This window comes from Microchirus variegatus (genome assembly GCF_963457635.1).
Source record: "Microchirus variegatus genome assembly, chromosome: 9".
Lineage (NCBI taxonomy): Eukaryota > Metazoa > Chordata > Actinopteri > Pleuronectiformes > Soleidae > Microchirus > Microchirus variegatus.
Window position 1 is genome coordinate 21592240 of NC_139810.1, and position 110043 is coordinate 21702282.

The 110043-nt window shown below is 42.2% G+C and overlaps 5 protein-coding genes across 7 annotated transcripts; 2 read left to right on the forward strand and 3 right to left on the reverse strand.

Moving 5' to 3' along the window:
* Positions 1-1805: 1805 nt before the first annotated feature.
* znf385a (zinc finger protein 385A) lies at positions 1806-48409 on the reverse strand (the record flags this gene model as incomplete). The annotated part of the gene is made up of 8 exons (XM_083895492.1): positions 1806-2060; positions 2680-2772; positions 2882-3066; positions 6159-6509; positions 14224-14395; positions 19163-19273; positions 25290-25444; positions 48193-48409. 8 exons carry the CDS (start codon positions 48407-48409, stop codon positions 1806-1808), a joined length of 1539 nt encoding a protein of 512 aa, XP_083751618.1.
* Positions 48410-63826: 15417 nt separating this feature from the next.
* On the forward strand, positions 63827-66103 carry birc5b (baculoviral IAP repeat containing 5b; the record flags this gene model as incomplete). The annotated part of the gene is made up of 4 exons (XM_083894532.1): positions 63827-63952; positions 64552-64661; positions 65294-65411; positions 65987-66103. The coding sequence occupies 4 exons, from the start codon at positions 63827-63829 to the stop codon at positions 66074-66076; spliced, it is 444 nt and encodes a 147-aa protein (XP_083750658.1). The 3' UTR covers positions 66077-66103.
* Positions 66104-72911: 6808 nt separating this feature from the next.
* On the reverse strand, positions 72912-78415 carry neurod4 (neuronal differentiation 4; the record flags this gene model as incomplete). Its single annotated transcript, XM_083895054.1, is given in 4 exon segments — positions 72912-74003; positions 78301-78339; positions 78341-78349; positions 78351-78415. Coding segments are annotated over 4 exon segments (1158 nt in total). The 5' UTR covers positions 78369-78415.
* Positions 78416-84743: 6328 nt separating this feature from the next.
* LOC310931503 (myosin light polypeptide 6) lies at positions 84744-94227 on the forward strand (the record flags this gene model as incomplete). Of its 3 annotated transcripts, XM_083894677.1 has the most annotated exons (7): positions 87528-87639; positions 88016-88043; positions 90484-90627; positions 90760-90933; positions 91179-91256; positions 92900-92947; positions 93988-94227. In XM_083894677.1, 6 exons carry the CDS (start codon positions 87637-87639, stop codon positions 92926-92928), a joined length of 456 nt encoding a protein of 151 aa, XP_083750803.1. In that variant the 3' UTR covers positions 92929-92947; positions 93988-94227. The 3 variants fall into 3 exon arrangements, with proteins under 3 accessions (XP_083750801.1, XP_083750802.1, XP_083750803.1); XM_083894675.1 differs by lacking the exons at positions 87528-87639; positions 92900-92947 and adding an exon at positions 84744-84920; XM_083894676.1 differs by lacking the exons at positions 87528-87639; positions 88016-88043; positions 92900-92947 and adding exons at positions 84744-84920; positions 88266-88293.
* A 2680-nt stretch (positions 94228-96907) lies between these two features.
* On the reverse strand, positions 96908-105134 carry c1ql4a (complement component 1, q subcomponent-like 4; the record flags this gene model as incomplete). Its single annotated transcript, XM_083895699.1, has 2 exons — positions 104586-105134; positions 96908-97087 (listed from the first exon to the last, which is right to left on the reverse strand). Exons 1-2 carry the CDS (start codon positions 105129-105131, stop codon positions 96908-96910), a joined length of 726 nt encoding a protein of 241 aa, XP_083751825.1. The 5' UTR covers positions 105132-105134.
* Between the last annotated feature and the right edge of the window lie 4909 nt (positions 105135-110043).

The window sequence follows — 110043 nt, forward strand, 5'->3', positions numbered from 1 at the left end:
GCTTCTGTGGCTCCCTGCTGAGTCGGTGGCTTTGCCTGTATGTCGACATACAGGCAACGTCCACTGACCAATAATAATCCCAACCCATTTTTGCTTTTACCTTCATTGATGCAGTTATTAACATTTCCTACCTACAAAAATATTTTTATTATTATTATTTTTTTTATTATTATTATGTTTATTATTATTTCCCCCTATTTTATGTGTTACATACAAAAAAACAAAACAAAACAAAAACAAATCATGATGCATTTCATGGCTTTTCAGTTGTAAGACAGGAAGTATTGATAGATGCCTTGGTTCTCTGCTGCGAGTGGCCTCGCTGGACGTACGACTCGGTTGTCACTCCGGCTCGAGATCATTTCTCCAAGATTATATTTGGCCTGGCTTTCATCGCACCGCTCTTTAATTTGTTCGACTTTCAGCATAATTGTCGCCAGTGCCGATGATGTGCCCTCTACCATAGATTCATATGAACCTATGGGAATGGGGGAGGCGAGGAGAATAGAGCAGGGACGGACGGAGGAGGTCAACGCTATGATGAGGGCGATGATGCAGAACCCTGACCCTGCAGGACCTTATTTTGAAGCTGCATGCAGAAACACAATAAACACAGGGTCACACACAGGGTCACCTCTCCACCTACGTAGTGAATCAATCTTTGGATGACGACCAGGGAGATGATAAGTATGTCAATAAATTATTTTTGATAAATTCATGGAAGTTGTCATCAAATAACCTACCTAGATTTTGCAGTATGTTATTTCTCATTACAGTGAAATCACATTATCTCGGTAATCGTCGACCTAAGCTACAGACAGTGATCGTGTTTCAAAATATAACAGTAGAGTCTACCGATGTGTGAGTGCTGCCGTTTGCTCCCATCATCTCATCAGGTTTCTTCTCTGAGTGTGATGAAGGTTGGCAGATGTGCCCTGGAGCGTTGTTGTTGATGTTTGTTGCTACAGTCTATTTTAAAACACAGATTCATTAGTTCCTGTGTGTCTGCATGCTGCCTGGGGTCAATTCATCCCCAGACCTGTGTCAGCCCCTCCGCTCACCTCGCCCTCTCAGGAAATGACAGTGAGTGCAATCCCACGGTCACTTTCCCTTGCCCTCTAAACCCTCCCAAGCGTCAGACACGATCATAACGGCTACCGCCTGCCCGTCAGCCCCAAGTCATGCTGAATCTCGCGAGGACCTACAGTGTCACAAACTGAAAAAGGGACACACAGTACACTACTGTGGATGTGACACATACAGCGAGAAGACACATGGAAGCAGCTATACCCTACTGACATGAACATCATTGTCTTGGTTTTTTTTTCGAGGTGCATAGGATGAGAAGAACAAACAGAGCCACCATGACGGAAGGAAGCCAACCTGGCCCAGAATAATTATGTAACACTACATATGGTTTAATGTTTTATAGAAAGGTCTGCGTGTGTTTCTTCTGTCACTATCAAGGTGGCCATGACAAGGGCAAGGGAGGGGGAGCGCGAGAGGTGAAAGATGTACAAGGGAGTTCAATGCATAATCAATATCTTTCCTCTGCTCATTTCCAGCTGCATATCACCCAGGAGTTGTTGAAATGTAAGGACGAGTTCCAGGTAAAGGGAAAAACAAAGAGAGGCAAAAACTTCTACTCCTTTCTGCTGCGTCTTCCCCTTTGCTTTTCTTTCAGTTTGACTTTGAAATGATTGGATTTATTTCCCTCTATCCATTGCTTGTTGATCATGTTTGTATCTTCACAGTGTGCTTTTGGAGTGGCTGCTCTTGACTGGCCCAAGTCAGTAGGTGATGTGTCAGTAAGGGGAGAAGAGGATTGGCCCATGCGTGGTGCGGATGGGTCCTGGGGCGGGTCTTAGGATGGCGTGGCTGAGAGGAGGGCCTTGCAATAGGTGATGGTGATGGTGGGGGTGATGCCCGGCAGCAGCTGCACGGAGCGCCAAGGGGTTTGAGGAAGCTGCGGCAGCCATCGCTGCAGCGACAACCAAGGGGCTGGGCAATAGTCCTGCCCCCAAAGCTTTGGTGAGATCCTTGGAGAAGGTCAAGGAAGACTAAAAAGAGAAGAGGGCAAAGCAAGAAGCACAAGACAAGAGAGGGAAGAGAAAGAGAGGGAGTGAGAGAGAGAATGGGGATAAAATGATTAGATCCTGAAGGTCAATACAAAGTAGCACAGATATAGAGCTTCATTTTTAGACTCGTTTGATCTGTCATAATGCAGAGGTCCAGGACACGGCTTTCAAAGGGTTTGGATCAACATGCTCCAAGTACACCACTTGTTCTCACTCTACATTTGCTCTATGGCAGGGGTTCTCACAGTTTTGATACCTGAGGGCCAATTTAGGAACCCAACATTGGACTGAGGGCCGCCAAAGGAAAAAAAAGCAGAAAGAAATCCCATTTGTAATAATTTCAAAGACCAGATTACAGTTCTACAGTTTACACGTATTGGTCTGTGTCCAGTAATGTCCAATAAACATTTAACAAGCTTAGTAGCTCCTGGATTAAAACTATCAACTATTCATTGCAGGCCGCGAGAAATGTTTCTTCGGGCCGCCATTGGCCCGCGGGCCGCACTTTGAGAACCAAATGCTCTATGGATCTCAGGTTTGTTCACCATGTCACACAGGAAATGTTAGATTTACACTGAAACAGTGAAATATGAGAGGTTACCGTCAAATCAACTCCTCTGTGCTTCTTGTGCCGACTGAGGAGGGGGTTAGGCTTGCCTGCCATGCCATCCCGGTGCCTTCGACTTGATATGTGCTGAGCGGTGAGAACACAGGGGTACAGATCAGTCTGATTTTCCATTTCAATGACATAAACATAAACAAAACAGAAAGATGCTACTCGTTGAGCGTCTTCCTCCTCTTACCTGTTTGAGTTGCAGTTCAGAGTTGACCCGCACGTTGCAGATCTCACAGTGGAAGGTTCGTTCCTGAGTGTTGGGGTCCACCGGCCCCCCTCCCTGCTCTCCACTGGGTTTGGGGCCCAAGCGAGGATACGCTTTGATGGGGCCCAGCCCGCTCCGTGCCTCCAGAATAGTTTTATGTTTGGTACCTGGCAGACAGAGACACAACAATGACCTATTTAGAAGCTTACGGAATACAATGAAGGAATCAGTGGTGATTTATTGCAACTTAAAACAAATGAGTAAAGTAACAGCAACAGTTTCAGAGGTGTGAAAGCAGAGCATTATGTCTTCATTCTCTCGTAAAATGACCACATCTGTATGACACGTTTCAGAACTGTCAAATGAAGTTGTAGTGCCACTGTTTTACCACTAGAGGGCAGCAGTAGTACAGCTGTGCATCTGGTGATCTGGTCGATGAACTTAAATCCATGCTCTGCTGTTAAATATAGTGATAATGAGGGATTGATTATGCTATGATTCAGTAGAAGGGGTTGCAGGAGGGTCATACAGTACGCACTGTCGTAAAATTCATCATCCACATCCCGCTGCAGTGTCCATAAACGCTCGCAAAACCGGCGAATCTTCATCTTCAGAATAAATAATTTTGACCGTAAATGTCAAAGATTGGAAAGTTCAGGGCAGGTTATTATGAGAAACAGATTTTCCTCGTCATACGTCTTGCAGTCTAACCGACTGCTGTGCTGTGAGATCATGACACCTGTGCTTTATATCCTGCTGTTTCACTAAAAAAGACTCTAACGCACTGTGAATGAAGACATATCTGAAATCCATGCTGTACAACATACTGTCACGCTTCTTGTTGAACTCCATGTCAACCATGCATCTCTACACGTCATTACATTAATGACCGATTGATTGATTTTAATTTATTAGATAAATTAAAACACAATCCACAATTTTTTTTTTTTAAAACATCACATGCCTTATTTTCATTGCAGTCCTGCAGGGCAAGAACATGATGTAATGTGTTGTTAAGGTGTGTAACCCTGTGTTTCTGTCTCAGTCCTCTTTTTTAAAAGAAAAAATCCATTTATAATTCAGGAAAGAAGAAAACTCATGTGTTTTCAACTCTGTGGATGCAAGTTTTATACATTTATTTGTCGTAGATTTACTTGTAAAACATTTTATATGTCCTTAATTTGAACAAATCATAATATAAACCGGGCTAAATTTACAAAGAAGAAGATGGCCAAAGTAGATAAGTGCTGTTGCACATTACTTTCTCCTTTAAGTGGTCTGCAGAGCAGCTCACCACACAGTGTGCCAGAATAGTTCCTCATTAAATAATCACACATTTTCATTCCTGGCGACTCTCAAAGTAAAGCATCTCCCTGTCAGTGGCACTAACTTTGAATTGGAGTGACTCTCTAAAGACCCTTTGAACAGAGTTAAGGTTACAGACGAGGGAAAAAGTGCTGGCGTCGGGTGACTGCTGAGGACCATGGAGGCTCTGCCGGGAAGGAAGAGGCTGAAATGACAGAGCTCGTTTGAGACCAAAAATACACTCTTACAGTTTTTGCCTCTGTTATTGTTATTTGGACCTGACAAAGGGGGGGGGGGGGGGGCAGTGCTCACTCTCTGTCAGGTCAACTCATAGTGTAAAACAAGACATTAGGAGATCAGGCACACTTGCAGACAGAGAACAACATGCCAGTGGTTTCACAGGACACTTGCAGAACAAAAATACGAATACATCACTGTCTTTTTTCTATCTTTTCTGCTGTTCGTTCTCTTGCACGACACACATGTGCTTTCAGTTTTCAACCCTGCTAACATACGTACATCGTATTGATTTTACTTTTTTTTTTATTACTTCCAGATCATTTCACTCATAGAATTTCAATTCTTACTAATCCAGGGGGTGACGTTTGGAGCCAATTAGGCAACACGAGGCTATGATTATGTTATGACGCCGCGACATGTACTGTCTGTGATCTCTTACTGTACACAGTTAATGAGCGGATGGGGCAGATGTAGAGCAAAATGTTGTGTACATTTTGTTTGAGAATTAGTCGGCGCTTTAAAAAGACTGAAATTTAAAAAGCCTCCACGGTTTAGTCTGACCATAATAGTGACGTTTATCGATTAATACTTTATCCAACATCAACAGGCAACTGTTGGCTGCCTTTTTACATTCCTCAGAGCAAGCAGGGTAGAGTTACACTGATGTGGACCCTGCTCTTTATTGTGTGCTCTGTCTTTGTACTTTTTTCCCCTTTATTTACAGTGGATGCGTGCATTTTGTAAAGAGAGCATAACTCCGAAGGAAACAATGGAGATCCAGCAAAAAGGGGCGACAAAAAGGTCACATGCGACATGGGATATTTGAGGCACTGAGAAAAATGGCATCATGTGTGAGCGCTTCAGTCTGACTGAATGTTGAATCCTGTGCTGTGAGCTCACCCACATAACAGCCTATTTTCATTTAATTTTCCCAGAAAATCCCCATACAGTGATTTTCCCGCCTTTACCCTCCTTCTTTGCAACTTTGTCAAGAGAAAGGCTTCAGGGTGTGTGGAATAGTTTTTGTGCTGTGTGCTGCAAAAGATGAATCGTGACTGTTTAAGTTGGGACGAATAAAATAATGATATATTTTGCGTGTGAAGAGATTGCGGTCGTGTGGTTGCGTGGGTGTGCGCTTCACAGGTGAGGCACCTTGACAAAAAGCTGCTGAAGCCAGGAGAGGAGGGCTCTGTTACATGGGTGTTGCCCGTCAATGTCAAACAGATCAGCTATCTGCTGATCAGTGTTGTTCTCTGCACCATCTGCTGGGTTGCACTAAACCTGAAACACTGACTGAGGACGTATCTTTAATCAAATTCAAGAAGCCAGACAAATGCACTTATGGTCACTGTTCTGTGTGTGTGTGTGTGTGTGTGTGTGTGTGTTAAATGTATAAAATGAATGTCTTAACCTGCAATGAATGCAACACGTGATTCGTCAAAGTTGTGACTGAAGAGAGATTTTTTCCGTTCTTGGTTGTCTCTAGGTTCACTAAACTCAATTTTTTTTTTTAAATTTCATTTTAGTCATGACATCATTTTCAGACAACACGTGGGACAGTTTCCTGGCAAAAAAAATCCCCTCACACACACAAGTTGGACTACGCTTCAATCAATAACAGCAGTATTTCAAGTCGAAGTGCAGCAACTCAACACAAGTGCCGAACAGAGTCACACCGCTGTTTGATTGGCAGCTAATATAGACTTTCACCCACCTTTGTTGTGGGCCTCCAGCTGTGACAAGGAATTGACTGCCACCTTGCACAGTGCGCAGTACAACAGCTTCTTGGCCTTGTCCTCCTCTGTCTCTGGGATGGACGGACTGCTGGAGACTGATGCGCCCGTGGCTGGTCCTGGTCCGGATCCAGTCGGCTCTGTGTTGGCGCTGCCGCCGCCGCAGCCTGGGGAGGTGGAGGACGGGGGGATCAAGGGCGAAGTTTGAGTAGACAGGAGGGGACACGCCGATGCCACAGGGGAGTCCATGGGTGGGGTTGGTGGGGTGGTAAGCGGTGGAGGGGCCCCCGGGGCCAGCTGGGGACCATTTAACTGTGAAGGCCATGTTTCATCTAAAAAAAAAAAAACACATTGAGGGAAAACAAAGAAAATGTCAAAGCCAAAGCCATTGTAAAAGTCATTTACTGAAACAACAGAACATTTTATAAGTGACTTCATTGTCTTTAAATTGGGTGGTGAATCACAGTTCCCTCGAAACACAAAGACTACATCAAAAGACACTGCAAACACTCCCATTTGAATGAGGAAGCCGTGGTCTCCTCCACAGATCAGACATAAAAGCATAAAGTGCTTGCAATGAATTGCTTTCTGCTTCCTACTGTACAGGAACTGGTCAAAAAGAGCTGATTTTAATTGAAGTAATACATAAAGTACTAAACCACAGGAGGGAAATGTATGTCCTAAGTATTTAAAGTCATATGTTTGACGTGTTCCTACTTGCTAGGCTTTTTGAAGTTTTCAGGCAAGTCTTTCACTGATGTGGTCTCTTTTTCTTTTCTTTTTTTATCTTCCGAAGCAAGAAATCGGAAACAGAAACCTCAGCCTGTGCACGAGTCCACGCTTTCCTACACACCTGTTGTTTTTGGCTGGGGTTAAAGCAGTATGACCCGTGTGTTGTCGCAGGTCAATGCATGAAGTCCAAAGAAAACATCATTAGGTGAGCTCTCTTCTCCTCTCCATATGTTTTATTCCCTCTGCTCTCTTCTCCTTCTCTCTGTGCAGTTTTACTCTCTTATTGTTGCATGTTTCAGCATGGTTGCTTCTTTTTTTTTTCATCACTGTACATGTTTATACATACATTATGGTCAGCCACTCCCATATGTAATGCTCTTGGTATTTACAAAGCGATGGGTGTGGGCTGTAAAAAGACCCCTACATTTGGGTGGGGTATTCAGAACTCCCCCATTAACCAGGACCAGCAGGCCCCCTTTTTTTCCAGACTCACCAGGAGTTAGCGCCAAATACAGACAATGTAAAATCCCCACTGGATTATGGTGTTAAAGGGATAACACAAAGTATTTCTGGTAAGAAAGAAATATTGACTTAAGCTGCCCAGTTTCCTTTTAAGGACCACACACTTTGTCATTTTGTCACATGACACATCCCATAGGGGCCGCCGTATTTTTCTTTTGGCTTCACCCTTTAGCTTCTTGTGTGACTGGGGGCTCTCACCATTCTATGATGTCATCTCTGTGGAAAATGCCACTTTTGCGCGTGCTTTCCATTCCACAGCTTTCCAAGATCAAAATTCCCTCTCTTTCCACACTGCAAGATTCCAGCTGCTGGACGCATGCAGGGTTTGTCCAACAGATGTTTGATTAAAAAAGTTAAGAGGAAAAAAAAAAGGAATAATTCTCACTCTGATTCTACATGACATTCAGGGGTCTATAAAGTGTTGTGTGTGAAGTTTGTGACTCATAATGTGCCTCCTCTGCCACAATGCACCTGAGCTAAGTTAAGTGAAATTGGTGAGCTTGTACCTGCATGTGCAGGAAAATGGTTGTTGTTTGGGTAGTTATTTGCAGAGTTGTTGGAGTTCGCCCACACACACACACACACACACACACACACACACACACGCACACACACGCACACACACACACACACACTATTCCGTTGAAATGCAGAAAAACAAATGCAAAAATCCACAGCGACCATAACATGTGGTTTGAGTTAAAAATCAAGTGAAAAGCAACAGCGGTCGTTAAGCCAGATAGGAGTGAGGGATTTGCTGGAGCTCTGCCACACCGAGCCATCACATCCAGTCACCATTACACCTCATACCAGACTGATGCAAACCCCTGGAGGCGACATAACCATAGCCACAATCTAATGTGCTTGCTCGTCTCAGCCCAAAAAATCACTGCTGTCACTAAGCAACGGTGTTCTTTTTGTCACATTAACTGAAACAAATGAAAAGCATAAAGAAATTTCTTCCAGAGTAGACAAATTGCTAAAGAGTCCCACTGTCAAAGTTGCTCGATTCACCAGGAACTTGGGTTGTACAGTAATTTAACATGGATGAGGCACTCCACTGACCTTTGCCTCTGTTCGCTGACCTCACAGCCGAACAGAAGAAGGCATTATTTACAGGGAGAGGTCAGCAAAGGGAGATAATACAGTCCAGATGCTTTACACTTCAGCCTGGTGTGTCTGTCTTGGCTTAATCCACTTCAGGAAATTAAAGCTATGTATAGAATGCGGTCCGTCCATGGGGAGAGGGTTTTGTTGATAAAGCCATGGGATTGAATACAGACCAATTCAAATTCAGAGCAGCAGCACTGCTATTGTTTGCTGTGACGGTCCATGTTCCAGGCCTATTGCTTTGGGATGATTGGTTTTCTATTCTGCAATAGCTTTTTTTTTGGAAATAAAAAGCAAATGGTCATTATTGTGCAGAATCTCAGTATTAAGCAAGACTGCAAGCCAACCAGGAAGAGACAAGGGGTCACGAGGAAGTGGAGTGGATGGAGTGTAAATGGTCCCATGGGGTTAGACACAAATGGGCTATTTGTTGTAAAAAATGTACAGTTGAAAGTAGAAGAACAGAGTAATAGTTTGTTGATATTAGTCTGAAGTGTGGGTGCAGCACTATGCAGTGATCCATATGCTTTGTTTAATTCAAATTAAATTAAAACCAAGGTAAACAGTTAGTAGCAACAGCTTAAGCAAAAACTACATAGTGGTTTACCACAAAACTGCGGTACTGACAAACGTTGGTATGGCAATTTGTAAGACAGGACTTTTTGTGTGTGTTTGCGCGCGCGTGTGTGTGTGTGTGTGTGTGTGTGTGTGTGTGTGAGATCAGCGGTAAGAGTTACTTAGGCAGGATAACTCCATCTGTCACCAGTGCCCTCCCGATGCCCATTTTTAATGATTAACGAGCTACGAAATGCAACGCAAAACCTGACCGTCATTCATAATGCAGGCGTGTGCCTTCTCCCAGTCTGGCCTACATCTGAACTCTGAGTATCACACACTCACACACACAGACGCACACACACACACACACAAATTCTGTACATTAGATTCTCGTGTTTTTGTGGGTACATTTCATCCAATATATAAAAAAGAAAAATCAGTGGATTCCCTAATAACGAGTTTTAAAGTCCAAAAACAAACAACGTATCAGCTCCATGTAACTCAATACTACAGTCACCTCGAAACTATGCAACTCTAGCCCTCACATGAAAGTCATCTGTTTAATTGACCTTGGGTGGGCGTGTGCGCACCAGTGCATGTTTGCGTGGACTAAAGAGCGCTGTATTATCATGGTGGTTTTAACAGGGCCCTTCATTAGTGTGGGCGTGTCAGACAACAGAAGGATCAAGAGAATGGGGACGGAAGAGAGAGAGAGAGAGAGAGAGAGAGAGAGAGAGAGAGAGAGAGAGAGAGAGAGAGAGCAGAGTTTCTCTCCAACTCAACAGCTGCCTCTCCTTTGCCCTCAGTCACAGCCAAACCAACAGTTCTTTGGGCCAAATACTCCAAAAGCCGCGAGACGTCTCTTTGGGGACAAAACTGACCACAAACTATTTAAGGGCAATAAAACATAAAACATATGACCTGACCAAAATGAAAAAAAAAACAACAACAACTAGCATCCCACTCTTTCAGCCTTCAGCAAGGTCATCATGTGTCCTGTTTATGGCCATTATTACTTTGTGTCTATGTTTAGAATAAAATGTTCATGAGAAACTATGCAGCGTGAAAGAGAAGGTCACCTCTACTGACCAGCAGGACTGTAATATTGCTGTAATACTGTTAATTTAAAAAAAAAAAAACAATCCTACATCCTCATTTACAGCTCTGTGTTTTAGAGATTCACACAGTCATCCTCTCCTCTTCCTTCAGACGTGAACTTACGCAGACGATTTCCAACCTTGTAGTCAAGATTAGCGCGTATATGTTTCAATAAGATGACGTTATAATTCATTCACTATATATTGACTGAAGTATGTTTACCAAAACAAAATTAGGTGTTCCAGATTAGTCGCGACATTATATGCACACATTTGCTCTTATTTATATCGTGATTTGGCTCACTGCATCTTTAAAAAGTGGGTCCACATTTCCGATAATACTGATATCAGTTCATCTCTGTTCCTCTTTTTGGGGGTCCCTGCTTGAAAATGACATGCCCAAACTAAATAGAGTATATCCCTGCAATTACAATCTGATGTGAATTGTCTTGGTATCAAAATAAAGATAACACGAGAGTCCATCAGAAGTGTATACGCTTCATTGCAGATGCCACTGTGTCAGAGTGAGTGCAGATGGAACCCAACACAAAGGATTTAAAGTTAATTAATAACATTTAAAAATATGCAGTTGGAGTTAAAAACATATATATATTTTTTTTTTATTAAAAAAAAATAAATTAAAAAAGTAAGTTTTAGTCAAGATCTGTATTTGGCCCTATTCTAAACCATCTGTGCCATTTGAGATTTCTTGGGGACCAAATTATTAAACCCATCTAATTTTATTTACATGTCGCATTATCACGCTTCTCCAATCATAACGATCAAATGTCTCTGTAATGACCAATCAGGCCGAATATAGCCCCCAACGCATGCTGGGAGGTGTAGTTTTCCATTCCAGGCGGATCTATTCCGGAGTTTTTCCAGGGATACGGGGCTTTTTTATATGACATAAGGTAGGATAGAAATGTGTATTGTGTGCGCGCGAATGTATGTTCACACTCCAGAACAGAAGGGGGCGGTAATGCGCCGGGGCTCCGTAGGATGGAAACCGCCGTAAAACAAAATGAAGAAGAAGAAGAAGGAAACTCCGGTGGGAACAAGTTGTTTGGATAAACAGCAAAGGTAAGACAACGTTTTTGGTTGTATTTCTGGAAAGAGAGTTGTTGTTTTGCTCTTATGTTGCGGTTGAATTTGTGAATCTTCGTTGTAAAGTGATAAAAACGTTTTTTCCTCGTTGTTTACATAAACACGCCGAGTCTCAGGTGCTGCTTTTCAATGTTTACACTGGTAACACCTGCTGGTTTGGTCGATTGGTGCTTAAACTGTGCTTGGTTGTCATGAGAATGGAGGGTTTGTTTTAGCTTTTAGGCGAGTTTCTGTGGTTATTAAAGTTAAACATGGCTTTATGAAGTGTTCTGTTGATGCTTAGAGGCATCTTTCTTAGCTGTCTGTTTGTTTGTTTATTAAGACCAGCATTAGCTTCTGTCTTACAGTTGCTATAATTCCTGGGGTCTCTACAATTTCATAACAGTCTTACATTAGCTGGTTTACAAACATACCTAATATTTATAATTACAACCAGAAAACATTCATACAACAAGAAAAAAGCAAAACAAAAACAGTCAACATATACTCAAAACATCTGTAACGCATACATCGCTCTTAATTATCTTAAAATGGAAATTGGTTTATAGCTCAGTCACTTTTTCAGGATCTTTAAGGCAGAAATGTTCTACAGTTCTCTAAAAACAATTTATTGTGTAACTAAGTACAATCTTAACTTTTTGTTAAACCGTTTTTAAATCACTTTAAAGCACTGTGCTCTGTACCATACAATATTTTTGTGACTTTGGTTCTAACCATATTTCTAATAAAACTAAGTAAAGAATAGTGTAACCTACTTTTCACACTTAGCCAGTCTGAACTATACTATACTGCTGTTAATAACACATTCACTGTTGTGCTGATTGATTTACCACCTCTGTCACCTCTTTACAACATCCTGCCTGATTTAAGTGATGCATTTATGGCATATTTAAAGTTCACGGATTGTACCATATTTTATTTCTTGCGTTTTCAAATCACTGACCCAGCGATTTCATGGACAGTATCATGATATCAGTTCATTCCTGTTGTGTATGAGTGCATAAATGTCTATAAGTGACCTCTTTTAGACTCTGTGTCAGCCCCACAGATGCTGCATTCCCAGTTAAGGTCATACATAGTTGTTTGCTCCCAGAGTTCTGTCCCCCAGCCATGGAGCAGAGGGACAGGATCACACAGAGGACATACAGTAGACACACACACACACACACACGCACACGCACACGCACACGCACACGTACACACAGAAGTATGCAGGCAGGCAGGAAGACCGGCAAGAGAAAGGGTTCCAGGCTCACAAGAATGAGCCTGGGATGGAAAAAGGAATTCTTTCACATGTTGCTACTTTCAGATCTCAATCATCGTAGGGTTGTTTTGGCTTCTCTTGTTCTTGGATTTTACCCCTGGAAGTCTCACTCATGGCAACGGGCCTGCAGCTGATCTCACATCACCTATGAGGGAGGCTTAGTGAAAAAAGGACTTGCTTAGTTGCTACTCTGGGATCAGCTGGAATAAAAGTTGAAGTGTTATTTGTATGGATGATTTAAAAAGTCAAACACAGTGGTTCAACTGTTGCTTTAATTCAGGCCTTCCCTGGGCCTGAGAGTTTCCTTTTAATGTGTCATGTTTGCTCTGTGTCCTCATGGCAATAAGGTGTAAACAGTCAGCGACAGACACCTTTGTAAATGTCACCAAAACATGACTGGTCTATTCATTGCCTTGTGTTTGATCCAAGGACAGAATTGTGACACTGAGGGAATGGAAAGTTGTGGATGGAGAAAGGAGAAGGGCAGAGACAAAGTGTATCCACTCTTGGAATTGCAGCTTGAAATAGGATGATGAGCAAGACAGAAGGAGATTAAATAAGACTGGGACAACGGGGACAGAGCTGCAGACAAATGACTGACTGAATGAAAGAAAGAGCTTCATCATGTCCTGTATTCTAATTCTGCCATCAGGGAATTATTGCTAATCAAAGTCAGATCAGCTGCTGTCTCTGTTCTTTCTGGCTTATATCCTGGTCTATTACAATTTTTCCACAATGGGGCCATATTTGATTTTCTCTCATTACTCACACCTTGGACTCAAGCACACGGTCTGTTTTGATGTTGTGGTGTCGTAATTCACAATAACTTGTCGAGGACTGTGCAAACACAGAAAGACAGACAACACATGCCAAGAAACTGCCATGTTACAACGTTCTACGCCAGCTCACCTGCTCACAGTCTTAACAGATTAAAGCAGTTTTGCACCGACCAGCTGAACAAAGCATTGTGGCGATTAGAGCGGACTTTCAGTAACTGCGCTTCTACTTTCATCTACCTGTCACTCAGAGAACAAGACACCTGAAGTTTCATTGACCAGACAAGATCAGTAGCAGGTGACATCGGCATATCTATCTATAAATGTAAGGAACATCCGTCCAACGGTTCCCTCGGCAGTGCCGACTTTGTTTGGATAAGAAATGCAAAAGATATTGAACTGCTTACTACGATCGTCCTTTAGTCAAGTGGTCTCTGACTGACCCACATTTATTATGTTGGTGCCTGAAGACTGATTTGAACACACCGCTTAAAAGTTAATGCTCAAATTCTAATCTTAATGACATGTAATGTGTCAACAATCATAGATGGGCACTTTTCTGTCCCACCTTTTGAAGGGTCTTCCCCCAGTAGGTTTTGACTATGATATTCTGTAATATATTCAGTGTCATAAACACTTTCTACTGGAGCCAAATCAGACCATAAACACACTGCACACAGATATGCTCACAAGAAGTGCTACACACTGCAAAGCGGCATCAATTTGATTCGTTTGGTATTTTCTTTTGCAAATTTACATTTCATTTTCATAACAACGTGATAAGCTCCTGCACATAATGCATGGATTGAAACGATTGCTTCTACAATCAAAGTCACACAAGTTATTCATTTTTCTGTGCAGTATTTTCCCGCTCTCTCACCTGCTTTGCTGGGTTCGCTGTCTGAGACCGAGCTCGGGGCTCCAGGCGGAGATGGGGAGGTAGGGGGCACAGTATGAGGCTTCTCCCCCTCTTGAGGACGACTCTTGGAGGTTTCGATGCCTTTGACTCTCCTGGCATGGCGATTTCCTTTGTAATGTGCTTCTGCCTGGCTCTAGAAAAACAAAAACATATGAGAAAAAAAAACATTTCAATTTGGATTATACACCCCCACACAAGTTTGTCATTATGATAGCGTGTTATTGGATATATTCTACGAGCAGGAGCCAGACAGTAGGCAGGTTTACCGTGCATAAACAGATAGATTACAACATTGGAACGGATAAGCGATGCAAGTGAAGGAGACACCTGAGACCCGCACTGTCTGCCCTTCTTGTACCAAAGCCATCTTGTTGTCTGGTTTCAATCATGTACCAGTACATGATTATATGTATCCATAGTTGGTTCATCTGTTTGTCTACATTAGACATAACTGTTGAGACCAATATGACATCATCTGTAGTATAAACCTCTACATTCACCCTGACGGCATGGGGCTTTGATTACTGCAGTTATGCTAACAGAAATGCCAAATGGAGACTGAGTTTGGGCTGAGTTGGATGCCATGCTATCTGCCGATTACAGAACATATCATATACCTGGGTTCTGAAGCGCCGTGACTGCCTTAGGCTGCACAGACTCAGACTCTTACATCGGCCCAGACTTAATTTCTTGCCTCAGAAGTGGTCGAAATATAAATATGAATGCTGCCAGGCAGGAAAGACCTAGTCTCTAATATCTCATGTAAGAAAGATAAAGTGCTGCTTCTCAGTCTGGAGGCTTTTAGATGCCGAAGATCATCCTGCTGCATTCCAGCAAAGTAAAACATAAATAATGCAGTGATTTCTCACAGGAGTTGTAGCCACTATTACAAAAGGCTTACTACACGAGGCTACTAGCTAATGTGTTTGTTCAGAATGTAAACAAAAGAGATGAGTCGTCTAACGGGAGGGAATCTGCCTGTAGTCTGTGTATGTCCGTGTGTCTGCACAGAGGTATGTGAGCTGGGGACGACGTGGTGGACGAGCTGCTTGGTTGCTAGGCGGAGCAACCATACACTTATAGACACACGTATGCACAACTATGTGGGCAGGTTGTGTTCATGAAACCCCCATTTGCTGTTGATCTATACTTCTGTTCCCCTCCAGGGTGTTCGCGGGGTCTTAAAAAGTATTGAAAAGTACAAAGTAAAATTAAATTTTGTCCATAGAGTTTGACTGAAACAAGTATGCATAAATGAATTTATTTTCCTCCCGGCGTTAAAACAACGATGCACAGCCATACTCTCCCTGCATGATGGACTTGGGGCCCCACGCGCACATGTGACGTACGTTACGCAGCTTGCGTCAGCGAACGCGATCCTCCTGGCGCGAAATAATATCAGAAATTGCACGAAATAGACTCCAAAGTCGTGAATGCTTGAGTCAAAGTGTTACTTGTTGTTTATTTGTATAAACCTTGTCTTTGGTTTAATTTATTCTTTCCAGCTTATGAGTTCCTTTTGTATGGCTGTCCTCTGTTTTGTGAGTTAAATATGTATTAAATAAGTGGTGATAAGATCTTCAAGTATTTTGAGAAGGTATTGATATTAGCTTCAGGATATCTGCATATACTCTGCCCTCCTTTAGTCAGATACCCCCCCCCCCCCCCCCTTGCTGTGTCCACATGTACACTGTGACCTGTTGTGTGGAATACTTTTTGTATCAAGGGTCCAATGAAAACATGATTATCCAGTAGCTGGGTTACAGTGAGTCGAGACAGAGACAGTGACAGTCTTGATCTTGAAGAGTGGCTGACAGCTGCCATACGTGCTGAAAGGCCAGTAGGATTTCACTGACATTTGGGACGTCACATTGACCACACGTCAAGCCTAAGGGGAAAAACCAGCTTGGTAGGGGAGGCAGGCAGTGTTTTGAGTTATGTATGCGAGTCCAGCATTGTATATTTGTTTTATGTGTGTTCCTGATGGCATCTAGAATATAAGCTTGTCTAATATACCACATGATTCTTGGGTGTGACTATAACCCGTCAGAAGGATCTTAAATAGCTGCTTTGGCAAAGCCTGCAGATCAAGGCGTAGAGAAAGAGCTGTGGGCACAAAGAGGGTTGAAGGGGGAGGACAGCAAAAATAAAAATGGTCTCTCAGATCAGGAAGTGACTGCAAAGAGATATGGAGCTGTATGGCAAAGCATATGCAGAGGGGTTTCTTATCCTCTCCAGTGGAGATCAGCTGCCAAGTTGCTGAAAGTCAGTTCGAGCTTTTGGAAGGAGAGAGGCAAAAGGATGAAGGGAAGACGAATGATGTGTGGTTCCTAGCCAAGGAACTACAAGACAAGGAAGGTGATATAAACTGTTGGACCGAGAACAGAAATGAGATAAAAGAAAGCTGCACCACTAAAGGTCCAAGCTAAAGAAATGCTTTCCAGCTTGACTATCATTTTTAGGTGAAGGTTGCAATGTTACGGCAAAGCTACATCTGTAGCTCCAGATGCGACAGAAGAGGGAGAAAAGCGAAGAGGAAGTTAATAGTGAGAGATAATAATAGAAATAGACTGCGCGGGCCAATAGAATGAGCAAGAAACAGAATGAGGGTGAGCGAAAATGGGGGAGAAAGCAGTCAAGGATAGAGGAAGAGGAAGAAAATATGTGGGGGGCGGGATGCGTATCAGCCAAATCGTCCTGCAGCACCTGTGACGCTGGTCGATGCAGCGCCAACGGAGCCTGTGATGTCATTAATGCAGCAACGCCTCCAAGGTTACTCTGCATACAACCACCATCCAGCGCCATCACACCGCCAAGCAACGCAGGGACAGTTGGGCACAAATCCTCCTTATCCTCTCCTATCCTTCCCCTTCACGCTTCCATCCTCCCACTTTCCCAAGATGCACTGGGGCAGTCAGAGCCAGACACTAATCCATGCCCTTGACAAATGCATCTTATAATAAGTAGTGGCAGGCAATTTTGGGCATTTCCACAGTGTAAATAATGCAGCATGAGAGGGGGAGAGGGGCAGATAGAGAGAGAGAGAGAGAGAGAGAGAGGCAGGCACGGAAGAGAAAGATCAACTGTGATGAATGAGCGACGGCAAAATTATGCGTGAAATGAAGGGAGCACAGGGCGGGAACAAGAAGGCAGAGCTAAATCGTTTGAAGACAAATACATTGATAATGACATTTTCACGGTAGCCCACGTCAGTGTGTTTGACCTAAGCAACCACATTGACTTACAGATGGCAGATAAAGACAGAGAAATGTCACGATCAAGGGCAAAGCATAAACTGGCGAAATGAGCTTTGAAATGCAGCATGGGATTCTTCCAAGCGTTTGAGAATTAAGGTTTAATATCATGTTAAAGGTTCAGTGCGAGTGGGAAGTAAATCTATGGCAATGTGGAGTTTTTCTCCTGCCGTGCTTTGTAGGACATCTCAAAGGACACACAGCCGGCTGCAAATGACATTGCTCATACGTTGCATTATTTTTCTGAGCATACAGCCGTGATTGTTGGGGGTATGATGTTCTGCAGCCACAATCCTGAGCATGCTTTCCAGTCAGAAATGCTCCACTTGCATGAGTATTGTGATTATTGTTTTCTTTTTGTATAGGTATAAGGCAAAATATAATAAGAAAAACAATAGATCAGATCATCTCTCCAGTGTTCTAATGGTACATTGTGTGTTCTAATTGCGTTAGAAGGCTATTGGATGATTAGGAAACCCTTGAAAACCCTTGTGCAATGATGCAAAACAGTTTTGCAAATCATTATTTCTAATCTTGTCAATATCTTGACTTTATTTTCTATTCATTTTGCAACTCTTTTGATTAATAAAAGTGCGACTTTTAATGGAAAACTTGGAAAAATTGTATAGGTGACCCCAAACTTTTGAACGGTAGTGTACATTCAATAATTGTTTCGCTTTTTTATTATGAAAAATCTATTTGGATTTTCTGCATATCCAACAGAACCGGCATAACCATAATCTATCTAACTGAAGAGACACGGCAGAGAAACTGTGCAAAGAGCAAACTCAAGATCACAGCCCTGCAGCTGCCTGACCACATGGAAACCATGATTGTAGACCTGAGGAGTATTTATAGCACCGGTCCACTCCTTAATGTTGTGTATTGTGCATGGACGCATGCCCTAGACCTGGAGTCTTCACCACTGCCATCATCGGCCAAATTATACACCACATGCATGACATTTAGCACTGACATTGTCATGTGTCTATCATGTATAAACAGGAGAAAAACAACTCCGAATGAGTTAGCATTCCTACACATTTCATTAATTTGTCATCAGTCATGAATGTGAGTTGCCCGGGGGCAAAGCTATTAAACTCCCTTCATGAGTTCTAATAAAGTGCACCATATGGACACACTGCTAGTATTAATTGAATTATGCTAAAGCTTTACAAAAACAGTCAATACTTTGGATATTGTTACTTCATGATACGCTTATATGATCCATATTCTCCAGATCTTATTAATCTGGCTTTGGCCGTGTATATGAGCAAGAGAAAATCTCCTTCAAAATGCTAGGAAATAAAAATGCAATCGCTCTCTCTTTGCCTCTGCAGCGCGTCTTGAAGCTTTGTGCCCCAGAGATTATTGCTTCCACTCCACGCTGTCGCAATACAAATAAATTCCAGTCAGGTCACAACTGCCGAAGCACATTGTCTGTGTCAGCGCCCGCTAGCAGGAGAGCAAATGGCAACACATTTAGAGGAAAAATGTGCATGATTGTGGTGTGTGTGTGTGTGTGTTTGTGAGAGGAGCAAATTGCATCATATTTTAATGCTGCAACAGAAAGTGAGACATCATGAGACATAAAGGGGCGGGGGGGGGAATGCTGTGTACACAGCGAGCGCGTGTTGTTCCTCTACCTCTGAGTTGAAGCGGATTTGGCAGACGTTACAGGAGATGACTGGCCGCTTGGTTTTGACCAGAGGAACTCCAAAGGTGTGGTTGATGACAGCCTTCTGCACCGGGTCCATCTGACAGAAAACATGACAGGGGGGCAGAGAATGAACCTGTGAGCTATTATTCATACTTTACAGTTCTGAGTGTATCGTAACAATATCAACATGCAGTATTTGCCCAAACAATACACTTACACTACCGTTCAAAGGTTTGTGGTCACTTAGACATGTCCTTATTTTTGAAGGAAAAGCACGCGTTAGAAGGCTATTGGATGATTAGAAAACCCTTGTGCAATGATGTTAGTACAGCTGAAAACAGTTTTGGGTTGGGTTAGGGTTAGTTTTCTTTTGACCAAAGGGCAAAATTATTATTTTGAATAACAATCATTATTTCTAATCTTCTCAATGTCTTGACTATATTTTCTATTCATTTTGCAACTCTTTTAAAGAATAAAAGTGTGATTTTTAATGGAAAAAAATTGTATAGGTGACCCCAATCTTCTGAACGGTAGTGTATATTGGTAAAACTAAAAGTGCTGAACTGAAAGTTTTAAAGGACTCATATTATACCCTATTTCTCCAAGTTAACCTAGTTCCCTGGTGTCCTAATGAACATCTCTGTGACATGCTTTGGTCAAAATACCATAAGAATGAAGCACCACAGCAGTTCAATCACCCTGCCAAAACAGCCCTGTTCAGAATGCACGGTTTAGTAGTATCTCTTTAAAAAAATAAATCATTTGCAGGCTCTAGCAGGCACATTGCCGTCATATATAACATGTATCCACTGGACAGATAAATCCTCTGAGGCTGGAAGTTTGTGTAGAACTCTGTGCTGCACTGTGGAGCCAAGAATAGAACTTTTGTGCGAAAGTTTTATCTCCTGTACTTAGACCACAAAAACATGAGTGAGTCGTCTTTTTTCACACTTTGCCGACTGATAGGACCTCCAGAGTCCCAAATATAAGGATTTAAATTATTAAAAAGTTGATTTTGCATAATATGGGACCTTTAAAGTCTCCATCCAGAGTTTACTGAATGTTTATGGTCAGCAAATAATCAACAGTGTTGACAGTATGTTGCTATGACTGAAACACCTGTTCCAGCTCACCGAGGCTCAGACTGATGATCCTGCTTCATACTGTTCCTGCGCTAATTGTTTCAGCTCGGTCGTCCATAATGTGTGGTATTAGACACCTCGTGTAATGTGTAAATTTAACCGACTTTCTTTAGCACGAGTCAGCGGGCTAAGCCTCTGACTTAAGGCCTTGCCTGAACTAATCTAAAAGGGCTTCATTGCAGTTATTTATCTGTGTTTGAAGCTGACTTCGACCAGCTAACATTGTTAAAACACCTTAGCATTAATTGTGGAGTCATTTGCTGTTTTGGATTTCCACCACAGACAACTGTCTGGCACTGTGTCTGTAGATAGTGCAAGGATAGTTTAGAAGATGTTGGTGTATGGTATGGGTGTGCAAAAGGAATGTAAATAAACAAAATTCCACTTCTTAAAAAAACAATCTGGATATGAGTGAGTGAGTGTTGTTGTTTTTTTTTTTAATCCATAAGGCAATTCCAGGGAGTTCCCCAAGTCTGTGTCTCAGTTTGGCTCATCATTGTGTTTAATTTGGCTGATTATCAAGCTATGATATATCACACCCAGAGTATATCTTCTCCTGTATTAGTCAATACTCAGTCTGAGCAGTGACGCAGAGTAGAGAAAAAAACCCCTAAAACGTTGTTCTTAACCTCAACAACATGACTTTCTGCACCGCGCTTGTTACTCGGCAACTCTTAAGAAACAGTGTAAACAGTAAAAGAGGGAAATGGGGAGGAGGCCCTAGATATTTAGCCGGGTGACAGGACCGTACAGAAACACACACCATCTGGAGGAGCACATGAGTGGGAGAGGAAGGTGAACTGGGACATAAAGAAAGAAAGAAAAATGAGGCATGGGGTTGCGAAAGAGCGAGAGGCCCATACTGGACATCCTCACATCACGCATTCTTATCTCATTTGGCTCTGTTTACTACACTCCTCATTCCATGTGTCCATCTTCTTCTCTCCTCAGGAACAGTCTAAAGTAAGTGCTCTGTTGGCTGTTCATTCAGATGGATGGAGGAGTGGAGGAGTGGATACAGGGGCAGCTCAATTGTACATGTAAAGAACAAAGAACACGACGCCAGACTATAATTTAAAACAAATATCAACAATCAACCTCGGCAACTTCTCTTAACCTATGCCAAATGTCACTTCAGCCCCTGTGACCCATCGTCACATTGCACGGGGGGGAAATTCTCCAGAAAGGCTGGGGTGGAGTTACTGAACATGTGATTCATGGGCTTCTCCCCAGTCGGTCAGTCCTACGCTCAGGGTGGGGTGCGGGTCAGCGCGGAACCATCCAGTCGTTTCAGCTGTTAAAGCCTCTCTGCAGCTGCCAGCAAGTCTTTTTTGCATGGCTGCTCGCACGGCTCTCTGACTTGAGGGCTCTCCAAAACATGTCCTCATGAAACAGCAGTGGAGCTCTATGATGTAATTGAACAGGAAGTTTCCAAAACGTACTCATTTGCTTTTAGTGTTTTCGAGAAAAAGCAGCATTTTCGTATTTTAAATTGACCTATATTTCCCCCCCTGTGTTAATCCGTTCAGTGCATTATATAAATGTTTATTTATCTTGATTGACTCAAACTCAGCTTAGTCGTAAGTCTTAATGTCAGTTAGAGCACGGGGCTGTTCGATTTTTGGTGAGAGCAAAAGCAGATGTAAATAAATTACTTTTAGCATCACGTCGTATAAACAACAGTAAAGTTTTTTTCTTTTTGCGGAGAAAGAGCTAGAATAGAAACCAGGCATCTGCTGGTACGACACATTGATTTGCATCTAAACTTACCAGCGTCCTCTTTTGTGGTCTTTCTATTTCTTTATCACTCAGATTGTCTGAGTTCTCTCTCATTTCCATAATTGTTTTTTTTCCCCCCACTTCTCCTATAGTGTGTTTGACAGAAACACTATTACAAACAGAGTGAAATTCCATCACACTACTATGTAACACTTGGTGGGGGGGGGGGGGGGGTGGGGTGCAGTGGTGGGGGCGCTCTCTCTGGCTGCCACAGTGAAGTCTGCCAGATAAAAAAAACACCCTTGCAGTTCCACACCATGTCTTGATAAAAAAACACAACAAACCGGCAAAAGGCGCCACATAGTTCCTGTACTCACCCTCTTCTCCTCTGTGTCTGTGGAGGCTTGGAGCTGCATTGGTCCAGTGTTTGAGTTACTGGCCAGAGTGATTTCGTTGGTCTCTGCATGTGCGAGACAGGGAGCATGTGCTGCACCGTCCTCACTCATTCAGACTCCTAGTTAGATGTCAGCAACTTGTTGACTCAAAATTCCAAAAAATAGGACTTTCGCTCTTTCTCTTTTTGTTTGAGATTCTAAAATAAGGTCTCTATAAGGAGGATCCTCTGAAACCCTGTCTCTCACCCTTTCAGTGAAATTATATCTAACAAGTGTCCTTTTTGTTCAGGGCCGTCTTCCTCTCATCTCAGCTGCTTTCTCTGTGTCTCATGCTTCCCTGTATAGTGCAGTTCCCCTCTCTGTGTTTTCCACTTTTCTCCTCCCCTTCTCTCTCTCCCCCTCTCTCTCTCTCTCTCCCTCCTTCATGCATGCTCACTCTGCCCAGATGCAGCCAGGATTGTATGTCCAACTCAACTTTTCCCCCTCTTTCCCCAAGTTCACATCAATTAGCAAATGTCAACATTAACCAGGAGCGTTTGTCTCTGCCCATCACGACTCCAACCTCACATAACCTACATAATACTCACCGGTTTCTACAGTGGTTTTAAGACATCCATTGTAGGCGTCATTACACACGAGCCCCAGAAGAACTGAGCAAAACTTACTCTAAGTCTTACTGTGTTTGATAGAATCGGAAACAAAGTGTGATGACACATCTGACAATGTAGTGCTGAAACCAGTGTGTTATATAAGAGGAGCAGCGCTGCTGGAGAGCCAGATGTTTAGGAGAATATAACAGAGGAGGAACCAACAGCAGGTCTGATTCAACAAGTCTTCCACATGGCTTTGCACGAACAGACACCTTCGTCAGAAATTCCTGCCTATGTAGTCGGTAAAGGTCCACGCATCAGGGCCGAGCATGTTCAGCTATGAGCTGCGTTCGTGTGCGTCTACATCAGGACGAGCTTCTGCAGATAAATAATTCAGCCTCGTCACTATCTGGAGGCATATTGAGAGAGACATGCAGGTGGAGGACAAATCACATTAGAGGGCCATTAAAGCTGTATATGATTTAGGGAGAGGACATTCCTCTGCTGCGAGTCTCATTAAGGCTGTACAAACTCAGCACAGATCACTTATTTACAAAGATAAAATAACTAGCTGCCAGCTTAGTGCAGGGACATTTCTCATTGTTATTGCTGCTATTATACTGGGCCTTCGATGCAGTATTGTGAATATCCATATTTATTACATTGCGTTGGTGCAGGCAGACACAGCGGACGTACGTCTTTAATGTGAAATAGTTCGCCCTCCATTCACACAGCTGTGTGAAAGGCAGAAATCGGATTGTTTAAACATTCTTTTTAGCCTTAAAGCCCAGCAAGCCATAACGTACAGTCAGTGATGTAAACACAGGGAGCAAACACTGGCTCTTTTAGTCTCTGTCTTCCGGTATGAATCTACTTAACTAAACAAGACTAAATTAAACAGAAGAAGAATCTGGGGAAGCTGAGGGCCGTGGCTGCTTCTCTATAGAGACATCAAGACGGGGGCTTCATGAGTTCTTTCTCCTGTTTTTGCATGTTGCAGCTCAGAACTATGTATTGTACAAGCCACAGCTTCAGTCCAAGTCAAATACCAGCCGATAACGGTGTGTATCAGTCGGTCTCTCCACCATTGTTTTATTAAATGCAATGCAGTAAAAGCACTTGAGCTCTGTCCATTTAGATGTCAGTATGCAGTGGAGCTCTAAGGTCATAATGTCCTCCTAGCCTCTCCTATGGCCCCATCTCCTGGTCACAGGGCTGCAAAACAGCTAAGAACATTAACTGTTTATTAACTGCAGTTAATGTTTGGAGGATGAAGATTGAGAACACAGGGATCTCACAGCAGGAGGACTCAGTGGGAACAAAATGAAGCAATCGCAAGCGAGAGTGAGTGAGTGAGTGCAGGGTGACGCTGAAAGATGCAAGAGTGGAAACTGAGTGCCTGCATAATTTTAGCATCTCTATTAATCTGTGTCTGCTGGGTGCACTGCAGTTTTAACATCACTGCTTCCACTTACGTCATAGCCCGCGGAGGGCAATTAAAGTAACTGTATCGTTAAAACGTGTTAAACAGTGGATTCCCGTCACTATCCCTGTAGTAACACACATGGTCAAAGTGCATGCCAGATATTTCCAATTAGTGCCAGGAGATTGCATGCGCGCCGTGTCGTGCCTCCGCACACCGCAGCCAAATATACCAGGCTGACGCCGACACTGAGAATGTGGTGCAACTGTGATGCAGCAGACATGCTCTGCCCGCACTTCGCCGCATGCACATGCTAGGTTCCCTCGTCTTTTAACATATTTGCTGACAAGAAATGTGTTGACATCCCCTAATGGAGTCTGGTGGAGCAGGGAGCACATTATGCTGCGCTGGTAAAATGCCAAATGTCTGCGATCTAATTTCAATTATAAAATGTTAGTCGCAGCCTGGGAAGCAGGAAGATTCCGCTCCATTAAAATAAACACCACATCAAACAAAGCTGCGGTATTTGAAGTAAACATAGCTATAAGGGCGGCCGTGGAACTTCTCTTTAATTATTAGGTCTTTGATTTAAGGAATGGGAAAGGGTGCACACAAGAAATAATGTACTTGTAGCAACATCCTGTGTTTTAGAATGAATTTTGAAACAATTACAAGGCTTACTAAAGCATTAGCATGTACATGTTACACATTCACAGACTCTACTGTGACAACATGTAAAAGTGCCAGAGTATATATATATATATATATATATATATATATATATATATATATATAAAAAGACTGCAGTGTGCGTGGGCTTGTTTGTGTCTGCATCAACTCTCACCGTGCTGAAGTTGTGGAAGAGGCTCATGCTGTGTGGAGGAGGAGGTTGGGTCTCCATGGGGAACTGCAGGAAGGGCTTCATATCTAGATGGGGCTGGATCATTGTGGGCGTCCGCAGGAACGTCGGCACCGCTCCCCCGACCCGGTTTATGCCCCCTGGACACACACACACACACAAGAAGACACACCGATAGATATATAATTACATGTTTTACACAGAGAAAGCAATCATTTCTGTGTGGACAAAGCAAAGTTATGTGACGCCACAGTGGAGCGCGGACAACACGCGGTGATGGAAAAAAGCAGGATTTGGGACGTTAAGTTTGCTCCAGTGGTTTCCTGTGTGTGTGGACACAGAGCCTCCGGTTTTTTGGTGACAAGTCGAAGACCGCAGCTCCAAAGTGTGGTGGCAAAACGCTCTCACGTGGTCTTTGTGAAGTTTTCATCACCAAAGCAGCCTTTCATTATACTCAATCATTCACATCAAATGAAGCGGGAATGCCACGGAGAAGAAAAGAACGCCACAGAGACGGCAGGGGATTCCTCCACCAGTCTCCTGCCCTGAGAGACATCTGCACCTCCATGATAATGAGTTTCCTCTCAGCATGCGTTGCTTTATGTCACCCGGATCCGTAAACCACAGTTGGATTACTTAGTTGCATCTAATTATAAAATGAGTGGCTCACAGACTCCTGACACAAACTCCCTGGCTTTGACTGCATTTGACGGGATAGAAGAACAAAGTCGTTCATGAACTGCAGTGCAAGCAAATACGCTCTATACAGTATATCCATACACACACACACACACACACATATACTGTACACAAACACCTCTGCGCTATGTCAGTGTTTAACTCTCCTACAAAAGCATGCAAAGCTGTCATCATGATTCACAGGTCACTCTGCTCTTCATTGCTCTCGTCTCTTCCTCTCCTCCTCATCCCTCCTCGTCTCCTCTTTAACCTCTGTCAGGGATGATAGTGATGGGACCCACACAGCAAAAGCCAGTCTCAGCAAGGTCTAAGATTAAGCCTCTTAATATCCACAACTGGATTTCCGCTGCTTTCAAATCCCCCCGAGACTTAAGGCTCTGCCGCTCTTCCTTTTTTTTGGGGACTGCTGTGAGCCACTTTCTCGCTCCGTTTCTTCTGACTGTCCCTCGCTCTCTGTTCCCACCCACATCCACACTTTTCATTCGGTCATTATTTTTCGACGCGTCTGCATTCCTCCGGGCTTTATGCTGACGGAATGTGATCTGTAAAATAATACGGGTGCAGTGTGGAGAAATGTAGTGGAAGTATCATGCAAGTCTGTACGTGAGAGGAAGAGATACTGACTCTGTGAGACTGAGTGAAAAACGCTGCCTCAGCTGAGGCCCAGCTGACTTCTGCTGCACATCTGCAGAGAAGTACGCATCATTACCTCACATGGACGTTTCTGAACATCCATCCATTGTCTAACACTTTATCCAGCACACATGTGGGCAGTGGGTCACTGGAGCCAATCCCAGGCAAACTAACGAAATAAAGAAATCTGTTATGGAAAAAAACATTTCCGTTCACTGAAATCAAAATAAAAACTAGAGTTGGAAAAAAAAATGGTGTGTTTATAAAACTAACAAAAATTAGTTGGAATTGTAAATTAGTGTCATACATAATCCTTTTAGGTTCATAGGAAGTTTATTTTTTCTCTGCCGGTAATTTTGAATTCATACATTCATCATAAATTGTTTACATTTGTTTTTGTTTACAATGTGGGACATAAGACTATGCAAGTTAAACATAAAATGTGTTATGTCGTTAATTGGGTTGAGTTGGTTCATCTAAGTGAACCAAACCTTTAGTCTTATTGGGTTTATTGTTTTGATTTTTATTTAATTTTGCTTATGTTTTTCCTCAGATTAAGCTCCTGAGACCCCTGGCTCACTGTTTCATGAGGGTTCTTTATTATTTTAATGATTTATGTTATTTTGTTCATATGTGTCTTTAGTCTTTTGGCTATACATTAAGTTTTTTACTTAATTTCACACAAACTATATCCAACCTCAGTAGGTAGACTGTTCTATTTGTTTCAGGGATGGCTGTTCATCATCTGTCCTCATTCCACATTCCAAAAAACTAAAATTAACACACATTTTTTTTTTTTTTTTAAATAAAAACTAATCTAAAACTAAGCATTTACAAAAAAACAACAACAACCAGCTAACCCACTCTGCACCGCTAACAACATGACTAATACGCTGCCACCTGAGTGCATTTTTCATGACTCTGCTACACCGCATGTTCATACATTGTCGTGTGTGTGTGTGTGTGTGTGTGTGTGTGTGTGTGTGTGTGTGTGTGTGTGTGTGTGTGTGTGTGTGTGTGTGTGTGTGGCTCTTGTCTAAGCTTGTGTGTGCGTGGGTTTGATTTTAAGCAGTATGTGACGGCGTACCTGCTGAGGTTAACTGGAGTTATAACATAGAAGACTCTTAAACTTAGTCTCTACTGCAGCGGCAACTGAAGCGAACAGAGCTGAGGATCAGACAAGAGAGAGAGGAGCAGTCGTCCTTGAAAAGACTGTGTTTCTGTGTGTGTGTGTGTGTGTGTGTGCCTAACTCACTGTGTGGCTGCTTTCTTCTCCCAGTGCATAATTACCCCATTAATTCAAACCTCTCTTTTGGGACCTCCTCACAGTGTAAATCAAACAAATTGCTGTGTGTATGGTGTAGCAGTGCGCCTGTGTGCGACCTGCACACTGCTTCCACATATGTGTGTATTTGTGCTTGTGTGTGCGTGTGTGTGTGTAAGTACATATTTGTATGTGGTCCCGCCAGACTCTGACACCGTCTTACATTAGAAGCCAGAGCTAATAAAAATAAAGCTTTGACACAATAAAACCACATTAAACACACACTACTGCGCTACTGTGCGTACAACTCGGCACACAGCTGTAACACCGGTGTTATAATAGCTGCTTCTTTGTTGACTGAAATAAACAGGCACTTAAGATTTGGATTCAGGAAATTACCGTAAGGCATTTTGTATTGTTTTATGAACTCCCTGATTAACTGCTAAAACAATTATGGCCATAATGGCAATCGGTAATGAGTGAGGACAGAGTGAGAACAAAACAGTGTCATTATTAGCTGTAAAATATGCTGCTTTTCCTCCATCTGTCCTCCTTGCTGGCTTTTGGATCCTGATCTGCCAAACAGAGTGACAGACAGTCCAGTCTGGAAGAGCTGAGGACTAAGGACAGGGATTTGGATGCTGTACAGCTGTCTGTCATGCCAAGAATCCTTACTCGGCTCGCGCAACCCATAATCAGAGCTTTGAAACAGCCTAAAGACTTGCCGTTGCAGCCCATGTTTAAATACGCGTGCAAAAAGCTCTCGCGCTCGTCACGCGTGTCGTCGTTTTGCGTTGCAAGTTTGCAGAAAGACGGGTAACGGTCTCAACAGAGAGGGAAACAGGAAAACTGCAGTCGGAGGCAGAGAGAGAGAGAGGGAAGAGAAAATGAAAACTGCTGCAGTATGGAGAGAATGTAAAGAGGTAAGAAAGAGGGTTAAAATTAGAGCGCAGGCAGCAGAGAGATCAAAGGAGGGAGTGACTGATTCTTCTATTTAGAATAATTTGCCAGCCTGCGTGGCCCTGATAAACCCGCTACTGGCCACGTCACCGCCTCCACTTCAGATTTACATATACTCTAAAAGTGTGTGTGTGTGCAAATAAAGTTTTTGTTTTATGTTTTGTTTTAGGTGTAATAGGCCTGCTTCATGATACATCTGTCCAATAATTACATGAGGCAATGTTTTTATGATAGAAAAAAAATTTGATTCCCAATTCAATAGCTGATTTAGGATAATTTTGATGTGCTGAATCCAAAAATCACAACTTTCTGAACAAAGCTACATATTTGTTTTTTTAACATTTTTGTTTACATGTACAGGTATTTTAGCGTCATATGATGTAACTTTCTTTTCTATTTCTTGCAATAAACAAATTCTGAAGTTTTTGCATGTGCCAACTTATGACAATTTTTTTATTTTTTTTTTTATTATTACAAGCGAATGAAATGGCTTCAACTAGAAGATCTTGCAAAAATAAGCCTGACGTATTCTGCTACATCTGCGGTGAATACACCATTGTTCCTAACAGGAATCTATTCACAAATTTCATTAAGTGTGCTAACCATGCATATTTTGGTATTAAACTTGGTGACCAGGATAAAACTTGGGCTAAATGTAATCAATTTAGTCAGACGATTGGATTTTTCTAAATCAAATTAGCATGAAAACCTGACCTGATTGAGAAAAATTGATGTCATTTTTGGATTCAGCGGTGCAAAATGGTCCTAATTCAGTTGAAAAGACAACTGACAATCTTTTTTTTGTAACCCAGTGCAATCAATCCACATTTTGTAGCTAAAAATAGGATGTTTAAAAATCATCCATGAGATTATTTTCACATTACATACAGGATTGTATTGAACGGGAGCTCAGTGGTAGAGCCGAGTCGTCGCTCGTGCTAATTTGTGTCCTTGGCCAAGACACTTAACCCTATTTTACTCCTGTTGTGTCGGCACTGTATGAATGAGTATGAAAGGTGTCTCATAGTAGATGTGCTGTATGAACGTGTGAGTAAATTGCTGTCAATGGCAAAACTCTATCATGAAGCAGCTTTGAGTGGTCATCAAGACCAGAAATGCTATAATACTGAAAATAAGTATCCATTTAACGTTTACCATATTCACTGCAGTAAATCTCGAACTCAGCAAAAGGAGCTGACAGAGGGAAGAAGCTTATGATTTCCCCGTCGGCATCGCCTATGCTGCAAAACAAAAGGCTGTTTTCGTAAAAAAATCTGGGCTGAGAGAATCTTTTCATGTCTTGAGATTATCTAACGGGGCTGCGTAGGTAGTTGACACTCTGTGTTCAGCCTCCTTTCCCATGGGCGTTGGGTGCATTCAGGAGAGAACAATGACAGCAGGGGTGTTTGGCACAGAGAACGCTGGACAGACACAGATGTGCCAGCGTTGTTGGCAGCAGAGGAAGGTAGAGGGGAGGTGGTTAGTGTCAGACTGCCAACTCGCCCTTTTTGCAGAGCCGTGAAGCCGACACCTGTCCCCCCGCACGGCTCACAGAGGCAGGGGTGACTTTAGAAACACATGCACAGTTTAGTCATCGCTGTCAAAAGTTGAACTTGATGGTGGAATCTTACCAACAGACACGCTGGTTCAAAACGGTTGTAAATACAGCGCCAGGACTGGGATTCATCGATAAAACGACAAGTTCAGAGGATGATGATGATGACTCTGTGCCCACTGAGAAAGCCATTGTAGACATAAAATCTGTTTTTCCCCAGACTATATAATAACCACTGAAGCTGGCTTATTTTTATTAGTCCAATATTTGTGGTGAGGAAAAGCCGTCGAGATTTCGGTGACACATTTCTGCATGGTTACAGTTTCATATGTGTGTAGATCCGTCTGTCTGTCCCTCTCCATTTCTCTTGCCATCTCTCTCCCTCGTTCTAGATGTGTTTTTTTGCCTCCCCCGTGATCAGCCCAGATTGTGTTCTGCGCTGTTTACAGCTGTGCCTGCGACTACAGGAATAGCCAATTCATTTTCAGAGGTGGAAGGCGGCGTGATGGAGAGCGGACACAGTGTACAAGAGCAGGAGAGAGAGAGAGAGAATGAAAATTTGGTCCTGTTCCATTCAGTGTTCCTGTCCAGAGTGCGGCTCAGCATGACATTGTGCCTCCCTTTTACCTGACTACCAGTGCAATCAACAGGATAACAGGCCTGGACAAAAGCCTAGGCTGCACCATGCAAAGAAACACAGACACATGCCCAAGGCTCCATGTCGGTTTTGAAACTGGTCACACTGATGTCCACTCATACGTGCCATGCTTTATCATCTGTTTTTACTCTGAATAGGAACGCGATTCACAAAATCATGTTCAATTGAAAAAGCACTGAAACAAGCAAAAAAAAAAATATATATATATACCAATATATTTTATAAATGAAGTGAGGATTGGGCTAATTTTCCAAAAGACTTTAAAATGGAATTCTTTATGCACTCAGCACAGTCTTCCCCCCTGATGGCTAAGCCCTACTTCATTTTTCAAACCCAAAGACCACAACCTTTTTATATGCTGTCTATATTAATACAAGAAAAGGTCCCAAAGAGGAGAGAAAAAGATCCAAGATACTGAATTCACCGCAATTCAGGCCACACTGTGCAAAATACAGGGGGGTCTGGGGGGGCTCGACTGTTAATCAGGGGGTCCAGCCCCCCCTGTTTTTCGCACACTGGGCCTGAATGAAAGTAAAAATTTGAGAGGGGTTGTTATAGTGTTATAGTGCAATTGGAAAACACGTTTTTTTTCTCCTAAAGATTTTTGTAATTTCAGTTTTAGGTATATATATATGATCTACATGCATAACACACTTTGCATGCTTTCTTATTCTTTATAACCAGACAAAATGTAAATAATTTTATTTGAAATTTTGCATTTCAATGTTTTAATTGATAGCTTGATAGCCCAAACGATTATTAATAGTAATAATAATATTTTGCACACTGGTCAGGCCCATTACAGGCAACATTCGTCTGACTCACTTTATACCTGTGCCCATCATATGTCTATTTTTTTATTTTTTTTAACATTGATTTGCCCTACCTGTGACCTCAGGATCAGTAAGTGTTTTCTTGTGTAGCTGCATCCTGAGCTGCTTTTCAGCCTGCATGTTCCCCCCACAGACAGCTGTGGCAGCAGCTGTAGCATCATCATCATCAACATCATCATCATCATTCCTCCATAGAGATGCCTCACACCATCTGACTCACAGGTAGCCATGCACTTCATAAGATAAATCCACATGGCTCACATAAAGCTGCGAAGCACTACCTAACCAAAAAATGGCCCCAAACCCACTAACATCGAGCAGACTTGATGATATCAGACCACTAGGGTGCGCTGCTGAGCCCTGCTGTAAATATCAAAGCAGTAACTTCAAGGACTACATGGAATTAAATCTAACTGTTTCGTTCCTATCAAAGTTTATCTACTGGATCTAGTCTAATCATAGTATGCTAATTTCTCGTTTCCTGCGAAGGTTAATATATGCACACAAACAAGATGGATGGCGATAAAGATTTGTTTGGTTTGCTTCCTGCGAACCGCTGCTGTTACGCTTCGCCCTCTAATGAGAAGATTATGCAGGTGAAGCTGAAACTTTTGAGCTTGGCTTCACTGTGTGCGTTCGTACTGCACGTACGGTATGTGCGCGCAGGGCGGGGGTGATGTTGAGCGGAGTAGACGTAGACTTAATGGAGTGAGGACATTTTTTTTTGCCTTTTGATGGTTGAGACTTGTTTTTGAGGTCATACCGTAATTTGGGTCAGGCTGGGGTGGAGTTAAGGGTTGGGCACGAGTATTTAATCGCATTTAATCACATGTAGTAATAACAGGAGGGCAGGAATGCGCTATTATGTCAGTATGTGTGTCTTCCTGCCATTGTGTGCACTGTAAAAACAAACTTTAATACCACAATGTTGTATTATTAGTACAATATGATTCAGCTGTGACTGCTCAAGACTCCAGCACAGGGCTAAGAATTAGTCAGAACATGTCTCAGACCTTAATCCTAATATAAGCACTGCTGTGAGACTGATGTACACACACACACACACGCGCACACACAAACACAGAGCAGTTCCAGCAAAGAAGTGCGATGTGCTCTAGAATTCTACCTTTTTTCTTGAATAGAAATTTGTCAGCATCTGTGAGCAACGTGTTTGTGCCAGTGAACGTTACACTGCGTCACTGGGAGGGTGTTAAGCCGTCCCCTCTAATTGTAGGGTTTTTTCGATTTTTACCCAACCTAGCAATTTTAAGAACTGCAATTTTACTAATTTTATTGTACTGTAAAGTGTGGTATCTCACGATCCATGGCAACAACTGGGAAAAGAAACACCGGCAGCATGATGAAGGTCAAACAAAGTTAAAACAGCTTCAAAGTCTCTCACACATAGTTCACATTTTTAGGTCCCCTCCCTAACACACATGCACACACCACAGAGTCGAGCTCAAGAGCAGGTTTTATTCCAAAATATCATCACATATCACACAAAACATGGAGACATACTGGCTATTAAAACACACAGACGCTCATATCCACAGATATACTTTAAATAGGGCAGGGTAAACCTCCAATTTATTCCAAAGGGGAGCATTGTGCTTAATGACAGAGTGGAAGGGGGTGGTAATGACACCCTAGTGAGATAATATGATATGGGCAGGCCCCAAAAAGCCCCCCCCCAAAAATCCTACCTTGCTCTCTCATAAGTAGCTGAACCCAAGACGAGGAGGATTTAATTGCCACTCTGTCTTATTGGTATAGACACAGAGGAGCTACTCACTGCTGGGGATTCCAAGAAAGTCAGAGTGAGGAAAGATGGCAGCGAGGGAGAAGTCATGATGTGAATATAATGCAATGGAATGAGGGCGAAGACAGTCTGTTACTGATACCCCCGCCTCTGTCTTGCCTGTCAACCATCAGCTCCGCGCTCACATGGAACACACGCTAGTTCCATTGCACCATGTGCACCATCTGCAACTAGTTACATGTCCGGCAACTGCCGAACCTTTTCACACTGTTGTCTTTTGTTTGTTTGTTTGCTTTGTTTTGAGTGAGGGGTCATGTGTTGGTGCGACAAACAAATACGCACTCTGGCAGGGGCCGATCTACTGGGCCAAGCTGTACAATGACCTTTCCAATTCAAACTGTACAAATCCTGTAGCACAATAATCAGCTCTGCAAAGGCAAATCCTTTTACCCTGTATTATCTATTCATCCAAGGGCAGTAAAGGTGGACTCGTGAAATGATACAGCTCTTTTTTTTTTTTTTTTAGCCCTCATGACTGATATCCTATGTGGTTCTACCTTAAATTGATAATGGCACTGATAACGACGATACTTTGGGAGAGTAGGCACATACGTTTGGTTTCACGTTGCAACTTGCACGAGCTTATTCAAGACATGTTTAATGGAGTCAATGAAAATAATCTGAATTGGCTCCAGTCTCATTACATTCCACTGTGATATATTGCTCTTAAACACTTTTTGGAATAAAAGCATACTATGTAATTAAGTTTAAACTATAGTGCAGTCACATAATCATTTTTGCAGTGCAAGGCATGCTATGTGTGCAGCCTGCGAGTCGAGTGTGTGTGTGTGTGTGTGGTGACGAAGAGTGTTTATGCTGTTTTGAGGTCAGTAATGACAGACAAATAGCTGTCAGGACTAATGGAAGAAGACAGCCAGGAATGATGGGTACACAGAGAGAACAAAGCAGCACAGCTCGATGCAGGTTGACTGAGACGAGGCATGCAGCTCGGCACACAGCGATGGAGGTCCCAGTAACGTCATAAAACAAACGCACAAATATGAGCAAACCCGTGTGGTCCTCCATGTCAGGGCAAGGGCTTTGGTTCATAGCCTTATTTTGACCTCCAACACTAATCCTAATCCACATGGTTGCATAGATTACCCTATTCTTGTGTAACCGTGTTCCCAATATAGACCTGGACCTGTGTGTTTTGAAAAGCATACACTAACTGCCTTGCTGAGTCAAAACTAACTATATAAAGTTACAGCTTAATTGTTCACTGATGATGAAAATAAAACTGGTATGAGCAGTTTCTAAAAGTTTCTAAAATAACATTTATAATGGTTTACTTTAAAATGTAATACACTGTTTTCAAAGGTATATCATTACTTTAAAATAGAAATTATCTGGATTTTAGAGCTTTCAAATCTGCCTTTTTTTTAATGTATTTTCGGCAAGTGCCTGGCTTTACAGAGGCTGCCAGCTTGCAGTGCCATGTTTGGACAACAGCCCAGACAGATGAACCAGCCAGCTTACTCCTCTAACATAGACGAACAATATCCTTTTTGATATGCACAAGCCACAATTGGTTCCCTGACAAGCTTTGGAGAAAAGGGTCTTCTGTTTGTTACAATCTGAAGTCTCACCGTTAGTTGTCACAAATTCCTACACACTGGACCTTAAAGAATGGGGTACAAACACACAAACAAACAGGGAAAAGGACAATACATTTAAATTGTTACACATAGATACATTCATTGTCAATCACTTTACCCTCCACATGAGGAGCGCAGGGAGCTGGAGTCAATCCCAGCTGACATAGGGTGAATGGCGGGGTCACAGATGGACAATCTATCACAGGGCAGAAAATTCACTCTGACACTCTTGGTGTCCAATTAACCTCTGCATGTTTGTGGACTGTGGGAATACCTGGAGAAAATCCACACACACACACACACACACACACACACACACACACACACACACACACACACACACACACACACACACACACACACACACACACACACACACACACACACACACACACACACACATTCTTGTACTTGCTGCATACTGAGGACTGCGTTGCTGACAAAGTGAGGACCAGCATTTCCACTTTATAAATCAACACAATTACAAATATCTACTTCATGAATGACATCTATAAAGAACTACTGGTTGCAGTACCATAACATGTCTGCAGGTAGAGCCCCGGAGCAAAAAGGGCTGGAAAACATAACTTTTTTTTTTTTTTTGGTCCAAAATTTTACAAAAACATGTCGACCAAATTTTTTTTTTTTTAATTTGACCAAAAGTTTTTGGTCCAAAATTTGACCAAAAGTTTTTGGTCCAAAATTTGACCAAAAGTTTTTGGTCCAAAATTTGACCAAAAGTTTTTGGTCCAAAATTTGACAAAAACATCATACTTATACTATGTCGACCAAAATTTTAACAAATCTTTGACAAAAAAATGTTGGTACAAAATTTGACAAAAAAAATGTTGGTCCAAAATGTGACAAAAAAAATGTTGGTCCAAAATTTGACTAAAAAAAATGTTGGTCCAAAATTTGACAAAAAAAAAAAATTGGTCCAAAATTTGAAAAAAAAAAATTGGTCCAAAATTTGACAAAAAAAAATTGGTCCAAAATTTGACAAAAGAAATGTTGGTCCAAAATTTGACAAAAAAAAATTGGTCCAAAATTTGACAAAAGAAATGTTGGTCCAAAATTTGACAAAAACATCATACTTATACTATGTCGACCAAATTTTAACAAATCTTTTGACAAAAAAATTTTGGTCCAAAATTTGACAAAAAAAATGTTGGTCCAAAATTTGACAAAAAAAATGTTGGTCCAAAATTTGACAAAAAAAATGCTGGTCCAAAATTTGACTAAAAAAAATGTTGGTCCAAAATTTGACAAAAAAAAAATTTGGTCCAAAATTTGACAAAACGTCATACTATGCTATGTCGTCCAAAATGTGAAAAAAAAATTTGACCCCAAATTTTTGGTCCAAAATTTGACAAAAACGTCATACTATACTATGTCGTCCAAAATGTGGAAAACAAATTTGGACAAATTGAGTATAGCATGGTATAGCAACCTAGTGAAGTGATTTCAATGAAAACAAAGTGAGGACCAGCCAAAATCACCTCACTCTGTAAAAATGACCTCACTTTGTTGGTTAAAAACCCTCACTGGTCCTCAGTATGCCTCAAGTACAAGAAAACACACACACACACACACACACACACACACACACACACACACACACACACACACACACACACACACACACACACACACACACACACACACACACACACACAGCCTTGACCAGTGCTGGAAGTTCACCGATATCACCTGCAACCAGGCACCCTTAGTCCACTCATGTGTCATGTTTTTTGTTTTTCCATCTATTTTTCTTTAAATGGGAATATAATATACAAAATGCACACCATGAAGCCTGAAAGTAACTCCTCATCAGGAAAATGTTTACTGACGTTATAATTCAAGTGAGAAGTAGACTCATTATCCCTTAGACACTCAAACAGTTATTTTTTTTCCTGGTGGTCTATAGCTTTGGTCAACTGCTATGTAAGCTTCAGTAATCACACCATAACATATTTTAAAGGACTCATATTATACCCTATTTCTCCAAGTTAACCTAGTTCCCTGGTGTCCTAATGAACATGTCTGTGACATGCTTTTGTCAAAATACCTTAAGGATGAAGCACCACAGCAGTTCAATCACTCTGCCAAAACAGCCCTGATCAGAACGCTCTGTTTTGAGTGCCTGTCTCTTTAAATATGCAAACGTAACACAGGAAACTACGTCAGCGTCACTGAGGCTCTGGCAGCTAACAGCTGTTAGCATTTGGAAAAGCCATCATTTGCCGACTCTAGGTGGCACATTGCCGTCATATATAAAATGTATCCAGTGGACACGTAAATCCTCTGAGGCTGGAAGTTTGTGTAGAACTCTGTGCTGCACTGTGCAGACAAGAATAGAACACTTTGCAGACTTCCGGATACTATTGCCCTCGCCTGCACTCTGGCGTTTTCAGGGACAAAGCGGAGCTCCGCGAGACAAACAATTCTAGGAATTTATCATTGCGACGTAGCAATGAGGGCAGAAGTCAACATTGCATGTTTTATCTCCTGTACTGAGTGAAAAACATGAGCAAGTCATTATTTTCACACTTTGCCTTCTCATAGGGCCTCCAGCGATGCAATTTTAAGTATTACAATTATCAAAATGTTGATTTTGAATATTATGTCCCCTTTTAAACTGATTAACTCACTTTATTATTCAATAGCTACACAGACTAAAATATTCACAGAGTCCATAATCCCTCCATCCAACACCGTGTCCTCTTTTATATTCCCTGCTGTAAGCTCTATTTCATTCTTAAATTTCTGTCTTTGTGTGTATTTCTCTAATCCCGGCTCCTCCCTTGGCTAAAGGCTAGTTTTGTAAGATGATCAGCGTTGTCCAATGGAGATGTGTCTGAGCGTCACTGGCTAAGGGCAATGCATTCGCCAGTGATGGATAGACTGTCGGAATGCTGTGGAATAGGAGCGCTGCCTTGTTGTGTCTGCTGAATGACAGTGATCCAGTGCAGCAGCGAGAGATTAGAAGGGAAGAAAAATTCTGTCTGTGCATCGTTACTCTAAAACGGGACAACGGGGATGGAACGAGATGGAACGAGATGGAAAGAGAAAACCATAAAAAATAAAACAGGACAAGGTGACATTCTTCAACATGTACCCTCTCCGCCACCTCTGTCTGTTCAGATCTACTCTCTCTTCCCTCCCTGCCCCCACACAATCCAACACTTATCTCCCATTTCCTCCCCAGTACACACACACACACACACACACCCTGGTAGAACAATAGCAAGCAACTTTATTCCCATACACCTCCCCAGGAACCTGTGCCCTCAGGTATGGAATTCTATCACTCAGCCACAAACAGGTGGATGAACCCGAATACACTTCGGAGGAAGGCAACAAAGGCACCAGATTTACTTTGAGATTATACCACCAGCAGCCCTAAGGCTACAGAGAAAAGGGGAATGCATGGTTGGCTGAATGTGGGGATTAAAAAAAAAACTGTGCTGTGTGAAGAACATCAACCTTGCAGGGTGTTTGCCAGTCCATTTAATTTCTTCTATTCCCAAGAGAGGATAGAGGGCAACATGTTATCAGCCAAATAGAGTGGGGGAGGAGACTTTATGGTTGATGACCACTGCTTTTATTGCAGCCCTGCAGTGTATTGTCTCTGAATATGGAGTAGTCTAACAGGAAAAAAAAGCATGTCCTCTAACATGACGGTCTGTGCCCAATTTCTTTAAGTGCTGGGGGGGGGGTCTCCTATTTTAATGTCACTTGGCATTGATGTGACCACAAACCACACTTTTGTAAAAAAAAATCAGCATCCATCATCTCCCTGTGTAGAGGCTTGCAGGCAGCTGGGGGGTGGGGGGGGGGGTGGGGGGGGGTGCACACTCGGAGAATCAGAGCAAGCATTTTTAAAGGTTAAAACAAGAACGTTTTTTTTATATACTGGGGTGAAACTATGTGCCAGTGTAGTATGATTCAGACTTTATGAAAAGGCCCTCCATGGATGCTAAGTCCCCAGGTGTAGCTCATATATTAAAGAAAGGGGGGAAACCTGCTTGAACCAGACCTGAGCTCACTTGTCGAGGACGAGAGCAATGCGTTCTCTCTGTTGTCTCGTACGTTGAAGCTAAATAAGCTCTATGTGTGTGTCTCCACGTCACCTCCCACACTTTAAGGCTCAGCTGAGGCACATTCAGCACATTTCCTCCGTGGCAGCAGGTGATGTATGATTCATTAAGTTCTGGTTGATCTTGGTTGTCGTAAATCTCTCATTTAGAGTTATGTGTACATAACCCACACACACACACAGTTACGCACACACTTTCATTCTCCAGCGCTGACGCATGATGATTAAAGGGAGAGGGAGCACCTATGAATCAAGTCTCCATGGAGAGACCTTAAACAAAGTGTACAGTGGATGAAAGGAGCTGAGGGCTTTTTGAAAAGCTCATCCTAAGCAGCACGGTAACGAGAGCGTGGAGGATATCAAATGATAACCGCGGTGTAATGTGCTTGTTAAACGTCACCGCTGAATTACATCAGGGCTGAAACGAACACCGCGGCTCAACATTTCCTCGGTTCACACTGACATTTAAAAAGACCCTCACTGCAGGTACATGTGCTTACATCTGCTCAGCGCTCTCCTTTGAAGCAAGTCCTCTAACTTCTTATCGTAGATTATTGTATTTTCAATATGACATGATATGATAACACATTATTATATTATATTATTACATTAACATATTATGCAAAATCAACTTGTTAATAAAAAAAAAAATGTAATACTTATATTTGGGACTCTGGAGGCCCTATGAGCAGGCAAAGATGATGATGAAAAATATGTTTTTGTGGTCCGCCTCTAAGTTTAAGAGCAGGAGATAAAACACTCGATGATGACTTGACGCAACGTGACATCACATTGTTTTGCAAATTCCGCAAGAGTGCAGGCGAGGGCAATAGTATCCGCAAAGAGTGGAAGTCCACAAAGTGTTCTATTCTTGGCTGCACAGTGCAGCACAGAGTTCTACACAAACTTCCAGCCTCAGAGGATTTACGCGTCCAGTGGATACATAAAACGGCAAATGATGGCTTTTCCAAATGCTAACTGCTGTTAGCTGCTGGAGCCTCAGTGACGCTGGCGTGGTTTCCTGTGTCTCATTTGCATTTAAAGAGACAGACACTCAAAACCGAGCGTTCTGAACAGGGCTGTTTTGTCAGGGTGATTGAACTGCTGTGGTGCTTCATCCTTAAGGTATTTTGACCAAAGCATGTCACAGACATGTTCGTTAGGACACCAGGGAACTAGGTTAACTTGTAGAAATAGGGTATAATATGAGTCCTTAAAGGCTGAAACGGACAACATGTGGCTTCAGCATGTTTTGGTGTTAAAATGAATTAAACCGTACCCGTTTCCATTCAAATGTACACACATTTGAACACGATTTTCAAGAGTCTAAGTCGAGGACATTTTGTGGTTTTCCACACTTTACTCCCGTCTTGTCTGTCCAATGGATTGATGGATGTAGGGCCGCAACGATTATTAGATTAATCGGTTGTTAACCAATTTCTAAATGAATCGTCAACTATTTCGATAATTGATTTGGTTTAAATGTAAATGTTTCCTGGTTACTTCGATCAATAGAACAGAATAATTGTGGACAAAACAAGAACAAGGACAACCTTGTTTCCATGTTTGGGAAACAACGATCATCATGTTTTCTGACATTTTACCAACCAAATAAAGTACTCGATTAATCGGAAAGATAATTTGACGGATTAACCGATTATGAATCATTAGTTACGGCTCTAAACGGACGTTAGATTCAGCCCACACACTGTTTTCCTCCACATCCTAAACCTTCCTCCATCACACAGAAGAGAGGTTGGGTAAAAAAAAAAAGTGGTATAATGGTGCAGGAGTGTTTTCTGAAAGAACCCGAGTAGAAGAATGAGTCCAATGGCATGGCTTAGGTGCTGTTTGCCATTGCAGTCCAGCTCTCATTGTTGTTCTTATTTATTCTTTAATGAGCAGCACAGGCTTCTCCTCTGCCATACAAAGGCCTGATTGAATCTGGCATTCCATTAGCATGTTAAAGAGGCCCCGCTTCATCTGTGAGCTGCTGACTGACAGTGGATATCATCTCTGTAATTGCTCTGTATACTGGAGCACAGAGCCAACGAGTGAGAGGAGGCACGCTATCAGAGAGAGAGAGAGAGAGAGAGAGAGAGAGAGAGACTAATTTTAAAAGGGGGATGCAGAAAAGAGGGAGAGAATCGATCAGCGGAGCTGACGGATTGAGCTCCGTCTTTGAATATCTCAATTTGGTGCGGTTCTGGACCCCATGCGGAGAGAGCTGAGAAGAGGCTGTTTGAATGTGTGCCACGCTCAGTCCGTGAGACTTATCTAACGCAGAAGCAGTGGCAGCGTTTCGTAAAAACCAAAGCCTTGCAAGCGCGTGGCTCTCGAGGGAAATCGCAGATTTAAGTCTTTAAATGTGTCCAAGCTAAAACACGTACGAGATTCCTGGTAATGTCATGTTCTGTCCGGACATGCCACTCTGTGTGTGTGTGTGTGTGTGTGTGACACTCTGTCTTTGCCCTTTTCTTTCTGTCAGCTCTGCACCACAGCTCACCCTATGTCCTCTGCTCTCACGCTCTCTGTGTACAGATTGTTTTTGCTCTCTCTCTCTCTCTCTCTCTCTGTTTTCTACTCACTTCATTCTCTCCAACACTTTCACTCTACTCATTCCCTGCATCACTGAGCACCTCCACCGCACCCTCCTCCTCCTCCTCTCCTTCCGTCGCCCTTGCTCTTCCCTTTCTGTACACGCCTCTCTCTCTCTCTCTCTCTCTCTCTCTCTCTCTCTCTCTCTCTCTCTCTCTCTCTCTCTCTATCCCTCTATCTCTGGGTGCCTGTCTCTTTGCAGTGAATCAGTGAATGGTAAGTGAACAAACTGTGTGGTGGAGGAGAGCTGCAGAAAAGATAATGTGTGAGAGAGAGAGAGACTGTGATGTGCAGCACAAGCACATGTCCAATTCTGAGGAGACCGGGGGGACAACGAGAAAACGCCAACTACTCGTATTCAAAATCTGCACCGCACTGCAAAGTGAACTCTCAATAGTGTCAAGAAGCCAACGTGAAATCCTGGCTCATTATATGAAATTTGATGCTGTTCGTCCCATCGTTACGTGTGTGATAGATAATCTGAATGTGTGAAGGAGGTTTTGGCTTCGTATTTGGGATTCGTTTGGATGAATTGAAGTAAGTATAGCTGAGGAAAAAAAACAAGCACTTAGGAGCAATCAGCTTCCACGTCAGAAACGACAAACCAAAGGATTGATTTATTAATAACATAATTAACATGCTCGGTTAATACCGTTTAGGTCTTACTGTCTAACAAAGCAGCTTAATCTGAGCTGTATTTGGTTTATGGATCTGGTTTATTTGAACAAAAACAGCTGAAGCGTTTGAACAAAACCCCCGCTCTGACAGATACAGTATACTTTTGGCTTTTTCTGTGGTTTGTGATGGGTTGTTTTTAGCTCTTTTTTTTGCTCTCTTTTGCCAAGTTCTGTCATGGATATGGAGAGAAGCTAGTTATTTTGGGTGCTCTGAGACGTATAAACTAAAAATGAACTCCCGTTCTTTGGTTTGTTTTTCGCATTTGTTTTGTATGTTTTCTTTTTAGAGTGGGGACAAAAAAAACAAACGCCTGCAGTGGCTGAGTGCACTGGATGTGCTAAAATGAAAAGTGGAAGTTTAATTCACTTTAAGAGAAATACACTGGCCAAGTGAACAAAATAGTTTCAGAGGCAACGCATGTCATGAATATTTCAATGTTGGCCAACAACAGTAGAAATCAGGGAGAAAATATGTTTTACTTGATTTAAAGCAGGTTTTTCCAGTGAATATACTTTGTGCTTTTGCATGTCCATGCTTTATGTTCTTGGAGTATATCAGTGTGACGGGATTCTGGAGGTTGAATTACGGCAGAATTAATCCAAACCTGTTTAATTTTTACTAAGAACGAGGCTTTAATGTGGCCACTCGGCTATAGTCTATCTGGAAAAGAAACATTAACAACAATGACCTTACTCTTCATTACTCTTCACAGTGACATGTTTTTCACATTAGCCATGAAGCAGCACATTATTCCTTGAGCACACTGTCACTTAACATTAAGCACAAAACAAAAAAAAAGGTCTATTAAAGGTGAAGTAAGTAGTTTATAGTGCCATCTAGAGGAGAGGCTGAAATTTACAACAAAGAACTGCTGCTCTGCTCACCCCCTCCCCTCCTTGAGCGCTACGGTATCCGCAGCTGGTCAAATGTCGTCCTCGTCGTCTTTTTCCGTGTCAGCAGATGAGGTTCGTGAGGTGAGGGAGAGGGCGAGCTACCGTGGCCGTAGCAGACGAAGTGGAGAGAGAGGAGGCGGGACTTCCGCTACAAGTAAAGAGAAGCTTGATTTGTTCTCTCGCGTTTGTCCTTACAGGCTCCGGTAGAAACATGGCGTCTCGCTGCTAACAGTGGCTATGCAACCGCGGCCCGCGACCATGTTATTTTACATGACTTTTTGAAACACTACGAAAATGAAACAAAAAACTATTATACAGCGACTAGACAATGCAGGAGCACATAATATGTATACAAAAGTGGATTTTGGGTTATATAAACCCATAAATACTACACAGTGTCCCTTTAAATAAATTCAAACATCTGCGTGGACGACCCTCACCAGGCTATCGCACATTGTCCTGTCTCTTTTCCCACCTTTTGCGTTGACATCTATTACAGCCATCGTTTATTACAATTTTTTTTTTCCAAGTACTAACAGATCTGGAAACAGAGCAGTGTGTATACCTGCAAATATACAAACACACACATTCATATTCACCCATACACACCGCTCTGTCCTCCAGGCACTCCTTGCTCCACTAACACACCATGAAATCTCGACACTCACAACACATTTACATGACATTACTGCTGAAGTGCTATAAAAATCAGTGCCTGTTCAAGTCTCTGTGTGTGTGTGTATTTGTAGAACGAATGTTATAGCAAAGCACAACAGAAGTTCAGCAGCCATTTTACATTGTGCTGATTTTCAAAAAAACCCACATTATTTTATAAATGGTCTATTAACCGGAGAATAGTAGTAGTCGTCACGTGTGTGTGTGTGTGTGTGCAAAATGGAACTCTTCGTGTGTGTTGAGGCTATTATTTGGGTCTATTGTCTGCGCGATCCCCTGTGGTTTCCTGTGCAACTGCTCTGGGATCAGAATGGTAATCGGGGAGTATGTTGACACACACTTAGTCAGAGCGATGTGTTTGCATGAGTGGTGTGGGGATACACAGCTTAACACTGACTGTCTGCATTAGCCACTTGCTACTAATCTGAGTTAATGTCTTTTTCCCGTCTATATTGCGCATGCACAATGTTTTATTCAAACGCTCGCTGGGTCCGTTCCTAAAGTGTTGAAATCTATCACTGTTGCTTTGCCTTACACAAATGGTCTGTCTGAATCAATGTAGCCGTGTCTGAAGAGGTAGTTTATCACCCGGCAATTATCCTCTGAGAAACACCCTCCCCTGTCTGTCTTGGACCAAGAGAATGGGACAAGTCAAGAGTTTCAAATCCAATGAATATTGATGCAGCCCCTAAGGCCGGCGCTGACATGTGTATGTGTGTGTGTGTGCATGTTTGTGAATGTGTCCAAAGAGGATCAGCTGGTAGACCCGGTTTGTATCTGCAAACATACAAATTACCACAGGATGAAAAGGTGACTGCAGCCTTCATTTCCATCTCACTCCTCGGTTTTTTTTGTGCCGTGTTTCTTGCATCCTTAAAATGGGTATTATGACTACTATAATAAAATGTCATGTGTATAAGAAAGGCTGCAATTCTAGTCCTTGGAGCTATTCTAGCTTTGACCAAAGTTTTGTTAATGTCTTGGATGATATTTATATTTTTGGCATCATATGCCATGTGCTTTTTCTGGATATTTATGGCCAATGCCAGAGGCAGCTACAGTCTAAGTGTCTCTCCACACAGCAGTGACGAAGTATGCCTATGTCGGTTGCATGTTCGTACAAGTCACAGTGCATGCATGCGAGGAGAAAATGATCACTGTCATTGTGTCGTCGGTGGCCTCGTGCCACTGACATGCGGCTAACCTGCGCTGTCGGGTGATGCACGGTTCGCTGCTAAAAGGACAGACGGATGCGACGCACAACCCCGTCGACAACAAACCATTATGTCTCCCCCCCTCTCCCCCCGCCCCCTCCTTTCTGCCATCATGCGTGTCGCACGTTCCACGTCCACCCCGCACAACCTCGCCTCTCTTTGTCGCTCTTCTGCTATCAGAGTCTCAGACTGCGGCAGCGCGGGGCAGTGAGACGGAAAATACAGTGATTGTTTCTGTCGAAAAAAACAAACAGCCTTGGTGAGATGATAAAAATGAGAAAAGGGAGTCGAAGGAAGGAGGATGGAGGGCAGAGCGAGCGAGAGATGCACGGCATTAGCGCAGACTATTTTAAAGTCACTATTTGGTAACATCTCCGCTGAGATTTCCTGAATTGTGTGTATTTGAAGGGGTGAGGAAGAGGAGGAGAAAAAGAGAGAGGCTGAAGAGAGTGACTGTGCCATTAAAGGTCTCACCTTGTTCTGCACCATGCACACACAGCACCCCAGCTGTCATCCAGCTTTGCTCTCTTTCTCCATCAGGGCTGGTGGGGGACATGCATCATTCATGAGAGGGGTGACTTATTTGGCTGCGTCATCTCCTCACACAACTGCCAATAACTTTTTTTTCTGGCTCTGGTCAGAGTAGATTTAATGGGTAGGTGGGTGTTCAGTGACAAATTTATTCCCAACAGCACTTTCACCAATACAGACCTTTTTTCTTCGCCTTTATTACAACCTGCAAACCGCCAGACATCGGAGCCGTTCGGATATAAAACGCATAAGTGAAAGCCACCTTTTGCCAGAAGGACGATGCTTTTAATGTATGGCGATCAAAATTGATGTTTTGTTGTGTTTCACGAGAATGTGAGGGCATAATGTGAAAATCTAATTGTTCAAGAACTGCCCTGTCCTGCCTCCAGCAGCCTTTTTGTTCAGCCTGTCCTCTCCAGTGAGTGCCTGCATCGCAGACCGCTGCGAGGCTGCCTGCTGTGAAGGTCACCCTCCCTGCAGCTATAGATTACACAGGCACGCATAGTCAGGCAGAATACGATACTGCCCTTCAGGGGAGGTCTGGGGCTCAGGCTGACAGAGGCGAGACCTCTGGAAGTTCTGGACCCCTTCTATCTATCTATCTATCTATCTATCTATCCATCTATCCATCTATCCATCTATCCATCTATCCATCTATCCATCTATCCATCTATCCATCTATCCATCTATCCATCTATCCATCTATCCATCTATCCGTCTATCCATCTATCCATCTATCCATCTATCTAGTTTAACAGCTACATTTCAAAGGAAATCTCTGGCGTGTCTGTGAATCATATGTATGTTCATCACAAAAGTGTGTGAAACCACATGAAATCCCTCGGGCACCAGAGGCAGCAGTGATGGGCTGACAACAGTCGTGGATGAGTCACAAAACGCTCCGAGCAAGAACAAGAGGGAATTTAATCCTGTGGTCTTCATCGTGTGATATCAAAGAGCCTTCAAAAGAGCATTCAGTGCTTTGTTTTCTGGTCCAAATTCAAAGAAGGCTACCGGAACCTTTTATCTGGCAAAATGGTTGCAACAAGGGTCAGTTTCCCTTTGAGCGGGACGGTCGCCATTTAGACAATGGCTTACGCTGGAGTCATGCCAATGTTTAGAGGTCGCAAAAGCAAAAAAAAAAAAGCTTGGCAGATCATGCTGTCCTTTGCTGTCTCTGCTTCTCCCTGCTGTGACCTTAATTTGTTAAGTCTTGAGTACGAGAGCCCACCGGGCAGCTCATGCACCTCGAGGGAACGAACTGACAGGACGCGTGAGCATGACGTACATGTGGACTTGGGCATAATATGTGGAACTGAAAAAAATGGGACGAAAAACGAGGGGAGGCTATAAAGACGCATGCAGAAAGGCTTAAAGGAAGAGTCGCTGTGCGTGTGGTGTGTGCCTGCGTCTGTGAGTGTGAGACTCCCAGACAAAGCTAAAAGCGTCGGACGTGAGGCCACTAGTAAAACCAAAAGAACACAAACTGTCTCCCTGACGGCCAATCCTCTAATGAAGATTTGTGGCAGTGGCTGCCTGGTGATTATTGGTGCAGCGCAGAGACAAAAACCATCTTCAGTGCTACTGTAAATACAATCTCTCACATTTACACAAGCTATCACGGGCACACATGATGAAATGTTCGGATAGAAACGGAGATGCTGCTGTTACATTTGATATATTATGGCACAGGCACCATGTCAAAACCCCTGATGTTGAATTAATAGGCAATCCAATCATCGGCCCAAACATTGTTCAGATGTGGAGAATTAAACGTGAACTCTCTTATTCCTGTCTCATCGGGACAATTGCACTTTCACCGACTGTGCTAATTTGATGGGAATCCTAGTTTCCGTCCTTCCTGTGTGTGCCTCGCATGATGTTTTCATTTCATCACTGAACCACAGCCACAGCAACTGTGAGTCAGTGTTTGCTGAGAGCGATGCTGAACATAATGTATGAGACAACATTCATCCACGTACAGATCTGATAACAGACACTGCGAGAATTTAATCTCCACACTTTTTTTTCCCAACTCCAACAGCAGCAATGTTATTAAAATAAAGGTGGGCTTTTTCATCTTTTTTTCATCACATGCGTGCCACGACACGTCCACAGCCACGTGGTGGCGAGACTTAGCAACGTACTGTAAATGGATGACCTCGGATACCACGTTACCTCTGTGTCCCTTACAGCCTTCTAATCCAAACCTCTGGCACCTCACCTTCCTAATCTTCCCTTTCTCCCTCCCCCCACTGCCCCCAGGCAGGGGCAGGGAACGGTGGTGCAGGTCTTGGCAGAGTCCCATCTCCTCCCACCCCCTTCTCTCTTCTCGCTCTGAGGGGTAGGGCTGCTTGTTCAGGGAAGAACTTGTAGTGTAGAGACAGGTGTGCATACCAGACGCCTGCACTTAGCCTTGCGCCACGCCGATCCCATAACTACCTGCTAGCAAGAACTCCCCGATTCAGCTCCAGCACACAAAACAAAACATTCCCAAAGAAATCCCTTTGCTGGCTGAAACTAATATGAATGGGCAAGACGCCACAGAAGGCAGGTCTGACCTCGACTGACTGCCACCTTTTTCCTTTTTTACTGCGCATTTTTGCATCCCATTATACACAGCATTAAAACACATAGAAACACTTTTTAATGGGAGGGTGAAGGCGTCAGGGGTGGAGATTTGGGCTATTTTGAGCTGTTCGTGTAACATTAAGGATTAAAAGTAAGCTTAGTGCTTCTTGGAACCAAAAGTACTATTCATTCACTGTGTGTGTGTGTGTGTGTGTCTGGCTTGCCCTAAAAGAGCCTGAAAAGAGCTGTCTGGATGGGTGAGGTCACAGTTAGGAGATATCCTTGTGGCTATATGCAAGTCCAGGTTGAATTGTAGTATGACATCCAACACTGCGTCAGATGTACTGCTCAAATTCCCTCCTTGCATGAGTCAGATGATGCACATAGAGATGTCGTAGCGAGGCACCGATTTCTCCCCAAAATCGTCTCTTCCCTCCTCACTCCTTCCCTCTTCCTCGTCGTGCAGTTTTTCTCCTTATCCCTTCAGTTCTCCGTTGAGTCTCTCTCCTCCTTCACTATCCACTCCAGCCTTGCTCTGCCATTCTTTAGTTGCCTCATCAACTTCCTCCTCCCTTTTAGCTTCCTCTTCCACAGCAATGCCCCTATGAATTGACCTTGCAGCATCTCAAGGAGAATTGATTTCTCTTTTGGTCTTTGTGTTGAAACCCTATCTCGACAGTGCTCAGAGGAATTTACACCCCCCCCCCCCCTCCTCCCCAGAGCGGGATGAAGGTAATTCTCTTTCATGAGGACACTTTTCTCTCCATTTTATGTCTGCCTTTCTCTCGCTCCTGCTTTCCCCTCTTTTCTTTGTAAGCTCACAGAAATAGAGCATACATCATTAATGCAACATCTATTGCTTCAAAACGTTAGTTTTGCTCAACCTTTTTAAAGCTTGGCTGCTATTCGGGCTGCTTTGTACTCACATACTGAACGATTGCGTTAGTCGATCAATAAAATAGTTTTAACTTTTTACTCTCACTTATGGCATTAAGAAAACACAGGTGCTGGACCAGTATGAATTTAGTATATTTGCTGATATATGTATATGTATATTTATATATATATGTGTGTGTGTGTGTATATATATATATATATATATATACATGTGTATATGTGTTTCCAACTTTGATGCAATATATGATACTATATAATTTATTATACTGATATAGAAGACTCAGTATCAGCTCAACCTGTGCAAAATCACTATATTACGTAATAAAGCAGTTCCAAAACTGAAGTTACAAAGTGCTTCACACAGGCAGTAAATTAAAACAAGATTGAGGGAATAAAATAAGCCAAAATCATAAAATAAATGATGGAACCAAATTACTGATCTTAAAGAAATAATTAAAATGGGGATATACACTGAATACTTAACAGGCAAAGGAATATCCTCCAAGTCTTACAGTGATGAAAAACAATGTATGCATATAAAGGTGGGTTACAAGACGTTTTCTTGTCTTTTGTTTCCCCCAAGATCATCCAAACTTTTCAGTATATATATCATGCAAGTACTCATGGGAACTACGTTTTCATTGTGTCCATAGACTTGTCAGTTCAACATATCACTTTCAATCAAAAGGATCAATTAGTATTGTAAGCACAAATGTAGAGTAAAACAATGAGAGCAGGAAAATGAAATACTGAACATTAAGAAGGCAACAGTGCCACTTTGTAAACTCTGGAGTGCTGCAGTGTGAGGATTCGTCTGCACCTCTTTCCACTTTGTGATCACAGTGACTGTTGAAGCATACAGGACATTTTCCAGGCTTCAACTCCCAGGTGTCTTGTAGCCCCAGGATTCCCCACAAGTAGTCGGCCAGGCTGCTGCAGTGAATGCACTAATGTGACACCGTAATCACACACAGGTGCATTTTTGTGCTTCACAGAGCAACAGTATGGAGCTGCTACTGCTGCTGCTGCTGCTGCTGCTGGTGCTGGTGGTGGCAGGTGCAAGCACTGGTGTGTGGAAAAACTGGAGCCTGCATTGTATTCATGTGTATGCAAGTACTAAGAAACAGCATCATGTTTACATCCACTATGTGTTCTTTAAAAAAAAAAAAAAAAAGACCTCATCACCACCTTATTCAGGGAATGAACGCATGCGTGTTCTCGAGTCATCGTGGCCTTTTCCTTTTAATGAATAGTCATTGACAGAGGGCACTGCAGTGAGGCCAGTGAAGCAGTTGGAACAGACACCTCCACCTCCCTCTGGTCTGCGGTGCTGCACACACTGATAGGCCACACACACCACACACACACACACACACACACACTCACTCACACACATGCACTCACAGACACAATGGCTTGCCTTCCCACCAGTCCAATAACAGGCCTATTTATTAAAGTCTCTTACAGACGGTATTGACATCCTGCTGACATAGAGTCACTCGAGCATAAACAAATGGAGCACATGGAAAGAGAGGGGGGGGGGGGCAGGGAAGAGACCTGTTACAGTGGATGTTTGACTGTGGAGTCCCTTCTATCAACCAAGAGTGAGGCAGGTGTTGAGAAACAAAGATGATGAGAAAATAAAATGCCTTTTCTGCAACGTGTACCCGCCCCTATACTCAAACCCCCATCATCTCACACATAAACACAATGCAGTGTGACATTGATCTGGCATCCTAGGTCACTCCTGAGACACGCAACTGTGCAAAAGGCACCATTAGATGTGTTGTTTTCGCAATGCTATAATAACCATAGAGTATAATTATTTCACAATCTCTTTATTGGATCAAATGTCAAGAATTTAGTGGGATCTACCCTCACGCTTGAAAAAAAAGCATGACCCTGGCTGTCTTATAACTGAAGTGGAACCCTAAAAAGATTACGCCATGTTTACTCCAGACACATACACTCTTAGAAATAAGTGTTCTTCTACCAGGGCTACAAGGGTTCTACCTGGAACCATTGGTTTTCCAGTAAGACCCATTTTGATCCAGAGAACCCTTTAAAACCCTGAATAAGGGATTTTAAAAGGGTTCTTTGTAACATTAAGGGTTCCTTTTATAAAGGTTCCACCTGGAACCAAAAAGGCTTCTCCTATGAGGAAAAGCCAAAGTACCTTATATGGTTCTACTTAGCACATTTATTTCTAAGAGTGTACATGTGTTGTGTGAGTTAACAGCTTACAAATATATGAGACTAACTTTGAGTCATAGCGTTCCAATCCAAATGCCAGTGATCGCAGTAGTTGAAAGGCTTTAAACAGAACTTCTGCGCGGTTTGCATGCGGCCTATTCTAATTATGATCGTGGGAATAAGTCTTTATTAATGTGTGGCTTACCACATTAAGAAGATGTTGAAAGGTGAACTATGTAAAATCCTGTGGGTTCTTTCATCCGTCTGTCAATGCCAGAAAAAAAAAATCTCTTCTATAACAAAATGAAAATAAAGGCGAAATTTTAATCCCACATTAAATTGTGACTAAACAAACAACCTATCAACTTTAGCAGTGAGTTTGCAGAGTAATTGAATTATTTATTATGCGTATAATGAAAGTAATTTTAAGTTGCATATTCAAGGACTAATTGTGCTATGTATGCCAAACATTTGGTTGATATAGAATAAATAATCACAGCGTTTCTTTGACATTAACAAAGAGAGCAAAGCAGGCATCGGGAAAATGAAGGAAAAAAAAACTAACCTGACTCTGCAGAGCTGACCTCTACAACCAGGTAAATGGAATGAGCAATAGCTTTGCACACAGACAGGTCAACAGAGAGACACATTGTGAAGACAGATGATGCCAGAGTGGACACACATACACAGACAAAGACAAAGAGACAGATAGATATGCACGGCCCTGAGTTGAAGAGGTCAGCTCTGACTCAAACAGAAGAGAAAACAACATGTCCGGATCACGAGTGGCATCGGCAAGTTGGAAGCACCGGAGGTTTTTGGTTTCCCTAACATGGCGGCTGATCCCAACAACGCCACTGTCTATCGATACGCTCTGCAGCACAGTCACCGTGCTCTCTATTAGCTTACTATTTCCTTTGCTCTGTTCTCTGTCCAGATGACACACAAACATTTTAACAAACGTGAAACAAACAGCGTTCGTGTCATCTGGAGCAGTGGCACCAGCAGCCCGATGTCTCTAACTTGGTGCAGAGCCCATGTCGGGCAGAGCTAAGCTGGCTGCTCATGGCTTTGCGGCCACACCACGCCATTATCTGCATCAGGACTGTCATCATCATCGCTGTCACAGTGGCCAAAGACCTCGGCCAGGGCCACGTATTGCATGCACAGCAGGATATCATGGATTTATGAATACAAACAGCACAAGGAATGATTGTCTACTCAAGGTCATGCAAACCAAAGGACAGGGATCGACTATGAGCCTAACAGACAAAGCTAGTGATGCATTTGGTTTATTTATATGTATATTTCTTACACATTTATTGACTCGCACATACTGCCATTGTGTCAAATATGTATTATCACAACCTCGTGCATTAATGCCACCGAGCTGAATCCAGAAATGTGCTAATTGAAGGTCCAGATCCTCCGGCGGCACAATCGTAAAGGTCATCGCAATGACATGATCGTTTTCAGAGGCAGAAACCAGAAACTTCAAATCACTCGGCTACCACATCGTCGTGCAGGCGGAGGAGAATATTAGGGACGGGGGGGAAAAAAAATATCCGTGTTCAGACAGAAATAATAGAAGATGCCTATCTGACTGACAAGTTAATGAGGAGCAGCCTGGGTCAGCTTTTTTGGCTGGTGTGAAGGGAGAAGATTATAGACCATTAGATGTGATGAAAAACACAAGGATTTGGCTTGTTTGAGCTACAGCGCATTATCACTGTTTAAAACGCCAATCAGTGTGCTGTAAATATCCACTGTACATGCAGGGAATTAATGCTGACTTGATTCCGTGCTCCTACAGAAGCTGAAAATGTGTAGTATTGCACAACGGACGCCACATTCTATGGTTTTTCACTTTTTTTTTTTTTTTTACCACAATTGTTGTTCAAACACTACTGTAATAACCATCCTGAGCTCACAACACTGCAAGTTCATCCCGTTTCTAACTGCGCTACAGCTGCAGTTCACCGTTAACGCCGCCGTTGACGTGTCCAGACCAAAAAATCATTTACGAGAGTGTCTCCCACCTGCGAGCTGATCAAGACAGTGCTTGCCTATCAGTTAAATGAGGTTGGCATGAGAGACGTCTACTTTTTTTTTTTCTTTTGTAAAAAAGGGCACATTTTCAATAGAAACGTTACGACACGACATGACACAACAAAGCTAATCCAAAGTCCTTGTATAGTGTTCACTTTAACTTGCTTAGAGCTCTTTGGTTATAATAGGAGCACCTTTTCTTCAAGGAGCACACTTCAGTCTCGCTCACCTCAGACTACATAACTCCCTATAATCATTAGAGATGTCTGCCTGAAAAACATGCCTGCCGGGAGAGCAGAGGAGCTGAGCTGCGCCTGAATCAGTCCAGGCATGCGTAAAAGCAAAGTGGCCTCTCTCTGGCAGCAGCTAGCACATAACAACACATAAACACATGGAACAAATGCAGATAAACAAATGACCACACACAGACACACAGACACACACACACACACTCTCGCTCAGATGACCATACTCTCAGAACTGCTTATTAAACGTACACATTCTGTCTTTACAGCAGGATCCAGGCAACTGGACTTGGAGGCAAACTCCCATTCACTGCTAAGGATTTACAAGCTGAATCCACACAGTGGTTCACCCCCCGTTCAGACGTGGCCAAGGTGAGAGCAGAATACTAAAGATGAAAAAGCACTGGCTGACTCACAACACATCATCTCTGTCTGATAACTGCAAGCAATAATCTGCTGCAACCAGAGCATCAGAGCAAAGATAGAGGTAGACAATGTTTTGTTTTGTGTTTTTTTTTACTTTACAAAAGGCCACATGTTTGATAACCTGTTTTTCTCATTAACACACACAAATATATGTGATATTTATGAGAGAAGGTTACAAAGAAGCTGGGCACTAGTGTAACAAATACCCTCGATTGTATATGCCGAGCACATGTGCAATTCTGGATTTTATTGGTAACTTATAGGCTGTGGTGAAGTTCCAGCAGGATGTGAGGATAGTGGAGCTGGGTCATGTGACCAAACAAGTGCGTAATCATATAGTCCAGCTCCAAATACTTTGACCTTCCCTGTCATTACTCACACCTGCCATTTTATGGCCTATTAATGGTCCACTATGACTGTAATTACACACACTAAGCTAAGATTTAAGTGCTCGTCCCGACCACCACTCACAGTATTGACAGATGTCTGTGTGGAATGAAACAGTGCATGGATAAAGCCACTGATAAAGAGATGATGATGTCCAAGTCTAAGTAGGGATTAGTGGGTCCAACAACACGAATGACTTTATCTAATCCCATACACCAAAAAAAGCCACAACTCACCCAAAATCATCCTGTGTGTTGCCTTTGGTGTCCCTGGATTGGCAAGTTATCCCTTAATGTCCCCGTCTCTCCTGCGTTTGCCAAGGGACGACGGCTCCAAAATGTCTTTTCAGAGTTCCTCTCCACTGTCAGCGGAGAAGCAACTCAGAGAGGCAGCACTTGATGTTAAGAGAGTCTGCTGCTGCTGCTGCTACTGCTGCTGCACATGTTGTCCCTTGCGTCTGCCCTCTCCAGGTGAAAAGCTGAGTTTCTGTGTGTGTGTGTGTGTGTGTGTGTGTGGAGAGAGAGAGAGTATCTGTGTGTGTATGTGTGTGTGCATGTGGGGGTGTGTGTTGTGCGTGTGTGTGTGCATGGAGGAGGGGTTCCAGCTCTTCTGCAGTTGTGGCTCAGGTAAGCCTGAGGACAGTATGGAGGTGGTTAGAAGCAGAGGGTAGTGAAACAGAGGAGAGAGAGAGAGAGAGAGAAGAGGGGAGTCAGAAAGAGGAGGGGGAGCCTAAAGTGTGACAGCCAATCACAGGGGGAGGCTATACAGCCAATATCATTTTCTGCACAGCAGGAATTGCAGTGGTCTCTGACAAACCGCTGACGAGCAGTTTCCCCCCCCTCAAATGTATAATTTCACAGGCAGCTTCAGCAGGAGGATCTTCAGCGCGCTGTAAAAGTCAGTGTCTGCTGCTCAATATGAAACACACAGACTCTGGCTTCCTCTCCCTCTCCCCGCTTCTTGTTTTTTTAGGGGTCGGGTACAACCTAAAGGCACCTTACATGCCTGGGCTCCGATTGGTGGCAGCCTCGGCCAATAGGAGCAGCAGCAAACACTTGTCATCATCATGCAGAGTGGAAGTCACGGAGAGGAGACAGAGTCAGACTGAAAATGCCGTCTCTCCCAACAATGGTTTCTCCCTTTGATTTCCCATGTTCTCCTCAGCCAGCGTCCCCGCACAGGCAGCCTCACTGTCAGACCGGTTTATTGCGTCGCCACAAACCCACCCCCCACCCGCCGTCCTTTGACTCCATGTGTATGTGGACTTGTTAAAGGATTAACCTTTAATCTGCGCGGCTCTGTCTCTCCATTTCTCCTTCCATCTCTTAACCTGCCCAGGCAAGGTTACGCATTTTATCAACCTCCGTGTTTTTGTCAAAGAGATGGAATTTGGACTGGAAGTGGAGTGGGGGAGCGAGGGGGGGTGCTGGCAAGCAGAGAAGGAGAGAGATGAAATGGAAAGCGACAGATCAGAGGAAGCAGAAAAAGGAAGGGGGGTGGGTGGGTGGGGAAGAGATTAAACTAAACACAAACTGACAGAGGGATGAAGAGATGTGGAGTGACAAGAAGAGACAACCTAGAGGACAGAATTCAGAGACACAGACAGTCAGTCGGTCACAGACGACGGGCTGCGGCGGATCTATCTGTTCACCATAGCAATGCAACCGCTAATTGAAATGGAGCTTCACAGTCCACCTCCTTCTCAGCAAGGAGCCACTCAAACAACGCTGTCATGTCCAAGGAGCGCTCTCTTCTCCTCTCTACTCCTCAGTTTTCTCCTGTAATGATGAGTCACGGGAAAGTGAGAAACAGAGAGCAACCTTTTGAAAGTCACACAGCCACAATGTTATTTGGAAGCTCAGCGCTTAAGAGAAGACTTTGACAAAGCTGTCAAAAAATTAATCCCCTTGGGCGGGCGTGCTCTCAAACACACATACAAACACGTGAGCCAGTGGCTGCACAAAATGCCCCCTCCACACACACACACACACACACACACACACACACACACACACACACACACACACACACACACACACACACACACACACACACACACACACACACACACACACTCTCTGGCTGAGGCTGTGAGTCACAGAGAGTTGAAGTGAATACTAAGGAGGCTGACCCACACCACCAATACCGCTGCACAGTAGCTCCAAATGCACACTTTTAATCCATTGCATGTCAACACTGGCAAGTTCAGGAGCCACAAACATCCACACAAAAATTCTGACAGAGTTTAACTCGCCAAATTTGATTGAATTAAAGTTAAATCTGTCGTTTTTTACAGAGCATGTACACAAAAACCTCCCAAAGTGGCCGTACATTTTACAAAAGTAAAGTTAAGTCAAATACACATCAGAGGGCTGAGGTCAGACTATGATCACTTTTTAGAAAGCTATGCATGTAAGTTCTTCAATGACCGTGTGTGTGTGTGTGTGTGTGTGTGTGTGTGTGTGTGTTTGTGTGTCAGCAAAAGAGCTGAGATAGGGTTTCCTCATTAGTTGTGTTGGTATCAATAATTCAGAGCCGGTCCTTGTTGGCGTTCAATGGGCCGAGTGCTAATGTGCTGTCAGGCCAACAGGGGCCCAGGGCCCAGCGCCACTTTAATGGGTGTCATGATGAGAGGGTGAAATCGGAGCAGGGAGATTCTGTATCATCTTTAGGAAAGAAGAAGGAAGGAGAATAGGAGTGAAGCGGGTTTAGAAGGGGGCGAGGGCCACTATAGGGGAGGACAGATGGCATTTTAGGACAGGTATGTGAGCACAAAGGTGATGGGGAGACATGGAGGGAAAGAGGGAAACTTGGTTATTATGTCCCGTTGTTTGCCTCTGGATAGAAATAACTTGTTGTGAAGATGATGCACTGACCTCTATCACTTCTTAATGGACAGACAATCATAAGGCACATTCTGAGGGGCCAGTATAGAGGAATATTTTAAAGGAATAATGAAGTGTCATTATTCCTTTTGCCATCTACTCGAATTGCTCGAGGCAACTTCACTGTCGAACGCCTGCTGAAAGGCAACATAAAAATAAATTGGAAAACATGGTGAAGCTAAACTTTGCATGTCCATAATTTCCAAATCATGTGCAAGTACATTTTCGAAGAAATGTGTAAACCATGACACAATATATGAAGGTGAAAAGGCTGCTATATATATATGTGTATATATATATATATATATATATATATATATATATATATATATATTCTCCTATGAAGACAAGCCAAAGAACCTTATATGGTTCTACTTAGCACTTTTATTTCTAAGAGTGTAGGAAACCATAAGCCACCACGATTGAAAACAAACAAACGAACGAACATTTATTTTTATTTTTTTTAAATGGAGTGGATTAATTCTAAACTTCCAGACAAACTCTGGCTCATATGCAAATGTTTTTATAACAATTCAGTTGTGCAGTGACTCAAAACAAAGAAGTGAGTCACAAAGAATTATCAACTGGAAAATGAAACTTAGGCTAAGACCTTTACCTCCTTAATTTATGTGGCTGCATTTCTAACATTGTGTTTTCTGTAGCAGTTAGACTTTTATGATTGGTTTTAATTCAGGTGTTTAATTGTGTGGTCAAGCTATGTTTATATAAACACAAACAAATAGGAGTTTTGAAAGACCCTGACATATTAGACAAACCTGTTAGCTTGAAATCTTGACTTTACTGGTTAATCCATACTGCCCTCTCCTGGTGTAAACCCTTTAATACGACATCAACTCCCCATTATAATAATAATAATAACTTTATCTATTGAGCACTTTTCATGCAATTAAAATATGTAGCACAAAGTGCTTTACATATTTAAAAAAACAAAACAAATCCCACCCCACCCACACCCACACCTCAACACATACGCACACACAAATGCATACGCATGAACACGCATGCACGCACACACATACATACATACACACACACACACAAACAAGATCTATGAAAGGTGTTGCTGGATTCAGAGGATCAGGAAACACCATCACAGGAAGCCGTCTGCACTGGGGGGCCGCTCATGGCCCGAGGCCAGGACGTCTCCACCCGGGCGCCCACCTCACCACAGGCCAGCGAGGGGCTCACGGCAGTGAAGCAACTGCCATAGAACCCCCCACCAGACAGGCCGATGTTCACCACGAGTTAGAAACATCCCAGCCAGGGGCAATCACAGCCCCCAGTGCAGACGACTCCCACTGAGGAAACACTGGAGACACTGAATAAAAACCTAAAACTAATGCATATATGGAATAAAATCATAAAAACTACAAAGGCTAAATAAATAAATGAAATAAAATCAAAATACTACTAATAAAATAGATAAAATGCAAAGAAAATACCATTCATAAAAATAGATAAAATGAACTCGCATAAAATAAAAATTCTCCTAATAAAATAGAAAAAAATAAAATACCATTAATAAAAATAGATCAAATGAACTCTCGTACAGGGGGGCAAAATTTAAAAAAATAAAATAAAAAAAATTACTAAGAAGATAAGATATTAGTATAAACAGCCATTGGCCATTGGTTTTAGCAGCACTAGTTACTATACTGAAAGTCCTATCATGAAAAATGATCCCATGTCAACACATACGGAAGTAAATAAAGCTTGTATGTAGCTGTGATGGCCTGTCAGATTGAGTCAGAAGTCTGACTCAGAAATCTATAGAATATATATATATATATATGTATATACAGCAGACTTGATAAAGCAGCATGTGTCAATATTGCAACTGGACAAAAACATCAGCTGAATGATGAATTCGGCAAAGTGTAGAGTCTGTGTACAGCAGGTCAAATGTAAAAGGAATGGCCGCTGAGTGTGAAAAAAAAATCTTATAAAGACAAAGGCAGATGATAAATCAAACCTGAGGGGAAGAATACATCAAAGTCCACCAAAGGTGCAGTGCTATAATCTGTCTTCTTCATTCATTTCTGCAGGGGAAACACAATATACTGTATACTCACTGGAATCTGCCAGACAGACTCTAACTTACTGCTCAAAAAGCAGCTTTAAAAAGAGCTGCTTTTTGTTAATCCTAGATTCTAGTCATATTTCATGATCTGGAGCCTTTAGTCATTTTAGGGCTGTTCACAATTGTTAATTTCCCCCTTTTACTTCCTCCACTGTGTGCTTGTGTGACTTAACGAAAAAGATCCCTGATGATGCAGAGTCTGCACCGAGGTCACATATCAGGCCTTGGGTGTCTCCTGGCACTGTGGTGGTGAATTTAGAGACTGTCTTCGAAGGTCAAAGGTCAGAGGGCTCGGCAAGCGTCAAGAAGCATACTACATAGTACTTCTCTTCTACTCTCTCTTCCTCTCGTCATTTCTCTCTGATTCTCTTTGTGTCTCTTTTTCAAAAAGTCCTCTGCGTTTGTCCTCGAACTGAGCTGAGCCTGCGAGTCTGACGGTTAAACATATCCGTTTGCAAATGTGAGGGATAATCGTCTCCCTAAATTTAGACTATTGATCAGGTATGGATATGTGCAGGAAATGTGGCCCCGCTGTATAGTTCCTGTGCATTCCCTGATCCCAAGGAAAGGCTCCATAGAATCGGGACGGTCAGATTTTTGTTGCTTAGTGAAATGCGGAGAGAAACAATGCAACGGGAGGTGATAATGAGATAATGGATGAGCACATTTTCCTCAAAGATTGCCAAGCTACAGAGGGAAAATAAAATGAAACAGGATTTTCCCAATGAAAACAGTCTGCTTTTCCTGATGTTGAGTATTTCTCTCTAGATAGATGTTTATGATGGAATTTAGAGAGACAGGGGGAACAACAACAAAAAGAAAGAAATGATTTTGTGTACACAGGTGGGTGTGCCGCTCCTGTGAATCCACGCCTGCCTATGAGACGGAGAATGTTGATGTTGACCGTCACACTCTCTCTCACACGTCCCTGACATTTTTACACCAACACAGGAGCACAGTCTTTCTTTCCAACCACAGTGAAATCACGTCTGCTCTATAACTGCTCGCAGGACATACATGCTGAAGTGTTGCTGCTGCTGCTTTCACTATAGCCTCAGATACAGTTATTTGTGCATATGGTCGAGCATGTCTTGGCTACAACATAATCGTCAACGTTTCTTATATTGTTCCAACAAACGGATCCAAATGGTGCACATGTCACATGACCAGGTCTCGCACAAACTCACTATTTCCGATTTTCTAACACGTAAACACACATGGACACACACTCGCACACATACAATACGATCAGCTTCTCCCAAATGTGCATGTTAAATATGGATGTGGTGGCAGTTGAGGACAGGTGGAGCTGTCAGGACAGTTGTCAGCTCTACAGGCACATGTGCTGTATATGTTCATGCTGAGAGTCACTTAAACAGACACTACGCACATTTTGTCTGGTCATTTATTGAGATGTAATCGTGTTGTGTCTATTTATTACACACACATATAATAATCACAATCACAAAGTGGAGGAAGTGAGACTTCCTTTCTTTTAGGAAGGCACTGGATCACTGTCAATGGCAGTAGACAACTACAGTAGTGGATAATAATAATAATAATAATAATAATAGGTTTGAGTCCTTACCTGTGCTCCACATTGATTGTCCTCCTGTTAGCCTTACCAAGTCCAATCTCCAAACTTATACTAATTTGAGTCCCAATCTCTCTTCTTCCTGGGGTAAAACTGATCCGGGCTCCTCGGATACAAAAATAAATTACCTATATAATCTTCCGTTGTTCTCTTTTAAAAAAACATTCCGTCCACCGTGCATGAAAACAACACAGCGTTACACCGTCAAAGGCAATGTAAAGGACAAGTGGAAACAGAGACCGTGAAGACACTGTCACCTCCCCTTCCACCTCTCTACATCCTATCTCCTCCCTTCCAACTTCTCTCCCGACCGTACCCTCTCGCTCGGCCGTGTATGAAAACAAAGCTGGAGCAGGAGATTCCAGCAGCCAACGGTGGCAGAACTTAATAAGTGTGGGCACTTGTGTCAGAAGGAGAGAGTGGAACGTTGAACGCAGGGGAGGAGGAGAAAGAAGGAGGGTAGTCGAATGTCAATGAAGGCTCACGGAAAAAGGTACAGTGAGATAGAGTTACAGAGAGAATAGACACGTGAACCAGTGGGAAAAAAAATTATAGTACAGCACAAATTTCCGACTCAGACTGGACATCCATTTAGGAGACGGAAGGTTATAAAACGGTTAATCTTTATTTTAGGCTTCCACTGGTGGTGCCACATGCTACATGTGCACAACAATGTTGATCCTCACACCTACGGTGCAGTCATGTCGAGAGAAACGGCAAAGGCTGAGAAAAACTATACGTGAAAAACGGTAACACACACCTGCAGAAATTCAGAAGTACGTGTCATTCTGCCGTGTCCACAGAATATAAGCAGGTAGCCGCCAAACATGCCACTCCGACAGGCCAACGCGCTCAAGGCCTCGTGGGCTCACTTCGTGGCCCTTGCACAGCATCTCCCTATCACAGAGCTGCCAACGATCAGGTTCATTTGCACGGAGTAAAGATTCTCCGCCTCACGAGCAGACACACTTGTGTCTCCACACTCCAGCACCGGGCGCTAAGATAAGGGTAGAAGGAGAGAGCAGGACGGCAGTTTAGAGTTGTAAGCACATTTCAACACCAAGGATCCAAAGGGAGTCGCGTTACAGAGATACAGCAGTGAACACGCGGGTGAAGTTTACACCTCCACCAATGACATTACACAGCTGCTTTTGCGGTCATCATGTTTTGTTTACTTTTACATTTATCAAAATGTATAAAATGCAGGTAATTAGAACTCCTGGTCATTTGGTTTCTTTGTAGTAATGATATTTTTTAAGCAGAGAAGAAGAAATTAACTCAACCTTTTTTTTCTTCTTTAATTGTTACAGGATAATTTTTTAAGCAAAAGACAGCCTTAAATTCCTCTCGGTTGCCAACAGGGGGTAGTAAAGTTACCCACACATTACTGGTGTGTGCCAAGTTAAATGACTTATTAATGCAAGTTAACATTTTAAAAGTCCATGCCGGACATAAAAAGGACCCTAACACTGTTCTGCTCTGAGTGTTTAGGAAGGAAATTAAGTTAAATTGGTGATAAAGTGAGGCTTCTAAAGTTTGGTCCTCATTTTTTTTAAAGTTTTTAAAAGGCTTTACTTTAGCGTTAGCATTGTTACTATTGTGATTTATGTGAGTAAATGTATGTTGTCTTTATAGAGAAAGTCTGTTATACACTATAAAGTGATAAATGCTGTTACTGAAACTAGAAACTAAACTGAACTCCAGTGCATCGTAAGCATCAAGTGCAAACTATATGTTTGTGCTGAACACTTTAAACTCACAAATCCAAAATTAATCATTTATACATCCAGTTTTTTATATATATATGTATACATGTGTATATGTATATATACATATATATATGTATGTATGTATATATATATGTATGTGTATATGTATATATGTGTGTAAATATGTGTATATGTATGTGCGTACATATACACATATTTACACATATATATATATGTTTATATGTGTATATATATATATATACATATATATACATATATGTATATATATACATATATGTATATATATGTATATGTTTATATATGTGTGTAAATATGTGTATATGTATGTGCTTGTATGTATATATACATACACATACACACACACATGTCTGGCTGGCCATATCTGCAGCAAACCCAGGCTCAAGGTAGTGTAAGTGTGTGTGTGTGTGTATGTGTATGTATATATACATACAAGCACAAACATATACACATATTTACACATATATATATACATATATATACAAATATGTATGTGTGTATGTTATATATGTTATAGAAGCACATATTACTCCAGCTCCACCCATTTCCCATCTCAGCCACACCCTCCTCAAACGTGAGCAGGCCGATCAGACAAAACTGACATCACCTGTGGAAGTGTGCAGGGCCTCTCAGCTGCATTCTCATTACCATACACACACACACACACACACACACACACTCTCTCACACTACCTGGAGTCTGCGTTTGCTGCACACATGGCCAGCATAGATGTGTTGAGCACCAGGTTTTACTTTTATGACAAAATGTACAGCCAAGATTTAAGAGAACAGAGCTTTGCCGACTGGCCTTTTAGAGAGGAATGTAACTGCACACCTGAAAAGGTAAGAGGTCTCCGCAGCTTAAAGGAAGTCGGACACAAATCTCGTTCTAATATCTGTATTCTGACGGTACAATGTTGTCAAATCAAAGGAGGAGTTTGTCTGCAGAGACGGCACTGAGCGTAAGAGCGTGTAACTTATTCCGTCAGACTTTTAGCACATGGCCCAATTTACATGAACCTTCTTTATGAGAGTAATTATTGATAGCTGACGGCAGCTATGTATCCAAGGCTGTGACGGGTTGTGATTTACAGTTAAACAGGTGCCATATTTAGTTGCAAATGCATCAGATGTCCACCTCCCTTTTGCCCCACCCTCGTCTTGACGTGATGGATGAGCTGCTGACACCTCACTTGATGAGCAACACTATATGCCATGTTACCAGCTCATAACCTCCCCACGACTCGAAAAGAAAATCACGCTGCGGCTTAATTCTCTCTGACATCTGACTTCCTTTTAACTCTGGCCCTTTGTTGTGTTCATGTCACTGAGTTGCCAGCACACAGCAAACGTCCTTAATTTAGTGCTCGGATTGTGTTCTGTGTAAAAACACACAGAATAGTGTGTGACATGAAGACATGTGTTGCTGTTTGTCTTCGCAGATGGCCAACGCCGGGTTTGTCCACTGTCCAAGTGAGAATGAGCCTGACGTCGCGTGCTGTTTCTTCTGTCTGATTGAGCTCGAGGGCTGGGAGCCAGATGATGATCCCTGGTGAGGAAAAGCCATGAAAAGCCAATGCTTTGAGTCGGTGATGTTTTGCCAGGATTGAAAACGAATACATTGACTTCACATCTGAAAAATTACATTCATCCTGCATTACTCACAACTGTTACATGTACAGTATCAGAATCAGAATACTTTATTAATCCCCGGGGGGAAATTGTTTTTGTTCCAGATGCTCTGTGCAAAGTAAGAAGAAATACAGCATGAGGAAACAAGAGCTAGATATACAGATGTAAATAAAATAAAATATGTAAATAAAATACAATAAAATAAGACAGTGAAATAGACAATAAGCTAAATGAAATAAAATAAACAATACAATAAACAATGTAGACAATCTGGAAATGTATACAATATACAGAGAATGTCAGTATAAACAAATGAAAGAAGTTAGATGAGAATGGGTAATTATAGTTTGTTTGTTGTTTGTTTGTTTGTTTGTTTGTTTGTTTGTTTATTTATTTATAAAGAGTCTGATCATCAGAGGGAGGAGTTGTAAAGGTTTATAGAGTCTATGGAAGGACATCACCACATTTGTTTTAAGCCTTCACAGATGATTTGCTCTTCGGTGTCACTTTCCATATTAATTATACATTTATCTCCTGTATTTCCTGCCTCAGGAGTGAACACATAAAACGCTCGCCTCACTGTGGATTTCTAACCATGAAAAAGGATTTCACCGAGCTGACTGTGGCTGAATTCTTTGGCAAGGAAAAAGAGAGGCTAAAAGTTTACCTGGTAAGTGTCCCGTCTGTGTAGTTTGTATTAGGGATAGACCGATTATTGACGCTGATATTCTGCATTTAGACACATATCGAAATCAGCTTTATTTTTAATCTGACGGCTGATAAGAGATCAATTTATTTAAGATTTCAGTTTGAACTTAAAACAAAGATAAGTGAAAGATGAAATAACATTTCAGTTTGAATATTGAAATTTTGGAAAACTTTTTTTACTGTAGAAAACTTTAGGGAGCTATTTATTTGTTTAAGTTTTCATTTAACTGCTGAGCCTGGAAGCTTCCTGCACTTTTTGTTAGAATGATATATTTAAAACGATGATGTCTGTTGTTTTAATAAGATTTAAACTTTGATTTGTTGCAAATCTGAAAAGCTGTTTAATAAACACATGCTTAAATGCATTTAAAGGTTAAAGATAAGTGAATATCGGCCCCAAATATCGGTTATCGGCCTCATTGACTACTAATCATCGGTATCGGCCTTGATTTAAAACCATATCGGTCTATCTCTTGTATGAAATGAGTTGAGGATAAATTAAAAATGCTGACACTGAATTGTTTCTCTGTTTTTTAGAGAAAGGTTTGTCATAAGAAGATGGCCTATTTACGGGATGAAATCGACCACACGCTTGAGAGTCTTAAATCTCAGCTTGACTCCATATGACATTAAATTGTAAATTCATTGCTGCACACTCACCGTTTAAATCAATAAAGTTTTGTCGACCGTTACATTTTGGTTGTAGTATTGTTTTCGACCACAAGATGGTGCTTTTGCTCTGTACAGCCACAGTTTCCACATGAAACTTTTATTCTTTTTCTTTAATGGAGTTCCCAATTCTCATACCACAGTCTTCACAAAGGCAGGATGAAATGAGAGCACACATGGAGCAGGGTTACAATGTGCACTATATTCCCTTTTTTTTTTTTTTTTTACATCTAAATACTTACCATTTTCCCCGAACGTGCCACCATCTCTTCCACCTCTATTCAAACCTTGACCCTGGACAGATGGCTTGAAGCCCCTCCCTCTCAATACCAACTGTTGCCCCAATAACATCTGTTACATATAGGGGGGACGTGTGCACTGAGAGGGCTCACCAGGACACTTGTCTTGCCCTGTGAGGTGGACAAGACAAAGAAACGGTGAAGGAGGCTACAATGGGAAGTGTAGGAAAGGTGCTAGTGCAGGAAACGCATTGTAATCCTTCACTCTTCCTATAGAGCAGTTCATGACCGAACGTATAACATGAAATTATTTGCCAAAAAGACAGTATGCAGTCTTGAAAATCTTTTACGTGACAGAAACGGGAAAAACTATAGTCGTAGTTTGTGTGACTCTCTTCCACTTGGCTGGATGGAGTGCAGCAGGATTAAAAAGATGCAATCCCTTCTTCAACCGTCCACTGTTCTGGATTAATGCATAATGTAACGCTCTGGCCACTGAGCCCAGATCAGCTGCTTAATTCTCTTTTATCCACTCGCTGTAGAACAAATTGAAGAGACATTTTTAGCCAAAAAAAAAAGTAAGTTGGTGACGTAACATTTGTATTGAAACTATGCTTTGGTTTTCAGTGCTTGGTTATGCTGAAATGGTTGGAAGCGTTCATTTCATAGTATATTTACATGTAGCCATTTATATTATTTATCTCTTATTTTAGTGTAATCTACTGTTCAAAAGTTTGGGGTCACTAGAAATGTCCTTATTTTTTGAAGGAAAAGCACTTTTTCGTCAATAAATATAACATTAAATGAATCAGAAATACACTCTGTATATTGTTATAGCTGCAAATATCTGTTTTTTTTTATAGAATATGTACATAGGTGTATAGAGGCCCATTTCCAGCAACCATCTCTCCAGTGTTCTAATGGTACATTGTGTTTGCTAATCGCATTAGAAGGCTATTGGATGATTAGAAAACCCTTGTGGAATTATGTTAGCACAGCTGAAAACAGTTTTGAGGAAAGTTTGAAGGGCAAAATTATTATTTTAAATAAAAATCATTATTTCTAATCTTGTCAATGTATTGACTATATCTTCTATTCATTTTGCAACTCTTTTGATGAATAAAAGTGTGACTTTTAATGGAAAACACACAAAAATTGTATAGGTGACCCCAAACTTTTGAACAGTAGTGTATTATTTTTGTAATATTTGTGCAGCACTTTGGTCAGATGAGGGTTTTTTTTTTTAATGTGCTATAGACGTCAACTTTGCCTTGACTGTTAAGAGAAACGGTAACTGTTGAGATGATGCTGACGTGTATGCAAGTGTTGAGATATTTGCATAAATACACAGATCATAACAGTAGTTGCTTAAGTAACGGTAATCGGGGCTTTTACCCACATACTATGTCAATCCACTTATGCGCGCTTCAAAAAAAACTAACAAAGACAACGGTATGGCTTCTGTCCACGTGAAGCACAGATGTGATAAATGTGATAAATATGCTTATCTGTGGGAATGTGCAGCACTCTTTGATTTGATTGGACCAGTTTTTATACATATATATATATATGTATATATATATACACAATTATAATTATAAACCCATTACATTTTATTACATAGTCGTTAAGCTAATAGGAATCCACATTTCACGACTGCATGTAGACTTGGCTGTTTGATTCTAATTAATATACTGTGACAAAAGGTTTGCACCAGTGGCCTCTTCTGCACTTTTCTAATTGATGAGTTTCTGCTGAGCAAACTGTAGACAGTGAGTATAGCAGATGGACAAATGGACAGATGTTACTAACAGAAAGTTTACAACCTGAGCTTTCCATTAGGCCCCATCTGTTGCTCCTGTGGCCGGTACCTCCCTCTACCCTCCTCCAATGCCTCTCCCATCCTCATCAGCATCTATCACAGGAACTCGTTGCCCTCACGCTCCACACACTATACGCTGGCCTAAATTAATGACTTCAGTATTTAGCCTTTCCTGACCCTCAATAAACAAAGGCTAAATACGCCACATTTTATCACTTCATTAAGGATTTAATCGCTGTTCCCACTCTTTTGTTTATTCCACGCTGAAAAAGGACCAACGGTTGTAAAGGACGGGCATATACAAGGCAGTACTTTAAGACTGATTCTGACCCTGCACCATGTGTCAAGATCACGGTGAATTTGCAGACAGATGACAAATCAAAGGGAGTTACTCTTCTTGCATCACAATTGGTAAGAGAACGAAATCCCCTCTTTCTGTTTCCGCTCCACCTCCAGTGTTCTCCCACACATATCTCGCAGCGTGGCACATACTGGCTGTGAGCTCTCTCAGCCACCACAGCCCTCCTACCTTGGCTGTTTTTTTGTGCCCTCTTCCAAAGGGACCTCCATCTGTCCCTACACTCAGCCCATTGTGGCGTCCCAAAGCCCAGCAACTTCTACAATGCAGTGGGCGTGCATGGGGGGGTGGAGGCAGAGTAAACACGACAGCATCCAGATCCCATTAGAAGCTCTTTAACTCCTACACCCTAATACTCTCACAGAACCCTGGGAGGAGAAGGCCCACCCCGCATCCTCATGTGCACAATATCACCTTTTACACCCACTCCCATAGGTAATGAGTCTGCAAGCTGCCTGCTGTCCTCCCCATGTACATCTATTTTTTTTATTCCTTTTCTCTTATACCACAGTTGAGCTGGGCTTTATTTTAAAAATGTGTTTTTGAAGTTGAATGTGAGCTGTAATTGCATTATTTATATTGTGATTGTGATGGACAGAACCATGCAGGGACAATGAAATCCCAAAATGTATTTATTTATTTATCTATTTATATCAAAGTGCTTGGAACCATGACAATGACCAACTTGAACCTCATTAATTTCCCTCCCCTCCTTCAATCCCTATATCGTCTCATGATGCCAGCCTCACCGTTTCTCATTGTTTTCACCGGTATTTGCCCCAAAATGTCTTTCTTCGACCATCTGCTTGTCTTAAAGGGTGTCTCAGTTTCGGGGTGTGTGTGCCGCCTCTTATTTTTGGGCACTTTTATCCCTGTGCACCCCACAGTGGTGTCTGTGCGCGTGTGTATGCTCTGTGGCCTACGGAGAGAGAGAAAGAGGTGGGGGGGGATCACTATGTTTGTCCCAGCTTAAAGGCAGAGGGATTACTGGCACACAGGCACTGATTAAAGCCTTCCAGCCTCCTATGGCCCCATTAATACTATCTTAATCACAATGCTTTATCCCCTCCATCTCACTCCTATGGATCAGGACCTTTTTTCATTTTAGTGGAGGCAACTCTTGTTTTGCCAGTGGATTAAGTGTGCTGCATACAAAAACCAAAAATATAAGCACGTGAGAGAGTGAGCTTCGTACAGCAATTCAACATTTTAGTAAAGGTTCATATTATGTATCTTTTATTTAATGCATATAAAAAGTAAAAACCATAATTAAATGATTGGCTTTTATATGAAATGACTGTACTCTCCCAGGGGACTGAGCTGCAGCTTGTGCTCTGCTGGCTGTCTCCTTGTCCAAGATAGCCTTAGAGTGTTCTGTCATTGAAGAGACTTTCATGTACATAAGATGTAGATAAGATCCACTTAAGTACTATTTTACAGTTTGACCTGCATGCTTGACCAATGCAGTTGATCCACATAAAATGTCAAAAAAGTCTGATAAACTTTCCTGTCCCATAGCTCTGTGCGTTGTAATCTTGTATCCAAAGTTAATTTACGTGGATTATTTCCATATCCACCCACTCATGTATTTGGACTCAGAGGGATAATCCATGTACCCTGCCCCCAACAGTTTTTTTTTTTTTTTTTTTTTTTTTTTGAAACGAAACAGGAAAGGCACAAAGAGAGAGTGTACGCCAGCTAAACTCTGCCAGTACTTTCTCACAGGCCAAATGTCTGCCTGTGTGTAAAGCTATGTGTCACTCTTATGCCAAGGCTGACACCCAAGAGCACAGGGGACAAACTTGTGAATGAGGAGCAAGGACCTCCCTCACCTCTGCTGCCCTTTCCTCCTCTTCCCTCTTCCCCTTTCCACCCCAACACACTGATTCCCCTTTCCCTCTCTCATTCCTCCCTCTCATGCTCTCACTCTGCTCTCCTTCCCTCGCTCTCTCTCTGCAAATTGGCCCAGCTGTCCATCAGCCCCCCCGCAGTTCCCCCAGCTGTCTGCCCTCCCTTAAACGAGAAACCCCGCAACAATACGGGTCACAGGTCAAGAGAAAGAACAGGCTGCACTCACAATGGACCAGTGGCGCCCGGTAAAACAATCGCTCCCTTTTTCTCTCCTAGCCTTTCTCTACTGTTGCCAGGACTGGAAAAGACAAACCTTTGGAGAGCTCACTAAAGAGGGGAAAAGTAGTCCTGCACAACAACCTCCCAGGCACATTCCCCTCCTTACAATTGCCTGAAGGACCACAATGATAAACACACTTGTGCACATCAGTGCCTGCTCTCACCACTCCATTTTTGCACTCTGCCTGGTTGTTTGTTTCTTTCAAGAGCCGTCGACTTAATCATTAAAGTCAAAACTGACACTTTTGACATTCGTTGAGTGATGTAAATGTGTGTTAGAAACCTTGCTGCTTACAGCTAATCTGGAAATGCACCACGATACTCGAGGATCAATGCTTTAGGTTCACAATATATCTACTGACTTTAGAAGTTTCAAAGACAATACTGGAAAGGGGATTTGATGAATGTATAAATAATAATATCTGCGGTCATGTGATATTTCTTTAAGCAAAAATCTGGTGCTTTTCTCTCTTTCAGTTCATGCTGATGAGTGCTTTGAAATGTCTCTTGCCCTACAGTGTTTTGGCATAAGCCGGATGGGAAAGTGTGTCATGTGGGAGAGGGCGCAAACCATATAGAAGTGGCATGTTCACCTGTTCCCCAGAGCTGTTTTCCCATGGCCCACAACAGCAGCCTCTCGCCTGACCTGATACGAGCCTTTGAATGGCATCACAGACACACACGCACACACACGCACGCACACACACACACACACACACACACACACACACACACACACACACACACACACACACACACTGCAACAGACCTCTATTATTCCACTCCTGTATATGTTCATTGGGTTTAATATCATAATATCAGTGTGTCTATAGACAAACGGATTAAAGAACAGTTTTTACCTCTCAGCCATTACTATATTAAGTTATAATTCTCACCTACAGTTATGACACTTGTCTGGAGGGATTGTGCAATATTGCAAAAAATACTGAATATAGATAGGTTTTTTTATGTTTCTATTTCTCCTTTTCATTGAGAGCCTATTTTTGTATTTTGCATCAAGCAAAAATATTGTAAATCCATTTTATACCTTTATCTTTTGCACTAATGAGGATTTATATTCTGTTATATTCTATTCTATGCTAGAGAAATTTAAGGATGACAACTTTTCTTTTCATTTTCTTTTGGGTAAGATTCTTGCTCAACTTTTTTTCATATAACCATACATATAAACTTCATATTAAATAGACCATAATTATTAGAAAGTTGCATATAGTATATGTGGTTTTAGTTGGAACTAACTGTGTGAAAAGAGTGATTTATTGGTTTAAAATGAATGAACTGGAAGATAAAACTAATTATAATTTGTCAGACTATATTCTATACTAATATGTATGTGACCAATGCAATGTGAAAGCGTATATAAATGAGTTTGTTTTAATATTTTTTAAGTGCTATATGAAGGCAACTGGGAGGCATGGGCACATTTAAAAGAATGGGAGAACAGAGGAAACTCATTGGAAATCATTGTTACTATGGAAATAGCATATAATATAAGAATATTTATTCAATTAAGTGCGAAACAGCAAAATATTTACAACAGTACAGAATGACAACAACTGTGACACCAAATGAGCAAGTTCCTGAAAGACCTCGAATAAATAATTAAATACAGTAACAGCTGCCAGTGACTGGCAACCGTGAAACGGTGAAACAAAAACTGTGCTGAGAATATAAAAAAAAAAAAGGACAAAAACTTATCAAAATAAATATTAAATACAGATATAAATAAATGCATTGTTTTTCCCTTATGACGAGAAGGACATCGGCTGCAGGCCTCAGTGCACAATTTAGGATGGATGGACTCATGTGATCTGTTTGGATATCATGGACATTCAGAACGTTTGAGGAAGTTTTCATGTTTTTGTTCAAAACTCTTCACATCACAAATATCTGTGTGATGCTTGAGGGTCATTTGGAAACTATAAACTTAAGTTTCAACTGCTGAGGGGAGATTTATATAGAAACATTTCAATCCAATCGAGATCAACATTTGATAATAACAAAACAGAATAAATAAAACAATAAAAGTTATGGGTGCATGTTTGTATCAGGTAGATTGAGTTGGTGACGAGTCTCTCTCTCTCTCTCTCTCTCTCTCTTTGAGCATTCAGCGCTCTCCCCGAGAACTAGACAGTAAATTCAAACCTTTCTTTTCTATACAGAAGAACCTTGACCATTGTTTTTTTACAGCAATATATTCATCAATCACACGTCCGCTCTGTTTTAGATGTTACCAAGCTGAGCGCCGACCAAGTGAGAGGGAGCGAAGGAGTCAAAGGCCACATCCAGCGGCAGCTCATAACGTGAAGCCTGAAAAAGTGGGTGGCTCGGCGGCCCGCCACCAGGTAAGCCACCTGTCATGGACGGGGGGTAATGGTGCGACAAGAGGTAGTGGGCATGGTGGCTCGGATGGGTCGCGTAGTTCCTCTCTGACTCATTGGGAGAAGGCTCCTGCTTCAGGGCAAAGTTGCCACTGATGCTGAGGGGAGGGGTGAGGGGCCCGTCGTACGGTGGTGTGCCACTGCTGCACTCGTTTGAGGAGGGGTTTTCATACACAGGCCCCTTGAAACCCTTCATGTGGAGGAGGTGGGATGCCTCCAGGGAGCCATAGGGGGGGCTGGGAAGGCCTGGGGATGGGTAGCTGAGGGGATGGCCAGCCTGACCCCCTGCAACACCCGCCCCGGGGCCTCCACACTTGTCCTCCAGCTTGTTGAGCATCATCGGACTGGGTCCCAGCTGCAGGCAGCCAGCGACGAGGTTACTGGTGGGCTGAGACAAACCTTTGCACAGCATCTCCATAAAGCCATTGCTCTCTGGGGACTGGCCGCTCTCCAGCACCTCAGACAGGGCCCAGATGTAGTTGTGAGCCAGTCGTAGAGTCTCAATTTTAGACAGCTTCTGTGTCTTGGAGTAGCAGGGCATAACTCTGCGGAGATTATCCAGGGCGTCGTTCAGTCCGTGCATACGGGAACGTTCTCTGGCGTTGGCCTTGACCCGCCGGGCACGAAACCTCTCCTGTCTAGCTTTGGTCATCTTCTTCTTCTTAGGGCCCCTCCTTTTAGGACCCTTTTCTCCATTTGGTCCAGTCTCATCGTCATCATCCTCTTCCTCTTCCTCCTCCATGTCCTCACTGCCAAGTTCTGTGCAAGAGTGGATCCGGCCCCCTAGAGTCAGACCGTGGTGCCCTCTCATCTCTGGGCTTTCCTCTCCATCCTGTGAGCTAGCGTCCTCCTCCTCCTCCAGCCAGCCGAGGGAGCTCACCAGCTCGTTCACGTCCCCGCTCCTCCCAAACGGTTTGTTCATCATTTTTTTGATCTGAGGAAAAGCACGACAAAAATATTCCATCCATCAATAACTGCGCAATAAATGCACAATGCTTCACTTTAAAATATATATAATGATAACATTTAGCAAGTGCTCACATTTCAGCACTGCTGTGTGGACAGTTCACTATTTGAGCATCTAACTCGATCTAAACCATAGTAAATATTATAGAAGAAACCCCTGTTATTATGTTGTTGTATACTGTTGGAGAATATAGTGGGTGAGTGATCCCCTGCTGTTTTGCAGAGAGCTGTCAATCTGGGACAAGACCGGATTTACTCAGCATATAAAACCGCAAGATTAAGTGGGCAATGTAGAAATCAGTAGGAGGACATGTATTTTATATGTATTTGTATTTTATAACGTTCCAAAAACGGTATTTCTCAGCGTTATAATAAAACATGAACATTGTATTAAGTAAATACACAGAACGCTGTAAGAATTCGACCTCGGACATAGCATGTGCTTTTGTTTTGAAGAGGGGAAAACTGTCCCAATTAATTATTGTGCACTAACGCGTGAAAAATGGGACACATCAGGCTACTGCATATTATAAATTCAGATGTTAAGCCACATCGTTGTCGGACTGTGAAAAAAAAAAAATGTAATTTTATGATCACTGCAAATTCATTTATTTTTGAATATTTATATCCTATAGAGCGTATTTACAATTGGTAGGCAGGCAGAGTTAGATTGTTCAATTTAATTATTATTTAAAGTATATTAAGGTATATTTGGATTTAGACCAACAAATTACTGAACTCACCTGTGTGGAGTCACCTCTGCAAAATTAGACAAAAAAAAAAGACAACTTGGAAAAGTCCCAGATAAACCCAGAGTCGCTGTTTTCCTCTCTCTTCTCTCGTGCTGAACTCTTCTCTCTCAAACATCCATGAGTGCGCACGGAACTTTCATTTGCAAATGACAAACCCCAGCTGATTTTTTTCGCCTTTAGCGGCGCCAGCCCCTCCTCCCGGCGCCCCACCCACCCACCACCAACTCATCCTTAACTGTTCCGAACGCGCGTGGCGGGCTCGTGGCCAGAAGTTGCGCCTCAGCCAGTAGGAGAGTGTATAGAGGACAAAACAGAGCGCGCCCCGATGCACGTGCAGAATTGGAGGTCCAATATGACACAGATGGCAGCACGAGAGGCGCGCGCCCCGGAAAACAATAAACATGTCATATATGTGGTCATTGTGCGTGATGCTGAGAACGTGTGAGAGATGACATCAGAGCACAGACTCTAAAACACACATGCAGGTTTTATTCGCCAATGAATGAAAACTCTCTTTACACCACAGCGATTTTGATAGTAACCACTTTATTTTTTTCTTTATTTTTCAAATATAAACCAGCCACTGCCAGAAAGAGAGAGATGAACAAATCACTTTATTTGTTGCATGTGCCTATAGTGACTTTAATCTCACAGAATGCGTTGGATGAAAGAAAATGAGGCAGATTCACTATAAGATGCCACTGTTTTCATTTGAACTACTTCTGTTGTCTTGGCCATGCTGGTCCCCCACTTAATAAAATAGGATCTTAATCTCGACTGGACTTTTTTCAGATTAAAGAAAAAAAAATAATCCTATGTTATAAAAAATACAAAAAAAAGAGGGGGGAAAGAAGGAAAAAAAAAAACCCCATCTGTGAATCCCGATCCAATCTCTGGAATGAAAGAATAACACTGTGTTTTACTAAACTCTTTTCATTCCTCTCACAGAACCACCACAAATTTCATAACGTTTATGATAATCTGGGTTTGTCTGTCCAGCCAAAATCCGGCAGAAATCACGTGTTGCCTTGTTGTGCAATTCAGCCTGGATACATTTTCACACTTAAAATGTAGGGCAGAAAGAAAGAAAGAAAAAAACACCATTCTGTTTCTATGTCGTGTGTTAACCACCTTAATCGATTGTCTATCTCTTCATTAGTCGGTTGGATTAGAAATTTTCCACTTAATTAAACACAGCATAGGCCTGGTCTTCTGCGCGTATAAGAGACGCTCCTCCGTGTGTGCGCATTTAAGTGATTTTGACAGCTTGGTGCGCAGAGAGCAGGTGTGCGCTGTTCACTGACTCATTCAATTGTTTTCTTTCATTTTTAGCGTCATATTCTGTCCCCACGGACAGTATTATTATTATTTGTATTATTGTTGTTGTTGTTATTGAAGTGGTTGGCGCCATGATGGAGAGAGAAGTTCTTTATAGTCAAAACATGAACATGGTGAAAAGCTTATTAAAGACTATATGTCACATATTTTCAAAGTGCAAACACACCAAGGAAAACAGAAAATAAACAACAGATATAATAAATGATACATTTATATACTGTATTTTCTAGTTTAAACCATACGTATTAATGATAATGGGGTGTCAATAATATCTAATTGTTTACCATTAAATATCATGTTCTTTTGTCATTTCTAATTATGCATATTATGTATTCATATATCTATATCACAACAAGGATAATCAACTAATCAACCAACTAACTAACACTAACGAGCACGAAACTTGGTTATTCAGCTCATCACAGCCCGTGGAGATGCTTTAATAAACTATATGACGTGTACTGTCTCTAATTGCAGCTCAATATTGAGCATTCTCTCAGTTTTGACCACAAATACCGCGGCATAATAAACGCCCGCTTGGCCTCGTGCGTGGCGAGCCGCAGCGCAGCAGGGGGTCTATTCTCTATTCTCATCACTGGCTATTGACGGCCGGGGTCTCGCGAGCCGCACGTGCCCCCACATTGATCCCATTGTGCGCGCGACTGCGCACAGCTGTGCCCGAGACTGAGACCGAACTTTGCCAACAACCGCAGCAGCAGCAGCGTCGATCTGCCTGAGTGTGCGATATATTTGGGGGGGGAATGAGACGTGGTCACGTGGTGATTCGGCAACATCGCTTTAAAAAAAGCAAAAAAAAAACAGGCACTTATCCAACGATTTATTGAACAGAGGTGAACAGATGGCTCCGTGGATGCAGGGTGCGTCAGAGGAGGGGGTTCTCTGAGGAGGAGGAGGAGGAAGGGGGGGGGGGGGGGTTCATCTGTTGCTTGGATGCTCACGCGTCACTCGCTTGTCCAAGATGATGTCTCGTGCTGAAACAGCATTTACTCACCTCGCTAACGGCCCTAATCACTGTTGGTCAGTGCACATAAAGGCACGTGAACACAGACAAAGGGGAGGGAGTCTTATGCCTCTGTGTGTGTGTGTGTGTGTGTGTGTGTCTGTTTTGCCTCTCTTTTTCTGGCATATAAACCCAGACCATGTCAGGATGAGTAGTCCTCATGGAGACCAAAACCTGCTCCTAATGAGGTAGAACCTCAATTCTGAGGAACTGTTTTAAGGCCAATATTTATTTTGATTTGCTAACGTTAAGCTAGTTAGGTTTGGTCATTACCTGGTTGGTTGGTTGGCTTATGATAACACTTTGGTTAGGCTGGTCCAAATGAATGGTCAGTGTAGGAGTCCTTAAAGGGGTAATGTGGACTTTGCTCTATACATACACTTTTTAATTGTTATTTACCATGTATACAGACAAACAAGTTTGTGCAAGTGCAGTTTAACCCTTTAAAGCCCAAACTATTCAATAATTGACAGACAATTCCAATTCTTTGAAACTAGAGCCTTTAATGGTCATTCTGAACAAACAAACATTAAAAAAAAAAAAATCAATTTCCATATAGGAGTTTTCATTTGTATCATATTTGATACAGCAGGTCACAATGCTCAAAGATTCTTTTTTGTTTTTGTTTTTGCAACAATGGAACTTGCAGGGTGGAAGTCTGGAAGGCATAACATCTCAGTGATTTTTACTCATTTTGCAATTCACAGCCTCTTTATTTTGAGTGATGGTCGGCTTGTAAACAGTTGTTCAGACAAAGATGCACTCTGTCGGGTTTCCCATAATTTTATACATCGGATTTGTCAAGGAAACAATTGTCACACTGCTCATGTGGAGGGCTCAAGAAAACGAATGTATCACATATGATACGTTTGGCGTTATAGGGTTAAACAATTAGTGCACAGTGCACACATCTCACAACATGCACACACACATTTATACCAAGCTTAGGTTTTGAGCCTGAACAGTTGGAACAACAATAAAGTTTATGATTCAGTCGTCATGGCTACGTTTAGGATAAACGTGTGTGTCCTCAGACAAAGCATGCATGCGGACATGTGAGTTTCTCCATGTGAGTCAGATATCGCGTGTGTACAGCAACAACTCCAGACTAATGTGATGTGCTCAATGCTCCCCAGGTACACATGCACCCCTACCCCCAAACACACAGCCCTTCTGTCCCATGAGTGTGTTGCGCGGCCTCCACCACACCTGCAGCCTGCATGGGGAATTGGAGTCTCACAGTCTCTCACACTCCCTATTGGTTTCCCAAATGACTGACTGACTGACTGACTAATGGTGAGGGAATTGTCCTGCTCCCATTTAAGCAGTAACATAGATAGCTAACCTTCTGGAAGAGGTCATATGAACACATCTGATCTGGACCAACTTTTGATGAGTTTGTATAATTTAATATAAACAGGAAACAAGAAAAGAGTCATAGAATGTTATGCTTATGGGGAGAATAAATGTATAAACTTTGCCATGAGTTGTCAAAAACAAGTTCCACTATATAGATTTGCCCAAAAGAGTACCAGCCGTACATTAGCTATTAAAGTGCTGTCGTTATTAGTGATGGGGTAACCCCCTTCCTTTCAAAAAAAAAAAAAAAAACACTGCCACAAGTGAGTTGTCTCTCGCTCTTGTCCCCTGGGACTCCGAGTGGAATGGGACGGATTTGTGCGCTGTGCTGACAGATGGGTCCTTGTTCCTGTCTTTTTTTCTTCATCTCTATCTCCCTCTCCCTCCCGTTTGCTGTGAAACACAGACACACTCACACAACCGCACAAGACCGCAGGAACACAATAGGAATTAAATCTCTCCACACATGTGCCCTGGTCTGCTCCTGAAAGCAGAGCCCCTTGTAGTGATCATAAAAGATGGAGAGAGCGTGGACTTTGCGAGAGGGGTTTGGGGCGTCGGGGTACAAGGCGGTGGGACTAAAGAGATGACATTGTATTGTTGCCTTGCTAAAATTAAAAGCCTGTTAATATTGATGGGCTGCATGTACACGTCTATGTTCAAGTTTTAGATGTGCAGCGCATGGAGATTACCCAAAGTTTCAGTGACTAATTTCAGTGCACATGTTCTTCATCTGAATGCTATGGTGTGTGTGTGTGTCTGTGTATATTACTTCTGTTTACACAGTCACAGTATGGGGACAAAAAGCAAAACCCCACAACATAAATTCTTATATTTAAGGTGACATGTTGTAAGGTTAGGATAAACTTAGGGTTAGGCCCAAAGTACGGTTAATGTCCATGAAAGGGCCACGCGTTGGTGTAGTGGTTCGCGCTCTTGCCTTTGCAGCAAGATGATCCAGGTTTGCTACCCGGCCAGAACAAGGGCGTTTCTGCATGGCGTTTGCATGTTCTCCCTGTGTGTCCGCTTTCCTCCTACAGTTCAAAAACATGCAATATGGCGATTAGGTAAATTGGACACTCTATAGTTGAACATAGGTGTGAGTGTGAGAGTGAATGGTTGTTGTCTCTGTGTGGCCCTGTGATGGACTAGTGTTAGGTCATGACCCTCATTGGGAGGTTAAAGCGGTAGAAGATGGATGAATGGAAGGAAATGACTGTACCTTAATGTATTGTCCTCTGAGGTGATGGAAACCAGACTGTGTGTGTGTGTGAGTGTCACAAGTCCCAGGGCTGCAAAGATCTATATTTGTTTCTCTTTGAGGCTGAATATAGTTTTGCACCAGGCTTTCCTGAGGGAAACACTGCCTCTGCTGCACACTGAGGAACATTAGCGGTCAGCACAAACACACACATGTATGTGCACGCAGTGAACCTAAACCAGACTTTAACCTGCACCTGAAAACTAAGTCACCTCACTATACATGTGATGGTTAACCAAGATACACAAAATACTTAAATTGTAATTATTTTCTTTTTTAGAAAGGCAATGTTTTCCCCACGTTTGCCAAATTCATTACTTTGATATATATGGTGCCTATACTGCATATGTGAATGTTCTACACTCTTAGAAATAAGGGTTCCAAAAGGGTCCTTCTACAAGGGCTGAGGTTCTACCTGGAATTATTTGCTTCTGAAAAAACCTTTTCCCGAAGACAGGGTTTTTCAAGGGTTCTTGGTAACACTAGTGGTTCCAGTAAGAACCCTTTTGATCCAGAGAATCCTTTAAAACCCCTTTCCTGAATAAAGGGTTTTAAAAGGGTTCTTGGTGGAACCCTCCAAAAGGGTTCCAGGTGGAGGTTGAAGGGTTCTCCTATGAGGACAAGCCAAAGAACCTTATATTTCTAAGAGTGCAGCCTGCATGAACTGATGCCCTGTGAGCAAGTATCTATTATACTATATGTTATATTATGTACATATACATATATATTATACCTATATAGTGTAGGAATATAATCCCATGTTTTAATTCAGACCAGTATATATTTACAGAAAATTGGTTGCCATATCAATAAAATCATGATGTCAACACCTTAGAGTCCCCTTGATCATCGAGTCAGTTTTGATAAGATCTATAGTCTGGTTTTTTGGGGGCAATATGAGCAGATTGTTTGCAGCTTATTCCTCTTCCTTTGGGCTAATGGATTTGGAACACATTCCAATCGGGCAGAAATACAGCTACAGAATGGGAATCGGGCCTGAGGGCAATTCTCACTAAGTGGGGAGAGAGCCATTAAACAAAGGTGCCTGTGGTTTCATATTCAGGATACTTTACAACCTCCGTCCCAGGACATCAACAGTGTTTTGGGTGAGCTGTTAGAGGGGGGCAGAAAAGGGGGAGGAGGATCCATCTGCCACGCTGCCGGTCCTCAGGGAGACGGGCATATCCCAGGGGTGTTTTGGAGAGAGAGGGGCTGAAAGGATTACACCCAACCACTAATCAACGACGGTAATCTGTGGGCCCCCACACAAAATCCCCTCCGATCCAAACAACAATTTGGGACACGAGATAAAACCTCAGTGCAATGGAACATCCGTAACTGACGTGGAACAACCTGATAAATGATAAGACAAATACAGGTGATTTTTAATTGGAAGTATCAACTGTAGAGCTGTGATTGGCAAAGAGCCACAGTGTCTCTGTGATCAGGTGCAAGTATCCCACAAGTGGCCTTGTCTGATTCCCAGTGTGACCATTATGCAAATGCTGCAATGAGACAAGCCTGCAACATACAGTAAATTAGTCTAACAGATAAAAGCACTTTTTTAATCAAATCAAATTGCACATTTTTGTTATTATTATATTAAATTCTGGTGAATATGACCCAAAATGTGGAAATATAAAGTTGGGTTTAAATTTGTTTGCATATGTTTCTCTTATCTTTCTTTTTGTGTGTTGACAGGAATCATAAAGGTGTTTTTCATTTTTCTTGCAGGTAAACTTCACCAGCTGATGCTTTGACTTCAGAAGACAGACCCCTCCAAAGTAGTTCAGTCCATTGAGTCATATTCAAAGATGTCCCAGCAGGAGCCTGCTCAAGGTGCAGCTGCTGAGGTGTTTCCCTGGCAGGTCGCTCAATGCGCTGAAAGAATAGAAGGGAATCATGTTGCCACTAGTTTCGCCGTCCCTTGTCAGTATGGTTTTGATGTCTGGGGCCTGGGTGGGGTTTGGATCTGGATTTGGTGGGTTTAAAGCTCCACAGGACTATAGAAAAAAATGTTTAATGATGGTGCCAGTCCTCCAGGGCATAGGGAACTGGAGCATCCTGGCCTGCATCTCCTCTACCTCCTGCAGTATGCCCATTGGCTAGGCAGCCTCTAAGCTCCCTATCCCCACAGCCTCATTGTTTAGTGGGCCCGGCACTGTCAATATTAAGCCTGGCTAATGTGATCTGGAGGCAGCTGGAGCACCCCGATTATTACCATGACACAGCCGACTGAGGGGTGTAATATCATTAAAAATAAATCAGGTGGTTTGGAGATTTGCAGTAGCGGTGGGAACTCTGAATGGCATTAGGTGGAAGAACTGCCATAATTTCATTAGTCAATTGAGGCACCTCAGAGGATCTGTTGAAACATTTCTGATTCAAGTTGGAGTGATTGAATTGAACACTGCACACAACACGACAGATGAGGAAAATGACTGTTGTTCTTTTTTCTTTTAAACAAACATGACTAATAAATTTGTAAATTAATTTCACATCCTCTAATGATGCAGACACTAAATGTCCTGATAATCTATTAGAAAGCAACTATATTATGGGATATTCCTCCTGTTATTATTAGCCTCGTGTGGTGGATTATTGTTACAGATGAGGAGGAAAACGTGAGGCGCAGCTAATCTTCTTAAACTCTTTGACACGGAGCTGTCTGCTCGGCAGACTAACCCAACAGTGTGAAGGCTGAGTGACAGCATCCATTCATCCAACGATTCCCCAAATACATAAAAAAAACCCTTTCATACATTGCACCATTATTGTACAACACACACACACACGCACACACAGTCACAATCAGTGTGCATGTTCGATCTGCTGCTCAAGCTTCAATCTGTCAGAAGTGCCGTTGGTCTCGCAGCGAGGGTCTGTGTCGCTATTGTTTTGACGCTTGCGCCACATAAACGGTGATTTCAAGGCCCATTTAGCGCGCATCGATTATTGGAGGAGCGAAGAGCGTGACGCCAGGATGAGATAGATAGAGAGAGAGAGAGAGAGAGAGAGAGAGAGAGAGAGATAGACAGATAGATAGATAGATAGATAGATAGATAGATAGATAGATAGATAGATAGAGAGAGAGAGAGAGAGAGAGAGAGAGAGAGATAGATAGATAGATAGATAGATAGATAGATAGATAGATAGATAGATATTATATGTGTATTATATATATAATTATATAATTAATTAATTATTGAACACTTATAATTATAATATCATATTACTTTTATATTGTCATGCTATTACTAACATAATATGCTGTGGTTGTCTTCTGCTCGATCCATGCAAGTTCAACAGATTCGTGGGGCTTCCTGTTGTGTCATAGTGACATCTAGCGGTGCACTTTGGGACTACACGCTATATCTCGAGTTTTAACGTGAATTTACCCTAATGTCATATGAACAATCGAGGAAATAAGTATGTGTTCATGTGTTTGTTTGTTCCTTACACAATAATGCAAATATGTAATTGATACATGCACAATAATACATATTTTAATTTGACATTTTTCACGATTGTAAAGGAGAAGTTAGAAGAATACAATACTTATGATTTGCCTGTCCCTTACCTGAACACAATGACTACACATGACTGGGTGCACCTGTACAGGCTATATACTCAGATATGAATCCTACAGGGCAAAACATTACAGTATGTTCTGGAGTCTCAGATCATGGGTGTTTTTGTGCAGTAGTTTCAGTGACAGTCACTGAGCAGGAAACAAGAGGACGTCAGTATCTGCAGGAGCAAATAAAACATGCATTCCATCAGCAAAAATAGAGCAAATGAGAATTATACTGTAATTAGTCATTTTTGCACACACACACACACACACACACACACACACACACACACACCAATTAGTAATAGTGAATTTGACCTCATTTTTAACCCATCCTTATTATTATACCACTATATATTATACCATACACAAGTGAAGGTTTGTGAAGGTTCTCAGTCATTCAGGTCATCTTTGTAAGTAAGTTGTAGGCAACTTTATTTATTTATTCAACATTTATTTTAAGTCCCTTTGTCGAGGGAGACCTGGCCAAGAACACTCTTCTGGTAAACAGTTTGTCAGTAGACGTTTGAATTCACCCAGGAAACTAATATGCTGAAGCTGTCGTGAATTTAGCAGATTCTTCCATGACCAATGTGCAGCTTATAGGAAAAAGCGTTTTTACCAAGTTCTGAGTGGATTTTGGGAACTCTGAAAAGGAGCCAATGTGGTGAGCAGAAGTTGTATACCCACTACTGGCTGAGGTGACACAGATATGGTCGATAGTTTACCCAATATGGCCTTGTAAATAAATGTAAGTCAGTGCTCATGCCTCCTTAAACTTAGTGAAAGCCATGAGAGCAGCGCATAAAGTTCACGGTGGTGGGTTCTGAAGGTTTGCAATAAAATATAAAGCATTTGAAAGACTGTGTCCAGACAGTGGAGAGCTGGAAAAGCTGCATTCGTGTAAGTGATGTGCCCTTAATCCACCACACTCAGGAACGTTGTCCAGTTGCCTACAGTTAACTCCAGAGACTGATGTAATCTAGGCCATCGTCTGTGTGTGTGTGTGTGTGTGTGTGTGTGTGTGATGCTTGACAGAGACGCTCCACTTGGTGCTGCTTCACTGCTGCACTGACACACACACCGGCTTTTCTGACCCAAATAAAAGCATGTGTTTGGAGTCACACAGCTCAGCCTGGTTCTTTCTATTTATATCCAACACTCACTTTCATTGCCACCCCCACACTTTTCCTTCACAAATTTCGCTCACACAGACTCATACATCCACCTCTTCTCCCTCCTCACATAGCTGCCATTCCCTGAGTATTATCAGCATCACCAACCTGCACCCCTCTCAGCCACCACCACCCCTCCACAGGATACTGACACACTTTATTCCATAGCCAGACATATCCAGAGTGGGTGCAGATATTTCAGATCATACGTTTTCTAAGACAGTAGGAATGGCCCCTAAACGAGAGTCCTCCATCAAGAAGTCTCCTTCACCTGTGACCGAAGCAAGACTGGGTCCTCCTTTCCCCTGCCTGTCTGCAACGCCGGCAGCACCAAAATTAGCCCCCGAGCAGAAGCCCAGGATGCTGCGTCCCTCGGATTCGCCATTTGACCCCAGCACTTTAGAGGTGAGCGACGCTACTGCTGTTATTTTGTGACAAAGCTAATGTGGGGTATTTCAAATTTAGTACTGTTGGAAATAATCAATAGCCAATATAATAACTCTCAGCTAGAGACACACAAATGTGGTCAGTTGTCAGATAGGAATGTACAAAAACTTTAATTTTGAAACTAACTTGACAGACAAAATGATTTGCATCAAGTTTAATGAGGTAATGCAAAGAAGAGGGGCAATGACTGTGAGGCTGGAATATACTATAATAATATACTATATATACCTTGTCCATGCTGTTAAATGAAAACATTGTAAGATTAGATCACATGTTATTTAGGTCAAACCAAGCATAGGTCAATGAGACAGAAATTATTTCTATATCTTTTATCTTAATTTCCCACACTAGACTTTGCATGAATGTCCTTTCTCTTTGGCGGTGTTTAAGGTTTGCTGCCATCCTTGTGCGTCCTGTTTCAGTGCTGCTTTCACATTGATTTTCTGGTATGAGACCTTTTCATTTTTGCCTGCAAGGAAATGTAGGCCGTGTTAAGACACGCTGCTCACAGCGGGATCGCAGACGTGACAGGAGGCCAGAGCTCCTGCTGGGGGCAAAGACAACACTTAAGCCCTGCTGTTAAGGGACATGGCATCAGTCCACGCTCTCACTGGCCTGAAGTGATCCATCATTCCTGCATGACCACACAGTCGCGTCGTTAACTCGAAGCCGAGCAAAGTCATTCACTGCAGCCGTGCATTTGTTTACTCTAAGTGGGGTCAAACACACACGACAGACTTCTCTAAATATGTCACAATCAGGTCTTAACACGTATTATTTGACATGATGTACTTCAAACACCCAAGAAAATATATGATATATAACCAGTGAGTACTTTGGCATTGGAATTTTTTTTTCACCTCTGTGTCACCCATGTGGTAACTGTGACGTCACAGACAAACAAAAGTGAGTCAGAGGAAGGAAAACAACAACAACAACAACAACAACAACAACATAGCCCTTGGTGATTGCGTCGACAAAGGTTCATCACTGGTAAAGACAAGTCCAGACGAAGAAGAAATTAACATTGTAAGCGTCGTTCATCTTCTGATTGATTTTTGAGGAAAACTTGGGACAGCACTCAATATTTTTGATTTCATCACTTGGATCAATTGAAAGATCACTTTAAGGTGTGACTGAAGTAAAATATGCAAAATAGTCCCCCCCCCCCACCCGGTGCACTAAAGTGCCCACTTGAGTCACAAGACACAATAAAGTACCCTCTAGAGTGGTAAAAAAAAAACATGAAGGAGTGCTTTAGTGGCTGCTATGTGCCCTCTAAAGCAAAATGTAAATTTAAAAAAATGATTGTTTCTGAATGAGTGCCTTTATAGTGGAGAAAAGTGATGCAGTGTCGTATAAGACGCCCTTGCAACTGTGTTTCCTATGGGTGTGTGCATCCAATCAAAAAAGGTGACAGTGTCCCAAAGGGTGTCCTTAGAGGAAATGATATTCAGTGCTGTATAGAAAATGCCCACCTTGGTGATAGAAAGGTGCTGTAAAGGATGTCCCTGCATAGGTGTACGCAGGTGTGTGAGAATATGGGGAATTACAGTATACACCCCCACTGGTGTGCAGTAGGTGCACTTTTAATTTTTATTTTCCCTGCCTTTCCAAATGTCTATGCACGCCACTGATAATGACAATAATGATCCTTTCCTTGTTGTTTTAGACTTGTTTACCGCCAGATTTGTGACACAACAATTCACACAAGGGTGATGCATAGGTTTTTTTATAAAAAGCCAAACCATCTCCCTCAATTTTGAAGGTGCCATATGTAAGAATGTGGCCAAAAACAGTTACTACATTCAAATTCAAAATACAGAGGTCTTTTAGGTTTCGTTTTCTGACGTAACTGGTAACCCATGGTTGCTCGACTGCTGAGACTCTACTGACTGCAATGATTGGTAGATGGCGGTAGGTGGCGCCACATGCCAAAACATGATTTCAAAACATGAACATGATTTGCAGCCTGCAAAATATTTTTTTAATGCAAATATGTTGGCTGTATTGTTGTTGTTGGTGAGTTCAGTTTGTTATATGAACATTATTCCTGAGTCTCTGTGACATATTAGGAGGATTTTATGGCCAGTTGCTTTAGATTTATTACATACTGCACCTTTAATGTGTATGAATCTTTCTGTAAATCTGTATTTAACGTTGAAACTGTACATTTATATTAGTTAGCCTGTCTAAAGCTATTTTTATGAAGAAAAGTTGCTCGTTCCACTCTGATTATGCAGCTACAGTACTGAACAGAACATGATGAACAGGTCACCCCAGTCCTAAACTTCAACGTTTAATGAGTTTAAAGATTTACACTGCTGCTGCTAACAATAAACACAACCACCATACCAAGACGTGTGTTTCTATATATGGAGCGAGATTCTATATATCACTAGAGATGGGCAGAGGAGTCATCATACTCACCCTCTGATTGGTTTAGCCCAATATTTTCACGAACTCTTCCCAATAATCCAAGTAAGTGGGCGTGTCCTTCTCACCCCGGGTGCACAGCGAGAGCCACTACGTACTGTGCTGACGTCATGACGCAGAGCTGTTGGGATATTTCTCCCATGTATCCTGCTCTCTCCCTCTCGTCCTACTGTAAATTCCGTCTCATTCCTCCTTCTGCGGACGCCTGGGACACACCTCAGCAGCCAACTGCAGGAACATGGTGCGTTATTTCCCGTGACACGGACACTCAACTCTTTCTTCACTGCCATTTCTAATATCTTTATGTTGACATTATTTCAGAAAACGGCTTTGCTTTGCTTAGGTGTTTGACTCTGAAATGGCTCGCTGTTCGCTAGCGGAAGTGCAACTTTTGAGAAGCTAATGTTAGCTAGATGGATTGAAGGATCGCACGGCGAGATTATTGATGCTATCGACGTGCAGACGTGTACAACAGTTATTCGTGAATGTGATGTAGTTAGTGGAGATCTTTTTTTTTACTGACAGACGATGTGTTCAGGTGCCTCTGAGGTAACCTAGAGCTAGCTGTGCGCATCAAAACAAATGGGTTTCATTTAGGTTAATTTCTCTTCAAACAGTCTGACTTCTCGGAAGATCAAATCCTTGGTAAGTTTTTGAATTTGTGTTTGACATTCTCCAGATCCAGCTTGTTTTGCATGCCCTCATTCTCGCTTGTTTCAAATGACACTTTGCCCTGTAGCTCTATCACCCTGCTGTGTACCTGCCTGTCATAGTCATAGTAGACGTGGTAAGACTTAGGTTTTCCTTCGTTATTCCTTCGTACTGTTTCATCACTTTTTCCACTTTGCAACTGCTTGTCCTTTCCAGATTGAATTTAACCTGGATCAGATTCATGGTAAGTCAGAGAAGAGGGACCGTCTTAACAAAACAAAAAAAAAAGCTGGTGCCTACCTCGGGAGTGTTAAGGGTGTGATCTGCATGTTGGTTTTGGAAAAAACTAAATTGTCTTAGATGTGAATGAGAGCCCGCTGTGCACTGTTTGGTTCGTCAAAGTCAGTCATATTACGCACATAATGTTCTAATCCTTACCAGCTTTGACCATGTGTTACAGTGTTTTTGTCCAATGGGGTCCAAAAGTCCTGAGACCTCTGGAAAGTGGACCCCACTGTTTGTGGTCAGTCATGCACTAGAAGTACTTCTGTCCTCATAAGTCTTGTTCTGTTAGACCGCAGTCCTCCTCCTTGACCGTGTCATTCTGCCTCAAACTGTGTCTGTTGTCTTTCAAGCAGCTCATCTGCACAAGTGTGACCTTTTTTGGTGCTGGATACAGTGGTGGATAGTTTTTGTCCAAGGGTTGGGTTGTTAATCTCTGTTGACATAATAGGCTACGCTCTCTCTCCTCCTACTTTTCTCCACTCCTCTAATACCAAATATGGTGTTGGGAGAAGTGCTCGCAATCCAGAAGGGAAGAGGCACATTCCTCAGAACAGGAAAAGTCCACAACAGTGCCTGAGCCTTTTTCCCCCCAGGGAATAGCTTGTCCTATTAAGAAAGAAACAACTTGCCAACCAGATATTGTGTGAAAACCCCATGTTTACCTCGTTTTCAGACTAAAGCAATTGTTTTTTTTGTGTGTGTTTTTTGGCTGAAGGACATGACTAGAATGCCTGTTGTTGGATCAAAGCTACAGTACAATGATTGAGCATTTGATCAACAGAAAGACTGTGTCAATCCTGGCAGTTCTTAAATATTAATTGTGCCTCTACTACTATAATGCATCTTGGCTATGACTATACTGCCCTTTCTATAACACTAGACATTATTTTGAATTGGTAAACCAGACTTTTCCCAGAAGTTTTTTTGATTCAAATAATGACATCTTCATTTTTTGCACGATTTTACACATGTATCATAGATAAAGGGCTGGAAGCTCTGGAAACTATACAGCAACCCCTTCAAAAAATTATTACGCAAGCAATCTGTTCTCTGGGAATGACTGCTTAAGAAGGCTCAGATAACTCACAGCCTTATTGACTATTGAACAGTGCTGTCAAATATCAGTTTGAGTGAAAGCCAGTAAACAGTAGTAGTGTCTGTTCAAATGTAAGTAGCTTTAGTAAGAAAATCACCTGAGAGGTCATTTTGTCCGGTAGACATTTCTACCATAATGTGGGTGACACAATATTAGCCATTCACACTAATGACCCGTGTGGACATTTGTACACATACACACTGCAAAAAAAAAGAACTCTGCCCCAAAAATCAAGTGGACTGAGGGAATTGTTACTCTCTCACCTGTTTCTCATATTCCAAATCTAGTTTGTTGTGGTGCTTGATTTTATAACTCAACTCACACATTGACATCTGTTTGTTCACACATTTACTTGTACCCCAGATGTTAAATGTTTGTACATGTAATCAATGGACATTTGCATGTTAATAATACTGTAGTGTGAATGTTCATAGACGGGATGGAGCATGGAGTGTCAGTTCTCACCTCGCTGTTGGTGTGAAAATGAAAAAGGCAGGCTCACCAGATGACAAGCATCAGTTGCTGCTGTCCTGTGGAAGTTAGGGGTTGTTCGAAGTGACAAACGGCTGATTTTTTTATTGTTTAATAATTGATATGCACCTTAAGTTGCAGATGGAAGTAATGATATGACGATATTCATACATTTTTGTGTCTTTAAAAAAAAAGCTTTATCACTAAAAAATTTTTTATCAATTTGATTTATTATCCTGAATAGACTGGTTAGAATCTTCTTGGGTAGCAAAGAACACCTAAGCCGGCTTGTTGTCGTGTTTTTTGGGCCCTGCTTTTAAATTTAGACTTGTGCAAAGAAAACCAGATAGTATTTTCGAGTCTGCCTGTTCTCAATTTAGTCACACTCTGTCTAGTTTTTCTGTTTTCTAATTTCACTGACATCTTGTTAACCCCTATCATTCCTCCATACATGGCTGCTTATCTCCACTATATTTCCCCACATATTTCATACACCCGCAACCCTCGTGTGCAGGATAAAGCGGTAGAAAATTAACAAATTCACACCACTGCTCTAATTTGCCTAGTGTTTTCATTCTGCAGAGTTTAAGGAGGCATTCCTGCTGTTTGACAAGACAGGAGATGGGAAGATCAGCTTTGGCCAGTGTGGGGATGTTATGCGGGCCCTGGGACAGAACCCTGTTAACGCTGAGGTGCTCAAGGTCCTGGGCAACCCCAAGGCGGAGGGTGAGCAAAAATAAATGTCTTGGCTTGGAGTTGTTTATCATTAAATTGTCAGCGGGTAAAAAATTCTCCAGAGGCGTAGACCCAGGATTGCCTCAATTATGCTGTTCTTTTTCTTTCTTTTTTTTTTTGCAGAGATGAACATGAAGATGCTAGACTTTGAGCAGTTCCTGCCCATGTTACAGGCCATTGCTAAGAATAAAGATCAAGGCTCCATGGAGGATTTTGTTGAGGGACTACGCGTCTTTGACAAGGAGGGCAACGGCACAGTAATGGGAGCAGAGCTCCGCCACGTCCTCACCACGCTAGGTAAGTCCCATTTTCTGTCACACATAAATAGATAGCTGGCATTTTTTTGTATTAGCCTCTTTTTTTTTCTTTTTTTTTTTTACCTCTGGGATAACATTGTAATCCTCAGAATAAAAAGCTTGGCCAGTCGGTTATACTTTTCTGTCTTTTCCCACAAGTGTAAAACTGTAAATGTTATTACTTTATAAGCTCAATATAAAGACACCATTATAATATGAATTAACATTTTTATGTTTCACTTTTAGGTGAGAAAATGACAGAGGAGGAAGTGGAGACACTGTTAGCGGGACATGAAGATGCAAATGGCTGCATCAATTATGAAGGTGAGTGCAAAAACAAACTCGATCAAGATTGGATTTATTATTTTATTTTGCTTTAATTAGGCAGGTGGTGTTCAAGCGTTACATTGCAATAAATCAGAAAACTGCTCAATGTGTAATCGTCATACACAAAAGGCAACTAACTATCATCACCATTACATCATCAACACAAGCTCTTGTTTACAAGTCTGTGGATGAAGTTTCTGGACTAAAAGCAGTTGACTTGTAAAATCACGCTGCAGTGATTTCCAACTTTTTTTTTTACTTATTACTTTTAACAAAATTTCATTAATCTCAGGCAAGTGGATAACGCTCGACCTGATTCACTTCCATTGTTTAACTTCCAATTTAAAACCGTGACAGTAACCCTCCACATCTTAATGTTTCCTCATTGCATTTTATTGGCAATTTTACTCTCGACAACTATTTGCAAGCTAACAAAACTTTTAGATGTTAAAGGTGCATTATGTAATAAATCTAAAGCAACTGATCATAAAATCCTCCTAATATGTCACAGAGACTCAGGAATAATGTTCATATAACAAACTGAACTCGCCAACAACAACAGTACAGACAAAATATTTGCATTAAAAAAATATTTTGCAGGCTGCAAATCATGTTTATGTTTGAAATCATGTTTTGGCATGTGGCGCCACCTACCGCTGTCTACCAATCTTTGCAGCCAGTAGAGTCTCAGCTATTGAGCAACCACAGGTTGCCAGTTACGTCAGAAAACGAAACCTAAAAGACCTCGGTATTTTGAATTTGAATGTAGTAACCGTTTTTGGCCACATTATTACATATGGCACCTTTAACATTGATCACAAAGTTACTCTGTGCACATCGCCGTGTTAGGGCTGCAACTAACGATTATTAATAATCAACGATTTGTTGGTCCCTACATTTTCAGAAAATGTTACAAAAAAAAATTGATCAGTGTTTTCCAACAGCTGAGAAACCAGAAATTGCGTTTTAATTATCAAAGGGAACACAAGAGAAAAAACCCACAAATAATAATCGATTAAAGGTTACAGCCCTTCACCATATTAGCAATGTCACCCAACCACTTAGCAATGTGCTAATGAAGCTTTGAGGATTTTGCATTATATTCTGTGCAAATGGAATATTGCTAATTACCGAGATAAATATGTAGTGTGTATTTCATTTTCCAAAGGTAATGATTTGAATTTTATTATTAAATGGATAGTTTACCAATGGCCACAGCCTTTGATTTCATCGTGTGTTGAGATGCATGTGTATTCTACGGTCCAACTTATATTTTAATTAGAATTTATTGACTTCTCTCATGGTGCTTTTCCATCATATAGTTCTAGCGATACATGTTTGAGATAAACAAGTTTTCTGGATTTTTAACTGTCCGGCATCGTTCAGTTCAAATGTTGTGTCGGACATGGCGTCGCGTTGACGTTGGCGTCACGTTTTAGTATCGCCTCAACTCGCTTGGAACCTTGCCAGATCGGGTACCAAAGTAAGCATCAGGTACTATTCCTAATTGAAAATCAAATTAAACCGAGTTGAGTCGAGCCGAGCCGAGTAGTGCTAGAACTCTATAATGGCAAAGCGCCATAAGAGGCCCTGTAAAAATGTCCACTGCTGACAGTGTGTTAATTGTTCTTCTTCCACAGCGTTTGTTCGCCACATCATGTCAGGCTGAGGGCCAGTACGGGCATTGGGTATACATGAGATGGCACCCCAGCCTTTCCTGCTTTATTATTATTATCAAATAATTCCCATCAGGCTTCCCTAACACTAATCAGCTTTAGTATTTACCTTTTATATCAGCAAACAGAAACAATTTGCCGTTGCAAATTAGATCTGCAGGTGCCTTTGGGAAAACCCTGGCGGCCCTCTCTCATCTTAAGTCATGAGGCTTTGCCCTCCTACTGCTCTGTCTCTGTCTCTCTCTCCTGCAGCCCTCTGTCTTGGCCCCTGGTTGCAGCATGCCCTTCTGCATGTGTCTGAGTCCCCCCTCCGTTTATAAGGGGATATTATGGACACACAGGGAAGAGACTGGTCTCATTCAGGGAAAACCTGGTGGCCACTGTTGAGCTGGCCGGTGCTGTAGCCATGAGGAGGCTCTTCTAATCTCATTTGCATGTCATCAGTGCTATCAAAACAGGGCTTCTGTTCTGTGGGTGTCAGAGGTGCTGCTCTTTTTCATAGACACTGAATTAGAAGTTCATTACAAAGTAGACAATGTTTTACGTTCCATTTTAGCACCAGCTTCGGGGAGAGTGGGCCAGTCCCTTTTTCTACTAACCTGAACATTTTCAATAAGTTGCTATTGTGCTATTGACTTTTTTTCTCCTCTGTGCTGATGGAAGCTGATTTTGTAGCAGGCCATTCTGACTGGACTGTAGCTACCTTGATTTCCCCCCTTTTCCTTTGCTTCTCAACTCGAGGAACGCATACAGCGACGATGGCTTCTCTAACCAGCTCCTCTTGGATCATAGACATGGCCTAATACTTTGGCTGAACTGGAGATAGAGATGATTACTTTGCCTCTTTCTCTTAGTTCCCTGTTTCAACCATTCTTTCCTCTGGGTGAGCAGAATAACGGGGATCTGCCCCCCAAATGCAGCATGTCCCACCAGGTTGACCAAACCTTGATGAGGAGGGGAGCTTGCTCCACGTGCTGCAGTTGGAGTAGGTCTCTGCTAAAGTTTAGACCACCAATCTTACATTTGTCTCTTATCTTATGTCTCTTTTACAGAACTGGTCAGGATGGTGATGAACGGGTGAAGATGATCAGCATCCTGCTTTTTTTTTAAAAACCTGTCACATATACCCTCTTTTTGCAGTTGGCTTCCACAGTGCTGGCCCCACCTTCTTTCCACTGATTCGTTTTCCACGTTTAATTTAAGAAGTGCCTTTTGCATTCCTTACTAAAGACCACAAGTAATCCGGCTATTTCTCTGAATTATGTTGTTTTACATTTAAATAAATGATATTCCTGAAAACAAACCTTTGGTCTTTTTGGTGGATTGTTTCGATTCAGTAGAATAAGGCACAGTTTTGTCCCTGCCTGTTTGTGCTTTTTTCATTGGACACTAGAGGGCAGTGTTGCAGCTGGAATCTGCTGTGGTAAAAAACTATTAAAAATATCAACAAGATACAGAAAACACACCATCTTGCTTTTCATGTTTCCTTGAGTAATGTTTGAGTTTTAATGCATGTGCTGCGGCCTTGCACAATTTAGTTTCTTGTTGATTGCAAATCTGATGGTACAGCTCCATAAATGCCCTTGAAAAAATGTTTCAAACTGTTTTTGTGGCCAAACCCTAAAAATTTTCAGTGACACAGTTTCATAGAAGACTGTTTGGTTCCTGACCTTTTCTTCATTTCAACCAGAGGCAGCCACAACTATTTCCCCTCATTAGGCGCCGGCTCTGGAGCTCATGTGTGCGGGATAAGGTTCGGGAAGGTGTCATAGTCCACTGCTGAATAGATTGTTCACTAATTACGCTGTGTGTGTGGTCGAAAGAAGTCAAGGCTATTGATTATTTTAATCCCCTATTTGTGAGTCTGTGATCCTCATGGCTCTGGATTCGACAGGGGAATCACTAATGGGCCTCAGCGCAGCCTGTCTCAGACCTCTCCCCGTCCAATTAACTTTCAACTGGAATCTGCCAGGAGAGAGAGCCGGGGGCTGGGCCAGCCGTGGCACAGCTACATCCCACTTTCTCTGCTTGGGAGCAACAGATTCACCAAATCCTTTAAGTCAAGAATCCCATTGACCCTCCACTCTGGATGTTTTCCGTTTCATCAGCATTGTAAGATCTATTTTAGGAAGAAGTCATACTTAAGCAGAATGAGGTAAGAAATGTGGTGAAATAAGTGTCACAAAAGCAACATTTGTCATTTGTACTTCAATAATATGAAATAACGCTCGATCATAAGCAGCCATTGCATGTCCCACAATTGTTTTTGAACAAATTTAGTAGCAAATTAACTAAAACAACATTTAAAAAAAAAAATACAGAATGTAATTAGGAATAATAAAGTATTAGCTTTATTTGGAATAATTTTGATGAAATTAGTTTTAACATAGCACTGTAAACTTCCTGTTGCTGATCCATCACTTTAACATTATCTTAGAATTGAAAGAAATGCACCAATATTGACACAGAACATTCTGATAAACAACAGCAACTGTTTGTACAATTGATTGAGTATATTGTTACATTTAAAATGTTTACATCTGCTTTATTTTTCAGATCCTGGGTGTATTATATAAGGTGAGATCAATGTAGCAGTATTAATGTCTGTGTCTTGAGCAAGTGTCTTAAGACATATTGGAAATCCATGTTGTAGCAGGCAGCGGTTGTGGTCAGCTACTGTTGCTTCGATCTGAGCCGCCATGTCGTATATCTAAATCTCCACGGTCGCTCTGATTGGTCCCTGCAAATAAAACTGAACAATGGTCTCTGTGCGTTTATGGCTGTTTGAATGTGCACACGTTTATTGAGCCCTGGTCTTGAAACGACAGACAGACACGGAAGGTAAGATACTTTTAATAGCAATATTGTCACCTCAACCTGTGCAGACAGTCCATCCCAACATTACTGTGTTTATATATATATATATATATATATATACTGTATATGATGACACTTTGACATGGTCTCTCGAAAAAATAAAGTACTATGTAGGTATGGCAGTGTAATTACAGTGTTTGTTATGTATTGTACATCATTTAATGTAAGTAAAACTCAGTGGCCCTTTATCTCACAGTATATAGATCCACTCACACACTGACATACACACGCACACACACACACACACACACACACACACACACACATTATTGTCAATAATGCACTTGGCAATTAAAACCTCATTGCACACAAGTGCCATTCACCACCAAATGTGTCTTTGATTTGTAACATTAACATGTCCTGTTCTATCATTACATATCACACCCTGTCTCACGGGAACACTGTAGCTGAAGCATCCGTCTTATTCCCCTTTTCCCCTCATTTTAATCAGTGTCGCTTTAATTTCTACTGGAGTAACTCCCTTTGACGCTCAAGGGGAAAGTGTTTTACAGGGATGAGTTTGCAAAATATAGACAAGCCATTTGATCAGAGGCCATTAAAAATGGAGGGAGGAGATGTCAAATACTGCTCAGGTTAAGAACCGGACCGTTTGTCATCTTGATTAATGACGCCTTATTGCATCAAAAACAATCACACTGATGGCGTTTTTTGTTGCATTCCGGTAATCACATTGTCAGTTAATATGAATATTGTGTATAATATTTTATAATATTATTAACGTTAACATTATAATAGTTTGGATATTTCAGAGCCATGACGTGCAATTTTAATGTGCACTTAAACTGTACATATTTCCATTTTTTGCACAAAATGGGCACCGGTAAAGCTCAACTGGTCACACAATTCAACTTAGGTCCACTCGCTCTGGGTTTTCACTTAGTTCACTCCTCTTTTTGTTGGACTCTGAGGGTGTTTGTGTGTGTGCGTGTGTGTGTTTTGTGATGCATGTCTGTGTATCTGCATTCGTTTGCATACATTGTGTTGGTGTGAAAATATCCTTGTGTTATATATCTTTGTGTACACTGATGTTCTTCTAACCGCTCCTCCTCCCCGCAGCGAGAGTAATGATTAGATTCAGTCTGGGTAGATAAGGAAGCCGGAGAAGGTGCTGTACTTGTTTGTGTTCCCTCCGTGGACCTTGCCTCCGTCCAGCTGCACACACACCTCGTCGCCCACGTCCAAATGCAGGATCACACTGTTAGAGGCGTAGTCGTAATTCTGATCGGCGTCCTGAGCGATGGCACTGGCTCTCACCTGTCACCCACAAAGGCACACGATTAGAACACGAATAAAAGTGAACAAACCACTTACCCAACAGCTCTCTCAAACTTTAACTATCACAGCGCACGCTTCTCCTCCTCCTCCTCCTCCTCCTGTTATTAAAGCATTTGTTTCCAGGCCAAGTTACGATCAATCATTAACAGCCTCCAAATGACACAATCATGCCTGTGTGTGATATCACCTCCACATTAACGGTGATCGACACACGCATAGGACTGTGACCTGTGACCCCGCAGTCGGACTGATCAAACGCAGCCACTCGGCGTGTTATTGATCAGCTGTGGCTGGGCCTCCGTGTACAGGACGGCGATCCGATTGAGTTGTGGAGATAAGCGAACTCAGTGGGGACAACAGGTTGTCTGTGGGGAAACGAGCTCGGCCGAGAAAGAGCAGCTATTGACCTGTTGCTTATGGTCCTGTGCCAGCTCAATATGCATGATATTGAGTGGCTACGCCTCAGCCAGACACTTTCGCATTTGTATGCTGTGTTAGTTCGGTCTTATTGAGCGAGCAGCAGTGGATCTTTACTTGTTTGTTAACACATTTAATTGGGTTTACTCGTGGTGGACATTTAAATACACATGGTGAGATCTAGTTACAGTTGTAGAGGATTTGTCCATCACACTTGTTACCCATGTATAATGTTTTTATAAACTGGCCACGGTCTTAAAGCTCTAGTGCGTAACTTTTGGTGACGTTGCTGTTGATTATTATGTTGATTGTTATTTTTCTGTCTCCATGTGTGTTTTTTTAAGAACAGAAACGATGTACCATTACTTGCGCGCTGCAATGGGCTCTGTCGAGCAGTACTATCGAACCCAACTGAGGGAGCGTTTGTGATTATACGCCAGCAGAGCGCCGAGGCGGACGGGGTCGAGACGTTCATCCCGTCAACCTTCTGAAAAACTGTGAGTTTTGGCCAGCAAAAAATAAACCTTTTGAGGACACTTCTTTGTGTTTACAGTCATAGTCTCGACTTGTTTGCAGTCAACTCATCGTAGTAGCACGATGTTGGCGTTGCCTCCCTTTGTTTTAACATAAAACCAACAAATAATGAGTTCAGAGCAAGAATGTCACAACATCTAAACACAGGGTAACACTTTAGATCAGGGAACACATATTCACCATTAACTAGGTGCTTACTAACACGCATATAAGTAGCATACTAGTCCTTTATTAGTAAAGTAATTAGTAAGCACGTATTGACACCTTATGTCGGAAAAATCTTAATTCATGTCATAATAGAGGTAGAATAAGGTATTAATAAGTGCTTAATGATTACTAATAAAGGGCTAGTATGCTACTTATGTGTTCCCTAATCTTAAGTGTTAACCACACGGAGAGTTGTGTACTTTGTATGATCTCAATTCACAATGGTTTGAATCTAGTTGAATCTTAAAAAAGTTCAACAGTTTTAATATAAATTGTATGCATGATAGTAAAAGGTGAACACGGCTTCTCGTGCACAGCGCATTGTCTAAATCTAAATTGTCCGCAGCTGTGAATCAGACGTGACTTGATAAAGTGATGCAAACAATAAATAAAACTGTTTTTGCCAAATGCGAGAAATACAAAAAGTGCCTCCGCAGTGGGAAGGTATCAATAATTCTGTGTAGCAGCTCCAATCATCAGACACATGTCAGCCATCAGTGGCCTTGTGTCTGGCTCAGTGTCCATCTACGGTGGGAGCACTCAATCTATGTCAGCAGCCAGACGAGCCGCGCAACATCTCTGTGACAGCCCCAGAATATGATCTGCAACTCAAGTACCATCATGTCATCCCCGTCACTGGGGTCCCTTTCTCCCCAATGAACATGCATCAATTTGAAAACAGTCAGTCACTCGGCAGCAAAATCAAATTTACTGTAACTATATAAACAAAAATATATATATATACATGTGCTCTTTTCCCCCTCCGTCCCTGTGTTTTACCCTTTGTATGAACACATTGTTCACCATTTATCAGCCGTGAAGTTGTGCTCTATTACCTCTATACCACTGTCTGTGGGTCCCCTTAAACGGAATTCGGGTCATTCGAGATGCTGCATCCAACACTGAGCATTGTTGGCAAGCAGTGGTGAAACATGTCCCTGTCCACTCTAAACCAGATTGATTAAGGGGGCAGAGAAGTTGATCTCCGGGGGCTTCACAGCTCAACGGCCCCACAGTTAAACCAACCGCAGCTATTGTTGTGCTGTTACGACAGTCTTGTTTCATTAGATTTTGTGTTTGCGTAGTCCACCAGTGATTCAGACAAGCAAGAATATATATGCTAAAAACCTTTATATTTACTATCACAGACACATACAGCTTAGTCTTTAATTTAATAGTATATACTGTAGTACTCATACTACTCTATGTACTACAAGTGGAGTATACAGTGTAAGGTATTACAGTGTATTTGTTCCATGACGATTGTTCAGGTGATCTTTAATTCATATAATTTCTTTTTTAGTTCAGAAATTTATCTTGTTTCCTTCATATACACTATAATCTGACTTTCTCCCTGTTATTATCTGTTTATGAGAAAACAATTAAGAAAACAGATTATGAAATTAGAGGAAAAACTAATCGCTAAAGACAATCATTAGAGACAAAATAACTTTTTTTTTTTGTAGGCTTGTCTAATCTTTATGAATTGGTGTAAACAAAACACTGAGCATAATCTACCATTTCATAATCCCCCAGATGACCATTTCTTAAAATGACACCAATCTATTGTCATCTGTAAAGGTTATTTTGTCGTTTGGTCTTGACATATATGTAGCGACAGCCAATACTACATTTGCATCTTTGGCTGATTCTGACAGTGATGTTGTTGTTGTTGTGACTTCCTATTGACACGAGGAATATGTCACCCTGCTCATTATTTTTTTTGGACAAGCAGCGTAATGGAGGGAGAAATAGGGAGAAATACCCCCACTACCACCACCACCACCCTTCACGCCTTCTCAGAATCTTATGACAAAATGCAGGGAAGTGTGGTCGTAATTTTGTGCAACAGAATCATTTTCATCACTCAGCGTGGACATCGTTTTGTCAATATGTGATATATGAATTGGTGCTTCAGCTAATGTGCCTGTGTGTGAAGAAATAACGCAGGGCATCCGTTAAAGTCGACGCCAGACACAGAGGTATGAGATCCGTGGTGGGATTAGGACAGGAAGCCGACAGAGGAGATGGATACGACTGATCGGAGGACACAGACTGATCCATGTGAACCAGGCTGCACGCTGTGCTGATTCTGGAGCTGGAAGGATTGTGAGCCGTAAGGCAGGGACCCCCGGGGCCTGCCTGTGGCTGTCTCTGTCTCCACCTAACCCTTTCATTACAGGGCCTCCACTAAACACGCCTGGGAGCAGAGGGGGCCACAAAGGGGGTGGTGGGGTGGGGTAAATGGTTGGGGTGCAGCTGCAGTGTCATTTTCTATACACATGGAGCCGCACTGCAGACGATAGACAAGCATAGACAAAGGGGGTGTGGATGTGGATGTGGATGTGGAGTGGGGGGGCAGAGGAAAGAAGGGGAGGGAGGAGGGATCTGATCAAGCAAAGCTATTTTGTGAGACCAGGGAGATGTGGGGTTATATGAAGTCTTGTTTTTTTATCTGTGATGCTGTGCTCCACTGGTAATAAAACTGACAGGATTCATTCACTGTGATATACTGACCTCTTAGAGTGGAGACAATAGAAAAGTAGCTGTTAAACTTACCTAAGGGACTCCAGTACATGGCAGGAGGGTTGGGGACTCTAGGGGGAGTGGGAGGGTGGAGGATGTTGTGGAAATAGAATATTTATTGAGTTGGTTTTTGCCCTCTCCTCTGGGAGTCCCCGGGATTACATGGTGACAAGATGTAGCAGAACCGTACCTTAGGATTGCTATTACCTGCCATTCGGTATCTGCGACACACGCAATTAGTCAAAACTGTGCACAGTATCAGCGGAATTGACTCGTCTTAATTAGTGCGTTTCATCAGGTTTTCAAGATATATGTATTTTTGGATCTCTTATAAATTGAAAAAAAAAACAAAAAAAAACAACATTTGACATGACTTAATAAGACAAATTGTATTTATCTAACAGTCCTGCCCTTCACTGTAAGACTAATTATATTTTATCTGTAGCACATCGTCTCATATCTCTGCACTGGAGGAGGTTGATACAGGTAGAACTCATTAAAGCAAGTGATGACATTTGAAGACAACTGTGTAACAACTTGGCCTTTAACTGAGCTATTAAAAGAGTTGACGACTGGTAAAGAAAAAAGAAAGAAATTAAATGGAGGCTGCAACCACTAACTATTTGTCTATATTGAGTTAAGAATATTTAAAATAGATCCACAGTGCAGTGGTGCATGGTGGGAACATTAATGAGTAGGTGAACATCTCACATAGCCTGCAGTTAATGAGGGGAAGGGGAGAAGTTCCGTTGAGGTGTGCATGATGTGTTACCACCCTTCACGAAATAAAGCGCGCCGGCATTAGGATAGACTGTCCTAATAACATTTGCTACCATGTTAGAATATTAAGCAGCATAAAACCCATCTATCCCTGACAGTGAATTAAAAATTGAGTGATTAAGCACATTTATAATATGGTGGCACCAGTAGGAAGGGCATTCATGGCTATTTGTTTTGAGCAAAGCTAACATTAAATCATTAAGAATACTAAGGATGGACGAGGGATCCATCATCATCCCAAACTAGATTGGGATTTCTGTTTGACATTGTGGCGTCTTGTGTTTTTTTTTTGCGCCAACAACACAGTCGAGGGTTGAGCTGCTAAAGCGAGAAAAGTCACATTTACATCACACACAACTGTGCCACAAGTCAATCACCGTCGCGTATAACACTCATGAAAGCACCCCGCGCACCCTCTATCCCTGCACCCCCCAACCCCTAAATCCCCTGACTCTGAAGCCCTGTCATGCTGCAATGATTTGTGAAAGTTAGATTGAGGGGTGAGCAGGTAGGCTTTACAGATTGGGGGATTTACCAAAGGTAATAGGTATTGGATCTGAGGGATCCAGTACCACACAACACAACACATCCTCCTGGCATTGCATTCTATTACACTTGTGTCACACATCACAGTCCATTAGCTTGACATTGTGTACCAACAGGAAGAGTTACATATCAAATATTCCTTTAAAAAAAAATCTATTCTCGTCTATTGAGTTTATCATTTGACTATTTTTAAACATTCTCTTCTGTTGGAGTACAGTGCACAAAGACAGTTTTCCTCTTCTCTGGCCGGCCTTGATCACATATCAAACTCGAGACATGTTGAGTGGGTGTCCATTGGTCATCACACCTGATCTCGTCCTGGCCTTCACCACCAGCCTCCCAGATGCCTCATCTAACAGCCCACTTGTCTCCACACCACCATTAAGTCATCTGTCTTCCTGCGGCGCTACCCATGATCATCCCAACAACTCACTTGTTTTATTTTGTCCTCCCTTTCAGACGAACATCTCCGTGTCATGTGGAGTCTCTCGCGTGTCATTCTCTCTCTCTCTCTCTCTCTCTCTCTCTCTCTCTCTCTCTCTCTCTCTCTCTCTCTCTCTCTGAGTCTGTTTCCAGTTCTCAGTCTCCGTTGGGCTGGCTGCCCGAAACAAATTCCGCACTTACAAACGACCTTATCTGTTTAGGTGTAAAAGTTCAATCAGGAGTGGAAGGTTGGCAAATTTGTAGCGAGGACAAACCTTTTTAAAAAAAAAGAAAGACAAGCCAGTGGATAAACAAACTATCCAATAAAGTTTCAGTACCTTCGGCAATGGTAAAACAGACTGTTTGATTCTACAGTCAGGAATGCAGCCTGTCAGACATAGCGTCCATGTAGTAAACCCTCACCACTGACTGGCCTCGGGCACATTCCCTTCTTGCCACTGGCGCTTAAATAACTCCACAAACATGAGCAGGTATTCTGCCACAATACGTTTTTACCCAATTTCCATTGCATTGGGAGCTGGGTTTGGGTAAATCCCTGTTTAAGGAGGCCACCTTGTGGACCTGGTGTCACGTGGCTCAAGGTTAGGTTAAATAATTGAGTTGAGTGAAAAGATAATTAATGGAGAATCAATGGACAAGCAGGGGCGGGGGTTCTAGAAGAGGAAAGTATGGCTGGTGTTCAGAGGATCTAATCTAAGATGTATAAATTATTTAGCGGTCTAAGATGACTTGAATGACAATATAAGACATAGAGCAGGCGGTAATCAACATATTCATCTTTGTGGTCTCACGTAATAAAATCGAGTGGTGCTTCACGACGAGTCATTTTAAACATTTAAATTTACATCTCACCTAATTAAGTCGAAATCGAGCAGCGGCCTTAATTGGTATGAACCATGTAGTATGTGAGTTAGAAGAATCCGTCTTCTACATGAGAAGCCCGAGAAGAGACTTTCTATTTCGAGATGTAATGTAATGAATGAATACTGAGGCACGGCTGCATATGAAACACTAGAGATAATATGATGTCAAGAAAATGTCCACTGTGCACTGACCGTGTTAAGCCTCTTTAAAGCAGATTATATATATACTCCTCTCTACGCTGCTCATTTGTGGATTCATTTTTAAGGAATCAAGAAAGAGAAAAAAACTTCAGGTCGCCTCTAATGATTGACAGATATTTTGGTGGAAAGTAGGAACTTTACAATAAAACCTGATTGCATGGAGTAATCTGTCCACTCAATCATATACGAACTGTTGATTTGCTGCAGGCAAACTCCAGGTTTAGGGTAACACATTTCCTGTCATACACGTGGAAACATTGATATGATTTTTTTTTTCTTCTCTTTCTAGTGTCTGTTGTTTAATGGAGGGATGGATGGATGTTAAAAGGGAACTTGAAGAATGCTTCCTGAATTTGGAGTCCTCTGATGAAATCCCTGTGATTTATCCCACCTCTCGTCTTCCCCCATCAGCTCCTCTGTCTTTAATTAGTGTCTGGGGAATGAGACAGTGGATGAGTGGACTGTCAATTTTACATTCGTTATTTATTTATTTAGCTGAGGTGTAGGCTGACTGGTCCACATACTGACAGGCATTTTTCTGTCGTGCTCTTTTGCACTTCAGACTCTGCGCATGATGCTGCCTAATTAGACTGTTCCGTTTTGTGGGCCGCGTTAGCATTCTGCCACTTGTCATTTTCGACGCCGCCTAACGTTGGGAATGCAAATATCTGAGACTGTATAGCACGAATTCGTCCTTAATGAGGAGGAAGATTGCTGTATCATTCCTTGGCTGTCACGTCTCCACCTGCAAATGGAATGTGCTCTGAATCTGACGAGCTCAATGTTACAGAGGTGAATGTGAGTCAATGGTAACACAGGACGGTCAACAGTGGAACAAAAAAAAAAAGAATCTGTTAGATGATCGTGAGTGTGCATACAAACACATCAGTATACAATGCCTCGGCACACACACACTCTCTCTCTCTCTTACACACACACACACACACAGTCTTACTAACCAGTCCGTTCTTCCTCAGGTCTGCCCACATGCTGGTCCCGTCACCACCTCTCATGAGAACATGGTAGGTGAAGAAGTAGATGCCCGGCAGAGGGCAGGTGAATTTGCCGGTGCTGGGCTCATAGTAGTTACCTACATTGGTCACCACGTCATCAAACTTCAGTATTTCGTTCCCCTCGTGCTGCTTACGTAGCCCCGCGTAAAAGGCAATCTTCGGGGTGTAAAGCGAGGGCGAATAGCCACCCGGTCCTGGACCGGCGGGCCCCTGTGGACCTGGTTTGCCTGGCTCGCCAGGGGGTCCACGTGCTCCCGGAGGACCTGGCAACCCTGGAGGCCCACGGAGCCCAGACTTTATCTTCTTCCCAGAGTAATCCTGGGGCGGTGGAGACACAGCCGTCAGCTCCTGGCCTGGCTGAGAGGTGGTGTAGGGGTCACATACCATCCGGCAGCTTCCCAGCATTTCATAATGGCTTCCTGAATTTCCAGTATTCCCCCCTTTGGTTGTGTGGACCAGTATGGGAATGGCTACTAACAGTATTAGAACCATTGCCACACCTACACCAGCGCCAATGACACGTTTCCTGCGACTGAGCCGCGAAGCAGCCAGTGTCAGGAAGTCCTCCTCCCCCTTGGCTGGAATGTTGCCGGCCAGGATGAAGCCTCTCAGTGAACCACTTTGGTGAATAAAAATGTGAAGAGGAGCGAAGGATAAATAGTAAACCACTGGGCCAAGTCAGATGGGATGAAAAATGGCAGACAGTCAGGAGCTAAAGAAACAAATGAGAGGATCCTGGTGTGATGGAAACGGCCACAGGGCCAGAAAAAAAAAGATATTTAAAAGCCAATGTCGTTATACCACATATATATACCACAGTGTTTAAGGAAATACGCACAAAAAGTATTCTCAGATTTGTGGTGAGATGCTACAAAAAAAAGAAGCATAATTTATCTGGTGAAGTCTTGATCACCTGTTTTGACCTCGTCTGTCCTCCAGGTTAATTTTCAACATCAGACAGAGACCATGGCTAAGGTTGGGAGGAGCAGAATTGATCAAAAATATAAAGCTGGGGGAAAATTCAACTCATTGAGGATTGATTGGCTGCAGTCTTTGCTTAATGAAGAGAGAGTTTAGATTGTCCTCTTTTTTTTCCCCTTGACACAGGATTTGTCTTCACCTGAACGTCTTACTTAATGCCATAACTGAGTTAAGTTCATCAGAGGTCTTTGCTGAGCACAGTCATTTTATGACACCTCACTTTTGTCTTATTTCCACTGTCCACCTTTAAGCGTTTTGTCAACCTGGGTGTGAATCTTCCTCTGGTTATATTTGGATCTGGAGGGGGAAAAATAGCAAAAAGAACAAATACATCCAATAATTAATTTGTTCCTGTATTTACCATTGTTATATAGTAAATTCACTGTGTTATTGAAGAATACATGAAATTCAAATTGCATTATAAAAATGAATAGCCTATCAAAGTAGCATTTTATATGAAATAATTATATTTTAATTTGAGGAAATATTATCATCATTTTATTTCTAAATGTGTTTATTTCCAAGAAAATAAAAATGTAAAAATACTGAAAGCAGCCAAGACAAAAAAGAATAACTCACCATCTGTTTCTCATAATCCAACAGTGGTTGTGTATATGTGTCCAGACTGCGTCCCACCAACACGACTGAGGCGCTTTGGACACCGCCGTGGTGCCAAATGGAGAGCTGGAGAGCGGGCGCGCGGGAGATGCCAGGAAAGTGATGAGAGTTTCTTAATCGGCGCTTAATCCCCCCCTCTCTTTTCTTTTTTTTTTCTTTTTTTTTCTTTTCAGGCGAGAGTTTCAGCGCGTGCAAACTTCAGAATACGTGAAGCCCAGAGAAAAGACCCCGCTGAGGAGTACTTTGTGATGCAAATCCAAACGAGGGACGCGCGAATGTGTGGAATCTGACGCTCATATCCAGTGTGTGTCCACTGTACTAGAGCCTATTGCAGTGTGTTTGTCCAAGCCGACACCTGTTAGATCGATCTCTCTCTCTCTCTCGCTCCCTCCCTCCTTCCCTCTCTCTAATCAGCATCCTCCTTTTGCTCTTCAGTTTAAACTGCAGTCCACAGCCAAATTTTAAAAATCATACAATAATAATAATAATAATAATAATAATAATAATAAAAACATGCAATATAATGGTTAATGCACACACCATTTATTTTGGTATTATTTATCATTTTATGAGCCAAACTGAAATGGCTAATTCATGATGCCATCACTCACTCTCTCTCTCTGTGTGTGTCTTGTTAGTCTGACGTTCACCTGTTGTTCCAGGCAAAAAGTCTTTGCGAGCAAAGTGTTTGATTACGCGCTGCCAAATGAAGGCAGATGTTTTTATCCTCTGTATATTGCGGGGGGGGGGCGGACAGGAGGAAAAAGGCAGCCTCGGTGTGATGTGTGAAAAATGGAGTGCATGAGGGGACTGTAGACACACGCGTGTGTGTGTGTGTGTGTGTGTCTAGAATTCCCACAGTTTTAAAGCCTCATTAGTGAGACACCCTTCCCCACACGTTGTGCTGCTCTTTTTTCCCCCTTTACCTACAACCTTCCACACAAACACAGACTGTACGATGCCTCCACTCCAGTGTATACTGTGCATGAGGACATACAAGGACATATAGACACAGGTATATGCGTGGACATAACACCTGCACCTGTAAGTTCAACATTTTTTGGCTTCTTGCATCAACATTTTTCTTGCCCGCTAAAATGACAGTGGAGGAATAATAAGATGTAATGTCGGCTGGTACCGTATATTTCCTTGGAGCCATGTGTCACCCGTCTGACAGGGATAACCACAGATCTGTGAGTTTAAAGTTTAATGGCTGAAGTGGTGGGAGCAAGGGAGCGGATAGGTCTTAATACAGTATTGATGACTCACTTTTCACCAACCAACACGTCCACGTCCCCTCAGATGTAATGACCACTGTCTAGCAATAGGGATCATTTTTTTCGCTGATCCCTGCAGACAGAGATGGATAAGTTTTATGGTGAATGTGTTGTGTTTAGAAATGAAGGTGGAAGGATATGGAAGGTTTGGGAAGAAATGACCTGTGATATTTCCACTGGGAAAACGTTGGTTGTATATGGGGACAAGTTGAACGCTGTGTCACTCCCATTTTGCAGGTCAGTCCACCCTGGGCTGCCAGCCGTGCTCGGGGGTCCTCAGCAGCATCAGGCAGATAATCACTGCCAACAGTCAGAGACAATATGCTCAGAATTGGATTTTTAAAGCCTGTTAAAATATTACTGAGGTGATTAATATTGAAATATGTGTGTGTCTTCCAGTTTTCTGTCTCCCTCTCTCCCTATTCTCTTCTTGATTTGTTCCCCTCAGTATTCATACTCTCCTATTTTAACAGTGTGTTGGTGAAATATGTCTTTTTTATTCAGCGCAATTGTTTTATCGTTTTACTTGCTCCAATGTCACCGTCTCCAGTGTCACAAACAGAAGAAGAAAAAAAGGGGCCACGGGAGAAGCAGTCCTGGGCTGTTTGAGTTATTAGTTTTTTTAAATAATTAATTTCATTTATTATGATGGACCAAGAATAAATCTCTGTCTTTTGTGCACACGCCTGCATAATTCCTGCCCTAACTTTTCTCTCCATTCTGTGTAAACAAGTAAGTGAAGAGCAGGGGATTATTTACAGCCGCATTGCTCATGTTATATTGCTCTTTTGCTGTGGCTGCTTTGTCTGCACGGCTTCTTAAAGTGACGCTGATTCTTCAGTTCAACCATCCACGACAAGATTTAAATACCAATTATAATTAGTATTATTAAATGAATAATTAAAGGCATGAAATAGACGAGTGGAACTACCTCAGTCGCCGTGAGTGAAATGCATGTGTTATACGTCATGTAGCACGAAATTGCAGCACGGTCACATAATCCACCCCGGCACAGGGAGTGTGACCAACACATACTGTGCATCGGCTCCGAGGGATGATGACATATGGTCCTCAGGAGGCACGTAACTGCCGGAGGGCCGTGACTCTCAGGGGAACCACTGCTCACGTCTCGCACAGTTAACACTGACAGGTATCCTGCTATTAAGATCGCTTTCTTTGCTATGTGGATTACTGCCTTGTAAATCAATTTGGACGCCATTAGGGATGTAAAGAGGCGGTTTTGAGTGAAGACTAAAAGCGAGGAGAACTGTGAGGAAAAAAGAGCCTCCTGCCTTTACACTCATGCCGGTACTGTGAGTGTGCAAAAGACTCACCAGTTTGAGTTTGAACTGGAATGAAAGATTGTTATATATTAGCTTTAAAGGACCCATATCATACCCTATTTCTCCAAGTTAAACTAGTTCCCTGGTGTCTTAATTAACATGTCTGTGACATGCTTTGGTCAAAATACCATAAGGACGAAGCACCACAGCAGTTCAATCACCCTGCCAAATCAGCCCTGTTCAGACTGCTCTGTTTAGTTGTATCTCTTAAAAAAAAAAAAAAAAAAAAAAAGTAAAACGAAACTTAAAATGACATCAGCCACAGAGGCTACTGGGAGCTAACAGCAGTTAGCATTTGGAAAAGTGATCATTTGCAGGCCCTAGCAGGCACATTGCCGTCATATATAACATGTATCCAATGGACAGATAAATCCTCTGAGGCTGGAAGTTTGTGTAGCACTCTGTGCTGCACTGTGGAGCCAAGAATAGAACTTTTCGCGGACTTCCAGTTTTCAGATGCCGTTGCCCTCGCTAGCACTCTCGCGCGTTTTACGGACAAAGCGGAGCTCGGCGAGACAACAATTCCAGGAATTAAGCGCATTGTGACGTCCCAGTGAGCGCGGAAGTCAACATCGCGTGTTTTATCTCCTGCTCTTAGACTGAGGAGGACCACAGAAACACGAGTGAGTCATCTTTTTTCACACTTTGCCCGACTGATTTTACAAAATATGGGACCTTTAGCTCACACAACACTTCTATCTAATGCTCAAGCATGTCTTGAATAAACCTGGAGGAATACACCTTTTTTCACAGCCTATATATAGTAAAACAAACACTAAATGCTTGACACTTTAACCTGTAGAAGTATTTTGTCTGAATCATTTGTCATTTTAAAACTGTATACATGTTTCCCAGTGTTCCAGTCAATAAATCATTGATGGTGGCCCTGCTTTTGCACAGTACTGTACACGAAGAATCTCACGTGACTCAGCTGATGCTTGTATTTGGTTTGAAATGAGCCTATTGTGGCCTTTATTATGAAATATAAAAGAGCTCAGGGTCTTCCTTCCACTAGAATATGTCACATTTGTTCCAAATCAGAATCAGAATCAGCTTTATTGGTCAAGTATGAGAACACATAGGAATTGGATTCTTAGCACACGCTGTACACACGCCTACGAGTGATATAGATATATATATATAAGCATGGGTGTGTTTACAGTGAGGATTTGAACTGTTCAAGTG